At 40.3% G+C, this 144,179-nt stretch overlaps 7 protein-coding genes across 8 annotated transcripts; 4 read left to right on the top strand and 3 right to left on the bottom strand.

Annotated features, from left to right (window-relative positions):
* Nucleotides 1-49,510: 49,510 nt before the first annotated feature.
* LOC104247472 (signal peptidase complex subunit 1-like) lies at nt 49,511-51,601 on the top strand. Its single transcript, XM_009803508.2, has 2 exons — nt 49,511-49,600; nt 51,150-51,601. The coding sequence occupies exon 2, from the start codon at nt 51,150-51,152 to the stop codon at nt 51,426-51,428; it is 279 nt and encodes a 92-aa protein (XP_009801810.1). The 5' UTR covers nt 49,511-49,600; the 3' UTR covers nt 51,429-51,601.
* A 1,374-nt stretch (nt 51,602-52,975) lies between these two features.
* LOC138883181 (uncharacterized) lies at nt 52,976-54,875 on the top strand. The gene is made up of 3 exons (XM_070163845.1): nt 52,976-53,120; nt 53,231-53,514; nt 54,009-54,875. The coding sequence occupies exons 2-3, from the start codon at nt 53,251-53,253 to the stop codon at nt 54,873-54,875; spliced, it is 1,131 nt and encodes a 376-aa protein (XP_070019946.1). The 5' UTR covers nt 52,976-53,120; nt 53,231-53,250.
* Nucleotides 54,876-55,179: 304 nt separating this feature from the next.
* LOC138883180 (uncharacterized) lies at nt 55,180-57,042 on the top strand. Its single transcript, XM_070163844.1, has 6 exons — nt 55,180-55,492; nt 55,575-55,718; nt 56,068-56,311; nt 56,397-56,541; nt 56,622-56,754; nt 56,989-57,042. The coding sequence occupies exons 1-6, from the start codon at nt 55,220-55,222 to the stop codon at nt 57,040-57,042; spliced, it is 993 nt and encodes a 330-aa protein (XP_070019945.1). The 5' UTR covers nt 55,180-55,219.
* Nucleotides 57,043-58,781: 1,739 nt separating this feature from the next.
* Nucleotides 58,782-60,368, bottom strand: LOC138883179 (uncharacterized). The gene is made up of 4 exons (XM_070163843.1): nt 60,018-60,368; nt 59,901-59,965; nt 59,239-59,405; nt 58,782-58,915 (listed from the first exon to the last, which is right to left on the bottom strand). The coding sequence occupies exons 1-4, from the start codon at nt 60,366-60,368 to the stop codon at nt 58,782-58,784; spliced, it is 717 nt and encodes a 238-aa protein (XP_070019944.1).
* A 4,360-nt stretch (nt 60,369-64,728) lies between these two features.
* Nucleotides 64,729-75,880, bottom strand: LOC138883178 (uncharacterized). The gene is made up of 4 exons (XM_070163842.1): nt 75,285-75,880; nt 74,368-74,918; nt 74,122-74,276; nt 64,729-64,782 (listed from the first exon to the last, which is right to left on the bottom strand). The coding sequence occupies exons 1-4, from the start codon at nt 75,878-75,880 to the stop codon at nt 64,729-64,731; spliced, it is 1,356 nt and encodes a 451-aa protein (XP_070019943.1).
* Nucleotides 75,881-76,792: 912 nt separating this feature from the next.
* LOC104217757 (small ribosomal subunit biogenesis GTPase RsgA 1, mitochondrial) lies at nt 76,793-81,318 on the bottom strand. 2 transcript variants are annotated; one of them, XM_009768069.2, is made up of 5 exons: nt 80,500-81,318; nt 78,656-78,877; nt 78,365-78,562; nt 78,052-78,245; nt 76,793-77,240 (listed from the first exon to the last, which is right to left on the bottom strand). In XM_009768069.2, exons 1-5 carry the CDS (start codon nt 81,163-81,165, stop codon nt 77,057-77,059), a joined length of 1,464 nt encoding a protein of 487 aa, XP_009766371.1. In that variant the 5' UTR covers nt 81,166-81,318; the 3' UTR covers nt 76,793-77,056. The 2 variants fall into 2 exon arrangements, with proteins under 2 accessions (XP_009766371.1, XP_009766372.1); XM_009768070.2 differs by having other exon boundaries at nt 78,365-78,559; nt 80,500-81,272.
* A 2,121-nt stretch (nt 81,319-83,439) lies between these two features.
* Nucleotides 83,440-98,944, top strand: LOC138883177 (uncharacterized). Its single transcript, XM_070163841.1, has 5 exons — nt 83,440-83,916; nt 94,245-94,403; nt 94,503-95,059; nt 97,269-97,339; nt 98,430-98,944. Exons 1-5 carry the CDS (start codon nt 83,440-83,442, stop codon nt 98,942-98,944), a joined length of 1,779 nt encoding a protein of 592 aa, XP_070019942.1.
* The last annotated feature ends 45,235 nt before the right edge of the window (nt 98,945-144,179 follow it).

Genomic DNA, 144,179 nt, shown 5'->3' with positions numbered 1-144,179 from the left:
GAAAAGACGTACAATTGATTTGGCGAATAACGTTTTCTTTAAAAAATCGCCCAAGAGAGCTTAGGGTTTGAGAGAGTTTGAAAAATAAAGAAAAATGCATCTATGTCCCAATTAACTGGTCACAGATGTCGCAATTGCGACCAGGGTTCGTAATTACAAACCCCTTCAGGACCTGTTGCCTTCACATTTGCGAGGGATTAGTCGCATTTGCAACACAGCCCATTTCGCATTTGCGATAAAAGGGTCGCATTTGCGATAAAAGGGTCGCATTTGCGACCAAGGCCTGCCCAGGCTAGGTTCGCATTTGCAACACCTGGGTCGCAATTCCCATGCCTGAAGACTTCGCAATTGTAAAAGCCTAATCTCGCAATTGCGAGATCAGAGGCCTGGGCAAAAATACCAGATACCAACAACTTTTCCTAAGTCCAATTTCACTCTGTGGCCTATCCAAAACTCACCCGAGCCCTCGGGGCTCCAAACCAAACATGCACGCAAGTCCAAAAACATCATACGTACTTGCTCGTGTAATCAAATCATCAAAATAACATCAACAACTATGAATTAAACCCCAAATTCATGAAATCACTCAAGAACATCAAATTTTTTATTTTCTCAAATAAAGATCCGATTTATACTAAACGAACTCTGATTCGCACCAAACTTCACAAATTCAACTTAATTATTATTTAAGACCTGTACCAGGCTCCGGAACCAAAATACGGGATCGATACCATCAATTTCAAACCTCTTTTCATCTCCAAAAACTCTTATAATTTCATTTAAACAATTTCTTTCAAAAATTTATTTCTCGGGCTTGAGACCTCGAAATTTAATTTCGGGCATACGCCAAAGTCCCAAATTTTACTACGGACCCTATGACACCATCAAATCACGTGTCCGGGTCCGTTTACCAAGAATGTTGACTAAAGTCAACTTTATTCAATTTTAAAAGTCAATTTCCTTATTTTACTTAGTTTTCACATAAAAGCTTTCCGGAAACGTGCCCGAACTGTGCACGCAAGTTGAGGTGAGACAAAAAGAGATTTTTAAGGCCTTGGAATATAGAATTTTCTTTCAAAGCGAGTGATGACCTTTTGGGTCATCACACTTGTATACCCGTCCTACTAGCTTGAGATACTTAACACATGTCGTGATTATTAAACAAGGACAAGATACATATCTAAGCGAATAACGGAAGCATGTGACACCTATTAATTAACCAAGCAAGTGACAAGTAGGTGTGTCACCTAATTGCTAAAAGGGAAGGCCCAAATTAGTCCACCTAAATGGACATGTGTAGGTCAGCCAAGAGGGCCCTTTTAGGGGCTGAATCAAGACAATATCCTCATAAAATCCAAGAAGTAGAAACATAAAGAGAGCCATAAAATTCTCTCCCAAATTGATCTACTCAAAACCCTCAAGAAGTTTTCGATAATCTTCTTCTCCTTTCAATTCAAGTTAAAGGTAATCTCCGATCTTGAAGGATCTGAAGTGAAGCAAGTTAATGGTCATCAAGGGAAAGAAACTACCATTGTTTAATCCCTACAAGATCTGATCTAGGTAAGAAAATCCTCCCTTCTTCATATATTTGAGTTTATCAAAGTTCTAGCTAGGTTGTTTGGTGAAGGACTTATGAAGTAGGGGCAGAAAATTGAGTTGAAGTTGTTGTGGTGTTATGGACTGTTTGAAATATTTTCATATTATTATATGGTTGTCATGTGTGAGTATTGTCTTGGACTGTTCTGTTTATGCTTATTGGTGCCTTAACTAAGTTGTAGGATTAAGAATTGATGAAGTAATAATCTAAAAAATTAGTTTTGAGTTGCTGTAATTTGTGGACTGTTATGAATTAGTTTTAATATGTGTTGTGGATTTAAAATCAGTATGTATAACCTGAGTATATTGTAATTGTTATTATTTAAGTGTATTTAATTTCTAGCTAAGTTATAGAGATGGAAATGTACAAAGTAGCAACTTGGTTGTTGTGTGAGATTGTGTGGATTATTTTGGTGTTGTATTGTGATGGATATAAGGTTGGATATTGATGTAATATATTTGTTGATATTCTGTACATGTTGATCTTGTTGTTTTATTTGATGAAAGGAAAAGAATAAAGGGAGGTGCTGTCCAAATACTCATAGACGAACTAGTCGCTCATTTGTGTTGAATTCTAGCTTCTGTAAGCTTAACAATGCTCCCTTATCATTTGTTGTAGATTGAATTACTAACGGGCTAAACCAACGCCATGAGGTTAAGTAAAATACAAAAGTATGTTAAGGCTAATCCTTCCTTCTTTTGGCATGATCCAGATAACGAAATGTAAAGGTATTCCATAAATGGTTCTACTCTCAGTTTTTAATGATGTGTACATTATCATTCATGTGAAATGTAATCCAAACATTTCTAAGTATGTTCATAAGTCTTTATTGAGGCAAACAATAAAGATGCCCTAATGATAGTAAAAGGCTCTTTATGCATTAACCACTGAGCTAGGGTCGGCTGGGCAGTTACACACTTACCATCGAGCTACAGTTGATCGGGCAGTCATGTATTTACCATCAAGCTACGCCCGATTGGCAGTTACGTATTAACCAGCGAGCTAGGTCGGTCGGGCAGTCATGCATTTACCACCGCGCTACGGTAGGTCAGATAGTTACTATTGATCATTTGGGCAGTCGTGTTACGATATGGATAATAGTCCCAAATAGAAGAATTAAATATATAAGTGTAATTAGTATGCATATCATGGACCTCAGTGGCACTGTAGAGGTTCAGATTGAGTCTTATATCTCTCTCATTGATATTGTTTCAGTTATAACCTTACATACTCAGTACATTATTCGTACTGACGAACTTTTTGTTGTGGACTCTGGATTCATGACTGCATGGGTAGGTAATCAGTTTGACGAGCCCTCATAGTAGGCGAGGTTAGAATTCAACGAAGGATCGGTAAGACTCCACTTCATTCGGAGTGCAGCTGAGTCTATAAGTCATCGTGTTAGAGTTTTTCTATAGACTTAAGGGTAGGTTGAGGCCCTGTCCCGACAATATTTCGATGTCAAATACTCTTAGAGGCTTTGTAGATACATGTTCGATATGTACAATACGTTAGAGGCCTTGACGGCCTGTGTATATTCATGTTTTGAGTACGATGGATAGCTGATACAACATTTGCCCACTTACAATTATACATTACGAGTTGTGACCATGTTGGCTCATAACAGTTATAGAAAGAATGAATTCAACCAACTCGAACTATGTATATTTTAGTTTTTGCCGAACAATCATGAGTTACAAAGTAGTTCGCTCGGGTTTGTATGGACACTGAGTGCTAGCTATGCCTCCCAAGGTTTGAGACATGATAACCCTTCAAATCCAAAATGGATGTGAGCTTACAAACTATAAAAGATAAATCAAATTGAGAAAACTATTAACAATTTTTCATATTGCATTTCCAATTAAGAACAATAAAAATAATAACCCTAGAAAGTGGATAAACATAGAGAAATCACATGCCATGTTTAAGTGTTGCGTAAAATATAAGAGAAACCAACTGATATGTGACTCCCAATTTCAAGAAAAAATTAATAGCTTAATAGAATCCAACATCTGTCAAAATGGAAAGAATAAAAAGAAATTACTTCAGTATAGTTGATCAAAAGGACAAAGTCCTAATTTTTTCCGCCATGCAATCACAAATTAAAAGTTAATTCACTCAAACAAATTAAGATACACGACATTTAAAAAAAAAAGGAAAATCAGGGGAAAACCAAGTAGATAACAATGTAATCATAAGTACCAACTTCTCAATTTCTATAGATACTAGATGGGGAAGCCCGTGCTTGAGCACGGGCCAACATACATTGCAGCATTAGTGTTTCAGATTCAATGCTTTCAAAATAGTACTTACAAATGTGTTTTTAACTACTATAGACATAGCCAAACCCTTCTCAAGTATTGTAGGATAAAGTCTTCTTAGTTTGTCGAAGGTATTGAGAAAATATTACAATGGGAACTTGAAAAGGTATCAAATATATCTCTGAGCCTGAGTTTATGTCATTTAGCTACAAATTGAAGCAAAAATAGATTTGATAATGACATCACATAAAATTCATATTTCTTGGAAAGGAACAACTAAATAACTTTCAGAGTTTCAAAAAAAATTATATATCATACCAAAGCAGGAGGAGTAAAGTACGTACAATTGCACATCAAACAATCTTACATCTTTGCGAACTTTGAAATGGACGATTGCAGCTTAAAATACCCCGATAGACCTCCCTTTTTCTATGTAAAGAATCTTGGAAGAATTTCTTAACCTATAAATTACATCATATCCTTCAATCTTCTTGCAAATCAACACAGCATAAGTTAATTGGTATTACATGAAAACTACAACTTCTATGAAAACATTACTCATCAATTTATCGTCCCAAAAGTTGTCTTACACAACCTTTCCATTTTATTTATAGTGTCTACTTGAAAGTGCCGCGATGATTTCACATTAGCATCATAGATTTACAGCTTATGATTATGATGAATGAACAGACATGCTTCATAGACAGCTGCATCATACTCCAACCTGCAACCAAAAGAAAGGCATGTTAGCTAGAAAAAAAAAAGAATCTACTCTAGCTATACATTTGGAGATGGAATAATCAGATACCAGAATTTAGAAGTGTATTGGAAAAATTGTATTTAAATATAAAGGTGACGTGTCGAGACACGTAGACTGGTCAAATAGTCAAAGAATTACAACTAGCCAAGAGGCACGAGTTGCAACAGATACGAGCAAATGGCAGAGGAAGAGGCACGGGCAGTTATTCAAATAACTCAGCGCTCGTACCTATCTAAGTCATTTATGTCCGAGAATCAAAAAAAATGAATCTGACAATAGAAAAGAGTGCAGATACGGCATTTAATAGGCATTAAATGTGGAATACGTTAGAGAATTTGTATTGAATATAATGATTATGTAACGTAGCATTCAATGTCTTTAATTACTCACAATAGCCTCATTATGATTTGGGCAAAACGTATATCTCCAAGATATCTATAAAAGGGAGATATCTGATCAATTGTAGGGACACGAAATACTATTGGTATATGTTTATTTGTTTTTCTCTTGATTACTCTCTTGCTACCTAAATTGTTTCCTTTTATACATTCTTTTGATTATCAGTAACCCGTGTTCTTCTAAATTCTAGCTTTGACTAAAAATCCATTTTTTGGTTAAACAAATTGGTTCCGTTACCGGGAAACTGATAATCTATTTTCTTTTCACTTAACTTTCCTTGTTGCATCAATTATGTCGAACAACAATGACAACACTCAAGGAAACCAAGAGAACCAACAAAATCAGGGAGATCCACAGAATATTAACATTCAAGTTCCTACTCTACGAGACTCTCCACGTCAATCTCGTGAGGGTACTCCTAATGGGTCTTAAATAAACGAGTATGCTCAATTTGAAAATGCTGAAACTGTTGATGAAGCTTTGCAGAAATTAATTGTTGCTCTGGTCAACAAAGTTGTTGAGGCACTTGTTAACCAGTACCTGTTGCAACACCCACACCTACTCCAAATAATAACACTCTAGAAAACCCTCATTCCGGGCTTGTTAACTCAGGCAGCAGGGGAACTCCCAGTGAATCACAGGAGAAAGAACCAGTAAATGTAATTAATTCTGATTTACAAAATTTAGTATTAACCTTGCAGAAACAACTCAAGGAGCAAAGTGAGCGCATAGAGCAGATACCCGTGGTGCCGCCCATAATCAAAGGGATAGATATGGATAGATATTCGCAACAACCTTGGAAGCCAAGTGCTGCTCCACCCCCAATTCCAAAAAAGTTCAAAATGCATGATATTCCAAAATATAAGGGAACAACAAACCCACGAGATCACGTGACTACATTCACAACGGGCGTAAAAGGCAATGATTTGACTAAGCAGGAGATTGAATCAGTATTAGTCAAAAAAATTGGTGAAATGCTCACCAAAGGAGCGCTAACATGGTATTCTCTTTTACTCGAAAATTCTATAAATTCTTTTGCTGAGCTTGCAGATTCTTTCATCAAAGCACACTCAGGAGCTCAAAAGGTAGAGAAAAGAATGGAGGACATTTTCAAAATCAAGCAAGGGGACTCAGAACTGCTTAGAGAATTTGTGGACAGATTTCAACGTGAAAGAATGACATTGCCACGTGTACCTGACAACTGGGGCAGCTATAGCTTTCACAAGTAATTTGAATGAAAAAACCTCGGAAGCTACGAGGAGACTCAAGGAAAGCCTTCGAGAATTCCCGGCTACAATGTGGAATGATGTTTATAACAGGTATAGCACAAAGCTGAGGATTGAGAAAGATAATGTTCCACGATTTCAAAAAGAAGAAAAGGTAAGTTCGAGACGTGCGGAGACCGAAAAAAGATCCGGTAAAAATAGGTACGAGCCTTACATGGGACCTGCGGGAAAGGACTCACGGTCAAAGCAGGATAATCAAAGGTACGATCACAGATCAAGAAACAGAGAATCGGGTTCTTCATCAAGATTCAAGAACGAGCGAAACAACTATGAGTTACGAGATGATGATAGAAATTTAAAAGCGAGATTCGATGGTTACAACTTCAACGTCAGCACCTCCGAGCTCGTAGCTGTTTTGAGAAGAATGGGAGATAAGGTTCGATGGCCAAAGGAAATGAGATCGAATCCAAACAGGTGCAACCCTGACCATTGGTGCAAGTTTCATAATGACCACAGACATAAAACAGCAGATTGCAGATTTTTACAAAGTGAAGTTGATCATTTACTAAAACAAGGATATCTTACTGAGTTGTTCAGTGAGAAAGGCAAGCAAGCTTACATGAAGAACAGGCAGGAGCCTCCAAAACCACCTTCTCCCAAAAGAACTGTCAACGTTATAAGTGGAGGTGAAGACATCAATGGTATATCATATACTGCAGCTAACAAAATTTCCAAAGTAACAATTACCCAAGGGAAACGGGTGCGGCATGTTTTAGAGGAAGACAACATTACATTCAATGATGCAGATGCAGATGGCATATTAACCCCTCATAACGATGCACTGGTAATATCTTTAAGTGTACATAATACTAATGTGAAACGAGTTTTGATTGATCCAGGTAGTTTCGTGAACATTATTTTGCTAAGAGTATTACGTGAGATGCAAGCTGAAGATAAAGTGATACCAAAGGCGCATACTCTATCTGGATTTGATAATTCTAGTGTCCTCACGAAAGGAGAGGTAACACTCATCACATTCGTTGAAGGAGTCGACAAGGATACAAAGTTCCAGGTGGTAGATATGGAGATGGCTTACAACATGATTCTTGGGAGACCATGGATCCACGAAATGGATGTTGTTCCTTCAACCTTGCATCAAGTTATTAAATTTCCATCGCCATGGGGAATCTGTCAAATTCGTGGGGATCAACATACAGCCAGGGCTATCAACTCTGTCGCAGATACAAGCACGAGAAATGAAGGTAAATAGCAATTACAGAAGGTAGTTGAGGACACCACAACACAAACCTCAACTGAACAAGGGCAAACAGATGTAGATTCAAGGCCTGATACCATTCAAAAACCAGAAGAGAATGAAAATATCAAAACAACAATAGAGGAATTAGAGCCTGTTGTGTTATTTGCCCAATGGCCTGATAAAAAAGTCTATGTTGGAGCCAATCTTAGACAAGGTATGAGAGGCAAGTTAATTGAATTTTTGAAAACTAACGTGGACTGCTTTGCTTGGTCCCACTCTGACATGACAAGAATACCACCGGAGGTGATGACTCATAAACTAAATGAAGATCCATAATACCCTCTTGTCAAGTAAAAGAAAAGAAAGCAAGGAACTTTCAAGAATCAGGTGATTCAAGAAGAAGTCCAAAAATTGCTAAAAATTGGTTCCATTCGTGAGGTAAAGTATCCTAACTGGTTAGCTAACACCGTTGTAGTTCCAAAGAAGAACGGTAAGTTGCGGGTTTGTGTAGATTACACAGATCTTAATAAAGTCTGCCCTAAAGATTCTTTTCCACTACCACACATAGATCAATTGATTGATGCAACTGCAGGTCACGAACTATTAAGTTTTTCATATGCATATTCAGGTTATAATCAGATTAAAATGGATCCAGGAGATGAAGAAAAAACTTCATTCATAACAGACAAGGGAACTTACTGTTATAAAGTAATGCCCTTTGTTCTAAAGAATGCAGGTGCAACGTATCAGAGGTTAGTCACCAAAATGTTTCAAGAGCATTTAGGAAAGACTATGGAGGTATATATAGATGATATGCTTGTTAAAACTCAGTATTCAAAAGATCACATATCACACTTATTTGATACATTTTCAACTTTGCACAAATTTAATATGAAGTTAAATCCCGAAAAATGTGCATTTGGCATTGCATCAGGTAAGTTTTTGGGCTTTCTTGTTTCTAACCGTGGTATTGAAGTGAATCCTGCACAGATTAAGGCCATTGAAGAAATCTCTTATATACTTTCAAACAAGAAAGAAGTTCAAAGATTAACAGGGAGAATTGCAGCCTTGGGAAGATTCATTTCTAAATCATCAGAGAAGTGTTTTAAATTCTTCTCAGCCCATAAGAAGCAGGATTATTTTTAATGGAATGAGGAATGTCAACAGGCACTCAGGAATTTGAAAACGTACTTATCAAATCCACCTTTGCTGGCAAAAGTAAATGCTGGGGAAAGACTACTCATTTACCTTACTATTTCGGAAGTTGCGGTAAGTGTTGTTTTGGTCCGAGAAGAACATGGTAAACAATCCCCTATCTATTATGTTAGTAAATATTTGTTAGATGCGGAGACGCGGTATCCTCAATTAGAAAAACTTGCACTTGCATTAATCATGGCATCTAGAAAGTTAAGACCTTACTTTCAGTGTCATCATATCGCTGTAGTAACTGCCTAGCCTTTACGTAATATATTACATAAGCATGAGTTATCAGGTAGGTTAGCTAAGTGGGCAATAGAGTTAAGTGAATACGAAATCACATATCAACCTAGAACTACTATAAAATCACAAGTGTTAGCTGATTTCATGGCTGATTTTAGCCAGGGGATGCAATTAGAAGCAAAAAAAGAATTACAGGTATTCAATGGAGCTAACCCGGGAACTTGGACTTTATTCACTGATGGCTCATCTAATGTAAAAGGTGCAGGTTTAGGGATTGTCTTGGTACCACCTACGGGTGAAACCATTCGACAAGCTATTAAATGTCACTCCATAACTAACAATGAAGCGGAGTATGAGGCTGTGATTGCAGGTCTAGAATTGGCACGAGAGCTTGGCATAAATCAGATTATAATCAAGAGTGATTCGCAACTCGTGGTTAATCAAATGCTGGGGACTTATACAGCTAGGGAATCAAGGATGCAACAATACTTAGAAAAGTTACGGGAATTGATAAAGCAATTTCAAACCTGGAAAGTTATACAAATACCAAGGGATGAAAATGTTGAAGCAGACGCCCTAGCTAATCTCGCATCTGCAGCTGATGTGGCAAGCAATGCAAACGCCTCAGTTATACATTTATTTCATTCAATTCTCGATCCTGATAAGAATGAGGTAAATTTTAATAATTTATCTTGGGATTGGAGGAACGAGATTGTTGCTTTTTTGCAGTATGGGACTGTCCCTGATGATAAGAAAAAAGCTCATGCGCTTCGAAAGAAAGCTGCTCGGTACTGCTTAAAGCAAGGCAATTTATATCGTAAAATATTCGGTGGTCCCTTAGCAAGATGCCTCAGACCTTCGCAATGGAGTATGTAATGAAAGAAATACACGAGGGACATTGCGGGAATCACGCAAGAGGAAGGTCATTGGTAAGAACCTTAATTAGGGCAGGTTATTACTGGCCTAAAATGGAAGAAGAAGCAAAAAGTTTCGTGGCCAAATGTGATAAATGTCAAAGGTACGGTAACAATATGCATAGACCTACGGAGTTATTACATCCGGTCATCGCGCCATGGCCATTTATGAAATGGGGAATGGATATCGTGGGTCCACTACCACAAGTAAAAGGCCAGGTAAAGTTTCTGCTCGTACCCACTGATTATTTTACTAAATGGGTGGAGGCAGGAGCATTTAAACAGGTACGAGAAAAGGAAATCAAAGATTTTATTTGGCGGAATATCATATGCCGGTTCAGTGTACCAAAGGAGATCGTGTGTGATAATGGCCCTCAATTTATTGGAGCTCAAATCACGAAATTCTTTCAAAGTTGGCAAATTAAAAGGATTACATCTACACCTTATCATCCAGTGGGTAATGGACAAGCAGAATCAACAAACAAGGTTATTATTAATAATTTGAAGAAACGATTAGAGGAATCAAAAGGTAACTGGACTGAAGTGTTACCTGGAGTTTTATGGGCATATCACACAACTACAAAAACAAGTACAGGAGAAACACCGTTTTCATTGGTTTATGGAGCTGAGGCTTTAATTCCAGTTGAAATAGGGGAACCAAGTACACGGTTCACATAGGCGACACAAGAATCTAATGACGAGGAGATGCGGGTCAATCTAGATTTACTCGAGGGGAGGAGAGAAGCTGCATTAATAAGAATGGCAGCACAAAAGCAAGTCATAGAACGATATTACAACCGAAAAGCACGCCTCAGATTCTTCAAAGTGGGGGACTTCGTGCTTAAAAAGGTTTTTCAATCTACAAAGGCAGCTAATGGGGGTAAATTAAGTCCAACATGGGAAGGACCCTTTAGAGTTCGTGATATTGCAGGAAAGAAAGCATATGAACTGGAGACAATGGATGGAAAGATACTACCTTCAAATTGGAATGTTGTTCATTTGAAGAGATACTATTTCTAAGGAATACCCACGGTCAGGTATCACCATTTTAAATTTAATTTTTGAATTGTTAAACTTTTACTAATGATTTTAGATGATAGGCAAAAAGCTAACCCGTACTAAATGATGAGTCACGACCTGTAAGGCACACGGAATAACCTAAAATTCCTGGCCTAGGGTTACAATTATTCTGATAGAAATTCAAACGGGTTAAGCAGTCTTCATCTATAATCGCATCTCCGAGTCCCGTATGTTTTTCCTTTTCAGGAAAAGGACCAAATGAGAGAAACTATCAAGTGCTCGAGGCTTCATACTTCAACACTCAAGCACTTGGGGGACTACATAATGTACACAGACATGTGTATAAAGAAGGAAAAGGAGATTGAGGAAAAATCAAGCCTAAAAGAGTCAAGTGCAGAGTAAAAGTCACAAAGTCACGAGATGGAGCCACGAGCTAAGGCCAAAGAAAAACCTCACTATAGTTAGGGTAAAGGCTATGTACTAAAACGGGTTATAAGGAAAAACCCTGTGTCTATTATTCTTCTTTTATAAAAATCTGTTACAAGAAAAACAGTTACGAGAAAGTTATAGATGTAATTCAAATACATGTAAAGTATTATTCAAAACTTGTCAAAGTTATTTCAAAGAAACATGTGTGTTCCTATTTCTTTTATCGTATGATAACACCATTATGAAGTTGAGACGTCTTCTTCATTAAGTGTCGAAATATAAAAGGGCCCTCTTTTATAAAACTCATGTTTAAATTAGTTAGTCATGAGATTAACAGAAGCATTTTTGAAGAACAAAAATGCAAATTATTCTATAAGTCCTTAAAATAAAGGCAAGAATAAAGCAGACAGAAGTTTAAGATAATAACATAAAAAACTTCTTAATACCTTAAAACTGAAGACTAAGTACGAACTTAGTCATAAAACTATGAAATTGTTTATACAAATTGACCCATAAAAGACTTGGGGACTTGCATTTTCAAAACCAACCCTCAATTGAAGCTAAGGGTTTGATTACAATTTTTCAAAATAAAAACAAAAACAAAATCATTCGAATGATTAAAACTGGTCACTGAGAAGTTTGTGGAACTGAAGCAGGAGCATCAATAGCAGCGGGCTCAATTTGGGCAGGTGCATCAATAGATGCGGTTTCAACTTGGCTTGCAGCAACAGACTCGATTGGGCTTGAAAGAGTTGAGATACCCGTATTAGCTTCAACATTCACAGGAGCATCAACCACGGAAGAAGGGAAGTCCTGAGTTTGCTGGGTTTTTTCAATGGTTTCATTGATCTTAGCTAACTCTGACTCCAGGTTGAAGTTTTCTTGGCCAGCTTCAATTAGGGTATCACGACGTGAATTCAAAAATGCCCAACTTACCTCAACAACAGATTTTTCTTCAAGGATCTCATAATCTTTTTTCCCAATCAGCAATCTCATTCTTTATCTCTTCATTTTCAGCCAAGGCGAAGTTATAAGAAGCTTGAAGAGAGGCATGGGAGCTCTCTAAAGCATGCACCTTATCAGCAGAAACTCGAAAGTCTTCTTGTGCTTGAGTTAAGCTTTGCACGAACTCCCTAGCGTAAACTTCTTTTTGACTCAAAAGAGCCTTCAACTCTATGTTCTCTTCACTGGCCTTAGATAGTTGCTTTGAGAAGGAGGATTCGACACATTCTTTGTCTTTTTCTGCTTGGCTTGAGGAAGCTTTTACAACTGCTAACTCTGAAGTTAAAGCCCGCACATGCTGCTCTAAGGTACTTTTGCTTTCTTGTAAATCTTCCATATCAATTTGTGCACTCTCAAATTGTTCCTTCCAATTGATCGCCTCCAACTGAGAATCGTGTGCTACCTTCTCCAAGAGGGGGATTATGTTCATCATTTCTGTGCCGATAAGATTGGCCTAAAAAAAAGGAAATAAGAATCCCAAAGATAAAAAAAAATTACAAAGTAAAGACAAGGAAATAAGTTATATTTATATTAATCAGCAATCGCCAAAGGTAAAAGTGCAGTAATGGAACGACCATAATAATGATAACTGGCACTTCGTGAATAGTGGAGCCGTAAAAAAGCCTTGAAAAGGACAGCAAAACTGCAGAATCTATGAAAAAATGACACGTGTATGGAGCATTAAATGGAAGCGTCAATTTTGTCATAACATTAATGGTGACAAAAATTCCCTTTTAATGAAATCCACTTCCCAAATATTCAACTAATGAATAAATGGAAAGTGGGGGGACTATCTGTATTGGAAAAATTTTTATTTAAATATAAAAGTGACGTGTCGAGACACATAGACTGGTCAAATAGTCAAAGAATTACAACTAGCCAATAGGCACGAGTTGCAACTGATACGAGAAAATGGTAGAGGAAGAGGCACAGGCAGTTATTCAAATAACTCAGCGCCCGTACCTATCTAAGTCATTTATGTCCGAGAATCAAAAGGAATGAATCTGACAATAGAAAAGAGTGCAGATACGGCATTTAATAGGCATTAAATGTGGAATACGTTAGAGAATTTGTATTGAATGTAATGATTATGTAACGTAGCATTCAATGTCTTTAATTACTCATAATATGATTTGGGCAAAATGTATATCTCCAAGATATCTATAAAAGGGAGATATCTGATCAATTGTAGGGACACGAAATACTATTGGTATAAACTTTGGTTTACTTGTTTTTCTCTTGATTACTCTCTTGCTACCTAAATTGTTTCCTTTTATACATTCTTTTGATTATCAGTAACTCGTGTTCTTCTAAATTCTAGTTTTGACTAAAAATCCATTTTTTGGTTAAACAAGAAGAACATGCACCAACTGGTGAGTATCCTTCTGCCATTGAATAACATTTTTCAATGAAGAAACCTGGTGAAAATGCCAAAGAAAGATATGAAAAACCTGAATTTTTAGCTTCTACAATGAACTGCGCTCTCTAGATTAGTCAGATTCTTTCCCAACACGCTTCCAAGATGGTCCAACATCGCCTTCGCTTGGCTAAATCGAAAACCAAACAGCGCATTCTATGAAGCCAAATCACCGTGCTCTCATGTTCCGGTATAAGAAACAATCAGAAAATACAATTTATATCAATTAGTAGGATACAGACAATCCATAGACATCTACTATGATGGATATTGTACCTGTACAACATTCAAAGAAATAGGGAATAACTGTCAAAGTATATTAATTTTCTCTAAGCAATTGTCTCATTAAGCAAGAAAATTATACATGTACTTTGATCATGCAACCACTGTTTTGTGGAAGGACCATATAGTATTTACTAAAACAAAGTTATTGAGTCATATCAGGAGTACTTTAAAGTCATGCAACATTTGTGAGAGATTATGAGCTTTCAACGCTCATTCTTTAGATATCCAGGTTAAAATATTATCTGGTATGCTCAGCTTTAACACTGCTTAAAAGACCAAACAGTGTTAAAGCTCATATAAAGCTTAGCATTTTAAATACTCCAATAATCTTTCAATTACAATCAACTACATGTTAGTCAAGATTAAGTAATTTGACTATCAATACAGAAAATTTGTGCAGAAGGTAACTCAAACAAGCATATTACACAATATTACTGCATTAATAAGATGAAAATGATGTGGTTGAAAATTATTTTTCCTTTGGAAGTAAAGTAGTTTCACCTTACTTGCCTGATTTTCACATATTACTATATCAGATCAACCCACCAAAATTAAAAAAATACAGAAAAACCATCTAGCTACAACCAAGAAACCAAGACACAACAGCTTGGTGCTCAGCTTAAAAAGCATACAACTTGGATGATCAAAAAACTAAAAAAGACAGTGCAAGACTGAAATTTATTGTCCATTCTGTTGAGAATTTTCAAAATTTATAGAGGAAAAAGAATTAATTTTAATTATCCAAAAAAAAAAGTGAAAATATGTATTCATCAAAGTCAGATACGCTCACAAGCACCTATGTATCTATTACTATAAAAATGCATGGGAAAATCATGATATTCATATGGAAAATCAAGAACAAAAATTATTCAAAAGAATAAGGAAACTAATATATACTAAAATTCTGCAGATAAAGGAAAGATGGAGAAAAGACTCACCAGCACAGAGAGCAGACAACAAAAAATAAATTCAGCTTAAAAATAAAAAACTTTAAAAGGAACCCGCAAGCGAAGGCCAAAAAGAAGAGCAAAGAACCCTACGAGAAACCTTGTTAGAAACCTAGGAGTGATGGCCTGGAGGCTGAACGTGGAGCCACACTAACGTTAGTACAAAGACTACATCATCACAACATGAAAGCAAAAAGTGCACTCATAAAAGGAATTGAACACCTGCCAACTGAAAAAGAGATACATTAGGAGCAGTAGATATTTGAAGAAAGTGACAATCGCGAAGAAATCCTATAGAACTCGACTCCTGCCATTTACATAAACTCGGCTTTGTGACAACTCAACTATCAATTTTAAGATTAAATTTCAATACTGCTATTCCCAAATGGCTACACAATAAGAATACAACATCAGCAAGCTGCAGAGGATGGCATGTGGTAGAGACAAATAAAAAGGAGTGGTCAAGTTGTGAAATCATTAGATAATCCTAGGATATATTCAGGATATAACACCAAGTTCCTTCCAACCCCAACTTGTTGCATAACAAAAAAAAACTATTCACTTTTGTTTATGCAGAGAAATTAATTATGTACGACAATAAAAAATATATTAGAAAATAATGAACTAATAAAATTCACAGCATCTATACATGACTTGGAAAAAATCCCACATGCATGTCAAAAGAGTAGAATTGTAGGCTTTAAAAGGTAAAAGATAAATGTAATATCATCAAATCTCACCGCAAACTATTAAACACCGACGAAATCAAGCCAACCCGAGAGACATCGTGCAAAAAAAGTAAAATTCCATCATTATTCATCTATATTCACTTTGATTTGAAAGAGAGAGAAAGACAAAAGAGAGGGAAAAAATCGAATTAGTTCATACAGTTATAATCAGTAATTCTAATTCATCTACAAAGTTAATACACTAAAGAGTTTACTCTTCAACTACGAAAAATTTCTAAATAATCTAGGACATACCTTTGTCACTTTTGAATATTGCTGCTTCATCACAAATTCACAATTTTGTATAGCATCTTTAGAGCATTGAAAGATATATAGGACTTAGAAAATGATCTAGGGTTTAAAATTCTAATGAGTATTTTTTGGTTTGAATTTTATGGACAAATTGATGGTTCTGTGCAAGGAGGGACAAAGAGGAGACTGCGAATAGGGAGGATCAGATTCAAAGAAGCTGAAATAGAGAACACGGAGAGTTCCATTACTGAGAGTGAGACCCAAATATTGTTCTTCTGTATAAAGTATACACGTGGTCTACAACAACAACAATAACGACCCAGTATAATCCCACAAGTGGGGTCTGGGGAGGGTAATATGTATGCAGGCCTTACCCCTACCCCGAAGGGTAGAGAGGCTGTTTCCAGGAGACCCTCGGCTCAAAAAAAAAGCAACAGGAGCCGATATATTAGTACCATAAAAATGCATAATAAAATAACAGCAATATAAGAGATATGAAATACAGAATACGAAATACGAAATAGATGGCTGGTATAGTAAAACTAGCAGGTAAAGCCCTGCATCAATAGACGACCAATGACATTCTTAGTCTAACTCCTAACTGGCTAGTCTCACTCTATTGTGCTGTAGAAATATTCACACTCTCCCCTAACCTACAACCTTAATGCTCGACCTCCATAATTCCCTATCAAGGGCCATGTCCTCAGTAATCCTAAGTCGCGCCATGTCCTGTCTGATCACCTCTCCCCAATACTTCTTAGGTCTCCCTTCTACCTCTCCGCGTGCCCACTACAGCCAGTCGCTCACACCTCCTCACCGGTGCATCAGTGCTCCTCCTCTGAATGTGCCCGAACCATCTGAGTCTTACTTCCCGCATCTTGTCCTCCATGGGGGCCACGCCCACCTTCTCTCGAATATCTTCATTCCTAATCTTATCCATCCTTGTATGCCCGCACATCCACCTCAACATCCTCATCTCTGCTACTTTCATCTTCTGGATGTGTGAGTTCTTTACCGGCCAACATTCAGTTCCATATAACATGGCAGGCCTAACCACTGCTCTATAAAACTTACCTTTTAGTAACGGTGGCACTTTCTTGTCACACAAGACTCCCGACGCTAACCTCCACTTCATCCACCCCACCCCTATACGGTGTGTGACATCCTCGTCAATCTCCCCGATCCCCTGAATAACCGATCCAAGGTACTTGAAACTACCCCTCTTGGGAATGACTTGAGAGTCAAGCCTCACTTCAACTCCCGCTTCCGTCGGCTCAACTCCAAATTTGCACTCGAGGTATTCCGTCTTCGTCCTGCTCAACTTGAAACCTTTAGACTCAAGAGCATGTCTCCAAATCTCTAGCCTCTCGTTGACGCCGCCTCGTGTCTCGTCAATTAGAATAATGTCATCAGCAAATAGCATGCACCATGGCACCTCCCCTTGAATATGATGAGTCAGTGCATCCATCACCAGGGCAAATAGGAATGGGCTGAGCGCAGACCCTTGGTGCAACCCCGTAACAACTGGAAAGTGTTCAGAGTCGCCTCCTACTGTCCTAACCCGAGTCTTAGCTCCAGCATACATGTCTTTAATCACCCTAATATAGTCAACCGGGACCCCTTTATCCTCTAAGCAGCTCCATAAGACCTCCCTAGGAACCCTATCGTACGCTTTCTCCAGATCAATAAACACCATGTGGAGATCCTTCTTCCTATCCCTGTACTGTTCCACCATCCTCCTAATAAGGTGGATAGCTTCTGTGGTAGATCGCCCCGGCATGAACCCGAACTGGTTGTCTGAAATAGACACCGTCCTTCGCACTCTCATTTCTACCACTCTCTCCCAAACTTTCATGGTATGACTTAGTAATTTGATGCCCCTATAGTTGTTACAGCTCTGGACATCACCTTTGTTCTTATACAACGGGACCATTGTACTCCACCTCCACTCTTCAGGCATCCTATTAGTCTTGAAAGACATAATACAATGCAACAGGAGAAAGACATAATAAAATGCAATAACCAATAAAATGGGTCAGAGTTTACAGTACAAATAATACAACTTTTTGTACAAGTAGTTATTGTTGTGTTCGTACGCCCCTTCCCATTTATATATAGTAGTAAACTCAGCTTTGGCGAAAATACCTCTCCTTTAATATATGTAAGATGTCATCACTTACACATGATAAATCAATGGATCTTCTGATCTTTCACTATCAAAGACAAAGCTTTTTAACATAATTTTGGATGGTTTAATTATCTATGAAAAATAAAGAACCATTACAATGAAAGGACATAAAAAACCTCATGCAAATTTACTAAAACCATTAAACTGAAGGAAATTATAATAGTTCCCGAAAAAATAAAGGTGAGGGAGACGAACGGAATAAAAAAGTGGAGTATATGGGAAGCAGAAGTAAAGATGAAAGTAATAGCCAGTCGTCCTACAAATAAAACTGCTAAACACGTGTTACCTGAAGACGAAAATGAGAGGTCTACAATTGAAACCCAAATATCGAAATACCCTTGAAAATAACAACAATTCCTAATTTGTATTGCATGGCGAAAATAAAAACTAGGAATTCATGCCATTAGATAAACTATAGTGAAGTAATTTCTTTTTATTCTCTTTCTATTTGATAGATGTTGGATTCTAGTAAGCTTTTAGTTTTTTCTTGAAATTGGGAGTCATCTTTCAATTGGTTCTTCTTATTATTTTATGTAGCATTGATCACGCCCAACTATGCCTTATAAAAAGGACTAAGCGGTTGTTGTAAATATAATTCGGTTTACAAGTCCGGTCGAATCCAGCAGAGAACTAAGGCTTAGCTACAACTGTTCAATATTGCTAAAAAGACAAGCAAGAACAATTCCTATATCATAAATATTAAGATTCTTGTATCTAATTAACTAACAAATTAAAATAGTAAATTAACAACTAAAGATAATAAGGGTTAGAGACAAGATTAAGGAGGTCTAGAGTTATAATTTCTTCTGTTGTCGGAATCATTTCCGCTACGTTTTCTGTAAATTCGCCTAAGTATTCTCTACCGATCATGAGCCCTCTGACTGTCGTAACTCTCTCCCAGGCAAAAACCATAATTTACTAGACATATTCTTCCAAATTACGCTAGCTGACATTAAGTACAGCTCACTCGGATAGCACCCAAGGTTTCGTTATCCCTAATCCTACCTTTAAACCCTCCGTATTGATCCCGCATATACGTTAGGAGTGATGTTGTTCAACAACTACATAAATATGCACTCTCTCTTAAGTAATACATACTAAATAGGCACAATCGATTGAGAGCTCTTTAACCAACCACAATAATAACGTAGTTGAACAAATAGAGAAAATACTACAGCAAATCTATATTAACGTAACAGGAAAATCATCCTCCAATAGGTTCCATCAAAACCTTAGGTAACAAATTAGTTATTCTTAATAGTATGCATAACTACAATACTAGAATTCATAACCAATAATGGAAATAGAAAGAAGGAAGTGAAAAACTCGTAGAAGAATTCTCCGTCTTGCTCCAAGTGTGTTTTTGCCTCCTTAGGTCGAATCTCCGATCTCCTCAGCCTCCTTATGTCTAAATTAAGTCAAAAGTAAGTCCCAGGTGCTCAAAATACCGTTTTTCCGTGTATATATACCAAGTAGGGTCGGGCGCAAATAATTATACCTTTTCCTACGCTAAAAAGGACACTTTTCCAGGTCAGGACGTTCGCGACCGCGGATCTGGCCGGGGATTTTACCCAAGTTTTGTCCGCGGCCGCGGACGAATCTGCAGACCTGACCATGGACTGTTTAAAATTTGGAAAAACGTAAAACATAAAATTTGTAGACTTTTGAATTATCTTTCTAACCATATATTGTGGAACCCAAATGAATTCTAAGCGAAAAGTTATGTGCATTTTACTAGATAGTGCGCAATATGCCTAATCGATTCTTCGTTCTTTCTTAACTATCATCTGTTGATCCCCGAACACGATCGGCTTAATTACTTGGGCTTTTACTCAGACTTCAAAGCTCCAAATCACTTGAATTCATTCCAAAACATCTACATAGCTTGAAATCACTCCTACAAGACATAAAATACACAATTAGTGCAAAACACTAGCGATTAAAGCGTAAACTCAACTGAAGCGCAGTGAATTGGAATGTAATAATCGAATAAAATACGTAATTATAGCATACCCTCAACACCCCACACTTAAACCATTGCTCGTTTTCGAGCAATAAAACAACACCTTTACATAGATACGACCTTTTTAAATAATTCTCTCATCACACCAAGAATATTTAAAATAGACTAAGCACAAAAGCGTAACATCTTCACCTCAAGATTTGACTCACAAGTACCACACATTATTCACAACTCACCCACTTACTCTAATGTAGAAGTCACTGGCATTACCTTTCCTTCATGAATCAAGTGTCTTAACCATACAAAAGAGAGTAGTTCCGCACCCACAATAAAATTTAAGAACAATTAGGAACTCAAGATAGAAAGAATTCACTCACTCTCAGAAATAACATTCATATGCTACAAAAGATGCACCATAGGTTTGCCCGTAGTGCACTACTCTACTAATCGAGCTCATTCAGTCTAGGATCAAGTAGGACTTTAATTGGTTATAATGTAGGCTGCGGGTCGGGCAGGATACATTTGGATATACGAGTGACTACACCTCCCTAAGCACTTTAATACATATACTTTAATATTCAAACCCCAGACTTATGTCAAATCAAACTCCACCTTCACATAAATGTATATTATCCCATACTTTTTTAAGCAAAATTACATCAAGAGTCACCATTTAGTAAGAAATATTTATTTATTTCACAACAATACAACTATTTTTTTCGAATTCAAGTGGCTCTTTTTTTTGCCAACACAGTGCACATTTCTCCTTATTTCATTAGTTGTCATGACCCTAAACTCGGACTCGGTCGTGATGGCGCCTCTTGTGAAGACAAGGCCAGCCAACTATTCCAAATTCTATGTTAAATAGTTAAACAACGGGAAAACAATCTAAAACATGATAAAATAATCCAAAGTAGCAGATAATGTCATAAATACGCGGAAGAAAAATCCAACACAGCCCTAACCGGAGTGTCATTAGTCATGAGCATCTATAAAACCAAATACAAGTCTGAAAGGTCTACAACTAGTACAAATGTCTGATATGAGATAGAAATGATAAAGAGGGAGAAACACGGGTCTGCGGATGTCAAGCAGCTACCTCGTGAACTCCGAATGTCCACCAGGAGCTCTCAACTCACACTAGCAGGATCAGCAACGCCTGAATCTGCACACAGGGGTGCAGGGAGTAAAGTGAGTACTCCAACTCAGTGAGTAACAAATGTAAATAAAGACTGAATGCAAGAAATCACGAAAGGTACAAAGCATTCTATAATGAAGCAGTAAAACCAAGTAAAATCAGTAAATCAGTGAAAGATGGGTAAAATTCTTTATCTCAAATGTAGTTTCACGAAAAGCCTTTTTCAATGATTAATCAGGTAATTGACAGTCAATTATGAAAAGTAACCACATAAAGGTTCGCCCCTCGGGCACAGTATCAACAAATTTTCCCCTCGACAACATCTCAGAAGAGTACCAGCCCCTCGGGCAATCACATAGAACAATACCAGCCTCTCGGGCTCAATCTCACATCACAATGGGTACCTACGCTTACTGGGGGTGTACAGACTCCTAGAGGGGCCCCTTACGGCCCACGCGCAATATTAAGCCACCTCGTGGCATCATCACTAGGCCCTCGGCCTCATATCAATCAAGCTATCTCGTAGCGTACATATCTTAGGCTAATCAGTATCAAATTTTTCATCATAACATAGGCCCTCGGCCTTACTCAGTCAAAAATCCTTACAAGTCACTCGGGCAATAGTAAAACATGTTTCTCAGCCCAAAAATATCATTTAAAAGATCATTTAAGTGTTAAAACAAAGTAAACATGGCTGAGTACGAAAACAGTGAAATATAACATGACTGAGTTCAAGTATAAAGTCAAAACAATGAGGAAATACCATAAAAATCCCCGAAGGGTTCAAATAGTTGGCACAAGGCCAAAATATGGCATTCAGCCCAAATAATATTGATAACAAATAGATTTCAATCAAATATGTGGTAAAATCATCAATCGGGATGGACCAATCATAATCCCCAATAGTGCACGACCCCACGCTCGTCATCAAGCATGTGCCTCACCTCAATATAGCACTACGATGTGCAATTCAGGGTTTCAAACCCTTATAACATTATTTACAATCATTACTCACCTCGAATGAGTCAAATCTCTAGCTCACGATGCCTTTGCCCCTTAAATTGGCCTCCACTCGCGTCGAATCTATCCAAAATCAGAACGAGGACGTCAAAATATGCTAAGGGAACGAAGCCCAAGCGAAAACAATCAAAAAATGACACATATCCCGAAATTACCAAAACCCGACCCCAGGGCCCATGTCTCAAAATTCGATAATTTTTACATCAATAGATTCCTTATCGCCCCACGAGTTCATACATATCAAAAGTTCTGAAATTCGACCTCAAATGGTCCTTCAAATCCCCATTAAAAGGTCTAAATTTCCAAGCCCTAGTTCTTCAATTTTTGGCTTAATTTCCATGATTTTCCAAGTGGAATTCACATAATAATCGAGTTTTAAGTCCAAGAATCTTACCTACAAGTGATTCTCCTTGAATCCCTCTTCAATCTCCTTCAAAAAGCTCCAAAAACGACCAACTATGGAGGAAATAAACCTCACATTCGCGGACAAGACGACCTTTTAAACTTCTGCCCAGGCCTGAAAATCTTTCTCCGTGAATGCGGTCAAAGCCTCGCATTCGCGAAGCACAAAAATAACTTACCAAAATCCTCTTACGCGAACGCGATGCTTTACCCAGACGAACCTTTGCGAACGTGTTCCATCCATCGCGAACGCGATGGGTTAATTCCACTGAAGCTCAGCCTCTCAATTCCTTCTATGCGAACGCGACTACACACCCGCGAACGCGATGCACAATCTCGTAGCCCTTCGCGAACGCGTAACCTGCCTCGCGAAAGCGAAGGCTAAATTTCCACCTCCTTCAGCTGAATCTTCGCAAACGCGAGGGTCCACTCACGAACGTGAATAGTAAATACCTACAACTGTTGAACCTGCAATTTCTGCAACTTTCATAACTTCAAAATGATCCGATTGACCACCCGAAACTCACCCGAGGCCCCCGGGACCTCAACCAAAGGCACAAACACATCCTAATACCTTATTCAAACTTATTCCAATCATCAAAACACCTCAAATAACATCAAATCACCCAAAACAAATCGGATTCAAGCCAAACTTTTCTAAAATCTTCCGAATTCCGCTTTTGATCAAAAACTCAACCAAACCACGTCCGAATGACCTGAAATTTTTGCGCACATATCCCAAATGACAAGACGGAGCTACTACAACTCTCGGAATTCCATTACGACCCTTATATCAAAATCTCACCTACTGATCGGAAATCGCCAAAATATCAACTTTGCCAATTCAAGCCTAAATCTACTCCGAACCTCCAAAACTCATTCTGATCGCACTCCTAAGTCACAAATCACCTCCCGAAGCTAACCGAACCATCAGAACTCACATCCAAGCCCTCTAACACATAAATCAACATCCGGTTGACTTTTCTAACTTAAACTTCCTTAAAGGAGACTAAGTGTCTCAAACCTTGCCAAAATCATTACGAATTTGATCCGACCAACCCGATACCACATAACACGGATAACAAAGCATAAGGAAGCAGAAATGGGGGAAACAGAGTGGTAACTCATGAAACGACTGGTCGGGTCGTCACATCCTCCCCAACTTAAACAAATGTTCGTCCGCGAACGAATCAAGAAACATACCTGAAGCCTCAAACATGTGAGGATATCTGCTCCGCATCTCCCGCTCGGTCTTCCAGGTAGCCTTCTCTACGGGCCAACCTCTCCACTGCACTTTTACTGAAGCTATATCCTTTGACATCATCTTCCGAACCTGACGACCCAAAATAGCTACTGGCTCCACATCATAAGTCAAATCATCATCCAACTGGACCGTGCTAAAATCCAGAACATGAGACGGATCCCCAATATACTTTCGAAGCATAGAAACATGAAATACCGGATGCACACTCGATAAGCTGGGTGGCAAAGCAAGCTCATAAGCCACCTCCCTAATCCTCCGAAGCACCTCTAAAGGTCCAATGAACCGCGGACTCAATTTCCCTTTCTTCCCAAATCTCATAACACCCTTCATGGGTGAAACCTTCAACAAAACTTTCTCGCCAACTGTGTAGGATACATCTCGAACCTTCTTGTCAGCATAACTCTTTTGTCTTGACTGCGCTGTACGAAGCCACTCCTAAATTACCTTCACCTTTTCTAAGGCATCTTGTACCAAGTCTGTCCCTAATAGCCTAGCCTCAGCGGGCTCGAACCAACCAATTGGATATCTACACCGCCTCACATACAAAGCCTCATATGGAGCCATCTGAATACTCGACTGGTAGCTGTTGTTATAAGCAAACTCTACGAGCGGTAGAAATTGATCCCATGACCCTCCAAAATCAATGACACAAGCATGCAACATGTCCTCCAATATCTGGATAGTGCGCTTGGACTGCCCATCCATTTGAGGGTGAAAAGTTATGCTCAACTCAACCTGAGTACCCAACTCTCGCTACACAGACCTCCAAAACTGCGAAGTAAACTGAGTGCCCCTATCTGAAATGATGGAAACTGGGACACCATGCAAACGAACAATCTCCCGGATATAGATCTCTACCAACCGCTCTGAAGAATAGATAATACACATAGGAATGAAGTGCGCGGACTTGGTCAGTCGATCCAAAATCACCCAAATAGTATCGAACTTTCTCAAAGTTCGTGGAAGTCCAACAACAAAGTCCATAGTGATCCTATCCCACTTCCACTCGGGAATATCTATCCGTTGAAGCAAGCCACCCGGTCTCTGATGCTCATATTTCACCTGCTGACAATTGAGACACCGAGCTACAAATCCCACAATATCTTTCTTCATTCTTCTCCACCAGTAATGCTGCCTCAAATCCTGGTACATCTTCATGGCACCCGGATGAATGGAATACCACGAGTTGTCGGTCTCCTTCAGAATCAACTCCCGAAGCCCATCCACATTAGGCACACAAATCCGGCCCTGCATCCTCAACACCCCATCATCACTGATGGTCACATCTCTAGCATCATCCTGTTGAACTTTGTCCTTAAGGACAAGCAAATGTGGATCATCATACTGGCGCTCTCTGATGCAATCATATAAGGAAGACCGAGAAACAACACAAGCCAATACCCGACTGGGCTTCGAAACATCTAATCTAACAAACTGATTGGCTAAGGAATGAACGTCAATCGCAAGAGGTCTCTCCCCAACTGGGATATATGCCAAACTCCCCATACTCACCGCCTTTCGGCTTAAAGCATCGGTCACCACATTGGCCTTTCCCGAATGGTACAATATAGTGATATCATAATCCTTAAGCAACTCCAACCACCTCCGCTGCCTCAAATTGAGATCCTTCTGTTTGAACAAGTGCTGGAGGCTACGATGATCAGTAAACACCTCACAAGACATACCATACCAGTAATGCCTCCAAATTTTCAACGAGTGAACTATGGCAGCCAACTCCAATTTATGAACGGGGTAGTTCTCATGGGGCTTCAACTGTCGAGAAGCATAAGAAATAACTCTACCATCCTACATTAATACACAACCAATACCAACTCTCAAAGCATCACAATACACACTATATGAACCTGAAGCTGATGGCAAAACTAACACTGGAGCAGTGATTAAAGCTGTATTAAGCTTCTGAAAGCTCTCCTCACACTCGTCCGACTATACAAATGAAGCACCCTTCTGAATCAACTTGGTCAACGGTGATGCGATAGATGAGAATCCCTGAACAAAACGGCGATAATAACCCGCCAAACCAAGAAAGCTGCGAATCTCTATGGCTGAGGATGGTCTGGGCCAACTCTGAACCGCCTCTATCTTCTTCGGGTCAACCTGAATACCCTTGCTGGACACCATGTGCCCCAAGAAAGCCATTGAACTTAGCCAAAACTCACACTTAGAGAATTTTGCATAAAGCTTCTCCTCTCTCAATCTCTGCAACACAACTCTCAAATGCTCCGTGTGCTCCTCTTGACTATGCGAATATACCAGGATATCATCAATGAAGACTATGACAAACGAGTCAAGATAAGGCCGGAACACGCTGTTCATCAAATGCATGAACGATGTTGGGGTATTAGTCAGCACAAAAGACATTACCAAGAACTCATAATGACCATATCTGGTCCTGAAAGCTGTCTTAAGAATATCAGAGTCCCTGATCATCAACTGGTGATAACCTGACGGAGATCAATCTTAGAGAACACTCTCGCTCCCTGAAGCTGGTCGAATAAATCATCAATGTGAGGCAAAGATACTTGTTCTTAATTGTTACCATGTTCAATTGCCTATAATCTATGCACATTCTCATAGTGTCATCCTTCTTCTTCACAAATAGAACCGGCACGCCAAGATGACACACTAGGCCGAATGAACCCTTTATCAAGGAGTTCCTGAAGCTGCTCCTTTAATTCCTTCAACTCCACTGGTGCCATACGATACGGCAGAATAGAAATGGGCTGAGTGCCCGGCACTAGGTCAATACCAAAATCAATATCCTTGTCCGGTGGCATGCCTGGTAGGTCTGTAGGAAACACATCAAGAAAACCCCTCACAACTAGAACAGAATCAATACTGGGAGTCTCAACACCGACATCCCTCACGAAGGCTAGATACGAAAGATAACCCTTCCCAACCATACGCTGGGCTTTCAAGAATGAGATCACTCTACTGGGAACATAATCAGTCACACCTCGCCACTCGATCCGTGGCACACCCGGTATAGCCAATGTGACTGTCTTAGCATGACAGTCCAGAATAGCATGACACGGAGATAGCCAATCCATGCCCAAAATGACATCGAAATCCACTATACACAATAATAAAAGATCTGCACGGGTCTCCAGACCCCCAATAGTCACCACACACGATTGGTACACACAGTATACAATAACAGTATCTCCCACCGAGGTAGATACATGAACAGGTGAAGCAAGAAACTCACGGGACGTACCCAAATAATAAGCAAAGTATGATGACACATAAGAAAAGGTGGAATCGGGATCAAATAATACAGAGTCATCTCTGTGGTAGACTGAAACAATACCTGTAATAACAGCATCTGAAGCAATAGCATCGGGTCTACCCGAAAATGCATAAAAACGGGCCTGACCACCACCTGATCGACCTCCCCCCTCTGGGGCGACCCCTAGCTGACTGGGCAGGTGGTGGTGAAGTAACTAGCACCGAAGCCAATGACTGACCCCTCTGCTGAGATGAGCTCGCAAGACGACAAGGGCACTGCCTCCACATATGACCCATCTCACCACACTCCTAACAACTCAAGATATTCCGTGATTCTCATACACCTATGAAGCATAACATAACCTTTTCCTTTACTCGAGCCATCCTCGGTCTCAAATCTTTGTAAGCCATAACTGATTCTCCCCAACGCCTTAAACTGGAACCAACATAGTACATAACCGTACAATCAACTAATCAATAGCAGACTCCCCTACTTGGCTCGAAGCCATAGATCAAAACACACTCAATAACTCATAACGCATATACTTTATTGCTGCCACAATACCACAGTGAGATTAAACTCAATCCTTCATAAGCTTGTGAAACACAGACCATCTAGTACTTTAACGCTTGTGCAAATCTCACATTCACTCTCGTAACAGTTAAACCCACTCTTTTAAGTGACCCAAATTTAAATTGCAACACATATATTTCACTTATAAATAAGATCTTCTAACAGACAACATAGGGATTATGCAAACTTCAGAATAATACGCAGGAGATAACCCCACCTGCTTTGCCTCAAACTAACATTTCTGTATACTTTCCACCGTCATAAACATTGTGCAGTCACTTAAACTTCATGAGTCTGAACTCAGACCGCGACATAAAATTTACTCCACTCCTAACTAGGAAACATGGAAAGATTCTTCACACGCCCATAACTCGGGGCTATTCCTCAAATCAAGATAAAAATCGAGCACCTAATAGTCCTTGTATCTTCCAGCAGACCTTTCTCGTCGCTTTGAAATCACATGAATACATCTCTCAGGCATATCACACTCATCACATAACTATCCAATCATCACCTCCCTTAATAGGGGCACAATAGAACATATGAATCCAGAAACACGCGCTCACAAAATCAACAGCTCAGGGCTCAAGCTATAGGCAAAAATCCGGCCTCAAGTCTTCCCGACTAGCCCAACATCAACACACAGAGATCACATCTCACCCCTTTATTTGGGAAATCACAAGCCATCGATGCACATCGGATACTGAGCGCTCATGCGCGCATACGAACATGTGGAAGGAATTCAAAGAGTTACTTTTCAAGTTGAATCAAGGACGCACGATAAGAATTCAAGAATGTGAAATTTTTCCTAAAGGTTCTTCAGCCTCTCGAGGATAAATACAGATGTCTCTGTACCAATCCACAAGACTCTACTAAACCTGCTCATGACTCATGAGACCTATATAAACTAGGCTCTGATACCAATTTGTCACGACCCTAAACCCGGACTCGATCGTGATGGCGCCTCTCGTGAAGACAACGCTAGCCAACTATTCCCAATTCGATGTTAAATAGTTAAACAATAGGAAAATAGTCTAAAACATGATAAAATAATCCAAAGTAGTAGATAATGTCATAAATACGCGGAAGAACAACCCAACACAGCCCTAACCGGGGTGTCACTAGTCATGAGCATCTATAAAACCTAATGCAAGTCTGAAAGGTCTACAACTAGTACAAATGTGTGATATGAGATAGAAATGATAAAGAGGGAGAAACACGGGTCTGCGGATGTCAAGCAGCTACCTCGTGAACTCCGAATGTCCGCCGGGAGCTCTCAACTCGCACTAGCAGGATCAGCAATGCCTGAATCTGCACACAGGGGTGCAAGGAGTAAAGTGAGTACTCTAACTCAGTGAGTAACAAATATAAATAAAGACTAAAAGCAAGAAATCACATAAGGCACAAAGCATTCTATAATGAAACAGTAAAATAGTAAATCAGTGAAAGATGGGTAAAATTCTTTATCTCAAATGTAGTTTCATGAAAAGCATTTTTCAATGATTAAGCAGGTAATTGACAGTCAATTATGAAAAGTAACCACATAAAGGTTCACCCCTCGGGCACAGTATCAACAAATTCGCCCCTCGGGCAATCACATAGAACAATACCAGGCCCTCGGGCTCAATCTCATATCATAATGGTACCCGCGCTCACTGGGGGTGTACAGACTCCTAGCGGGGCCCCTTACGGCCGAAGCGCAATATCAAGCCACCTCGTGGCATCATCACTAGGCCCTCAGCCTCATATCAATCAAGCCACCTCGGGGTACATATCTCAGGCCCTTGGCCTTATAATCAGTATCAAATGTTTCCACACAACATAGGCCCTCGGCCTTACTCAGTCAAAAATCCTCACAAGCCAATCAGGCAGTAGTAAAACATGTTTCTCGGCCCAAAATATCATTTAAAAGATCATTTAAGTGTTAAAACAAAGTAAACATGGTTGAGTATGAAAACAGTGAAATATAACATGACTAAGTTCAAGTATAAAGTCAAAACAGTGAGGAAATACCAGTAAAAATCCCTGAAGGGTTCAAATAGTTGGCAGGAGGCCCAAATATGGCATTCAGCCCAAATAATAATGATAACAAATAGATTTCAGTCAAATAATCATCAATCGAGACGGACCAAGTCACAATCCCCAATAGTGCACGACCCCACGCTCGTCATCAAGTGTGTGTCTCACCTTAACATAGCACTACGATATGCAATCGGGGGTTTCAAACCCTCAGAACATCATTTACAATCATTACTCACCTCGAACCGGTCAAATCTCTAGCTCGCGATGCCTTTGCCCCTTGAATCGGCCTCCACGCGCGTCAAATCTATCCAAAATCAGAACGAGGACGTTAAAATATTCTAAGGGAACAAAGCCCAAGCGAAAACAATCAAAATATGACAAAAATTTCGAAATTACCAAAACCCGACCCCCGGGCCCACGTCTTGGAATTCGATAATTTTTACATCAATAGATTCCTTATCTCCCCACGAGTTCATACATATCAAAAGTTCTAAAATCCGACCTCAAAATGGTCCTTCAAATCCCCAATCAAAGGTCTAAATTTTCAAGCCCTAGTTCTTCAATTTTTGGTTTAATTTCCATGATTTTCCAGGTGGAATTCACATAATAATCGAGTTTTAAGTCCAAGAATCTTACCTCCAAGTGATTCTCCTTGAATCCCTCTTCAATCTCCTTCAAAAAGCTCCAAAACCGACCAACTATTGAGGAAATAAACCTCACATTCGCGGACAAGACGACCTTTTAAACTTCTGCCCAGGCCTGAAAATTTTTCTCCGCGAACGCGGTCAAAGCCTCGCGTTCGCGAAGCACAAAAATAACTTTGACCAAAATCCTCTTACGCGAACGCGACAAGACCTTCGCGAACGCGATGCTTTACTCAGACGAACCTTTGAGAACGCGTTCCATCCATCTCGAACGCGATGGGTTAATTTCACTGAAGCTCAGCCTCTCAATTTCTTCTATGCGAACGCGATTACACACCCACGAATGCGATGCACAATCTCGTAGCCCTTCGCGCACGCGTAACCTGCCTCGCGAACGCGAAGGCTAAATTTCCACCTCCCTCAACTGACTCTTCGCGAATGCGAGGGTCCACTCGCGAACGCGAAGAGTAAATACCTGCAACTACTGAACCTACAATTTCTGTAACTTTCTTAACTTCAAAATGATCCGATTGACCACCTGAAACTAACCCGAGCACCTGGGACCTCAACCAAAGGCGCAAACACATACTAATACCTTATTCAAACTTATTCCAATCATCAAAACACCTCAAATAGCATCAAATCATCCAAAACACATTGGATTCAAGCCAAACTTTTCTAAAATCTTTCGAATTCCGCTTTTGATAAAAAATCCAACCAAACCACGTCCGAATAACCTAAAATTTTTGCGCACGCATCCCAAATGACACGACTGAGCTACTTCAATTCTCGGAATTCCATTTCGACCCCTATATCAAAATCTCGCCTACCAACCGGAAACCGCCAAAATATCAACTTTGACAATTCAAGCCTAAATCTACTCAGAACTTTCAAAATTTATTCCGATCGGACTTCTAAGTCACAATTCACCTCCTGAAGCTAACCGAACTATCGAAACTCACATCTGAGCCCTCTAACATATAAGTCAACATCCGGTTGACTTTTTTAACTTAGACTTTCTTAAAAGAGACTAAGTGTCTCAAACCTTGACAAAGTCATTCCGGATTCGATCCGACCAACCGGATACCACATAACACGGATAACAAAGCATAAGGAAGCAAAAATAGGGGAAACGGAGCAGTAACTCATGAGACGACTGGTCGGGTCGTCACATTAGCTTCACTCAAAAGCCAAATCAAGCACCCCACACTTTAACTTTACAAAGTTCATTACAATTCAAGTGCTCATGAGAGGTGAAAAGGTTCAAATAGATGGTTAATTCAAACAAAGGGGTAAGTCTTGTAATGTGGTTGCCAAAGAAACAGGATTAAAGGCTCAAAGGGGTTAACTACGATACATAATAATTAAGCGGGTAAAATATATACATGGCTCAACGAAGAAACGCCTTTATCACTTCCATGACTGAACAAAACTACTATTTTGCTTTGCAAACACACGGGGCAAGTTCTAGACATCAAATGAAATGTACAGAATAACACACAAACCTCACACACACATGGCATACAACTCACTCAGGATTGGTTTCATCAAGACACTCTAGTCAAAGCAGTTAAGCAAAGTTAAGCTTATACAATTTAAGGTACTTATACAAGAGTCAAAAAATGAGCCTAAGTTTCACAACCAAAGTACTACTATTCTCAAGGCATAACAAAGTTAAGAGATATCGCTGCAATTCAATTCATCTCACACTAGCTCCTACTCCTAAAAAAATAAAACTAACTACACCCAATTCAAACAAAACCCTTGGAAAAGAACTGCGGCACAAAGAAAAATCAAGGAGGAATTACTACACTACCTACAAAGAAAATCTTTTTTTAGACTTAAATCCCTCAAGAAAATTGTCTAATAGATCCATCACCGGGAACGGTCCATTTTTTTATAAAAAAACAAAAGCATTATTCAATTAAACTAACACAGCTATAATAGCATAGAACGTCACCCAGACTATCACCTCACCCCACATATAAAATTGTGCATTGTCCCTAATGCACACCATAACAAATAAGAGGGTAAAAAAAACTCCTGGTAGGCCAAAGGCCGAAGCACTAGCAGCTCATGGGGTACTCAAACTTTTCTCAGGCTTGGTCCTTCGTGCGGGTACCTCACACTTAGTTCCAACCATCTGGTTTGTTATTGCATCCTTCCAATAGCTTTGCTTTCCATGCTCCTGGGTTGCCTCTCAACAAACGCTTGATTTAACGTCGCGGCACGATGTGAATCACTTTTAGCCTCCACTTTGTACTTATGAATTGGACCCCAAGTTTTGATTTTGCTCTATAATCATGCTCCTGGGGTGGTGGAACGAATCTGACTGGCCCAATAAAATAATATAGTATTCTACAGTTCTTGGCCTTTAGATGAGGTGTATAATCCCGACTTTCTGGCAAGAAGAATTCCAGAATGTAGGCACCTTGTTCCTCATCTCTTGACTCCTCAAGTGGCTCAGACGACTCTATTTCAATATCATCATCCAAACACAATGTGGAAAAATTCTTGGAGTGTGGACCAATGCGCTCGACTACATGAACATTGAGATTGTCAACATCCTCAGTATCAATGATACTAGAGTCAACTAAATATGTATCTTCAATATCCTTGGTTGACTCTAGTATCTCTTCTACGACATCAGCATCCTCAAAATCTAGTTCGATTGATTATTGGTGTTCTACTCTCGCCTTCGCCTCTAGCCCCTCCCCGTATTTTTTTAAATCCTCCAGTATAATGGCAATTTCTATAGTCAATTCATGCTCATATTGGCTACTATCCACAATGTCAACTTGTTGCTCTTTACAAGGTTCAATTAATTTATTCACTTGAGCCTCCAAGTTGTGAATAGTTGCCTCTTGCCTTTGTATCTGCCGTGATTTCCCATCATATTGTTCCACATGGCACTTTAAATATATCTTTAATCTTCTTTAGGTCAGCTTCCCTAGGTTCTTTATTCCTGTTATCCTCACAAGAAAAAGTAGAACCATCATAGTAAGGGGTTGGAGGAAGATAAGAAATATAAGCACAACCATGAAAGTGACCATCTTGACCACCACACATATCACACACATTCCACCCACACATAAGATTGAGTTGGTTCACAAAACTCGCTCTCGGAAATATTTTAATAATTCTGCCATGGGTGATTTCCTCCACAATATGCATAAGGAGGATCAAAAGTAGAATTACCAACATCCAAACTCTCATAATTTTAAGATGCCATGTTCTCAAATCAACAAGTAAAACCAAAAAAAATACAAAAATAAAATAAAAGTTTAAATTTGAAACCTAGCAATATGTACACCTACAACTACACCGTTAGCTCCCCGGCAACGGCATCAAAATTTGATCACGCCCAACTATGCCTTATAAAAAGGATTAAGCGGTCGTTGCAAATATAATCCAGTTTACAAGTCTTGAGTCGAATACCACAGAGAACTAATGCTTAGCTACAACTGTTCAATATTGCTAAGAAGACAAGCTCGAACAATTTCTGTATTATAAATATTAAAATTCTTGTATCTAATTAACTAACAAATTAAAATAGTAAATTAATAACTAAAGATATTAAGGGTAAGAGACAAGATTAAGAAGGTCTAGAGTTATGATTTCCCCTATTGTCGGAATCCTTCCCGCTACGTTTTCTATAAATTCGCCTAAGTATTCTCTACCGATCATGAGCGCTCTAATTGTCGTAACTCTTTTCCGAGTAATTATCACAATTTACTAGACATATTCTCCCGAATTACGCTAGCTGGCATTAAGTACGGCTCACTCGAATTACACCCAAGGTTTTATTATCTCTAATCCCACCTTTAAACCCTCCGTATTGATCCCTTATATACGTTAGGAGTAATATTGTTCAACAACTACCTAAATATGCACTCTCTCCCGAGTAATACATACTAAATAGGCACAGTCGATTGAGAGCTCTTCAACCAACCAATAATAACGTAGTGGAATAAAAAGAGAAAATACTACAGGAAATCTATATTAACGTAACAAGAAAATCATCCTCCAATAGGTTCCATCAAAACCCTAGATAACAAATTAGTTATTCATAATAGTATACATAACTACAATACTAGAATTCATAACCAATACTGAAAATAGGAAGAAGGAAGTAAAAAACTCGTAGAAGAATTCTCCGCCTTGCTCCTGGTGTGTTCTTGCCTCCTTAGGTCGAAACCTCGGTCTCCTCAGCCTCCTCAGGTCTAAATTATGTCAAAAGTATGTTCCAGGTGCTCAAAATACCATTTTTCCATGTATATATACCAAGTAGGGTCGGGCCCAAACAATTATACCTTCTCCTATGCTAAAAATGACACTTTTCCAGGTCAGGACGTCCGCGGCTGCGGATTCAACTGCGGATCTGGCCGCGGATTTTACCCAAGTTCTGTCCGCGGTCGTGGATTCGACCGCGGACCTGACCGCGGACTGTTTGGAATTTAAAAAAACATAAAATATAAAAGTTGTAGCCCTTTGAATTATCTTTCCAACCATATATTATGGAGCTCAAATAGAGTTCTGAGCGAAAAGTTATGTGCATTTTACTAGACAGTGCGCAATATGCCTACTCGATTCTTCGTTTGTTCTTAACTATCATCCGTTGATCCCCGAACACGATTCCGGCTTAATTCCTTAGACTTTTACTCAGACTTCAAGCTCTAAATCACTTGAATTCATTTCATAACATCTACATAGCTCGAAATCACTCCTACAAGGCATAAAACACACTATTAGTGCAAAACACTAGCGATTAAAGCGCAAACTCAACTAAAGTGTAGTGAATTGAAATGTAATAATTGACTAAAATACGTAATTATAGCCTATCATCAAGCACTTAGATTTTCATATTGCATTTCCATTTAAAAACAATAGAAACAGTATCCTCATAAAGCGGATAAACATAGGCTCGTAGCCCTTCTGGATTTGGATGACTCTGTTTTTGTATGTGAATAAATTACCCATCGATTTGAAGGGTCATATCTGTTCTGGGTTTGGAGGGATGTGTTTTTGTATGTTAATAAACTATGCAAATCAATTTCTATTGTTCTATGAATTTTCTACAATTTCAACATAGATGCATGCAATTTGTCTTTCTATTATAATAGATGATTGCCTGCATTCTGCTATATTGCTTTTTTGGTTTTACAGGGAAGTAAAGCTCATAAATTTCATAGCTATGGCTTATTTATCGCTAGCATTCAAGATGGAAGAAATTGATGCTCCTTTGATTGTTGACTTACAGATTACTTAAATATATCTGTGGGTGATATATTTTCTCTATTTGAATTTGGAGTAGATTTTGGTTTTCATTTGAAATTGTAACTGTTCAAATGCTTAAAATGATCCTTTTAGTATAATCTTTGTTGAATTATGATGTATAGTCTTGTTTCTATTTTTGTTTCCTTTTGAAAATTCATAGGATTGCAATATTGAGACTTAGACATGCTGTTTTTTCTTCCTTTTTTTTCTGTCAATTAATCTTTTTTCCTTATTTAGTGTTACGTGAATTGCAATGGTTGAGGGTATTTTAACTGGATTATATGTTATATTCTGAGTTGGGTTGATTTTTAGATTTTGAGGAGGTATTATTTAGTTAAAGGGAAAAGATTATGAGGAGGTTTTGTGTATTGGGTTACAAATGCCTTTTTCAGATAGTTATGGTTCTTCGATGCTATTTGCCTCATTCCACCGTTTAATTATGAGTATTAGCAGGGGCGGATCTAGAGCAAAGGTTACGGGTTCCCGTAAACCCAGTAACTTTTGCATAGATCCTGTATTTGTACTAAAAAATTCATTAAAAGTATAAGAATATTTAGCTTGGAATTCAGTTCGTTGGTCCAGTTATCATGTAGATTAACTTGAGATTGTTATAGGAACCCATAAACTTAAAATTCTAGATCCGCCTCTGAGTATTAGAAGTGAGCAACAAATATATTCCCTGGAATTAAACGATAATTCTATCGTCCACGAGTTTGGTTATGACAAACCTTTAGCTCCTATTCCAATAGGAATATCTAAATCGACAATGTTAGTTGTTGTGCCATGATAGTAGGCTATATAGTTGATATTTACACCTTAATATGACCATACTTTGTTGTTGTTTTATAGATATATTGCCAACAAAATGCTCTAAATAGTGTTCTTTTGTTTAGCAGGGAATATTATATGAGAGGAAGCAACATGGAGTGTTTTTGGAGGCGATAATGTGAAGAAAAACGTCCACTCGAGAAGTACCCGAACATCAAGAAGCATAAATGGTCCGGGCAAGAAGGCCACCGCGACCGCGGTGAACCGAGGCAGATTAATTCAAGGAGGCAGAAAGCTCAGCGTTCACCGCGGTCGACCGCGACCACGGTGAACTGTTCAATCGCTGGAAGTTGTGGACCAAAGTGTAGTTTAGGGGAAACTTTTGTAAAACCCTTATAAGCTTTAGACATTCGCCCAACTAAAAAAAAGGCTAATTTTAGACTACTTTTGGAGGAAGAACAAGTGTGAGAAGATCAACCAAATATTAGAGTTCTTCTATCTCTTTTTGATTCTGGCAATTTTACATTATGAACAATTTAGTAGTTCTTCCTTATTTTGTTATGAGTAGCTAAACAATTATCTAGGGTTGATCGAACCAATTGTTGGTTGAAGTTTTGACTCAAGTTGTTATAATCGAGCCGGATTTATGATATGATTGTTCAACTATGTTTTGTATGGTGATTAATTGAATGAGCCTTTGATTAATCATGTCTAATCACCTTATATTGCTTGAGAAAGAATATTGGGTTAGATAGTTATTGAACAACACCACTTTTGGGTAATTGAAGAGATTCTTTACTTGAACTTAAAAGTGGGTTTAGAGATAACAAAACTTTGGTAGGATAATCTAGAGTTGTATACCCATAGTCAGCTAGAGTAGTTCGAGAGAATGCTCTAGTAAATTATCGTAGTTGATCGAGAGATAATTACGATAGCCCATAACTCTTAATCCTCATAGAGTATTACGGCGAGATTATAGCGGACGAGTCAAGACTTAAACTAGCAATTGTGGAAATCACTGCCCTAGACCTTTTTACCATTGAATTATCTTTGTTTTAGCTTATTGTTATTTTTAATAAGTAGTTGAAGTCGTTAAACAAAAACCCAATCTTTATTGATCAAAAATCTTGCATCTAGAGATTGATTGAATTGATAATAACATTGCTGGAAAGTGCAATAAATAGGTTAGTTCCCTGAGGATTCGATTCCGGACTTAAAACCGGATTATATTTGCAGCGACCGCTTTGTCTTTTGAAAAGCATAGTTGGGCGTTATCAAATTTTGGCGTTGTTGCTGGGGAACTAACGATGTTATTTATTACAACTTAGAAGTAGTGTTAAAATTATTAGTTCAAATCAAATTTCAAAGGTGCTAAACAAATTTTCATTGAAATTCTAATGTTTGAACTCTTGTGGAATTAAGGTGTATGCCTAGAAATTCTTTGAGGACTGGAGAACTGCTTGAAGGACTTTCAGACCCTAAGAAAACATTTAGGGCATTAAACCGTGCCAACAGGAGGATCCAACAATCACAACAACCACATCAGCTTGACCTTGACATGGGTGACGTAGAGAACGTCAACGGAAACATCAGGGACGAGCAAGCTGACCCAAATGTCAGAGTGGTGGCACCTCTTGTGCCCGAAGCTGCACTTTATGACTGGGCTCAACCCACAGCTGACAACCTGGCAACTGCCATAGTTGTACCTGCAATACAAGCGGAGACATTCCAGATCACCAACAACATGTTGCATCTACTGCAGAATAAGGGATTGTTCTCCAGGTCACACATTGAAGACCCTCAGCAACATTTAAAAAAAATTCTGTCAATTTGTGTGACTCAAAGGCAACCAAATGTGACCCCAGAAGCTATCAAGCTATTACTGTTCCCGTTCTCTGTGACTGGAGAAGCTTAGACTTGGCTGAATTCGCTTCCAATCAATTCCATTGTCACCTGGGAGGAATTAGTAAAGCAGGTTTTGAATAAATTCTACCCACCCAACAAGACTGCAAGGCAGATTGATGAAATATTGCAGTACAAGCAGCAACCGATGGAGACCCTACAAGAAACTTGGGAAAGATTTAAAGGGATACTGGTGAAGTGTCCTCACCATGGCATTCCAGACCAGATGCTTGGCCAGAGATTCTACATGGGATTAACTGACAATCTAAAGGCCAATGTGGATGCTTCAGCTGGAAGTGCATTTTTGAGTAAAACATTCATTGAGTGCAAGGTCCTTCTGGACAAGATGTCCCAGAACTCAGTGTGGATGACTAGAGGTACAACACTGGCACTCATAGTGCATTCAGTGCCTCTTGACCCAAATAATTCGCAGGCAGAGAACATAGCCACACTTCTAACGCAAATGAGTATTTTGACAAAAAAGATAGATGAGATGGGTACAAAACAGGTGCATATTGTTGACACGACAAATGGAGGACTGTGTACACCCTGTGTTAATCAGTCCTACGTGTGTTCATGGAGCGGAGAAGGCGAAAATCAAGGGGCGAGGGAAGATATGAATTATGTTAACAACTTTGGGGGTCAGAGACAAGGAGGACAACAGTGGAGACCTGCACCAAATCAGCAATACATACCCAACATGCCTCAACCTGGGAGCATGCAAGCTCAAGGCCAATTGGTGCCATACCACCAGAGACAACAAGGCTACCCACAGCAGAACCGGCAACAGTTGACATATTAGCCACCTCCGCAGCAGCAAGATAACAACATGGTAGAGATCAGGGGGATGCTCCAGCAACTCATTGGGACAAACGGTAAGATGCAAGAAAAGTTGGCAGTACATGATTCAGCTATAAAGAACATTGAAACTCAGTTGGGGCAGTTATCAATGGCTTTGAACAATCGCCCCCAGGGAACATTGCCAGCGGATACAAACATTAACCCAAGGAGCAAAACCCAAATCAGCTAATGGTAGTAAGTCTTCGAAATGGGAGAGATTTAGACAAGGAGCAGGAAGTTGCACAAGCCAGCAAGGAGACTACACCAGCCACTCCAACTCCACTAGAGGTAGATGAACCAACAAATCTGACTGAAGTGGTAGTTGAACAGGGTCAAGATGAAAAGGGTAAGGCTAAGGTAAAAGAACAAGCTGCATAACATATGGTGCCTCTTGTGCCACTGAACCCCAACAGAGAGAAGCCAGTAAGCAGTGCACAAAGGGTGATACCTGCACCATTCCCTCAAAGATTGGTAAAACAAAAGAAGGAAGATCAATACAAGAAATTCATGGAGATGCTGCGTCAAATTCAGTTGAATATTCCTTTGATGGATGCCTTGAGGGAGATGCCAGGTTATGCAAAGATGATGAAAGACCTAATGTCACAGAAGTTTGATTTTCAGGATCTATCCACAGTGACTCTGACGCAGACCTGCAGCGTAGTAGTGACCAGACCAATGGCTCAAAAGATGTCCGACCCAGGTAGCTTCACTATTCCTTGTACAATTAGGAGTTACACCTTTGCAAAGGCATTATGTGATTTGGGAGCCAGCATAAATTTGATGTCGTTGGCTGTATACACCAAACTGGGCATTTGCAGAGCTAGACCGACTTCGATGCTGCTGCAGCTGGCCGACTGCACGGTAAAAAGACCTACTGGGATTCTTGATGATGTATTGGTGCAAGTGGGGAAGTTTGTGTTCCCCGCAGACTTTGTTATTCTGCATTGTCAGGTAGATGAGTAGATACCTATCATTTTAGGTAGGCCATTTTTGGCCACTAGGAGAGACCTGATTGATTGTGAGACTGAATGATGAAGAAGTCATATTCAATGTTCAGCATTCCATGAGGAGACCCAGTGAGTATGCGAATTGCTCTCTAGTGGAGGCAGTGGATGTGATCCTGCAAGAAGATGATATGACCCTGACTGGTAAGGATCCATTGGAGGCATGTCTAATAAATTTAGAAGAAATGGATGGTGAAGGGTTGGCTGAGTGGGTTATGGCACTGGAAGGACAAGAATTTTGGAAAAGGGAACCTCAGTTCGAGTCCCTTGAGTTAGAGAAAAGAGCTACACCCCCAGCAAAGCCATTGGTAGAGGAACCACCCAAGTTGGAGCTGAAGCTACTCCCAACTCACCTTAGGTACGTTTTCTTAGGTCCCGATTCTACATTGCCTATGATTATATCATCCAGTTTGTTAGATGTGCAGGTAGAACAGCTCTTACAGGTACTGCAGGAAAGCAAGACTGCCATTGGCTAGACTATGGCAGATATAAAGGGTATCAGCCCAGCCTTCTATATGCACAAGATTCTCTTGGAAGAAGGGTACAAACCTTCCAGAGAACATCAACGAAGGCTGAACCTGAACATGAAGGAGGTAATAAAGAAGGAAGTGATCAAATGGTTAGATGCGAGAATCATCTTCCCCATCTCAGATAGCAATTGGGTCAACCATGTCCAATGTGTACCGAAAAAGGGGGGAATAACTGCTGTGCAAAACAAGAACAATGAGTTGATCTCAACTCGTACAGTCACGGGATGGCGGATTTGCATGGATTACCAAAAATTGAACACAGCCACCCGGAAGGACCACTTTCCCTTACCTTTCATTGACCAAATATTGGACAGGCTGGTCGGGTGCTCGCACTTCTATTTCTTGGATGGTTATTTGGGGTACAATAAGATATCTATAGCCCCCGAAGATAGAGAGAAAACATCCTTCACTTGTCCATATGGCATCTTCGCCTTTCGGAGAATGCCTTTTGGGCTTTGTAATGCACCGGCGACATTTCAACGGTGCATGTTAGCCATTTTCACAGACATGGTAGAGGATATTATGGAGGTCTTTATGGATGATTTCTCCGTGGTGGGAGATTCATTCGAGGACTGTCTTCACAACTTAAGAAGAGTGCTCAAAAGATGTGTGGAGACAAATTTAGTATTGAATTGGAAAAAGTGCCATTTTATGGTACAAGAAGGGATAGTCTTGGGACACCGAGTGTCCAGTAAGGGAATTGAGGTCGACCATGCCAAGGTGGACGTGATTGAAAAACTACCACTGCCCACTTCGGTCAAGGCGGTGAGAAGTTTCCTTGGACACGCCGGGTTCTACAAGCGATTCATCAAAGATTTCTCCAAAATTGCTAACCCATTGTGCAAACTCCTTGAAAAGGATCACCCTTTTGTGTTTTCTAATGAATGCAGGTTGGCATTTGAGGAGCTGAAGAAGAGATTGGTGACTACACCCATCATTGTTGCACCCAACTGGGAGCAACCGTTTGAGCTCATGTGCGACGCCAGTGACTACGTTATATGAGCAGTCTTGGGGCAGCGACGGGGTAAACTGATGCACCCGATTTATTATGCAAACAGAACGCTGAGCGGTGCATAACTCAATTACACTGTGACGGAAAAGGAGATATTGGCTGTTGTTTTTGCATTCGACAAATTCATGTCATACTTGATTGGCTCGAAAGTTATTGTTTACACTGACCATGTAACAATTAGGTACTTGATAGAAAAGAAGGAGTCAAAACTACGCTTGATTCGTTGGGTTCTTCTGTTACAAGAATTTGATCTGGAAATACGTGACCGAAAAGGGACAGAGAACCAAGTAGCTGACCACCTCTCAAGGTTGGAAGGAGCTGAAAAGAAGGTAGAGGTTAAGGATATAATAGAGACATTCCCGGATGAACAATTACTGGCAATGACAATGGAGGAGGCACCTTGGTATGCTGATATTGCTAATTATTTAGCTAGTGGTATTGTACCTTATGAACTCTCCTCAATTCAAAAGAAAAAGTTCTTCTGTGATTGTCGATATTATTATTGGGATGAACCTCTATTGTTCAAAATATGCGTAGATAACATGATCCAGCGGTGTATCCCCGAGAAAGATCAATATTCTATTTTGCAGGCTTGCCATGCTACACCATATGATGGGCACTTTGGAGGAATTTGGATAGCAACGAAGGTGTTGGAGTCAGGCTTATACTGGCCTACTCTGTTCAAGGATGCTCATGCCTGGGTCAAAATCTGCGATGAATGCCAAAGAACTGGAAACATATCTCGTAGACACGAGATGCTAATGACCACAATTCAAGAGGTGGATATTTTTGACATGTGGGGGATTGACTTCATGGGGCCATTCGTCAGCTCGTATGGTAATAAGTACATATTGGTAGCAGTTGACTATGTCTCCAAGTGGGTCGAAGTAGTGGCTCTCCCGACCAATGAAGCTAAGGGGGTACTAGGCTTTCTAAAGAAGAACATTTTCCTGTGTTTTGGTACCCCAAGAGCTATACTCAGTGATGGCGGGACCCATTTCTGCAATAGAGCATTCACACGGCTGTTGGAAAAATCTGGAGTTCGGCATAAGGTGAACACTCCATACCACCCACAATAGAGCGAGCAAGTTGAAGTGTCCAACAGGGAGATTAAAAGTGTCCTCACAAAAACAGTGAATGCAACAAGGACTGACTGGGCAAAGAAATTGGATGATGCATTGTGGGCATACCGCACAGCCTTCAAAACCCTTATTGGGATGTCACCGTACAAATTGGTGTTTGGTAAGGCATGCCACCTCCCAGTTGAGCTAGATCATAAAGCGCTTTGGGCATTGCGATAGTTGAACTTAGACATGGAGACATCAGGCACTAACAGAGTCACGGGACTACATGAGCTCGAGGAATTCAGGTTCCAGGCCTTTGAGAGTGCTAGATTATACAAAGAAAGGATGAAGTTAATGCATGATAAGCACATCTTGGATCGAAACTTCAAATTCGGAGATCGAGTGTTGTTATACAACTCGAGATTGAGATTGTTCCCAGGTAAGTTAAAATCCTGATGGTCAGGACCCTTCAGAGTGGTGCAATTGTTCTTAAGTGGAGCTGTAGAGATTGAATCAGAAGATAGGACAAACAAGTTCACAGTAAATGGGCAAAGGTTGAAACATTACCTTGGCATGTCTGATGAAAAAGAGGATAGAATGATAATCACATTGGGAGAGACCTAGTACGCGGATGAGGAGTGATGGTCAAATGTTGGCGTCGTGCCGCGACGTTAAATCAGGTGCTGCGTGGGAGGTAACCCATGGGTGTGTTAATTAGGTGATTAAAAAAAATGCACCCAGCACTGCGACCGCAGCAAACCGCGGTGGGAGGCAAACATTCTGCCTCAGATTTTCAATCCCACTACGACCGTGGTGGACCGCGGTAAACCGCGGTGGGAGGCAAACATTCTTCCTAGGATTTTTAATCCCACCGCGACCGCAGTGGACCACGGTAAACCGCGGTGAGGCGTAAACTTTCTGCCTCAGATTTTCCAACTCACCGCGGCCGCGGTGGACCGCAGTCGACCGCGGTCGGTCCAGGTAAGTCTAATATTTTTTCCGTTTTCTCTTAATTCTTTTTTTATTTTATTTTCCAACCCAAAACCCCCCTTTTAACCCCAAAACCCACGACCCCCTCCCCCATATTCCCACTTTTTCTCTCTCTCTAATCCCTAACCTCCCCAACTCCTCTCTTCTTCTTCTTCTTCTTCTTCTCCTTCACTCACACCACTCCCATCTTCCATTCCTCTCTTCCTTTCCCCTTTAAGGTAAGATTCTAACTCTTCTCTCTCTTTTCTTTGGCATTATGTTGTATTGTGTTGTTATTATGTGATTTTATGTGGTGTTGAGATATAATTGTTGGTCTATATTTTTTTCTATCTTCTTATTTTTGTTTTTTAATTTTGTCTTTGAGCTTATTGGTGAAGGGGCTGTAAATTACATGTTTGAACGGTATTATTGGTGGGCGATTGAATGAAGTAAGTGTGGGGTGTGTTGGTGTGGTAGTATACTTATTTGGGGAGGAGCTTGGATGTACCCATGAGGGCTAGATGTGTCTGGATGGCAATTTGCTCCCAAGGTGTTTGGGAAATTGCCCCAATGGGGATATAAGGAGCTAGTGTGACATGGATATGGTGAAGTCTGAGTAACCATCCATAGTCACATATTTTGCACACTGACTAATAGGCATTTCATTGTATGACAGGTACAATGAGCTCTTCCAGGAAAAGACGAAACACCGGACCTTCCATCAGTGGACCGGGCAGCTCCTCACGATCCAGGAGCCACACTAGTGCACCTCAGTTCGACAGCACTCGGTTTGTCTCCAGCGCAGCGGAGAATAGGTAAGACCAGAAAGCAGCTAAGAAGTTACAACCAGAGGTACACATTGATCGAATGGCTTTGGAGGTGGAATGCCCCAATATGTTGAATGAGCTGCAGAGGTGTCAGCTGGAAATTTTCTTCGAAGTACCAGAAGAAGCTAATGTTCAATTAGTAAGGGAGTTCTATGCAAACCTGCCAAAACATAAGAATAGGGTTGTGATGGTGCGCAATACCCCGGTAAATGCATCCCTTGACGCTATACGCAGGGTATACAGGCTGCCTGTGTTTCGGGGTGACTTTGATCCTTATCGTACTTTTAGCGGAACAAGGTCCTTGTGGGGCACTCTTCTGGATACTATTCCAGCAACACAACAAATGTTAATCTACCACGAGCGTCCGCAATCCACTATTTTATGTCCCATACTGATTTTGATGTGGCCCGGCTGATTCATGAAGAGATGTTCATTTGATCACCTGAGCTTATCAAGGGTTACTACTTCCCTTCGCTAATCACCCGGCTGTGCAGTATTGCTCGAGTCCCTGAACACCCTCGGGTTGATGGGAAATTGCCACTAAAAGCCCCATTCCGGGCGAGAAAAATTGGAATTGGACGAGAACTGGTGGTGAATGTTGATGACTCTGATGTTGATTCGGCTGAGAATGATGATGATGATGCTGAGGTAGGTAAGGTTCCCCCTCCTCCGAGAGTTGATATGGCAGGCCCGTCCCAGCCACGCCGGAGCACCCGTATGACAACTTTAGAGCAGGATATGGCTGGGTTGCGTACCTCAGTCACTGATTTGGGTGCCCGTGTTGATGCGGTGGTCGAGAGGCAAGTGAAATCGGAGAAGAAATTCTTGGGCTGGTTGAGAGCGCTGGGACGTGCATGCAACGTGAACCCAGACACTGTCCCCGATCAGGAGTGAGCTTTCAGGGAAGTTCCTTAACCTCACTGTTCTTTAAATTTTGAGCCATGGGGACATGTCTTCATTTTAAGTGTGGGGTGGGGATACTTCATTGTATGTTGTAATTGTAATAATTGACTGTTGATTTTGCTCGTTTTGTCTTGCTTTGAGTGTTTTGATGAAGAGTAATAGTTCATTAGGAAAGCTTAAATAGTAAATTACTTGTCCCGACGACGGATCTCTTTAGGCGGGGTTCTTGAGGGACTAAGTCGAAAGAAAAAAAAAATTTGGAATACGGAGACTCTTCCTGATGACGGATCCGTTAGACAATTTTCTTGAGGGAAGTAGTCTAGAGAAAAGACCAAAAAGATTTTTTATTTTATTTTTAGGTAATGTAGTAACTCCCCTTTGTTTTTCTTTTAGCCACGGTTCTTTTCCAAGGGTTCAGCTTGAACCGGGTATAGGTAGTTATCTTTGATCCTTTTTAGTTTAGGTTAGGATTAATGGGCCACGAGCGAAAAACGATTTTGCTACACCTGAACACAATAGACACTAGAGTTCAACACCTAGCTTCATTAGTTAAATCCTGTTAGAGTGCCTTAAATTTGTACATTTGCATATAACTTGAACACTCAAAAGAAAATGTCTTGATAACCCAATCCAGAGTGAGTCATATGCCATGTGTTTGTGAGTTTTACTGTGTTCCATGTTTCATATTTGATACCTAGAACTTGCCTTGTGTGTTTGCAAAGCGAAATGGTAGTCTCTTTCAGTTTTAGAAGTGATATAGGCATTTGTTGTTGAGCCAGATATATAAAGTGACCCACCTGAATGCAATACATCGTAGTTAACCCCGTTGAGCCTATAAGCCTACTTCTTTGGCAACCACATTGCGAACCTTACCCAATTGTTTGAATAGCTGACTGTTTGAACCCTTTTACCCCCAATAAGCACTTGAACGGTAATGGAAATATGCTAAAGTAAAGGTGTGGGGTGGTAGTTTGATTTTTGAGTGGAACCATTGAAAGAGAGAAAAGAGGTAGAATTGGATGCATAAAAGAAAAAACACCACGAAAAATAAAATAAAATAATAATAATATTCTGAATGAGGGAGAAGTGGTGGCTTGTAAAAATTGTACTTATTGGAAGGGGATGTGTTAAACAAATGAGGTGGAGTGCTGGTTGGCACAATTATGATCTTTAAGTTAATGTGATTGTATTAAAAAGTGCTTAGGGAGGTTAGTCACTATACCTAAATATATCCTACCCGTCCCTTAGCCTACATTACAACCAAGTAAAGTCATATTGATCTTATACTGAATGAGCTCAATTAGCAAAGTAGTACACTACGGGCAAGCCTATGGTGCATCTTTGTGGCATGTGAACTTTCTTTTTGAGAGTGAGCGAATTCTGTCTATCTCAGTTCCTACTTGTTTTAATTATATTTATATGTGGAACTACTCTCTTTTGTGATGTGAGGGCATGTGATTCGTAAAGGAAAGGTAAGTCTTGACTCTTGTATAGAGTAGTTTGAGTAAGTGCGGATGTGCATGATATAAAAGATTTGACTCTTGGAGCAAAGGTTGTTCACTACTAGGTGCAAATTTTTATAAATTGGTCATGGTGTTAGTTGTTAAAGGAGAAGCTTAGGGAAGAAATTTTGATGGAGTGTGGTGGATTGCTCGAGGACTAGCAATGATTTAAGTGTGGGGTGTTGATAGTAGGCTATATAGTTGATATTTACACCTTAATATGACCATACTTTGTTGTTGTTTTATAGATATATTGCCAACAAAAAGCTCTAAATAGTGTTCTTTTGTTTAGCAGGGAATATTATATGAGAGGAAGCAACATGGAGTGTTTTGGAGGCGATAATGTGAAGAAAAATGCTCACTCGAGAAGTACCCGAACATCAAGAAGCATAAATGGTCCGGGCAAGAAGGCCACCGCGACCGCGGTGAACCGCGACAGATTAATTCAAGGAGGCAGAAAGCTCAGTGTTCACCGCGGTTGACCGCGGTTGGCCACGACCGCGGTGAACTGTTCAATCGCTGGAAGTTGTGGACCAAAGTATAATTTCGGGAAAACTTTTGTAAAACCCTTATAAGCTTTAGACATTCGTCCAACTGAAAAAAGGCTAATTTTAGACTACTTTTGGAGGAAGAACAAGTGTGAGAAGATCAACCAAACATTAGAGTTCTTCTATCTCTTTTTGATTCTTGCAATTTTACATTATGAACAATTTAGTAGTTCTTCCTTATTTTGTTATGAGTAGCTAAACAATTATCTAGGGTTGATCGAACCAATTGTTGGTTGAAGTTTTGACTCAAGTTGTTATAATCGAGCCAGATTTATGATATGATTGTTCAACTATGTTTTGTATGGTGATTAATTGAATGAGCCCTTGATTAATCGTGTCTAATCACCTTATATTGCTTGAGAAAGAATATTGGGTTAGATAGCTGTTGAACAACACCACTTTTGGGTAATTGAAGAGATTCTTTACTTGAACTTAAAAGTGGGTTTAGAGATAACAAAACTTTGGTGGGACAATCTAGAGTTGTATACCCATAGTCAGCTAGAGTAGTTCGAGAGAATGCTCTAGTAAATTATCGTAGTTGATCGAGAGATAATTACGATAGCCCATAACTCTTAATCCTCATAGAGTATTACGGCGAGATTATAGCGGACGAGTCAAGACTTAAACTAGCAATTGTGAAAATCACTGCCCTAGAACTTTTCACCATTGAATTATCTTTGTTTTAGCTTATTGTGGTTTTTAATAAGTAGTTGAAGTCGTTAAACAAAAACCCAATCTTTATTGATCAAAATCTTGCATCTAGAGATTGATTGAGTTGATAATAACATTGCTGGAAAGTGTAATAGATAGGTTAGTTCCCTGAGGATTCGATTCCGGACTTAAAACCGGATTATATTTGCAACGATCGCTTTGTCTTTTAAAAGGCATAGTTGGGCGTTATCATGTCACTTTAAATAGAAAAAATGAAAAAGTAAAGGATGGTAACCATTTTTTTTTAATTGGAGGGATAATTTAAGTGAGGATATGGGTCGCATAATGGGTAAATTTTGGGATTTTAAAATAGAAGTTGGACCTTTAATTTCTGAGCTGTCATGTGTTCCTTTGTTAAAATTAAGGGTAATTTTGCATTAAAGTATTACGGTAAGAGTTAATATATACTGATAGTATAACGAATGACAAGTTTAAATTTCAATAGTAGAGAAGTGAAAAAATAGCACGGTATAACTAGTTTTCGGACTGGTCATTCAAAAATAGCCAGCGTTTACCAAGTTAATGAAAAATAGCCACTATTGTGCTGCAACAGAGACCGATCCAGCATAATATACTAGAGTTCGGTGCACCTGTGTATGAACTCCAGCATATTATGCTGGACCGGTATACTTTGCTAGCTCCAGTATATTATGCTGGACCGGTATACTTGCTGGAACTCCAGTATATTATGCTGGAGTTCTAGTGTACTTATGCTGGAACTCCATCATATTATGCTGGAGTTCCAGCATACTTATCCTGAAACTCCAGTATAATATGTTGGAGTTCAAGTATATTTATGCTGGAACTCTAGCATAATATACTGACGTATTTTTCGGGTTTTGAATACTATTTTCGCTCAAATTTATCTTTACATGAAAAGTGGCTAAATTTCGATTACTTTCGAAACTGGATTATTTTTGAACGACCAATTATAAATCTGACTATTTTTGAATTTCACCCTAATATATTTGGCCCTTTTCCGTTACGAATATGTATACATGTGATTTAAGAATTATTACCTCGCCGTTGAGAAGTAACGTGACACGATGAAACAAACTAACGGCCCAAGCTGATAACACTATCGTTAAGTTAAAATAAAAAAAATAAAAAAGAAGAAGGTTTTGCGATTGATCAACGGTCCCTATATCTATTTGCATTTGATCAACGGTCCCTATATCTTGTATCTTGGTACTGCGGCAATACTGTAGCTAGATCGTACGGTTACCAACATTCAAGTTTTTCTTTTTTTCTACATATAAAGCATTGAGATCGCTCACTCTCACACGGTTACTTCTTGTGTACAATTTCAGACAGTCATTTTGACTCTGCATTGCTCGCTTCTCGGTCAGTCTCTCTCTCTTTCTCTTTACCTCCACCCGGATCGCTGTTGTTTATATATATATATATATATATATATATATATGTGTGTGTATACACGTATTCTATTGGATTGCTCCTGTTAAGTGTGAGATTCAAAGAACTTTAATTAATGTGAACCCTAATTTGCATAAAGAGGATCCTAATTGGAATTCAAGCGCCCAAATAGAAAGAAAAAAAAAAATTAGCTGACAAATATTTATTGATTTCTATTATTCTTTCCCCTTTTTGAAACTCGGTATTGATTTCAAATGTTTTTAGCTCACAGATTGGGTTTTAGGTGAGTGCGTGTGCGAGTGAGTGTGATCTATTCGGTTGCTGCTTTTAAAAACAGATTTAACCCCGAGTAAGATGACTTTGAGATTTAAAGAACTGTAATGTTAGTAAACCCTTATTTGCAGTGAAAGAAATATTTTTGGAAGGAAATTGATGTATAGGATTTATATATATAGGTAGTCTTTGGGATTGAGAAGTAAGTGACTGATTGATACACAATTCATTAGGGTTTAATTTTCTTTGAGTTTTTAGTATGTTTTGGGATATTTCCTTATTTTGATTGATTTTTGGGCTTTGATTGTATGAATATTATCAAACGTTTTCTCTTCCAATACTTGAAGGAGAAAAGCAGGCCAATTGGTTGAATCTTTTCATTTTCTGCAGTACTTTTGTTATGTATAGGTCGAGATTCATTTTATTCGCTGCTTTTTCGAGAAAATGGTATCTCTGGTTGCAATTGAATGGGAAGGGGTATGGATTTGTGTATCAATGGGCGGGTCCCAAAGGTGGATTCTATGGTTTATATGCATATTGCGTGTACTTCTTGATATATACACATATTGTGTGCACATTTTTAAATGTATGTTCATAATTTAAATTCATTTTGTTACGGTTCTTATATACATATTGTCTTTTTTAAATAGTTTAGGATTCAGGGTTATTATTATACAAATATTTCAACTCCAACCAAAGCCGGGGTGCACTTAGTTGTGTGTATATTCAAGTCCTTACCTTTTCAAAAAAAAAAAAAAAAAAAAATCAAATCTAAGGCAGTAGTTGCACGTACACCACTGTTTATGTGTTGCATCTACCTCTGTCATTGATTGACCTAAAAGAACACAGCTTCATATTGTAGAAGGAGCTGTAGTGATCTTTGGTGCTGAATTTCTCTACGACCTGCTGATCTTGCAGTTTTTATTTTCATTGTGACACCATTTCTTATTTTACGAAGTGAATTTGTGTAAGAGAAAATATAGCACTTGGCCCTCATCGGTTGTGTAAGGGTTTCCAACGGGGTGTAAATGGCCTTAGGCTACTCCACACCCATTGCTTTAAGGTTTTGGGTTGGGTGCTCAGATGCTTTGATAAGTAGAATGAATAGAAAGATAATATTTTCTTGGAAGGTTCATTTGACCCCACCAGGAGCTGAGATTCGATCAAGTATAAATAAAAGAATCTTGTTATGCTTAATTTATACTAATTGTGTGCAATTTACCCTTTCTTGGCTGTCTATTTTCAGATGGATTGGCAAGGACAAAAGCTGGTGGAGCAATTAATGCAGATACTGCTGGTGAGCTTTGCTGTTGTAGCATTCATCACAGGCTATGTGTTGGGTTCGTTTCAGATCATGCTGTTAGTATACGCTGGTGGTGTTGTCTTTACAGCGCTAGTCACCATTCCTAACTGGCCAGTCTACAATCGCCACCCTCTGAGTTGGTTGGACCCAAGTGAGGCCGAAAAGCATCCAAAGCCACAGATTACTAACCCCAGTACCAAGAAGAAGGCTGCCAAGAAGTAGGTTATTTAACTGAGCTTCACATGTCCCTTCTACTTGAAGTTTTATGGTGATGTAGTGGATAAATTGTTGGCGGCTTTATTTCCTTTTTCTTTTATGACATGAACTGAACACCTTGTTGCCCCGCATGATTGTTGTTACGACAACACATTGGCTAAAGAAAGAATCTGTTTTTACATTGCTGTGCTACTCTCTTATAACAGCCGCCACATAATTCTCATACCATCGTAAAAGCAAAAGGACCTATATTGTCCTTACCACATCCTACAGTAGATCATTAGTGTATATTCGGAAACTACTAAAATTGATATCTGCAAAAATATTTTTCTTATTTTAAGGTGAAGAGTAAGTATTCAAGGAAGACCGGAATTGAGTTGGATGTCCTGCTCGTTCTTGTCGCCAATTGGCGCGCTTTGCATGGGTGCTCTTGTTGCATTTTCCTTTCAGGGAATGCATATATGTTCTACTTAGGGGTGTTCATGGTTCGGTTTGGGTCGGTTTTTTCCTAAAAAGAAACCAAATCAAGTAGGTTGGTTTTTCAAATATTGGAACCAAACCAAAGCAATCAAGTCGGTTTTTTATCGATTCGGTTTTTGTCAGTTTTTTCGGTTATTTTATTGGTTTTTTTCTTAAATATGAGACATACACTACCAAATACATATTCCGACGACTATATTTTCAATGTAACACTATCAAATCAATTGTTCTTTGAGAAATCTATCATTTACTAAGATATATTGATGATAATTGAATTAAATAGTGATGAATAATTTAAGTACTTAATTAAAAATTTATTATTTTTATCATGAAATAAATTCTTGTACTTATCAAAAGAAAACTACCAATCAAACTAGAATGTAAAGGCAAAGAATTAGATTATTATAATAGCAAAGAACTAGACTAAAAATACAAATGACTAATATGTACGATAAAATTTTAGAAACTTTATATAAAAATACATATGTATAGGTGTAATAGTAAATTTAAATAACTACTTTTATAGTCGGTTTGGTTCGTTTTTTTCCGGTTATTTTTTATTAAAACCAAAACCCAACCAAATTTAATTGATTTTTAAAATTCAAAACCAAAATCAAACCAAACCTAAAAAGTATCGGATTTTTTGTCTGTTTGGTTCGATTTTTCGGATTTTTATGAACACCCCTAGTTCTACCCATTATTCGTACTTCTACTTTTTCCTTTTATTTTTGACTTTTTAGTAAGAAATATGTTTTGATCTGAAAAACGCACCTGCAAATTTTCAGTCGTAGCAACTTTTTAACTGTTCATCCGGATTTTTTAGCCTTTAGCACAGGTGTTAACTTAAAGGAAATTTTACCACCTATAGAATAGGTTAGTACCCTATTTATATTCTATAAATACCCTTTTAAAATATTACATTCTATAAATACCCTTTTTAGTTTATAGCAAAAAAATTAAATTTAGTTTCATCCTAAAATTAAGGCTTAATATATGCTACAAAATATTTTTCTATCTCATTTTTTTTATTTTCTCTCACCTAATTTGTGTATATCTCCTATCATCAGCTTTTCTCTCTCTTCTTCAATACACTTTTCCCTCTTCTCCCACAAACACATGTTCCATACACTTCAAAAATCCTCCTCCGCCATTATCGCCCCACACGCCATTCTTCTTCGCAAGCTTCACAGTTGTATTTTGGAAATCTTCTCCCCGTAGGTAATTCAACTACTTCGAAATTGCTTTTTCATTAGTTTGTTTCTATAAGTTTTTTTAGCGAATTTACACAATTTTCTGATATATCTTCCATTTGTATTGTTAATCACCAGGATTCTTTGAGTTCTCTCTAATGTCGGATGCAACGCAACTCAACAGACTACCCAGAAGTATACCCACCAAAATTCTCTATTTTGATGGGCCCTCTTTCTCGTTGCAACTGACTCAAGCGGAGAAAGATTTTGCAGGTTTATCAGCATCCAAAGTTGATGAAAGAAGAAGTAAATTACACAATGACAAGTTGAAAGAAGTCCAAGTTGATGAAGCTTCAAAAGAAACCAAAAATCAAGTTAGCTCAAAGAGGAAAAAACCTATGAAATATTCAAAAAACCAAAAGGTAATTGGTATTTGTTACATGTATTCTGTTGTATTCATATGTATCTTCTTGTATTTTTGTACCTTTTTGTATAGTGTATTCTGTTTCTTCTATAGTATGTTTATGTATTCATATGTATTTGGTTGTTTCCAACAGTTCATTTTTAATGTAATCTTACCTGTATTCATATGTATTCATGTGTATTTAGCGTTTGCTAATGTATATTTGCGATAATTCAATTGTCCAGTTTGACCTCAAATGTATTCATATGCATTCATATGTAATTCAGTTGTATTCATCTTAAATATTTTGTATTATATCTGTATGTTACAAAGTATGTTAGCATATATTTAGCCTTGTCACTGTATCTAGTCTTCTGTAAGTGTTTGTAGTTGTCTGACATGCATTTGGCTTTGTCACTGTATCATGTCTTACATGTATTCCAAAAAATCTTAATATGTATTTTTGCAATGTATTCATCTGTATTAACATGTATCTTTCAATGTTCATTGCAGGGAATTGATTTGTTTGTGAAAAACCAGCCAAAATTAGCACCCCATATTAGTAGTTACAGTAACACTGATATAGTATCCCAGCTAAAAGATAAGCTTACTCCCGATCAGTTCCAACAATTCGGCAATACATGCTTTGGCTCATTTCTTCAAATGAAGCGATTTGATGTTCAACATCAACTCTTCAGATGCTTCATGGCTCGACAGTTAAACGACACTCCAAACAATGTATTTGCAGTATACGTCAATGGTACTGAATTACATTTCACATTAAGGGAGTTTGCGCTTGTGACTGGCCTCAAATGTGTAGGTAAAGATGAAGATTTTGAGTTTAGTGAAACTCCTCCTAACCGGCTTATTGCGACTTATTTTGGAAGTGCTAATATTGTAAAGAAGAAACACTTGAGACAATGCTTCAATGACAAGGCATGGGGCCCCGACAATGATGAGGATGCTTTGAAGATATCTTTGTTGTATTTCATCCACACCTTTATATTTTCATCTGAGAAGAATAGTGCAACTATACCGAGGCTAGATTTTGACTTAGTAGAGAGTGGGCGCTATTCTGAATATCATTGGGGTATTAAAGCATTTGAGTTGTTGACAAACTCGATTAGCAAGAAGATGGATGCTTTGAAGAAGTATTACAGGATAGCTGGGATGCCCCTAGCTATGCAGGTGTGGTTTTATGAGTGTTGTTCTTCTGTTGATTCCAAAATTGCAGTCCGAGTCTGCGACGTGGTCCCCAGAATACTCAATTGGAGAACCATCGGAAATCAGCAAACATTTTCTTATCTGACGAACGGCATGCTTAAAGACACCGGAAACACGGTAATATACAAATGTTATCAATATTCTGAAGATAATTGAACACAAATACATCTATAATTTGCATACATTTGCATTCAGTTAGAGGGAAGCCTACTGTAATATACATTGGATTCATAAGCTTATATACATGAATACTTGCATACATATTAATACATTTTAATACATTCTAAATACAACAGAGTTAAATACACCTGAATATAACATTATACAGTTATGATTAATATGTTTTTTGTAAGTCATAACTTATTTTTGTTCACAGATTGTGTTCAAGGACATCACTCCTCTAGATATAGAGCTTGCTGCTTTTCAGATTCCTCAAGTGTGCGCCGATATTGAGAAAATACCTACTCCTGCGCATTCAGACAAATTGGGACAGGATACAGATGACTTTTCTCCTACACCCAATCTTCAATCTAAGAAGAAACATGTTGAAAGTGTTGGTCCATCTTCATCACCGCCACATAAGAAGGTCAAGGAACAACCCAAGATTCCTACAAAAGAACCAGAATATCAGCCCAAAGTCCCTCCTGTTTGTGTTTCTGACATTGAACATAAACTTGTGCATGACCATCAGCTCCCATGACCATCAGCTCCCAGAAGGCCAAAATGAGGAAGTATCTTTTTTGAGGAAAGACCTAAAATCATTCAAAGAATACGTGAGTATTTACCCACCGATTAATCAATAAAGTTTGATAGCTATGTGTTTTAGTATTTTTCTAACTATTTTGTACTGTTAAGGTTGTTGGAGAGTTCAAGTCTCTAAGGACATTGATCAATGATAACTTCAAGATGCTTTCAGACCAACTTCAACAAAATCAGCAAACTGAACCCATAGTGAGACATGATGGTGGCATTGACACAGATGTCGGAGATAATAATGAGGTATAAAAGCAGTTATCATATTGAACATATGTATTTAGCTGTATTCATATATGTTTTAATCTAGCCATTTTACTGATGTATTTAACTGTTATTCAGCTCTATATATATGTATTCTGACTTTTAAATCTTAACATATTGAGCATATTTTTTTAAATGTATTCATAACTGTGTTACACTTAATCTGTAATATCACTTTAAACTGCCGTATTTATTTTTATTTCAACTGTATTTACATGTATTCTGCTTGGTTAATCTGCATTTTCTGTAATGTATACTAGCTACTTATATGTATTTAATCTTTTTTCTAACATTAAGTTACCATGCTAACAATGATACATACAACTACCAGAAAACTATTTCAGAGGTACCGTCCATCATACCATCTACCACAAACCAAGAGGATGTATCTAAAGAATTCTATGTTTCTCAATTTGAACTGGACGACAAGTTTCTACCCAGTCAAATTCCAGAAACTAGAATAGTTGTTCACGCAAGTGCAAAAAAAGATGAAGCCACACCAGTGCAACCTCAACGAAATAGGCGACCAAGTAGATGGAACTCTTCGCCTTATCAGTCTAACTTCGACTCAGGAGGTAAGTGATTTTACAAACGTAATAATCAGCATTCATCGTGATTGATTCATTTATAGTAGTCCATAAACACAAATACAATTTACAGCATGTTCCTCTGTAAAGTTTACACCCATCTTTGAAAAAAGACACCCGTTTGAGGAAGATCCAATAACGGGTCCACATCCTATGTTACTCATTCAAGAATATGACAAGTGGGTTCGTGAAGGTCTTCTAGCAAGACATGATCAGAAGTGAGTTTTCCCCCGTTCATTGTATTATGTTTTCATTTTTTTAAGGTATGTACATAATGAGTTTTATATCATACTTGTAGAGGTAATCTCGACGACCATTACAAGAAAAACAAGTCTATACTTCACATTCCATTGGATTTTGGAGTTGATCAAGTTGATTCCAAAAACTGGTTTTACCTTCTATCCATTTACAGGAAGTTATGGGATGACAATGTGAGTCTTTCCCAAAAATGATAATCTTATCTTTAAATAATGACATGTTGTTTTATTAACTTGTATTTAGTTGTATTATTCAGCTGTATTCAACTGTATTTTTCTCTGATTTCCTATGTATTCAGCTACAGTCAATTGAATTGAACTGTATTATTAACCTATAGTTAACTTTATTGAAACTGTTGTATTCAACTGTATTGAACAATTGAATTACCTGTATTCATCCAATGTCAGTTAAATTCAACTGTTTCAACCAGCTGTCCAGATCTGTATTCAACTGTATTATAGTGTATTCTACCAAAGTCAGTTGAATTGAACTGTGTTATTAACCTATATTCAACTATTCTACATGTTGTATTCACCTATATTAAGGAATTGAATTAGTTGTATTCATTCAATGTCAGTTGAATTCAACTGTAGTCCATAAGCTGAATACAGTTGTATTCACCTGTATTACAGTGTATTCCTCTTTTTTCTGTATTCATTTGTATTCAACTTTTTTTAGCATCTGTATTGAGGTATTCATATATATTATTTCTTAGTTCAAGCAAATAAACTCACACTATCTACCAACCTCTTTTGTTTATTACATATGGATGTCATATTATACTATTTGCGAAAGATGGGAAAGTACAATCAGCATAGGGACTTCACGTTTACTACTGTTGATTGTATATTCAAGACAAGAATAGATGAAATATATGACAGGTATGAAGATACAGATAGTAATGCTAATGTAGCAAAACAAGAAGATGTTGTATGTGAGTATATTAGGGGCTACAGATTGCATGCTAATGTACCCTGGCATACAGTGGATAATGTCTTGATACCAGTGAACTTGAAGGAAAAACTTCATTGGGTGTTGGTTGTTGTGACTTTCAAAGATAGATGTATCAAAGTGTACGACTCGTACACGTCTTCCGGTCATGATGCATACGTAGTCTCTGAGATTTTAAAGCTAGCTAAGTTATTACCTCTGTATCTGTCAATTAGTGGCTTTTACAGAGATAGTCAAGGCATTGACTGGTATGCTTATCCCGCATACACAAACAAGGATCATAACGAACCTTTTGAAGTTATCTTCGTTCCAAATCTGCCTCAACAGAAAGCGTGCAGCATGTAAGTATCCAATCATCATTCTTATATGTTTTATACACTGTATATGGATTAATTATTTTATATTCTGTTTCAATCAATTATTGTTTAGGGATTGTGGAGTGCATGTTGCAGCCTTCGCGGAGTTTCTGAGCACTATTGGAGAGATTACACAAAAAACACCATTTGATGCCACTCTTCTCCGTCAAAGATATGGTGCTCTGTTATGAGACTATGTTATGCGCAAGATAGATGCTGATGCAATAAGCGAGAGTGAAGCACCTTCAAAGATTGAAAGGCAAATCTCTGAGTCGGAGGCAAAGATGCAGATAGTTTTAGAATAACTTTAGGTTTTTTTTTGAGTTTAGCTTGAACAATGATACTGATTGTAGTGGTTTTGGTCGTAGATGCTATTTACTTACATGCTGAAATTTGGTTAAGTTTGCCTGAACAGGTTTTAGTTAACGCACATGTTAGTTACAATTTCTGAAAATTTATGTATGCTGAATGATTTTTGTTAATGCCAATTTTTGAATTGTATTCAGCTGCATAAGATCAGCTTTATCTTACAGTATTAAGCAGTTGTATTTAGTTGTATTATTCTGTTTAGCTTATTGTATTAATCTATATTATTCAGTTCAATTCAGTTGTATTAAAGTGTATTTATCGGTTGTCTACAGTTGGTATGCAAGTATATTCAGCTGCATCCATTCAGATGTAACTTTGAATTGACTAGAAACAATACAAGTTATATTGATTAACTTGTATTTAGTTGTATTATTCAACTGTATTCAGCTGTATTTTTCTCTGATTTCATATGTATTCAGCTATAGTCAATTTAATTGAACTGTAGTATTAACCTATATTCAACATTATTGAACATGTTGTATTCAAATGTATTGAACAATTGAATTACCTATATTCATCCAATGTTAGTTAAATTTAACTGTTTCAACCAGCTGTCCAGATCTGTATTCAACTGTATTACATTGTATTCCTCCAAAGTCAATTGAATTAAACTGTATTATAAACCTATATTCAACTATGTTCAACATGTTGTATTCACCTGTATTAAGGAATTGATATAGTTGTATTCAACTATACTAAGATACTCTCACAGCCAAATCATATATATTTATATATATAAAAATACTTCAACTAAATAAATTCAGAAAATATTAACGAAAGTCATTCCACAATATATTACTTCGAAAAAAGAATTCATTATAGCTGATAATGTCATAATAAGTGTTGAGAAATTGTCGAGTCACCAATACATGTCAGAATACAACTATTTATTACGTGGAGAATTCCTACAAGTTCGCTTGTTATGTCCTCTCTGCCCACATATGCTACATGAATGTTGATTTTTCGGCAACAACAATTCACTTAATTTTTTGTCGCGCTTCTTCTTTGGCTTTCCAGGAGGTCTTTTCCATTTGGGTGGTAGTACAACCTCCTCTGCAACATGCTCTGGTATATTCCAGTCATTTTTGTCCGGTAGCGGGTACACTGGCACATCGTATGTCATTACAATTGTACTTGGCTTGTAATAGCTAGAGCAATATTCTTCAGGCATTAAAAACTTGCTCTTCAATACAGCCCAGGCATGTGGGCATGACAATTCATCAATTTGGAATCTCCCACAAACACATTTTCTCTCGAGCAGGCAGACTGTGTAATTCCTCCCACCATCGTTAACAGTATGTAAGTATTCAGTTGAGGGTACCACATACATTTAAAAACAGAAATATAAGTTTTGAACACATTTACATGAATTAACAAATATATACTACTGAGTTAAATGGTTACTATCAACTTCAAAAATTGCAACTTCATCCAATTTCAGTTAAATTCAGCTGATTCCAGCAACTGTATGCAACTGTATTCAACTGTATTACTCTACAGTCTGCATTTGTATGCATTTGTATTCAACCTTTTTTTAGCAACTGTATTTAGGTATTTCCAATCAATTTAAACTGTATCAATCACCTGAATTCCATTGTAATCATTATCACGTGCATACAGTCTTAATAATAACATGTATTTACCTGTATTCATCTATATTATTTACTAGTTCAAGCAAATATTCATAAAAATTAACGGGTAGTTCTGCCTAAAAAAATGTATTCAGTTGTATACAACAATGCCATAAAAAATTAACTTACAGTCATACGGGTACACATGGCCTCATTCAACTCCAGCATTTCCTGGTATTTTTTCCCAAGTGTCTTGTATGTCTGAGTAGCTTCTTTACGGTTACTACAATTCCAACGACCAAACATCTTCCTAACTTCTTCGAGGAAGTCATATATTGGCAATTCCCTTGCTGAAACTAGTGCTGCATTGATTGACTCAGCGATATTTGACGTCATTGTCCATCCCCTGTTAACAGGTGCATACAACCTAGCCCACTTTTCGTAACCAGCTAACTCTAAGTATTCTTTCACCCTAATATCTACCTTCTCAACCTTCTCCATCAGACTATCAAATTCAGTTTGTGTGTATGCTTTTGCCATCGAGAAGTATATCTCACTCAACTTGGCATGGCTCTTTTTGAATTTCTTGTATACGTTATTCCATAGATGCCATATGTAATAAGATCAGATAATAAATAAAGCCAAATATAACAATTCATCTAAGCTCGAATTTCTAACCCTGAACCAGTGGTTCTGGGTTTACCAATTCCCCAGCAGAGTCGCCAGAGCTGTCACACCACCTTTTTCCGCCCCCGCGAGGGGCGTAGGAGTTTTTTCCAATTAAAGGACAATCAAAACGGGATTTGTTTATTTATTTCAGAGTCGCCACTTGGGAGATTTATTGACGCATTTTCACGACGTTGCAATTCTTGTATAAAATAATAATAAGAATAATGATAAAAGCGGTTAAAAGTTAAATTTTGCACATAGGTTCAACATGTATTAAATCAGATAATCAAGCCAAATATGACAGTTGAGCGACCGTGCTAGAACCACGGAACTCGGGAATGCCTAACACCTTCTCCCGGGTTAACAGAATTCCTTATCCGGATTTCTGGTACGCAGACTGTAATATGGAGTCATTCTTTTCCTCGATTCGGGATTAAAATTGGTGACTTGGGACACCCTAAATCTCCCAAGTGGCGACTCTGAAATAAATAAACAAATCCCGTTTTGATTGTCCTTTAATTGGAAAAAACTCCTACGCCCCTCGCGGGGGCGGAAAAAGCTGGTGTGACAGCTCTGACGACTCTGCTGGGGAATTGGTAAACCCAGAACCACTGGTTCAGGGTTAGAAATTCGAGCTTAGATGAATTGTTATATTTGGCTTTATTTATTATCTGATCTTATTACATGTTTTGGCCTAAATGTGCAAAATGATGCTTGTTACTGCTTTGATATTATTTGAACTGTACATATAAACTGTGCCGAAACCTTCTCTTCTTACCTCCGGGGATGTGCTTACTGGTTGAGACTCCCTATTCTGTTAGTGTCATACCCTGAATAAAAGAGGCTCGGAAAGTTTCTAAGCCGGCTGGCCTTTTGGTTCCCGGAAAGGAGCTCCTTCCTCAGCTCGAGTTGTCCGCTCGGGTACACTGTCTAGAACACCGACCCAGGTTTTGAACATAGAATAACGTGACTTCATGCCGGATCCCTAGTAGGAACGCTTATTTGCATCACGTTGCATTTGACTTAGGGGACTCAACACAGGGGTTGGGTCCGTCTAGGACTAGCAACCTGAAATAGAAAAAGACCATCCTGCTGCATCCTGTTTGATTTGCATTGCTTCAGATCTGCATGCTGACCGGCTTCTGTAATCATCAATTTTTAAGATAAATTGTGAAAAAAAAAAAGAAGAGAAAAATAGCAGTGTAGGGAGATAACTACTTTTTAGAAAAATAAAACCAAAAGTCCAAAAAGTATCAAAACCCTGCCAAAATTTTGAAAAATAAAAATAAAAATGTTTTGTTTTTTTTAGTTTAATTTATTTGAAAAGAAAAAGAAAAAGAAAGGAGTCTTGTTTACAAGTTTAGTTTAGGTCTGCGCCGATTTGATTCTCATAGGACGTGAGATATGTAGGCAACCCTCTTCGGGTCCAACCTCCCATTTTGTAAAAAAAAAAATCGAAAAAATATATGTCAAAATTTTAATTTTCTGTCACAGAGTCGGGTGATGCCGTTTTTATCAAAAGCCGAATGCTCCCAAAAGGAACGCCGGAAGGCTGACTTTGTATAAATGGCCACTTCTGTCATTGTTTTTACTTGCACAACCTTAAAATCTTCGTCCCTGAAGTGCTAAAAGGTCGTGTTCGGAAGATCTGGTTTTTTTAGGAAAATAATCAAATCATTTTGAGTCAAATAAATTTTCTTTTGTTTAATCATATTAATAAATGTGCAGAATGAGCACGATTCAGAATGAACCTTTTTCAATCATGAATAAAATTCCCCTCCAGTTGCGTCTATGGTGGAGTGATTTAGGCAAAGAAGGGCATGACGAAATCAAGAAACATTTGAAAGGTCTCACTAGTTTGTTGGACATCAGGCCTCGAGGAGATATTATAAGAGCCCTAGTCCCTTACTGGGACCCTGCGCACAATGTCTTCCATTTCTCGGACTTTGAACTCACCCCAACTTTAGAAGAAATAGCAGGGTACATCGGCAGTACTGAGGTTCCGTTGAGGCATAAATACCTGGTTGCTCCAAGAGCTGTAGCAGTGCACCGGTTTCTGGACTCGTTAAAGATAGTCAGAACAATCCATAACCCTGATTTGGCAAAAGGTTTTTGCACTCTGAGCTTCATATACCAAAGATATGGCCACATAGGAGGATTCGACAAGCCAGAAAACAAGTTGTGCAGCAAAAGTAACCGTCGAAAGTGGGACGAACATAGACGGGTTGCTTTCATGATAACCTTCTTAGGGCTTTTAATTTTCCTGAGGAAAGACGGGAATATTGGCATAAAGATAGCTGGGGTCGTCAGTACTTTGCTCACTCAAAAAATAGCACGCTGGCACCGATGATTGTGTCTGATATGTTCCGAGCTCTCACGGCCTGCAAAGCCGGAGGAAACTTTTTTGAAGGTTGTAACTTGTTGTTTCAAATGTGGATGACCGAAAACCTATGTCACCGAGCCCAGTTCCTAAGCCATGGGTCTTTTGAAAAGACATGCATAGAGGAGTTCTACACCAGAATTAATGAGGCCCGCCTACCTGAAGGAGTCTCGGCATGGACTTCATATTTCCGGACCCTCAACGCCAGTCAAATACAGTGGACACTAGGATGGTTACCGATTGACGAAGTCATATACATGCCAGCAACTAGACCCCATTTTCTCTTAATGAGACTTAAGAGCATTCAACCTTATGCGCCGTATCGGGTTATGAGGCAACTTGGGAGGTGTCAGATAGTGCCCAAAGATGAGGATTTAAGCACTCAGGTAATTGAGATCAGTTCTGATGGTCAGTTTCCTGAAGCGAGGGTCCGCCAGATTTGGAGCCAATATCAATACTTAGAGGCAAATACTTGTGTGTTGAATCAAGCAATAGGGGAAGTTTCACCTGGATATCAGGCTTGGTACAAAGGGGAAATGTCGTCTGGAAGGTCGGCTAAAAGACCTCACCTTCAAGAGTTTGCCAAGGCTTCACAAGAACATTGGGACCGATTGGCCAAAGAGCGGGAATATCTTGCCGAAATAGGCAAGCTGAAACAACAGATTAAGGATCTAAAATTTAAGAACAAAGTGCAGGTTGCTGCCGACAAGGGAAAAAAGAACAGATTAACCAGAGAAAGCGAGAACCTCAAAGCTCAGATCCGGAGGATGAAAATGGATGCCAACAACCAACTGAGAAGCCGGGCTGATACGAGGTTGATAGCAGAGTTGAGGAGTCAGGTCAGCAAAAGCCGAGAAGACTTGGAGAGATCTGAGGCTTGTATAGCAAGAATGCGGATCAGGTGGGCAAAAGTTACAACAGCGCGGAGAGAGCACCTATGGCAAGTGAAAAGGGACTACGAAATGAGTGTTACAACATTGAGAGAAATAAACTCCATTCTCAATAATCGGGTCCTTAAACAAGCCCGGGATGCTAGAACAGATAGGGAACGCTGCTATGAGTCAATAGCCCGAATGGAAGAACAAATGGAGAGGTTCCAAGATCAGCTCATTGACAATACTCGAATATTGGGACTAAAGAATCAACGGATAGAACAGCTGTGCATAGAAAGGGATAATATCCGAGGTAGGATTGATGAGATTGGGCACTACATCTACATGAGATGCCTAGCATGTGAGCAAATACCTCGTGATACCCTTCTTGCCTCCATCATGGGCTACGTCCACCAGATCATGAATGAGTTGAAGAACTTGCAAAGGGGTCTTACACCAAAGCCCGTGGAAAGGCTGAACGATGCCTCGCGGGCACCTAAATTGAAATCTTTAATGTATCCCTAGTTCAAGTCTGCACTTGTTTGTTTTTCAGAGTTTGTTGTCTACCTCTATGTTCTCTTCAAACATTGTTAATAGTGTGGAGTCTGTATTTCGTTTGTTTTCTTTCAAATAACAGTTTGTAATAGCATATTTGGGTAACAAAATGTAAAATTGGGTCTTTATTTTATGGATGCACGAACTACGCTTGGTCTGATTCGTGCGGGGTCGCGATACGTAGGCATTCTCTATAGGATTCGACCGTAATTAAATATATATATATATATATATATATATATATATATATATATATATATGTATATCTGTCAGAACAAAATAAGCCGGGATGATGCATGCGGTCAGAGCAAAAGCATGTTAGAAATGATTAACTGCCTAAGAGCATTGCATCTCCCAACGTGCAATTACAATATCTGTTAAGACTCTAACACTGACAAGTTCGTTGTTTTACCAATCATACCAGTTAGTTGTTAGAGCGTACTGGCACCGTACCATTATCAAACAAGATTGAAAGGTCCTATACCAGAAAGCATGACTGGGTCAAACAACAGCGTTGAGTCAGAAAAAACGGCCAATCAGATGCTGAAGGAAGCCCTGGAGAAAATGGAAAAAATGAGGCTAGAAATGAATGAAATGCAGATAGCCTTAGCTAGAGCCCAGAAGGGGCAAGAACTACCCGTTACTCCTACCCTCCAACCAGTACACACGCCGGAATACCCCTCTCCCGGTCCTTCAACAAGTTTCCCAAGCCATCACTATTATCAGGGAAGAGAGGCTTATGATTCCCAAGCTCCACCACCCACTCAAAACCCTCCTCCACCAAATGTTCCCGTCTTTGTGGCACCTCCCCCAGCCCCATTGCACAGATCATCTAGTGAGCCACTGTTTCAGGCTCACGATACACAATACTACCCCCCTGAACTCACATTCAAAGCACCCGAGCCACATACCTATAATCCCCACTTTGAGGTCCCGGCGGAGATTGAAAAGCCGGCTAAGAGCCCAGAGCAGGACGAGGTGATGCGGAAATTTAAAAGCCTGGAGCAATCCTTCAGGAACATACACGGGTTAGGTAACCAGGTCAGCGTGGCTTACAAGGATCTATGCCCTTTCCCTGACGTTCAATTACCAGCAGGGTTCAAGATGCCCAAGTTCGATTTATACGAAGGGCATGGCGATCCTATGGCACATCTACGGGGTTTTTGTAGCAAAATGAGGGGAGCAGGGGGCAAAGATGAGCTATTGATAGCTTACTTTGGCCAGAGTTTGAGCGGGTCGGCATTAGAGTGGTATACAAGACAAGATCCGAGCAGGTGGTACACCTGGGATGACTTGGCACAGGCTTTCGCAGGACATTTCCAATACAACCTTGAGATAGTCCCAGACCGTCTCACATTGCTAAAGCTTGAGAAGAAACCCGGAGAGAGCTTCCGGGAATTTGGGTTCCGATGGAGAGAACAGGCAGCCAGAGTTGATCCCCCAATGAGAGAGGGAGAAATGGTGGATTACTTTCTACAAACTCTCGAGCCAACTTACTTTGGTCACTTTGGTGACGTCAGTTGGCAAATCATTCAATGAAGTGGTGAAAATGGGAGGTATGATAGAAGAGGGACTTAAGTCCAATAAGATCCTGAGTTACTCGGCAATTAAGGCAACAACTCAGGCCATTCAGAGCGACACGGGAGGTGCGCTCTGAAAGAAAAGGAGAGAGGAGGTCATGACAATAGAGGCCGACAATTGGTCCAGATCTAGAGGTCCTTCCCCTCATTACCAACCCAGACCCCATCGTCTAAACTACCCACACATTCCAAATTACCCTCCACAACCCTACTACCCACCACAAGAACAACATTTCACCGTCCATCAAGCCCAGACATACACCCAACCTCCGGTTTGCCCACAATGGAGCGCGCCGGCTCCCCACAATACATACCCATCTCCACATAACACCTACCCACCACCACAAAATACCTATCAACCGCCAAGAGCCTACAGGAACCCTCCAGGGATGGGTTTCAGGGGAAATTCGGCCTCCAGAAATGAAAGATTGTAGAGGCAAAGAACTTTTACTGAGTTGGGGGAAACTTATATTACCTTGTTCCACAAATTAAGGCAGTTGGGTTTATTAAATCCTGTTGAGCCTAGATTGCCAAATCCCTTACCCCAAAATATGGATCACTCGGTAAGATGTGAATATTGTTCGGGAGCTCCCGAACATGATACCGAGAAATGTTGGAGGCTGAAACATGCAATACAAGATCTTATTGATACCAACAAGATCGAGGTACAGGCACCGGAGGCACCCAACATTAACCAGAACTCATTGCCAAAGCACCCTGAAGCCCACATGATCGAGCTTGTGCACGAAGGAGGGGAGCCGAAGAAACCCTCACAGACAGTGATGATGATCCGTGCCACTCCGAAAGAAAAATCGATCGATGAGGAAGCAGGGGTACAGTTGAAGGGGGAAGATGTCAAGCCAGTGGTGATATTGGGGAAGAATCCATCTGCCGCTACAAGGAAACCAGAACCAGCCAAGTTGGTAATAACGGGAGCATCATCTGCACCCGTGGTTGTTGTGAAGGGGGTCTGCAGGGAACCGGTCATCATAAAACCAGTAGTCCAAACACCAGTGATTGATAGCAAGGCTGTGCCTTGGAAGTATGAGAAGGCAGTGGTGATGTACAAGGGACAACAAGTGGAGGAGAATAGTTGTGAGGCGCAGGGACTGACTCGATCAGGACGGTGTTTTGCTCCGGCGGAGTTGAGAAGACCCAATCCAGCTGCAACAAAGAAACCTGTGTCAGAAGAAGAAGCTGAGGAATTCTTAAAGAAGATGAAAGTGCAGGATTACTCCGTGGTCGAACAGTTGAAGAAAACACCGGCCCAGATCTCGCTGCTATCATTACTTATCCATTCAGATGAACATCGTCGGGCCCTGATGAAGATACTGAATGAAGCTCATGTGCCCAACGAGATTTCTGTAAATCACCTGGAAACGATTGCCAACAAAATTTTTGAGGTGAACAGGGTAACATTTTCAGATGATGATCTGCCAGTGGAGGGCACAAAGCATAATAAAGCTCTCTACCTAACTGTCAAATGTGAAGATTTGGCAGTTACTCGGGCATTGGTGGATAACGGCTCAAGTGCCAATATTTGTCCATTATCCACCCTGAACCAATTGAAGATCGACCACGGAAGAATCCACAAGAATAGCATTTGCGTCCGAGGATTTGACGGAAATGGAACAGCCACCGTGGGGGATATTGTACTTGAGTTGACCATCGGTCCAGTCCAGTTTACCATGGAATTCCAGGTATTAGATGCTACGGTATCTTATAACCTTCTGTTGGGACGACCGTGGATCCATGCAGCCAAAGCAGTGCCATCCACCTTGCATCAGATGGTCAAGTTCGAGTGGGATAGACAAGAGGTCGTGTTGCACGGCGAGGACACTGCGTGCACCGTAGGAGGCGCCATTGTACCCTTCATAGAGACCAATGATGACAAAGGTCCCTGGGTCTACCAGATTTTTGATGCAGTGTCGGCAAACAAGATCCCTGAGGGTGAAATCATTCAGCACCCTAGGGTAGCTTCCGCAACAGTCATGATGGTTTCAGAAATGCTGGGTAATGGGTTTGTGCCAGGAAAAGGCTTGGGAGCTGAGCTTCAGGGAATTGTTCAACCTGTTTCCTTGCCCAAGAATTTGGAGACCTTTGGGTTGGGGTTCAAACCGACTGTGGCAGATGTAAAACGAGCGCGGAAAATGAAGAAGAAAGTTTGGTTTCTTCCCAAACCTGTGCCACGTCTCTCAAGATCTTTTGTTAGAGCAAGCGCCAAGGGGTCACCGGTCCCGAAAGTTCTCGGGCCATTGATTGGGATTGACGGGGATCTGAATCAGAGCTTCGAAAGATTGTTCACTGATGTCAATATGGTAGAAGTCGGAGAGGGTTCCAGCGGAACAGACATACAGTTTATGGGGCCTGAGGCCAAAACCAACAATTGGACGGTTACTCCTCTTCCTACTCGGGGAGAGTCCTGGTAGTAGGCTTTGATTTTTGCTTTCTTATTTTTCGGATTATTCAGGGTGTAATCCAAATCTTATTTTATCTTGTAAAAGTGTGAACCCTGTTATCCCGCATTTTAATAAAATTCTTTTCTTGTCTCATTTTAATTTTGTTTTATTCTTTTCTCTTTCTGAACAGTTCTCTTTTTACTGGTTCTAATGACATGGCATGCACGACGGATCTTCGACCTAGTCTAATAAATCAATCTGACTCTGATTTAATGATACAAGAGATCGATTATGACGATGAGTCTGAATATGATGAGGATAAAGCCTTCGAAGAAATAAACCGAGAACTATGCCAATTTGAAGAGAAACCCAAGCCTAATCTGAATGACACCGAGGCTGTAAATCTAGGGGATGCGGATAATGTCCGAGAAACCAAAATCAGCATCCACATTGAGCCTGGCATCAGGGAAGAATTAATCAAAGCACTCATTGAGTTTAAAGATATTTTTGCATGGTCGTATGACGACATGCCGGGTTTAAGCACCAAGCTAGTGGTTCACAAATTGCCCATTGACCCGGCATGCCTTCCCGTCAAGCAGAAACTGAGGAAGTTCAAGACAGATATGAGTGTGAAGATTAAAGAAGAAGTAACCAAGCAGCTGCAAGCAAAGGTTATTCGGGTCTCTCGATATCCTGATTGGTTGGCTAATGTGGTGCCAGTACCAAAGAAAGATGGGAAGATCAGGGTATGCGTCGACTACCGTAATCTGAACAGGGCAAGCCCAAAGGATAACTTTCCATTGCCCAATATCCATATCTTGATCGACAATTGCGCCGGGCGAGAAATCGGCTCCTTTGTGGATTGCTACGCTGGGTATCATCAGATTTTGATGGATGAAGAAGATGCAGAGAAAACAGCTTTCATTACGCCATGGGGGACTTATTGTTATCGGGTAATGCCATTCGGTTTGAAGAACGCTGGGGCAACGTACATGAGAGCAATGACTACTGTGTTCCATGATATGATACACAAAGAGATTGAAGTGTACGTAGATGATGTGATCATCAAATCCAAGCATCAGGAAGACCACATAGCAGACCTTAGGAAGTTTTTCCAAATACTTCGAAGGTACGACATTAAGCTCAACCCAGCCAAATGTGCATTTGGTGTTCCATCTGGAAAGCTGTTGGGATTCATCGTCAGTCGGCGAGGCATTGAGTTGGATCCGTCAAAGATCAAATCCATCCAGGAATTGCCGCCACCGAGGAACAAAACAAAAGTAATGAGTTTGTTGGGAAGGTTGAACTATATCAGTAGATTCATCGCTCAGCTCACAACGACTTGTGAACCCATCTTTCGATTGCTGAGGAAAGATGCCGCGATAGAATGGACGGCAGAATGTCAGGAGGCATTTGACCAGATCAAAGGATATTTATCCAATCCACCTGTGTTGGTTCCACCTGAGTCGGGGAGGCCATTAATCCTTTATCTAACGGTCCTGGATCATTCGTTTGGTTGCGTGTTGGGTCAACACGACATCACAGGAAGAAAAGAGCAAGCCATCTATTATCTCAGCAAGAAGTTTACAGTCTATGAGAATAAGTACACTCAACTTGAGAAGACATGTTGTGCTCTAACTTGGGTAGCACAGAAGTTTAAGCATTATCTGTCGTCACATACTACTTACCTTATTTCACGCCTGGATCCATTAAAGTATATTTTCCAGAAGCCTATGCCCATAGGAAGATTGGCAAAATGGCAGATATTACTCACAGAGTTCGACATTGTCTATGTGACGAGGACGGCCATGAAAGCCCAAGCATTGGCTGATCACTTGGCTGAGAATCCTATTGATGAAGAATACGAGCCTTTGAGGACGTATTTTCCAGATGAAGAAGTGATACATATAGAGGAGTTAGAACTGAATGAGGAACCAGGGTGGAAGCTTTTCTTCGACGGGGCTGCGAATGCAAAAGGAGTTGGAGTAGGAGCAGTACTTATTTCAGAAACAGGACATCACTATCCTGTTACAGCTCAGCTACGTTTCTATTGTACCAACAACATGGCTGAATATGAGGCATGCATTTTGGGCCTACGATTGGCTGCAGACATGGATGTTCAGGACGTCTTGGTCTTGGGAGACTCGGACCTCCTAGTACATCAGATCCAGGGTGAATGGGAAACACGAGATTTGAAGCTTATACCATATCGACAATGTTTGCACGATCTGAGCAAGCGATTTCGATCAGTGGAGTTCAGACACATCCCGAGAGTTCACAATGAGGTTGCCGATGCTTTGGCCACTTTAGCATCGATGTTGCACCATCCAGACAAAATCCATGTTGACCCATTGTATATTCAGGTTCGTGATCAGCATGCCTACTGCAACATAATAGAAGAAGAAATGGATGGCGAGCCATGGTTTTATGATATCAAGGAATACCTCAGGATGGGGATATACCCGGAGCAGGCAACCGGAGATCAAAAGAGAGCCATTCGACGACTGGCAAATGGATTTTTCCTCAGTGGAGGAATGTTGTACAAAAGAACCCCAGATCTGGGATTGCTGAGATGTATTGATGCAGGTCAAGCCACGATAGTGATGACAGAGGTACATGCTGGAGTCTGTGGGCCCCATATGAGCGGATATGTGTTGGCAAAGAAGATTCTGCGAGCGGGATATTATTGGCTCACTATGGAGCATGATTGTATCAGTTTCGTACGAAAATGCCATCAGTGTCAGATACACGGAGATCTGATTCATTCTCCACCAACGGAATTGCACACAATGTCAGCACCATGGCCATTTGTGGCATGGGGCATGGATGTCATTGGGCCTATCGAGCCGGCAGCTTCGAACGGTCACAGGTTCATTCTGGTAACCATCGATTATTTCAATAAGTGGGTTGAAGCCAAAACTTTCAAGTCAGTAACCAAGAAGCAGTGGTGGATTTTGTCCATTCCCATATCATCTGTAGATTTGGGATCCCAAAAATAATAATCACGAACAATGGTGCTAATCTTAACAGCAACTTGATGAGAGAAGTATGTGAACAGTTTAAGATTACACACCGTAATTCCACCCCATATCGGCCCAAGGCGAATGGAGCGGTTGAGGCAGCCAACAAAAACATAAAGAGGATATTGAGGAAAATGGTTGAAGGATCCAGACAATGGCATGAAAAGCTACCATTTGCGTTGTTAGGATACCGCACTACTGTTCGTACTTCAATAGGTACGACTCCTTATTTGTTGGTATACGGAACTGAAGCAGTAATACCAGCAGAAGTCGAAATTCCATCCCTTCGAATTGTCGCTGAGGCCGGGATTGACGATGATGAATGGGTCAAAGCCCGACTAGAGCAGTTGAGTTTAATTGATGAAAAAAGATTGGCAGCAGTATGTCATGGCCAGTTATATCAGAAGAGAATGGCAAGAGCATACAATAAGAAGGTGCGCCCCAGGAAATTTGAAGTAGGGCAACAAGTATTGAAACGGATCCTCCCACATCAGATTGAGGCAAAAGGCAAGTTCGCCCCGAATTGGCAAGGGCCGTATATTGTGACCAGAGTATTATCCAATGGCGCTTTACGTCTGACGGATGTTGAAGGAAGATGCGTCGACATGGCTATCAATTCTGATGCAGTCAAAAGATATTATGTGTAATTTCTTTTGTTGTTTATTTGTTTGTTTGTACTTAGTGCTTATCGGATAATGAAATGACGGAGGCAATTCTTTCTTCTATCCAAACACTTTTAACCTTTGTTTTACCCCTTTGAGCCTTACTTATCTTTTTATACCTCTCTCTTGGAATCATTAATGAAAAATAATAAATAAATAAATAAAAAAAAAATTGAAGGTCGCAAGAAAACAAAGGAGTCAGTGAACTACGTTCGAGCTGATTCCTCAAAGAGGATACGTAGGCGCCTCACGACTCGGCCATAAGGTAAAAAAAAAAAGAGGAAAAAAAAATCAAAAGAAAAAATCCCCAAGCAAGAAAACTGAGGCAGAAATTATGTTTTTAAATTTTGAAAAAAAAGAGTTTGATTCCAAGAGTTGTAATACTTTACCCATCAAAGTTATTTTGAATTTTATATCCTTTTCTTCTAAAACCTATATTGATGTCCAAAAAGACCTCCCGATCAGTATCCGAGAGGTGTTAAGATAGGCAAATGAAAACCAAGAATAAAACGCCGGTCCCCGACTGAATGAGGATCATGAGTTGAAAGAATTGATAGCCATAAGAATTCCCAGCAGAGAAAAATCTTATCGGCAACACTCCAATCCCCAGCTGAGAAAATAAGATGAGAGAGTCTTATCGGCGAAAACCTTCACAGGCACCATAAGGCGACGTAAGCTGAGAAATACAAAATGAGAGAGTCTTATCGGTAAAAACCTTCACAGGCACCATAAGGCGACGGGAGCTGTGAGAAATGAGAGAGCCTTGTTAGTGAAAACCCCGCGAAGGGCACTATGAGTCAACAAGATAGATTGGCAGAAAGGTTCCGCATTTTGCGAAGAATTAGGCACCTATTTATCCCCAGCAAGTGAAGACATCAGAAAGATTGATCGACACAAATAGACTGGGTTGATTAATCCGGAATGCACAAGATGATCGTTGGAATCGGTTACAACACCCAGATAAGTTCATTTCTTTTCTTTTCCCCATCATTTGTTCAGAAAGATTTTCTCTTTTTCTATCTTTTCATTTCTTTGTTTAAAAGAATTTTTCCAGAAATTTATGTTTTAAGGAAGGTCTTTCAGAGCTTACTACCAGTTGCCAAAATGGTACAACATAAAATGTGAAAAGGGCAGGCCAGACACAAGGCAATAAGACAAAAGACGTTGGTTGCCAGGCCGAATAATATTGTCCTAAAATGGCAAGGAAAGTACGAGGAAGAACCGAAAAAAAAACATGTTGAGGAAATTGTGGGCCAAGTTCCAAGACGATCCCCAGCAGAGTCGCCAGAGCTGTCACACCACCTTTTTCCGCCCCCGCGAGGGGTGTAGGAGTTTTTTCCAATTAAAGGACAATCAAAACGAGATTTGTTTATTTATTTTAGAGTCGCCACTTGGGAGATTTAGGGTGTCCTAAGTCACCAATTTTAATCCCGAATCGAGGAAAAGAATGACTCCATATTACAGTCTGCGTACCAGAAATCCGGATAAGGAATTCTGTTAACCCGGGAGAAGGTGTTAGGCATTCCCGAGTTCCGTGGTTCTAGCACGGTCGCTCAACTGTCATATTTGGCTTGATTATCTGATTTAATACATGTTGAACCTATGTGCAAAATTTAACTTTTAACCGCTTTTATCATTATTCTTATTATTATTTTATACAAGAATTGCAACGTCGTGAAAATGCGTCAACAAATCACGTGTACACTGGTTGTGACGTGGTTCGAGATGCATTTTCACGACGTTGCAATTCTTGTATAAAATAATAATAAGAATAATGATAAAAGCGGTTAAAAGTTAAATTTTGCACATAGGTTCAACATGTATTAAATCAGATAATCAAGCCAAATATGACAGTTGAGCGACCGTGCTAGAACCACGGAACTCGGGAATGCCTAACACCTTCTCCCGGGTTAACAGAATTCCTTATCCGGATTTCTGGTACGCAGACTGTAATATGGAGTCATTCTTTTCCTCGATTCGGGATTAAAATTGGTGACTTGGGACACCCTAATTCTGCCAAGTGGCGACTCTGAAATAAATAAACAAATCCCGTTTTGATTGTCCTTTAATTGGAAAAAACTCCTACGCCCCTCGCGGGGGCGGAAAAAGGTGGTGTGACACCATATGCAAGCACAATGCGGTAAATCCGGATATACTCTCGATACAGATTTAATGATGCTCTCATTTCTATCCGAAACAATGCACATGTTTTCCCTTACACCGTGTGCTATCTTGAATTGCTCAAAGAACCACGTCCAAGCAGCATCGTTCTCTGAATCAATAACACCGTATGCTAGTGACAATATATGACCTGTTTAATACAATTGAATATAATTGTTTTTAAATACATGTTTTCCAATGCTTTAAATATTAACAAATTGTATTATTATTGAGGTACTCACCTGCCCCATCCAACGTGCTTGCAGAAACGAATGTCCCGGTGTAGTAGGATTTTAGATGACTTCTGTCCACTACAACAATTGGTCTACAATGATCAAACCCCCTTATAAATGCATACAATGATATATACACGTACATGAATTCATTATTTGACGATTTTTCCATTCTTATGTGAGAACCTGGATATGTCTTATCCATTGTATATAAGTATCCTGGTAATTTTTTGTATGAATCAGCCGGTTCACCTCTAGGAAAATTCATTGCCTTTTCTTTAGCCCTCCATGCCAACATGTAGCTAACATCAACACCTAGATCTGATTTCACGTCATCAATAATGTCCCTCGGAGTATATTTCCTCTTATGGTTTGTAAGCTTTGTCCTTATAATACCACTTATAAGGCTGCTACTAGCCTGCCGCTGCTCATACACTTTATCCTTCAGCGGACATGTATGGTTGTCATTGAATTCTCTCACCTTGAATAATTCCGATTTGTTAATGCTTGAAGCCTTAAACCTCCAATCACAATCTTCTGAAATACATATTAATGCATAGCTGGAAAGAAAAGTTCATACATCAGACAACTTAACGAATCTGACATATATACTTCCTATTCATAAAGTACCAAATTGATATCTGTGTATATGTAATTTTGTATACTAACGAATTCCAATATTGTTAGATGTGATTAAATACAATAAATACAACTAAATACATTCGTATGAATAATCAAACACTTAGTAACATTATAGACATAATATGAAAATAATCATAGCCACTGTTGTATTTTTTCAATAGTAAAATACACCTGAATACATATTATTAAGAACACTAAACAAATATAAATTTTCAAAGGTGTTCATCATCTGGAGGAAACACACAACTACAACTAAATACAACAAAGTTAAACAAACATCAAACCTGACAGCATTAGACCGATCAACACGGAATTGAAACCTTTGAGCCATATCATAATTCTTCATCACCTCTTTCAATGTAGCCTTATCCTTATATACTTGTCCAGCCATAACCTCCTTTTGATTAGTTTTTGAAATTATCAAATCCTTGTGGAGTTCGAACACTCCAATCGCTTCTCCTGAATTGACAAGTTCTATAGCTAGTGTATAATCTGTATCGGAATCGTACATTTGAACTGCTTCGTCTATCTGCACAATGTCGCCTTGATTTAAACCATCTCCAGAGATAAGCTCTTTTTCCATAGTTGTAATGCACAAAGGATACATCCCAAATTCTCTGTTCTCTTTTTTCAATTTTACATACACTCTGTAACCCATATCATTGTGTATTTCCATTGGCGTGCGATTGCCTTCAACATTGTATTGTATTTTAATGGTATTTGTGCTCAAATCTATACCCAGTTGATTAGAAATTGAACCAACTAGATCATTAAAGGAAGCATACTCCTTAATCAGTATTCCCTCAATGGAAAAGTCGATATAATTGCCCTCATCGTTCCACTTTCCAGAATGACGCAACAAAACTGTCAAGCTTGCCATATATATAGAAGAGTTATACCTTCTTCTGTATATAATTTGTCGCAATCGATAAGGAGGAGAAGAAAATCGCACAATATAGAAGCAAGTTGCTCTGTTTCTTCGCTTCTTTCACGTTTCTGTATTTCTGACTTTGAGAAGAATACAGATTGATGGGATAACTTTTAAGTTTGTTGAGTAAAATTAGGGAAATCAGAATTGATTTGATTTCCTTCCGTTTTTAACATCTTCGTCGACCCAGATATTGCGCAGATACGTTACGTATTTAGCGCTACATACGTTACGTATTTAGCGCTACATACGTTTGAATACAAGTAAATACATATCAGGATTAGCTGGATTTCCTTTTTGTAAGCCGCTAATTTTTGTTGTATTATTAAATACACTACCGTAAATACATTAAATACATTATATAATTGCATAAAAGATATCTATAGGACGTAATATAGCAAAGGGTTTCTATTAATGGCTAATTAGGACTAAAAGATGGTGCTTTGTGAAAAATTCCCTAACTTAAATCTGGTAGAATATACTTGTAGTAATAACTGCGTAACAATCATTTTTAAAGAAAATTATTGTTATGTTTTTAGTCTTCTTGAATAAAATCCGGCCGTAGGGACACGCCTGTACAACTGCAACGCAACTGTCAATATCCTAAAAGATGCCTCTTTGTACATGCTGAAATGGGCATCATCGGTAATTTCAGACACGAGCAAAATCCAGTTCTGGATAAATGCTAGCAGCTGTAGATGTGTCAATTAGCAGGCTTCGGTGAAGCAACCAGGTGATCAAAAAGATACCTGTTAGGCTATTACCACTTCTCCCTATTCACTAAGATGCCATGCATTATAGCATCACCAAATAGTAGAGAAGACAATCATGCAAAAGATAGAGGGAACGACTAGAAGGAGAAGATAGTGATGCAAACTCCCTTATTAGACGTACAGCACTATATCTCGTGTTAGCTTCCAGCATTGCTTGAACTTTGAAGTGTTTTTCGCATTTGAGACACAATGCCGCCAGAACATTTTGCCACCTACAACATCTTAGGAATCCGCGGACCACTCTCAGCTTAACAAAAGAAGTCAGAAAAGCACTATTTACAACCCGTGAAGCATCAAGGTGTAATGGATGCATGCCTCCTAAAAATATCCAAGTTGTGTCAAATTATTATTTTTTCTATTGATTTTCTTCCCGCATTGCTCTTAAAATAGGATTATCATCCTCCAGCATGTCATCTTCATCGAGTTCATCCAATCCATCTAGAAATGACTGGTTCACACTTTTACGAGATTGTCTCCTGTATTTCTTGGGCTCCAGCCGTGGTTCTGCTTGCACAACTCCCTTGTCTCCTACTTTGCACCTGTAAGAATGTGATAAGTAAATGTTTTTCTGATGGGTTTGAAATGGTTTGCCATCAATGCCACAGATGAATATCATTCACTATGCTTACCAGTTTAGGCAAATGGACTAACAATAAGACCTAAAATAAAATAAAATAATAAAAAATAGGAAGAGGAGCACAAGAAATCACAAAATAGCAGGCTAGTTAACTGAACTGCAATACTTAGTTTTACAGGTACTCCTAAGGAAAATAGGTTTCCTTCCACGAATAAAGAGATGCAAATCAATGACAAGTTTAATCTACCAAGCACAACACTTTACTGGGAAAAATGGCCTTTCAATATTTTACCATCTTTGATTAGGGGAGAACTGTAACTCTTATCATTGGATGATATGGTGTTATGATTAAAGAATATGGATTCTCATTTCTAGAGAATAATAATCCTAAAAAGGTGCTAATCAGCACTTCATTCGAGAAGCATCATGAGCAAGTATTAGAACTGCAAAGGATGACGCAGGCAAATACAAATTTAGTCTTAGTGAGAGTTCCCTTCAATGGAAAAACTTTACACAGAGCAAAAACGCCAAGGACAAATTTGGCAACCAATCATAAGAATACTTGGTCACAGAAAGAGTATTGAAATATTATAGTAACATTTTAATTACAGAAACAGAAGAAACCAGATTACCATATATCTCTAATACTTGACCAATTCATAGTAGCTCTGACTTCTTACTTTGTGAAGAAAATTTCTAAGATGTACCTCCAGTTGTGTATGAAATGAATTGAATAAATATTGCATAGAAGTTCAGAGCTTTTCAGAACTTACCTAACATCACCCTCTCGTTTAGTTCCAATAGTCCTCAACTGAAACTCCTCCCTGATTTTAATTTCGTCAAGCAATTGAAGATAGTAGGGGTATCTCTCCCAATCACCTTTTACAAGGCACCCCGGTTCACCAAGATGCAAGCAATTGCTGAATGCACACTTTGCAGGTTCGCCATCTTTAAGCATTTTGCGAATCTGAACTCAAAGTAATCAGAGTGGAAATTACTAATGAAATTCGCATATATAGTTTGGTTCACATATTGTGCAACAAATACACAAAACTTAGAGAACGAAGCAGCGCCATCAGGACAAACCTCTGGAAAATGATGTGCAAGAGAATTTTTTGTCACTTTAATCAAACTAGGCTGGTTAAACCCTGGAGTATCAGCAAGATATCCTCCATCAGACAATGGAAGCAAGGACACATGCCTCGTTGTATGCTTTCCTCTGCCACTTCTTACTGACACTTCCCCAACACGCTGCTCTTCATACCACTTGCTCCCTAGAAGCTGCTAGTCATAATAAAGAAAAGGAAACAGTAAACTAAAGGTTTCTAAACAGAAGCAATAATATAATTTAAAATGATGAAAAAAGGCCAAACTCACAGGATCAAACCAGTTTCCTTCTTCAACTGCACCAAGAATGTGCTTATTGCCTCTCAAAGCATTGATCAGGCTGGATTTTCCCACGCCACTTGGACCAACAATGACGGATGTTTGTTCTCTCATAATAAACTGGAGTGTATCAAGTCCACGCTTCGACTCAATGCTGCAAAAGATTGGTTCATAACCCCAACTACGAAGCCTAGATTTCCATGCTTTTATTTCCTGCCAAAGTTGATCACCGACTTTTAGATGTATATTATGAAATGATCAGAAGATACAAACAGGAGGGAAGAAATAGTATCAAAACTAACTGAAGTACATAAAATAAAACAGTCAATACATGCTAGGACGTTGCACAATCTTCTCAGTGAAAACATGTTTTTCATATGTATCCTCCCTTTGTGTTCTCTTTTTATGCTCCTCTCTTTGTCTATTTGAGTTTCAAAGAGTGTAACTCTAACAGGCTGATATTCTATTTTTCACCTTGCATCCTCGCTTACAAGTTACAACAAAGGTAATTCCCATGCAAAGAGACATGTATTCCATAAATCCATATTTAAGAAATGGAAAATAAATCTAATGCCAAGCATCACAAACATTACTTGAGAAAATCAAAGAAGAAATGACAACAGACAAGTAAAAGGATGTCTATAAATTAACAGGTCATCGCTTAGTAGGAAGCATACCAAGGCATAGTGATGTGCTCATAATGGACCTGAATTGCAAAATTGATACATATAATTCATTTATTTAAACCAAACTAGTTTGGGATTGCGATGTAGTTGATTTGAATACTAATGTGTTCATCTAATCAGTAGATTACTTACTATTCAGAGGCAAACATTTAGTAGAATCAGTACAAAATTACTAGCAAACAACTCAAATTAAAACAACTACTACGCCTCAGTCTCAAATAAGTTTTGGGATGGTGAATCCTCACTAATCACATTACTCCAGTTAAATCATCTCATGCCAATATCATGCGAGTACAGATAAGAATATCAGAATTTCTGTATATTTTCTAAACATATAATCTCTGAAAGGCTAAACCACGACTAGAAAGCATAAGACCTAGAGTAAAAGTACGAAGTATTAATTACTTGTCAACTAATCAAGACATATCAATACTTCCTCTGTTCCAATTTATGTGAACCTGTTTGACTGGGCACGGAGTTTAGGAAAAAATGAAGATTTTTGGAATTTGTGGTTCTAAACAAGTCAAAAAGGACCCAGAGTATTTGTGTGATTATAAAAGTTTCTCATTAAAGGTAGAATTCTCTGGCCCTTGACAGGGAATTGTGGAGGTCGGGCATTAAGGTTGTAGGTTAGGGGAAAGTTGTAAATATTTCAACAGCACAATAGAGTGATACTAACCAGTTAGGAGTTAGTTTGAGGATGCTATTGGTCGTCTACTGATGCAGGGCTTTATCTGCTGGTTTTTACTATACCATCCATTTATTTCGTATTTCGTATCTCTTATATTGCTGTTATTTTATTATGAGCCTATTGGTGGTACTAATATATCGTCTCTTGTTGCTTTCTTGAGCCGAGGGACTCCTGGAAACAGCCTTTCTACCCCTCGGGTAGGGGTAAGGTCTGCGTACATATTACCCTCCCCAGACTCCACTTGTGGAATTATACTGGGCCGTTGTTGTTGTTGTTGTATTAAAGGTAGAATTATAAGTTTAAGCTAAATTGTTTCCAAATTTAAAAAGTGGTCATTCTTTTTGGAACGGACCAAAAAAGAAATAGGTTCACGTAAACCTTAAGCACTTGAACTAAATGTCATGTTCTAAGAATTATGACAAAACGCTATAACATAACAGTGTTTTTGTATTGCTAACCTCTTGAGAAACAAGTTCAGATTTATTCAAGGCAAGAGTGAGAGGAATTCCAGTGGATTCAGCTTCAACAAGGAACCTAGTGAGGGAGAATGACTCAACCTTCGGCTGATCCAATGAGAACAACACTAGCAAATGATCCACGTTAGCTACAGGAGGATCCAAAATCTCCGTCTTCCTCTGAAACACATTCTCAATAGCTCCTCGTCTATCCACCCAATCAATTGAACCTACCAATACCTTATCCCCTACCAATACTCTCCTCTTTATCTTCTTCAACACTGCCTTCACCACACACAACAACTCCACTCCTATTTCCCCTGAACCCTTCACGAACCTTCCAGAAGGTTCCGTACAAGTTTCTTGTGGAGGAAGTAACTGGACGATAACGCGCATGAAATTCGCTTGTGAAGAGGCGACGGTTCCGACGGCTTGGTCGTGAGAGAGACGAGGCATGTTTTCGTGAGAGAGAATCGGTGCTAGAGTAGAGAAATGCTTACTAATAGTCTCCCGAGCTTTGAGGAGATTTTTGTTCGGCTGTTGGAGCTTTCTGGAGACATTGTTGGGGTTTTGATGCCGGCCGGCGGCGGCGACGACGGAGAAGAAACGGTGACGAGCGGCGGCGACGGCGAATGGAAGCCGGAGAAGTGAAAACGAAGCGATCGTCATTTGTGGAGAAGGATAAACGGTGCTGGCTTTAAAGCTGAGAAGAAATCTGAGCAGCCATGGAATTAGAAGGTTTCTTAGCGTAGCTATAGAGAGTATTTGAGCAGAGTCCAGTGTTTTCCGCGTGTGAAGAGCAGTTGAGGAGAATGCAAAACGAGCTTGCCACGCGGCAGTATATTTTAGGATAATTTTTCCTTTTTTTTTTGGGTTCTTTTTTTTCTTCTCTTAATTATAAGGAAGGATTGAAGAAATGCAAGGTGTTGTTACCACTTACTCAACAAAATGAAAGAACTTTGACAACTCGTGATAACTAACTTCATAACACATTAAGCAACCACATTGATACGAAATTAGTTGAATACATAAACAACCCTTTAAATTCGCTCGATTTTTTATTTAGACCCTTAGGGGTCGTTTGGTTGGAATACGATTTATACCGGTATAAATTATGCCGGTATAAGTTATGCTGAGATTGTTGATATTCATTGTTTAGTATATTGTATTAAGAATGACAAATGCATAATTTCTAAGAAGAAGTTATGAGTTATATCGGTGCTAATTACCCCACCTTCTATAAGGTATAAGTTATCCCAGTGTTAAAATTAACACCGGAATAACTTATACCTGGTTTGCTAATCAAACAGAGTACTAAGATGGTATTAAAAATTTTATACCATCCTTATACCTCGTACCAAACAACCCCTTATATAAGAAGGTATAAAGGTGATATAAAAATTTAATATCACATTAATACACTGTTTGGTTAGCAAATCAGGTATAAGTTATCCCGGTGTTAATTTTAATACTGGGATAACATATACCTTATAAAAGGTGGGATAATTAGCACCGGTATAACTTATACCTTCTTCTTAGAAATTATGCAGTTGTCATTCTTAATACAACATGCTAAACAATGAATAAACAACAATCCCAACATAACTAATCTCAGCAAAACTTATCCCAATATAACTTATACTGACATAACTTATACCGGTATAAGTTGTACTCCAACCAAACGACCCCTTAGGGGTTTTGTACATGTGATAAGTGTTTACCTCGAAAATACGAGTAACAATTAAATTTGATTAGTGATTTTAAAGATATGTGATTTAGTTCAATACCAATTAATAATCAAGAAATATGAAGTGGAAATGAAAGATAGAAGTGAATCAAACCAATGTTACTTAGCAGCAGTGACTTCCAGCTTAGTGACCTCGAGGTAGCTTAGAGCAGTAAGAACAATTAACTAATAAAAATAAAGCAAGAACAATGAAGTTAAAGGACAATGCTGATGAACAACAGGCAGAAAGGCAAAACGTATATTCTTTTCCCAGTGATGATCAGATGATTTTACAAATGATTGGGGTCTCCTTTATATAATAGAGGAGCCCTAAATAAGGACAATTTCTATTTGCAGTAAGGAATATTCTTGGTACAGATATCTAATCGCCTAGTACGGAATCACATAATCATATTCCGGGATTTGCGCCATAACTTTGGGAACGTGGCAAGAATCTAACTTGTTCTGGTACAAATCCATAACGGTACTATTTCGAGGTCGAGCACACCCTACCTCGGTATGCATCATACTTCGCCTTCGAACTCGGGTCTGGTACCTCGAGTTGGAATTCACTCTCATCCACCTGATTCGATCGTATCGCCCCAGTTATTTCGAGGGCTTATCAAGCTGCAGCGTCGAACAACGATAGCCTTCTTTGCCAGTACTGATGAAACCAATGATCGGAGCTGGATGAGCCGGTTTGTTAGAGTAAGAACCTTGGATGTCATCCCCGAGGATAAAATGCCGTTCTCAGAGAGGTGGAACTTCAATCGTAAGTGGAGTTCTTTTTCCCAATATCTATTTATATTTTGCTTTCATATTTCATAACATCTTTATCCTTCTCTTGGCAGCCAATGCCTAGGTGCCCCAAGCGGTTCCCGACCTCAAGGATTGGGTCTGAAAGTTAGCTGCCACCTCTTCCTACAATGAGCGCAAGTGGCATGAATTATCGAAGGGCCAGTGGGAGGCCAAGAACCATGGTGAGTGCTTTTCTCAAGTTTTAAACACTCTTTGTATATTGTTGGCGTCAACTTACTAACGTTTACTTGCATAGGCCTTGGTGATGCATCCGAGATGAGGCCGGCTCCGCCCGGGGAAAAGACCAAGCCTTCAGTCCCGAAGTCTGAGAAGGACAACAAAAGAAAAAGGGTTTCGAAGCCCGAAGGCCCTCAAGACAAGAAATCCCCTACTCGAAGGCTCCGGAAAAGTTTGCTCAAATGGGTGCAGATTCGGCCCATGATTCCTCGGATGATGAAGAAAATGATGATGAAGAGTCGGCGTTGTTGACTCGAACCAGAAAACCAGCAGAGGCCGCCAAGCCTTCTGAACTGGAAACCTCATCCCGTGGTAAGGGATCTCCAAAGAGAGATACGGGCAAGGCCCTCGTGTCCCCGGAGGTTGAGATTATCCCTCCGTCTTCAAAAACTATACCGGAGGGGGTAAATACTGAGAACCCTGAAGCTAATGAGAACGCCCCGAGCGAAGAGCTCGGGGCCGCAACAACAGGTCACTCCCTTTCTTTGCCAACTTATTCCGAGGGGGTAATCGAAGAAGCCAATGCTCTGCGTATGCCCGATCCAAGCAAGGTCATCGAGGACGATCCCTTTCAGGGTTGCTACGCTGGGATTGAGGATGCCAATGATCTTAATGATGCATCCACCATCTTCAAAGAGGCTCAACATCTCCTCTCCAGGGTAAGTATTTACTTCCATTATTTTAATTTTTCTTTCTTTTTCTTTTGACTGATATGCCTCCATTTCACGTATAGGCCATCGTAAAGTGTCACGACCCGGATTCTCCACCCTCAGGAGTCGTGATAGTGCCTACTAGTGAAAGCTAGGCAAGCCGACCAATTGAACAAATTACCTTTTGCCCATTTTAATTCTCTAACAAATGTGAATCAACAGTTTATAAACAACAGAAATTTAAACAAGCGTAAGAAACGATTAAACCATTTAAATAATTCCAACATGATTTCTTAAATAAAAACTACCCAAGACTGGTGTCACAACTCCACAGACGGTCTAAGAATTCTACAAACGAGGTCCAAAAAATAAAAATAAATGCAACACTGTTTAAGAATTACATGAGTGAAACAAGAAGAAAAGATAGAGGGAGACGCCAGGGCATGCGGACGCCTGCATGACTACCTTGGATCTCCGTATGGACTGAAGGCAGCCACCCAAGCTAAGGTCCAAAAGCTGCTGTTTCGGGATCCGCACACAGTGCAGAGTGTAGTATCAGCACAACCGACCCCATGTGCTGGTAAATGCCTAGCCTAACCCTGGCGAAGTAGTGACTAGGCTAGGACAAGACTACCCACTAAACTTGTGCAATTAAAGCATATATATATATATAACAAGTAATAATAAAGGAAACTATCAGTTAAAGATGGGAAGGGGACATGCTGTGAGGGAACATCATTTGCCAACAATAACTCAGGAGGAAAACATGAAGAACAATTTAAAATTCGCAGCAGGAGGAATAAAGAAACAGAACAAATCAATATCCACTTTTATCCTTTATTGTTGCACGCGTGCAACCCGATCCAAATATAATATTGTTGTAGCGTACAACCCGATCTAGACATAATACTTGTTGCGGCGTGCAACCCGATCCAAATATAATTTTGTTGCGGCGTGCAACCCGATCCTAATATACAATTCAACACCAATCACAGAAGAGCCCCAACAAGGGAGCAATAAGGAAACAACAATATCCCGGCAAGGGAATCGACAGTAAGAAGTAAATACGTCCCCGCAAGGGAATCAACTATAACCAAACTTGTTCCAACATTTAACTTTACACATCTAGAACCAATACTCATCCATAAGCAATTTCCACGAGAATAAACATAATCCTTTCCCAACATAGAGAATCTACAACTTAGGCATTTGTAGTACTTATTAAGAACCCAACGATTTCAACTTAAGACTCACGGGCATGCTTGACACCAACCCATAGATACTCGTCACCATGTCTATACGTCGTACTCAACAAATAACACATAGCAAATAGGACACAACTCCTAATCATTCAAGCTAAGGTTAGACCAAACACTTACCTCAAACTTCCACGGCCAACTCAAGCCTCAAACACCGCTTTTCCTTTAGAATTCGCCTCCAAATAACTCGTATCCAGTCCAAATTGATTTAACAACATCAATAAATACTAAAGAATTTATACCCAATGCTTAATTATAGATTTTCTATCATTTCCCCCAAAAACTCAAAAATCAACCTCGGGCACGCTTGGTCAGAACATGAGGTTCGGACCAAAACTCGATCACCCATTCACCCACGAGCCCGAATATGTAAGTAGTTTCGAAATTCGACCCCAAAACGAGGTCTAAATTCCAATTATTTAAAAAGCCCTAAATCTACCCAAATTCCCAATTTTCTACCATTAAAACCCTCGGATTTTAGATAAAAGTTGATGAAATACATTAGAGAGTTGAAAGAAATCAGTTAGTGAACACTTACTTATGACTTGGGAAGAAAATCTCTTGAGAAAATCACCCTAGGCCTTCTATTTTTGGTGAAAATTTGAAAGTTAAAACGCTGAAGTTTAATTTAAAGACTTCACTGCCCGACTTTCGCACCTGCGGTGCTTGGGTCGCACCTGCGCAAACGTACGTGCGGAAAATTGACCGCTTCTACAGAAATGACTAGGCCCGCTGGGGACGAACCTACGATAGGGGATCCGCTCCTACGGAATCGCTTCTTTAAAAATTCATTTCTCGGTCTTGGGAACTCGGAATTCAATTCCGGGCATACACCCAAGTCCTATATTTTCCTACGGACCCTCCAAGATCGTCAAATCACAGGTCCGAATCCGTTTACCCAAAATATTGACCGAAGTCAACTTAAATTCATTTAAAATGCAAATTTTATCATTTTTCACAGAATGGCTTTCCAGATACACTCCCAGACCGCGCACAAAAATTGAGGTGATGCAGAGAGAGGGTTTTAAGGCCTCGAAACACCGAATTTATTTCTAAAAGAAGTGACCCATTCTCCACCTCTAAAACAACCGTTCGTCGTCGAATGGACATAAGAAGGATGTACCTGAGTGGGGGAAAAGATGGGGATAACGACTCCGCATATCGGACTCGGACTCCTATTTCGATGCCTCAACAGGCTGACCTCTCCACTGAACACGAACAAAAGGAAAACTCTTTGATCTCAACTGACGAACCTGGCGGTCTAGAATAGCTACCGGTTCCTCCTCATAGGATAAGTCCTTTCCCAACTTGACAGTGCTAAAATCTAACATGTAGGATGGATCGCCGTGATACTTCCGAAGCATGGACACATGAAACACTGGACGCACGACTGATAAGCTCGGCAACAATGCAAGTTTGTAAGCCACATCTCCCACTCGATCAAGAATCTCAAACGGGCCAATGAACCTAGGGCTAAGCTTGCCCTTCTTTCCAAATCTCATCACGTCCTTCATAGGCGATACCCGAAGCAATACCCGCTCACCGACCATGAAGGCCAAATCATGAACCTTACGGTCGGCATAACTCTTTTGCCTGGACTGAGCTATACGGAGCCTATCCTGAATAATCCTGACCTTGTCCAAGGCATCCTGTACTAGATCCGTACCCAACAACCGAGCCTTCCCTGACTCAAACCATCCAACTGGAGACCGACACCGCCTACCATACAAAGCCTCATAAGAAGCCATCTGGATACTCGACTGGTAGCTGTTGTTGTAGGCAAACTCTGCTAAAGGCAAAAACTGGTCCCACGAGCCTCCAAAGTCAATGACACAAGCTCGGAGCATATCCTCCAAAATTTGAATGGTCCGCTCGGACTGCCCGTCCGTCTGAGGATGAAACGATGTGCTTAACTCAACCCGTGTGCCCAACTCTCGCTGAACTGCTCTCCGGAAATGTGAGGTAAACTGCGTAACTCGATCCGAAATGATAGGCACAGGCACACCATGAAGGCGAACAATCTCCCGGATATAGATCTCAACTAACCTCTCGGAAGAATAAGAGACTGCCACAGGAATGAAATGTGCTGACTTGGTCAGCCTATCAACAATAACCCACACTGCATCGAACTTCCTCTAAGTCCGTGGGAGTCCAACAACGAAGTCCATAGTGATACGCTCCCACTTTTACTGAGGAATCTCAATCTTCTGGAACAAACCACCGGGCCTCTGATGCTTGTACTTAATCTGCTGGCAGTTTAAACACCGAGCCACATATGCAACAATGTCCTTTTTCATTCTCCTCCACCAATAATGCTGCCGCAAATCCTGATACATCTTAGCGGTGCCCGGATAAATAGAGTACCGGGAACTATGGGCCTCCTCTAAAATCAACTCTCGGAGTCCATCCACATTAGGCACACAAACTCGACCCTGCAATCTTAAAACTCCATCATCACCTAAGGTAACCTGCTTGGCACCTCCGTGCTGCACCGTGTCTCTAAGGACACACAAATGAGGATTATCATACTGCCGATCTCGGATACTCTCCAATAAAGAAGAATGAGTAACTATGCAAGCTAACATACGGCTGGGCTCAGAAACATCCAACCTAACAAACTGATTGGCCAAAGCCTGAACATCCAAAGCAAGCAGTCTCTCACCGACCGAAATATAAGCAAGACTGCCCATACTGGCTGACTTCCTACTCAAAGCATCGGCCACCACATTGGCCTTTCCCGGATGATATAAGATGGTGATATCGTAGTCTTTCAACAGCTCCAACCACCTTCTCTGCCTCCAATTTAGCTCCTTCTGCTTGAACAAATATTGTAGACTCTTGTGATCCGTGAACAATGGATGCTAACTCCAAATCATAGACTGTATAGTTCTTCTCATGAATCTTCAACTACCGGGAAGCATAGACAATGACCTTGCCATCCTGCATCAACACCGTACCAAGCCCAATACGAGATGCATCACAATAAACTGTATATGGCCCTGAACCTGTGGGCAAAACCAACACTGGTGCCGTAGTCAAAGCTGTCTTGAGCTTCTTAAAGCTTGCCTACCACTCGTCCGACCACCTGAACTGGGCACCCTTCTGGGTCAACCTGGTCATCGGGGCTACAATAGACGGAAACTCCTCCACAAACCGATGATAATAGCTTGCTAAACCCAAGAAACTCTGGATCTCTGTAGCTGATGCGGGTCTAGGCTAGTTCTTGACTACCTCTATCTTCTTTGGATCAACTTGAATACCCTCTCCTGATACAACATGCCCAGGAATGCAACTGAACTCAACCATAACTCGCACTTCAAAAACTTGGCATACAACTGACTGTCCCTCAAAGTTTGAAGAACCACTCTAAGATGCTGCTCGTGCTCCTCCCGGCTGCGGGAATAGATCGTCAATGAAGACTATCACGAATGAATCCAAGTAAGTCCTGAACACTCGGTTCATTAAATCCATAAAAGCTGTTGGGGCATTTGTCAACCCGAATGACATCACCAAGAACTCGTAATGCCCGTACCGAGTGCGGAAAGCTATCTTAGGGATATCAAATGCCTTATTCCTCAACTGATGGTAGCCAAATCTCAAGTCAATCTTCGAAAATACCTTGGCACCCTGAAGCTAATCAAACAAATCATCAATCCTCGGCAATGGATACTTATTCTGGATTGTAACCTTATTCAACTACCAGTAATCTATACACATTCTCATCGATCCGTCCTTCTTTTTAACAAACAACACCGGTGCACCCTAAGGCGAAACACTAGGTCTAGTGAAACCTTTTTCAAGCAAGTCTTGCAATTGCTCTTTCAACTCTTTCAACTCAGGCGGGGCCATACGATATGGCGGAATAGAAATGGGCTGAGTGCCCAGAGCCAAATCAATGCAGAAGTCAATATCTCTATCGGGTAGCATACCCAGTAGGTCTGAAGGAAATACCTCAAGAAACTCATGAACAACAGGGACATAATCAATAGAAGGAACCTCGACACTAAAATCACGAACATATGCCAAATAGGCCAAACACCCATTCTCGACCATACGCCGAGCCTTCATATATGAGATAACACTATGGGTAGAATGACCAGGAGTCCCTCTCCACTCTAAACAAGGTAAACTCGGCAAGGCTAAGGTTATAGTCTTGGCATGATAGTCCAAGATAGCGTGGTAAGGTAATAACTAGTCTATCCCCAATATGACATCAAAATCTATCCAGAAGTAACAAATCTGCACGAGTCTCAAGACCCCGAATCACATCTATACATGAACGATGGACTCGATCTACCACAATAGAATCACCCACCGTTGTAGACACATATACATGAGCACTCAAAGAATCACTAGGCATGACCGGATATGGTGTAAAATAAGATGACACATAGGAGTATGTAGACCTTGGATCAAATAGATCTGAAGCATCTCTACTACAAACCAGAACAGTACCTGTGATAACTACATCGGAAGCCTCATCCTCAGGCCTGGCTGGAAGAGCATAACATCGGGGCTGTGCCTCACCACCCTGAACTACATCTTTGGGACAACCTGCTGCTGGCTGGCCTCCACCTCTAGTTGCCTGGCCTCCACCTCTAGCACCTCTACCCCCACCCCTAGCTGGCAAAGTGGGCGGTGGAACACCTGGCGCCTGAACCATAGCACGGGAAGCCTGCTGCTGCGACTGAATACCCACTAATCTCGGACAAGCCTTATGGATATGACTATACTCACCACACTTAAAGCATCCACCTGAATGCTGCAGCTGAGGAAACTGAGACTAACCCTAGTGACCTAAATGACCACCCCGAAAATTCTGGAGCGGCGGTGCACTGATAGGAGTTGGTGGTGCACCATAGGGCTACTGATCAGAATACTGCATATGAGAACCATGGCCACTTGAAGCGCCGTGAGAAACCTGAAGTGCTGACTGAAAAGGCCTAGGAGGATGGCTCTACCATACGAATCTCTACCTCCAGAAAAGGCATCACTAAATATGCCTGAATGATGAGGCCTCTTGTTGGACCCCTGACCACCCCCCTACGACAGAACCATCTCAACTCTCTTGGCCACATTGGTCGCCTCCTGAAAAAAAATCTCACTCCCCGTCTCCTTAGCCATCTGAAGTGGAATAGGCTGAATGAGTCCCTCAATGAACTTCCTCACCCTCTCTCTCTCTCTCTCTCTCGGTGGGAAGTATGATAAGGGCATGACGGGCCACGTCGATGAATCTGGTCTCGTACTGAGTAACAGTTATAGAACCTTGCTGGAGACGCTCAAACCGCCTCCGATAGATCTCTCTCTGAGTGATAGGGAGAAACTTCTCCAGAAATAGTTGAGTAAACTGCTCCCAAGTCAAAGCTGGCGATCCAGCTGGTCTAGCCAAACAATAATCTCTCCACCAAGTCTTGGCGGATCTAGACAAGTGGAAGGTAGCAAAGTCGACCCCATTGGTCTCCACTATCTCCATGTTCTTGAGAACCTCATGACACCTATCTAGATAATCCTGGGGATCCTCAGAAGATGCACCGCTGAAAGTAGTAGTGAAGAGCTTGGTGAACCTGTCCAATCTCCACAAAGCATTGGCAGACATAGCTGCTCCATCATCGGTCTGAGCTACCACACCCGGCTGAACTGCTCTAACTAGCTGAGCTGTTGGAGTCTAAAACTGGGGATCCATCTGCTCCGGAGTGCGAATAGCAGGAGTTTGGGCTCCTCCTCCAGCCTGAGAGATGGCTAGTGCTACAGGAAGCAAGCCTGCCCAGGTGACACTCTGCATAAGGCCTACTAGATGGACCAGAGCATCCTGGAGTACTGGGGTAGCAATGAACCCCTCTGGGACCTGAGCTGGGCCCACCGGAACTGCCTGGGCCGGAACCTCATCATCAAACTCAACCTGAGGCTCTGCCACTGGTGCTGCTGCTCTAGGTTGAGCTCTGCCCCTGCCTCGGCCTCTAGCACGGCCTCGGCCTCGCCCTTTGCCCCTCGTGAGAGCTGCTGCTAGGGGCTCGGGTTGTTGATTAGTGGATGAGAAAGCACGTGTTCTCGCTATTTGTGAAAGAATAGAGTAGAAATTCAATTAGCATTGAGAAACAAAATCACACGACAGGAAAGAATAAATGTGATGTTTTTCCTAACTCTGTAGCCTCTAGGGGATAAATACAGACATCTCCGTACTGATCCCTCAGACTGTACTAAGATTGTATGTGAATTGTGAGACCCATGTAACCTAGAGCTCTGATACCAACTTGTCACGACCCGAATTCCCCACCCTCGGGAGTCGTGATGACACCTACTAGTGAAAGCTAAGCAAGCCGACCATTTGAACAAATTACCTTTTTCCCATTTTAATTCCTTAACAAATGTGAATCAACAGTTTATAAACAGCAGAAATTTAAACAAGCGTAAGAAACGATTAAACCATTTAAATAATTCCAACATGATTTCTTAAATAAAAACTACCCAAGACTGGTGTCACAACTCCACAGACGGTCTAAGAATTCTACAAACGAGGTCCAAAAAATAAAAATAAATGCAACACTGTTTAAGAATTACATGAGTGAAACAAGAAGAAAAGATAGAGGGAGACGCCAGGGCATGCGGACGCCTGCATGACTACCTTGGATCTCCGTATGGACTGAAGGCAGCCACCCAAGCTAAGGTCCAAAAGCTGCTGTTTCGGGATCCGCACACAGTGCAGAGTGTAGTATCAGCACAACCGACCCCATGTGCTGGTAAATGCCTAGCCTAACCCTGGCGAAGTAGTGACTAGGCTAGGACAAGACTACCCACTAAACTTGTGCAATTAAAGCATATATATATATAACAAGTAATAATAAAGGAAACTATCAGTTAAAGATGGGAAGGGGACATGCTGTGAGGGAACATCATTTGCTAACAATAACTCAGGAGGAAAACATGAAGAACAATTTAAAATTCGCAGCAGGAGGAATAAAGAAACAGAACAAATCAATATCCACTTTTATCCTTTATTGTTGCGGCGCGCAACCTGATCCAAATCATATATCACTGTTGCGGCGTGCAACCCGATCCAAATATAATATTGTTGCGGCGTGCAATCCGATCCAGATATAACACTTGTTTCGGCGTGCAACCCAATCCAAATATAATATTGTTGCGACGTGCAACCCGATCCAAATACGATATTGTTGCGGCGTGCAACCCGATCCCAATATACAATTCAACACCAATCATAAAAGAGTCCCAGCAAGAGAGAAATAAGGAAACAACAATATCCTGGCAAGGGAATCGATAGTAAGAAGTAAATACGTCCCGGCATGGGAATCAACTATAACCAAACTTGTTCCAACATTTAACTTTACAAAGGATCCTCATCTAGATCCAATACTCAACCATAAGCAATTTTCACGAGAATAAACATAATCCTTTCCCAACACAGAGAATCAACAACTTAAGCATTTGTAGTACTTATTAAGAACACAACAATTTCAACTTAAGACTCACGGGCATGCTTGACACCAACACATAGATACTCGTCACTATGCCTATACGTCGTACTCAACAAATAACACATAGCAAATAGGACACAACTCCTAATCATTCAAGCTAAGGTTAGACCAAACACTTACCTCAAACTTCCACGGCCAACTCAAGCCTCAAACACCGCTTTTCCTTTAGAATTCGCCTCCAAATAACTCGTATCCAGTCCAAATTGATTTAACAACATCAATAAATACTAAAGAATTCATACTCAATGCTTAATTATAGATTTTATATCATTTTCCCCAAAAAGTCAAAAATTGACCCCGGACCCACTTGGTCAGAACATGAGGTTCGGATCGAAACCCGATCACCCATTCACCCATTCACCTACGAGCCTGAATATGTAATTAGTTTCGGAGTCCAACCCCAAAACGAGGTCTAAATTCTAATTATTCAAAAAGCCCTAACTCTAACCAAAGTCCCAATTTTCTACCATTAAAACCCTAGGATTTCAGATAAAAGTTGATGAAATACATTAGAGAGTTGAAAGAAATCAGTTAGTGAACACTTACTTTTGATTTGGGAAGAAAATCTCTTGAGAAAATCGCCATAAGCCTTCTATTTTTGGTGAAAATTTGAAAGAGAAAACGCTGAAGTTTATTTTAAAAGACATCACTGCCCGAGTCTCGCACTTGCGGTGCTTGGGTCACACCTGCACAAGTGCACGTGCGGAAAATTGACTGCTTCTATGGAAATGACTAGGCCCGCTGGGGCCGCACCTACGATAGGGGATCCGCCCCTGTGGAAGCTTGTCCGCATCTGTGAGAGGGCTGGACCGCACCTTCGGCCCTATATGCGCACCTACGAGCTCGTAGCTACGGTGCTTAACTCGCAGGTGCTGTTACACCAGAACTGATGCAACAGCAGTGTTTTTCCTAAGTTTAAACACCCCGAGCCTACCCGAAACTCACCCGAGCCCTCGGGGCTCCAAACCAAACATACATACTAACTCAAAAACATCATATGAACTTATTCGTGTGATCAAATCACCAAACTAACACCTTTAACAACGAATTTAACATAAAAATCAAAGAATAATCTTAAGAACACTAAAGTTCCAAATTTCACAACCGAGGGTCCGATTCACATCATTTCAAGTACGTCTCTTACAAAATTTCACAGACTCAACTTAAATCACATATAAGACCTGTACCGGGCTTCGAAACCAGAATACGGGCCCAATACCATCAAATTTTAAACACATTTTATTTCCACTCATAAATATTCCAGAAAACAATTTTCTTTAGAAATTCATTTCTTGGGCTTGGGACCTCGGAATTCGATTATGTGTATACGCCCAAGTCCCATATTTTCCTACGGATCCTCTAGGACCATCCAATCATGGGTCCGGGTCTATTTACCCAAAATGTTGACCAAAGTCATCTCAAATTCATTTTAAAGGCAAATTTTATCATTTTTCATAGATTGTTCACATAATGGCTTTCTAGCTACATGCTCGGACTGCACACGCAAGTCGAGGTGATGCGAAGGCCTCGGAACACCAAATTTATTTCTAAAACAAGTGATGACCTTTTGGGTCATCACATAAAGTTTAGAGCTGAGCTAAGCCAATGTGAGGTTAAGCTCAAGAAAATTTCGGGCGAAGAGAAAGCGTTGAGGCTCCTCTGCAGCCAAAAGGAAGAGGAGTTTAAGAATCTCCGGACCGCATTGGCCAAAGCTCAAAAAAGCGAGGCCGAGATAGATGAGCAGGTAACTGTGATTTTAATAGAGTTATGCCTTCTTGGCCCTACTTCGGAGGCTAACACTTCGATATCTTAGTTGTAGCAAAAGCTAGAGATGATTGGGTAGCTCCGGGGTGATGTTGATCAAGTTAGAGCTAATCGTCATCAGTGGAAGAAGAATATGGATCAGCTTGCTGTCGATAAGGACTCTACTACAACCCAACTGGCCTCAGTTGAAACTCAGCTCCGAGGCATTAAAGCAAAGGGTATGTCTCAGGCCAGGAAAATCGAGGAGTTGGAGGCTGAGCTAGCTAAAGCCCGGGCCGAAGCTGTACAGGCTAAGGCTGAAGCTGAGAAGATAAAGGTTGGGGCTGATAAATCCATTGCCATATACTTGAGGGAAGCCGTGGCCGTTCAAGACGAGTTGTGGGAGGCCTCCGACCGGGGAAAAGGGAGCAATGAATTGGCTAAGTTCCAATCCTGGAGGGAGACTCTCGAAGAAATCCATGCCCGAGGGTTCAACCTTGACGAGGAGATAGCCGAGGCAAAGGCGTGGGATACCGATGCTAGGTTTCTTATCTCCTCCGATGACAAGGATGTGGCGAGTGGATCTGGGAAGAGGAAGGTGAAGAAGATGTTCCCGAAGGAGAGGAGACTCTCGAAGATAGAGCCGCTGAAAACACAGTTTCTGAAGATGATGCTCCCGGGGGTGTGACCCCGAAAATAGATTAGGTTTTCTTTTTTGTACAAGAGCCCCTTGTGGGCATCGTAAATATGTTTTGTAAATTTCCATTATGAATATAAAGTATCTTATTGCTCTATCTTTGACTTGCGTTGAATTTTCTTTTGTCCCCGTTTGTGGAAAATTTCGATGGTTGAAATACTCAACTCGATTATCTTTTATTCTCAGAATGTAATAAACCCTTAGGTTTTCATTTCTCAATATAATACCCCATAAGGTTTCAGATAATCCTTGGGCTAATCTTAAGTCAATTTGATGTGAGCTTGGAATAATAGGACTCTTGGGTCCGAGTTGAGTGAGAATGGAGTCTCGGACTCTTATATGCTTTTGGCCCTTGAGCTCTTTTAAGCTGGCCCTTAGGCTCTTATATATCGGCCCTTAGGCTCTTAAGTTGGGCTGTCTTGGCCTCTAAAATGGCTATATAATTTTCCCCTCATTTTGGCTAAAAGACTTAGTGAAAATTTTGTTATGCCTTAGCATGTGTTTTTGTACCCGTTGGGTTTTTCGAAGGTTTGACATATCAGAACCTAATTAGTAATTTGTTTGTGTAAACATAATAGAATATCTCTCGATGTTATCGAAGCCTTTGGATTATTCGAGGACTGAATTTATCGAAGCCCTTTATATTTTGCTTTTGCCGAGGATATCCTGATTTAACCAGTTTTTTAATATTTGAAGGCCTTTGATTTATAGCGAAAGTCGGACGTCTCTGAACCGCATTATTTTGGTGGTAGCCTTTAGTATGGTCGTGGCCTTTGGGTTTGTCACTTGGACTTGTTTCCCGATAACTTTTCGAACTTGTTCGAAAAAGTTAGTCCCCAAATATATTGGACTTGGCCTTTGTTTCTACGGGGTGCCTCCTTGAGGTCTTACGAGTCCGAGTTTCCGATGACTCGGATGTACTGACTGTTGATGACAGTCCCCGAGCATTTCGAGGTGCATTTGAGTTTTGGCTCTTGTGTCGCTTCTCGTAGGATTGTAAATGTAGAGCTCGTATGATAGTAAATCTCTTTGAGGCACAAAGTGTTTTTGTTATAACCAGAATGCTTCTTAAAATAATTGATACACGCGTACATGTTTTGCCGTCGGGGCTCGACTATTCTATATGAACACGGTTCATTTGATCGTTTGGCCCATTAGAAAGTTCTCCTATCGAGACCCTCTTAGGCGTGAAGTATTTTCCTTGAAAATATAACCTCCAAGGGTTATACCCCCCAATATTCGAGGTTGATTGAAAAGAAGCCTTGGATACTGTTGAGTTCTCCTTAGGTAGCATATAATTGTTGCCTTGTTAAAAACCTTGCCGGTAAAACCCATTTGGGACAAAATCCGATCTTAAGGGAAAAAGAGTTCAATGAATGCTTTGAAACCTAAAGCCTTCGTGTAAAAAATGATGCCTTCGAGATCCTATGCCTTCGATCCAAAATCTATAATAATTTAGTTTTAAACTCAAATGGACAAAAGGATAAAATCGTACCTTAACAGTAGTATCGTTTGAGCAATGATATGTTCCAATTGTTTGGCAGTTGTTGACCTTCCATTGTACTAAGTTTGTAAGATCCCTTACCGACAAGTCCGAGGACTCGGTACGGTCCTTCCTAATTCGGGCCTAGTTTCCCTTCATTTGAATTTCAAGTATTGAGGGTGACTTTCCTTAGTACTAAGTCCCGGATTCCAAAATGTCGAAGGTTGGGTCTTCTATTGTAGTATCTTTCGATTGTTTGCTTCTGCGCAACCATCCGAATAAGTGCCGCTTCTCACCATTCATCCAACAATTCGAGGCTAGCATCATGGCCTCATGGTTTGACTCCTCTTTCACATGTCAAAATCTGGCTCTAGGTTTCCCGACCTCAACGTAAATGAGGGCCTCGGAACCATATACTAGAGAAAATGGGGTGGCCCCCGTGCTAGACTTTGATGTTGTCCGATATGCCTAAAGGACCCCGGGTAAAACTTTTCTCCATTTTCCTTTTGCATCATCCAACCTTTTCTTCAAGTTCTGAATGATAGTTTTATTTGTTGACTCGGCTTGTCCGTTTTTGGTTGGGTGGTATGGTGTCGATAAAATCCTTTTTATTTTATGCACTTCAAGGAACTCCGTTACTTTGATACCAATGAATTGCTTTCCGTTATTGCACTCAATCTCGACAGGTATCCCGAATCGACATACGATGTGATCCCAGATAAAGTTAGTGACTTCTTTTTCTCAGACCTTCTCGAAGGCATGTTGTATACGATGAAATCGGAGGGTCCAATTTCTCATTATCAAAGCACCTCGAAAGACCATCTCGAAGTTTCGAGGCTGTAAGGTTATGATCGAGTCTCCTCCCTCGAGGTTCATCCACACTCAGCCTTAGGATAATGTTGACCACAACCACGGTAGAAATGGGGAGTTCCCAAGGCACGCGGCTAGGACTGACAGAGCTACCCTAGCCCTTAATCAGGATGTCTCCTAGCTGTCCCATCTCCACTTCTTTGTCATTAATGTATTTTGTACTATGTTGGGATTCACCTCCTATATAAAGGGTATCCTTGCCACTTTGTAAGGGGGCTGCTGTTGCTTCAATTACTCCACACGCAATATACAAGAACATTCTATTATCTTCATATTTGTTCACAATTTATTGCTTATCATTGGCCATAAAGAGCCTCTAGTGATTTTGGTATAACTGTTAGCCCTACCCCGATTATCCTCAATAGCTCATAGCCGAGCCCTGGGATCGACCTCGAGGACCAGAATCGACAAGCCCGAGGCCCCGAATGACTAGCATATTGGTTTGATTATAGCTCTCTCCTTAACCTTATTTCGTCTCTAAATCTCATGTACTTAACATCAATTGCTTAACAAACTAGCATAAAATAGATGTATTTTTAGAGTCCCATCAACAAATTTAATTGTTATTACCATTTTCACGGTAAATAGTTTGGCGCCCACCGTGGGGCTAAAAATAATAGTGATTATTTTCTTGCTGGTTTCGTCCTATAACGCAAGTTATCTTTCACGCTTTTTCTTGTCCAAGATCTTTGATTTCAGGTCAATATGTCTAACTCAGTGAATGGAGGCAAAAACAACAATCTCGAGGACCACAGAGAGAATGGTGTGGATGTTCCGGGTGTTGGTGTGCCACCACAAACCCTGGGAACATGCCAGAACCAATCCCCATGGACGCGATCTAATGCGATGCCCAAAGCACCGATATAAGCTCGCATACCGACATGAGCGTGCGTCAAGGAGATCCACAAGAAGCTCAGAAAATCCCAACTAGGGAAGAATGTGAGGTTAGCCTTCATGTTATTTTTGAAATGCTGCAGGCATAACAGCTAGCTATCGCTCAGCTTTAAAGTCACCAGAAAACCCCAGCACGGTAGCACTGGGGACAACTCCTCCCGCCAAACAGGCACCGAAGAGATCGAGTAATAATGGGTCGATGACCGATCCCGCCACCAGAGGACCTCACCAAAAGGACCGAATGGGCGAGAAAATGATAGAAGCCAACAACGAGAAAGTCGAGACCTACAACTCCAGGGTCGACCAAATTCCAGGCGCACCCCCGGTCTTGAAGGGCATGGATTCAAAGAAGTTCATACAAAGGCCGTTACCCAAGGAAGCAGCCCCAAAACCCATTCCAAAGAATTTCAGAATGCCAGAACTCCCAAAGTACAATGGGACCTCAGACCCAAATGAGCACATTACCGTTTACACCTTTGCAGTCAAGGGCAATGACATAAAGGACGATGAGATCGAGTCCGTCTTGTTAAAGAAGTTCAGGGAAATGCTCTCGAAAAAAGCCGTGATGTGGTATCACAACCTATCTCCAACTCCATAGAATCATTTGCCATGCTGGCAGATTCCTTCATAAAGGCGCATGCCGGTACCATCAAAGTAGCAACAAGGAAATCCGGCGTCTTCAAGATCAAGCAAAGGGAGAACGAGATGCTGCGAGAATTCATGTCTGGCTTCCAAATGGAACGGATGGAACTATCGCCAATCTCCAGTGACTGGGAAGTGCAGGCTTTCACTCAAGATCTGAATGAACGATCTTGGTGGCTTCAAAACAGTTGAAACAAAACTTGATCGAATATCCCGTTGTGACCTCGTTGGACATCCACAACCGATACCAATCAGGGCCGAAGAAGACCAGCTGGGAGCCCCCTCGGGCTCAGTATACCCAAGAAGCTCCCAACAAAGGAACCAAGCCAAACAAAGAGAGATATCGACCATACACCGAAGACAGGAGGAACACCTCAAGGCGCAACCCACATCGCAATGATCGAAGGATAGACCGAGGACAGGATCCTCAGGGACTCATCAACAAAGCTAGATTCAATAGGAATGCAGTGCCAATGGGGGCACCTCACTTATCAGACTACAACTTCAACATCGATATATCAGATATCGTGTTCGCCATCAGTAAAGTCAGAGATGCCAGGTGGCCCAGGCCTGTACAATCGGATCCTTCACAAAGGAGTCATAACTTAATGTGCGAGTTTCACAACACGCACGGCCACAGGACCGAGGATTGCCACCAACTTTGAGAAGAGGTGGCTCGACTACTTAACAAAGGTCACCTCCGGGAATTCCTTAGCGACCGGGCTAAAAATCAAATCCGAGAAAGAGAGGCTACCAAGAAAAACGAAACAAATGAGCCACAACATGTCATCCACATGATCTTGGGAGGCGTCGATGCCCCACAGGAACCCGTAATAGGAAGGGAAAAAATATCCATCACCAAAGAAAAGCGAACCCAGGGATATATTCCCAAGGATGCCCTCACATTCAGCAAAGAGGACACCGAGACCTTGTCTTAACCTCACAATGACGTACTGGTAATCTCTTTCCTTGTAAATTCTTTTCAAATAAAACATGTACTCGTGGATCTAGGTAGCTCGGCCAACATTATTAGGTCGAGGGTGATAAAGCAGCTCAGACTGCTTGACCAAATCGTGCCCGCCACTCGGGTCCTTATTGGATTCAACATGGCAAGTGAAATAACAAAAGGAGAAATCACCCTCCCAGTCACCGTGGCCGGCACGCCCCGAAACGCCAAATTCCATGTCATCAAAGGAGACATGAGGTACAACGCCTTATTTGGACGGCTGTGGATACACTGCATGAGATCAGTACCATCCACCCTACACCAAATGATGAAATTCCCGACAAAGGATGGGATTAAACTGTCTACGGGGAACAGCATGCGGCAAGGGAAATAATCGCGGTGCACAATGTGGCACCGACATCAATAACCTCCGCTCGGAAAAGAGCCAAAGAGTAATCAAGCCATGCCTTCGATTAAACTCGATCAAATAAAGTAAAGGACTGTACCACATCCTCATATCAAGTAATTAGGACATATCGGTCCTCGGAACATCGCCGACACATCTCACACTAAGGTATAACCATCTCCCTTTTCATTTCATATTTCAGACTAATCCTTATGCAGGTGCCCGATCAAAGTAGTCAGAGTGCTAACCCAGATCGAAGACCTTAAGGTTTTAAAGCGTCAGTTGCACTCTTTTCATACGACCGAGTTTTTATCCAAAAAAGGGTTCTACCGGTAGGGTTTTTAACAAGGCAACATCTGCATGCTACCTAAGGGAGACTCAACAAGTATTCAAGGCTTCTTTTGCAATCACCCTCGAACACTGGGGGGCATCCCCCCAAAAGGCCATCCACTCAGAAAAGCCAAGAAACACCAAATGGGGTCTCAATAGGAAAAGAATGTATCAGGCCAAACAATCGAACGAACCGTATCCGTATAGCCGCACCCCTGAAAGCGAATACATGTACACTTGTACCAAATAATTGAAGAATATCTTTTATCAAAGCATATCACACTCCAAAGGAACCTCAGCACCTTCGCAAAAATGACTCCTCCGCCAAAAATGTCCCAAACACTCAGGGACTAGCGTCAACGATTCAACACCTGAACGACCTCCGGGTTGGGACTCCAAGCTCATAAGCCCTCAATGAGGCAACATGAAAATCACAAAATGTCTCCAAGGCTGAAAGTTCCCCTGAATGCTCGGGGACTGGCGTTAAAATCTCAAATAATGCACGAACTCATGGTTGGGATCTCCAAAATTGTAAGCCCTCGATGAGGCAACACAAAGTTTGCAAATAATGGCTCCCGAATCGAGAAACCTTCAACAACTCGGGTACTACCGTCAGGTGATACCTCTATCGACTTATCAAAATCTGAGGCCATAAGACCCTGAGCGGGCAGACTCGGTCTCGTAAGACCTACATAAGACAACAACCATATCTGTAAGACCTCAATGACATGTAAAAACTGTAAGACCTCAACGGCATGTAAAAACTGTAAGACCTCAACGGCATGTAGGTAAGACCTCAACGACATAAAAAACTTGTAAGACCTCACTAAATGCATAGACCCAATCCCAAAGTTTCGGCTATATATCGAATTTGTAAGACCCCTAAAAAGGCATACCCTTGATATAGATACTGAAACTGCTTCACTCAGGACTCAAAGGCTCCAGCCAAACACAAGTGACTCCGGTCACGCGGTTGTACCAGTCAAAATAACCCGACTCGGGGACGCGCGACCATCACTATAAGGCATAAGAGCCATTGTCTCCAGCCCACACATGCCTTCAATTACTCTGAATCTACTTCGAAAAGAACCGGTTAAACAGGCTACCCTCGGCATAGGCAAAAGAGCTTCGACCATGTCAGCTCCAAATAATAGGCTTCGAGCTACTCAACCTCTGAGCCAAACCTCCCGAGGTGCTCGAACATCGTCGCAAGTTACTCGAAATTGAGATTCTTCCCGAACCGACGACGAGTCAGGCAAAAATTACTTCAAAAGTCCTTAACGAGAGGAAAATAAATCCTACATAAAAGGTCACATCAACCAAGCACGTATGAGCCATTGTCGCCAGCCTAATGAGCCTCAAGGCCACACATATAATAGGTCGCATAAGCCAAAAACGTAAGAGCCACTATCGCGAGCCTGAAATCTGAAAACTTGAGGGTCAAAATGAGCTCGAGTCATAACACGATTCAAATACTGGACCCAAAATAGTTAACTATATATGCCTAAGGGCAAATTGTAAGAGCCATTATTGCCAGCTTACATTAAAAGGTCGCTTCGACCCAAAGCGTGAGAGCCATTGTCGCCAGCTTACATTAAAAGGTCGCTTTGACCCAAAGCATGGGAGCCATTGTCGCCAGCCTACATTAAAATATCGCTTCGACCCAAAGCGTAAGAGCCATTGTCACCAGCTTACATTAAAAGGCCACTTCGGTCCAAGGCATAAGAGTCATTGTCGCCAGCCCACGCGAACGTAAAAGCCTGAGGGTCAAATGAGCTCGAGTCAAAACCTGGCTCGGAGACTAAACCCAAAACGGTTGAACAAAAGCATAAGAGCTCAAGGCTTGAGCCTCAAGCGCCAGCTTATACTAAAGGTCGCATCGACCAAGCACGTAAGAGCCCCCCGGGCCAACCTAATGAGCCCCAGGGAGTATTATCGACTCTAAAGACTCCCACTAACTCAAGAGATCGGATTGATCTGGCTAAAATCTTGGAAAACAAAAATCCAGAAGATACAAAACCGCAAGGTTCCCCTATTATACATACAAGTAATAAAATACAAACTCCATTTACAACATATTATGAAAGCTACATATACAAGTACAAGAAGAAAGCAAACGTCCCCCTTGGGGACTATGTCTCGGTGGCCTCATCCTCGCTATCTTCAGCATCGGACAGAAGGAACTTGGCATCATACTCCTCCGACTTGGCTTGCTCGATCTCCTACGAAAGATTGAAACCCCTGGCGTGAACTCACTCGAGAGTTTCCCTTTGAGATTTGCACTTGCGTACTCTTTGCTGCTGCTTACATGACCAATAGTTCTCCTTAGCCCAGCTCTGAAAGTGGCAGCACTCTTCAAATAGGCCGCTGCTCTCTGATCCGCCCTAGTGCTACTCATCATATCCTCGGCCTAGACATTCACCACCTCGGACTTCACCTTCAAAAGCTCAGACTCGAGCCTCGCAATCATGTTTGCCCACGCAGAATCACTCGCACAAGCGGTCCAGATTTGCATCTCAAACTAGAGGGCCATGACTAGCACCTGACGATACTTGCCGAGCAACAACGTACATTTTATCTAACCTTCTTTATTATCTTTTAGGGCTGATGAGATCAATATAAATGGTAGACATGGATCATGGACAACCAACAATAAAATATGATGGCATGAACATACATAACATGGGATGACCAGACAATTAAGAAACTATATATAAGTTACGAGCTACCACGCTACCATAAAGGACTATACAATAAAAACCAACCGACAAGGCATACCAAACTATACATGAGTCGACACCTGTCTATGAGCCTCTAAAGGAACATAAGTGCTGCAACATAGCTGGAATAGGGCCCCGACATACCCATAATGTCTATAACAAAAATGCATACCAAGACTACGACAAGTCCGAAGAAGGGATCTCGCCAATCACCGTTGAACTGGATAGCCTACTATAGTGGGGGAGCTGCACCTGCCTGTCTATCAGAACCAGTAGCATGACATGCAGCGTCCACAAATAAAAGAACGTCAGTACAAATAAAGTACTGAATATGTAAGGCAGGGAACCATAAGTACGAACAGTAATGTAAGCAGGGATAGAGAATATACAACTTGTAACATCTGCGTACCTCTGAGGGCTACTGACATAAAATGCATATATATGTATATATACATAAACTTTTAAAACATATGTCTTTGTGGGAATCCTCATCATTATATCGTACTCGACCGTAATAGGCTCGGTAAAAAAAGTGTACCCGACCATCAAAAGGCTCGGTAGTATCGTACCAGGCCACGTGGAGCTCGGTAAATCCCAAATGATCAGTGGTTGCACAATTGGTGCCATACTCGGCTGACTATAGCGCGGCTCGGTAGAGTAAAATAGATACATATATAATTCATGCTCGACTCATAGAATCACGTTCTAAACCTTTCGGAGTGACGTAAGGTCAATATCCTCTGTACACATTATTAGGACTAAATCTTCACTATGAACCTTATAAGAATTAGTAAGTACCAACAACATTGATAACATAAGAATAAGAGAAGCAACATCAACATCAATCATTCCATAAGAGGGGAAACAATGTAAGTCCTGCTAGCTTCTAAGAGTAGAGTATCTTTGGAAGCTCGTTCATTATATTATGTACGATCGGAGTCGTGAAAAAGAAGGAAAGAGATAGCCTCACATACCTTGTATATACTGTCCCAATCTCAAGATATGCAATTGTCATGACTCCTTAGTCTACAATAAGAGAAACGATACTATCGTTATCATTTAAGCGTCCTAACTATTATGTTTCCACCTCAACCTATTTTACGATAAAACGGACAGCACCTCCCCTATATATATGACTTCACACAATTCAAAACAATCACCAAACTGCCCAAACTACATCAATAATAATCATATTGAGCCTCCCAAAATAGTCCACGCACAACCTAATCACTTCATATATACGACGTCCACCGTAGTCGTGTCAAACGACCCGGAAATGCTACGAAGAACTACCAGCCCACAACCCTATATCTATATGGTGTTTCTCCAAACCCTTACTCCTCCAAAACTCCATAAAACAGTAGTAAAAACGCAGCCCAATAGCAATACAAAACAGTTCACAAAACAGTCCGCTACAAGTGAATAACTCAAACTCACGGCTTCCGATCACCGTCCCGAGAGTTCTTACATGTATAGAACGAATTTCCATGAATTCACAGAAGAAAAAATGTATGAAAGAGAGCAGTAACTTACCTTACTTTTGGGATAATTCAGCCCTTCCCTTGGTTCTTCAAACTCTAAGTTTTACCCCCAATTAGAACTTGAAAGAGAGGGAAAATCGATTAGGGTTTGTGTGGGATTTTTGGGGAGGAGTTGTAGGGGTTAAATTTGGTTTTGAAGGTCTAAAATAACTGAGTTGATAATTGCTTAAATGTCCCCTCTTGTCCAACTTTGGGGCTTTGAATTTTGTCCTCTCATTTTGGCAAGTAGGTGATGCACCTACTTGTCACCTACCAATCAGCGCAGGCTCGCGAAAATATGAATATCTCTATACTCCGAGATTGTATTGACAAACGGTTTAATGAGTTATAAACTAGACTCATAGATATTTAATTTGGTGGGTATATCACCCCGTAATTCCTTGTAAAATGGGAGAAAAGCTTAGTAACATTTGACCTAATGTTTAAGTAAAATTATGAACCTAAGTTGCGACAACTTTTGTCGACTTTTGTTTTATAAATCATTTGACTTCAATACTTATGATATGGATATTATATGATTCAAATACCTTAAAACACGACCTCTTGAGTGTATTAAGCACCTCTAGGTTTACCCAAAAATATGGCTGACAACATCCTTGATTCGTTTAACTTCTAATACTTGTTAACCACCCTTATACACCTTTGTATCATTTAAGACCAATATGATTAACTTCTTATCATCTTAAAGATAATCTCTTCATGGATTTACGTCGACTACCTTATGGCATGAACTAACGTACATGAATATGGGTTGTAATAGTTAACCTCCGGAGATGAAAGAAGGAGCATGCGTCAACATGAAACACAAGAAACCTATCTCTCAAGGCAGCTCTAGCGGCTCTGGCTTCGACCTGCCTCACACCGCAGGGATACCAGCTCACTTTCTTTTTTCTCACAAAGAAGCTTAAGGGATTTCTCCCTATCCAAAGTTCTCCGCAACTGAGCCTCATAACGAAGTAACTCAGATTTGAGCCCGTCGAAGGCCTGCAAAAGAAAGCCCAATAAGATAGGAAAGGCGCGAAGCTCGAAAGGCCTATGCCGAAAATCACCACAAAGTTAAGTCGTTGGGCTACCTCGAAGGTCGAGCACACACCTAGCAATCTATTTCTTTCAGCTTTGAAAGAGTCGACTCCGGTCGCTCGGTGTATGCGAACTCGGTTTTCTAGTATCTCCCGAAGCACTATCGACGGAAAAAGAAGGCGATAACAACGGAGAAAACCTCTTTCCATAACCAGGAACCGCATACACGGCTGGCCCGGACGATGCTTCCGCTCCAAAGCCCCAGTCCCGTTCTGCCATATTTTGAGCGTCGTCGCCCTGTAGAAGCATATCTTGCTTACTGTTATCATTCTTTAGCCCAAGAGTTGGCAGCCCTTCCCCCTCTCCAGAGGAGTGTGGCCTCACCTCAAAAAGCTCTTCAATGCCTACAACATCAAGCTTAATACGCATAAAGGGAAAATGCCTCCCCAAATGAAGGAAGGGAGTGGAAAGTATAACACAACACTCACCATGATGTGTCGCTTCACATCTACCCTAGGACACATCTCCCCACTTGCGCTCATCACTGGTCGAGTGGGTCGCCAACTTCCGGACCCAATCCGGCAAATCACGAATGTCGCCCGGTGCCCATGAAACCGCTGCAAAAAAAGAAAAGAGGGCACGATTACGAAACCAGTTCTCGCCATAGGAAAAACTGAGAAGGCATGAAATGTACCACTTACGTGTATAATTCCATTCCTCAGGGAATGGCATAAGCTCCAAGGGGATAATGTCAGCGGTCCGCACTCGGACAAAGCAACTCGTCCACCCCCGGTCTCTATTTTCCTCATCATCTACAATGAAGGGCTTGGTCAATCGACATAGCAAGGTTAGGAGACCCCGATGGTGAAATGGTCGATACAGCTTAATAAGATGACTGAACGTATATTCGAGCCCCGCTTTCTCCGCGAAAAATCTCATCTTCAATACTGTCGCCAAAACGACGGATGGATCTGTGCCAAGATAACCCAATACTCTGAGTAGAAGTCGAGCACAACCCTATCAAGGGGGCCTAGTGAAAAAGGATACGTATACACATTCAGGAATCCATCGGCACGATCCGTGATGCCCTCCGGGGAAAATGCCTGTAACGCCACTTTCTCCCCCCATCCGTAGTCTTTTCTAACTAACTCAAGATACTCTTCTCCTATCAAAGAAAATTTAAGCTCCAAGAAGCCAACAACATTGCTAGTCCCGAGGTGGTACCCAACCATGTGGACCTCCATCAGGACAAGGCTTGGCTCTAGGAAGCCGATGACGCCTTCGCTAGCACGGAGGTGGTACCCGACCTCGAGGATTTCCTTCAAAGAAAGGTTATGCTCTAGGAAGCCAAAAATATCGCCAGTCTTGAGGTGGTACCCGACTTCGAGGACCTCCATCAAACGGAAGTTAGGCTTTAAGAAGCCGACGACGTCATCGCTAGTCCCGAGGTGGTACTCGACCTCGAAGATCTCCATCAAAAAGAAGTTATGCTCTGAAAGGCCAACGAAATCATTTCCAGTCCCGAGGTGGTACCCGACATCGAGGATCTCCATAAAAAAAAAGTTAGGATCTGAAAGGCCAATGACATCATCGCCAGTCCCGAGGTGGTACCCGACCTCGAGGATCTCCATAAAAAAGAAGTTAGGCTCTGAAAGTCCAATGACATCATCGCCAATTCCTAGGTGGTACCCGACCTCGAGGACCTCTATCAAATAGAAGTTAGGCTTTAAGAAGCTGATGACATCATCGCCAGTCTCGAGGTGGTACCCGACCTCGAGGACCTCCGTCAAATGGAAGTTAGGCTTTAAGAAGCCGGCTGTTACAACCCATATTCATGTATGTTAGATCATGCCATAAGGTAGTCAACGTAAATCCATGAAGATATTATCTTTAAGATGATAAGAAGTTAATCCTATTGGTCTTACATGATACAAAGGTGTATAAGGGTGGTTAATAAGTATTAGAAGTTAAACGAATCAAGGATGTTGTCAGCCGTATTTTCGGATAAATCTAGAGGTGATTAATACACTCAAGAGGTAGTTTTTTACGGTATTTGAATCATATAATATCCGTATTATAAGTCTTGAAGTCAAACGAGTTATGAGACAAAAGTTGTCACTACTTAGGTTCATAATTTTACATAAACATTAGGTCAAATGTTACTGAGCTTGTCTCCCAATTTATTTTAAATTATGGGATAATCTACCCACCAACTTGAAGATCTATGAGTCTAGTTTCCAACTCATTAAACCGTTCATCAATATGATCTCAGAGTAGATAGATATTTGCATTTTCGTGAGACTGCGCCAAGCACCTCTCTATGGGGCCCACTTAGGCGGTTTAAGACATTTGGGTATATATATGATGCCTCCAACCCGTTTTAAGTCATTTGTTTCAAAATATTCAGACCATAGAACCCTAGGAACATCCTCTCAAGGTTCTCTCAAGATTCAATACCCAAACAAAGGGCAAACAACACAAATCAAGTGTCGGGAATCCCGTGGCGCTACGTTGGAGGGATATTTTATGGAAAATTAAGGTCAAATTGGAGTTTTTCTTTATGTATAAAGGTAAGTAACCTCTTACTCTATATATATTTAAGATTATCCAAGTTGCGTCTAAGTCATTGAAGCTAGATCTTATGGAATATATATCGAAAGGCTTGGTAGTAATGTTATCGGTTGGTGAACTATTTTGGGAGGTTCAATATGATTAACATTGATGTTGTTTGGGCTGTTTGGTGATTGTTTTCACTTGTGGAAGTCATATAAATAGGGTAGGTGTTGTCCGTTTCATCATAAAATAGGTTGTGATCGGTACATAATAGTTACGACACTTAAACGTTAACGATAGTGTCATTTCTCCTATTGTAGACTAAGGAGTCTTGACATTTGCATAGCTTGAGGTTGGGTAGTATATACAAGGTATGTGAGGCTATCCCTTTCCTTCTTTTTCACGACTCCAATTATACATAATGTAATGAACGAGCTTCCAAAGATACTCTACTCTTAGAAGTTAGCAGTACTTACATTATTTCCCCTCTTATGGAATGATTAATGTTGATGTTGCTTCTCTTATTCTTATATTATCAATGTTGTTGGTACTTCCTAATTCTTATAAGGTTCATAGTGAAGAGTTAGTCCTAATAACGTGTACAGAGGATACCGACCTTACTTCACTCCGAAAGGTTTAAAACGTGATTCTATGAGTCGAGTATGCAGTATTATATATGTATCTATTTTACTCTACCGAGCTGTGCTATAGTCGGCCGAGTACGACACCTATTGTGCAACCACTGATCAGTTGGGTTATACCGAGCTCCATGTGGACGGGTACGATTCTACCGAGCCTTATGATGGTCGGGTACATTTTTACCGAGCCTATTACAACCGGGTATGATATGATGATGATGATGCCCACAGAGGCGTATTTTTTAAATGTTTATGCACATATACATATGTATCATGCATTGCATGTCAGTAGCCCTCAGAGGTACCCAGACATTACAGTTTGTATATTCTCTATCCCTGCTTACATTACTGTTCGTACTTATGGTTCCCTACCTTACATACTCAGTACTTTGTTCGTACTGACATCCTTTTATTTGTGGATGCTGCATGTCGTGCTGCAGGTCCTGATAGACAGCCAGGCGCAGCTCCCCCACCACAGTAGGCAGTCCAATTCAGCGGTGATTGGCGAGATCCCTTCTTCGGACTTGCCGTGGTCTTGGTATGCATTTTTGTTATAGACATTATGGGTATGTCGGGGCCCTGTTTCGGCAATGTTGCAACACTTATGTTCCTTTAGAGGCTCATAGACAGGTGTCGACTCATGTATAGTTTGGTATGCTTTGTCGGTTGATTTTTGTTGTATAGTCTTTCATTGTAGCGTGGAGGATCGTACCTTATATATAGTTTCTTGATTGTCTGGTCATACCATGTTATGTATGTTCATGTAATCATCTTTTGTTGTTAGTTGTCCATGATCCATGTCTACCAATTATATTGATCTCATCGGCCCTAAAAGATAATAAAGAACGTTAGATAAAATGTACGTTGGTGCTCGGCAAGTATGGTCGGGTGCTAGTCATGCCCCTCCAGTTTGGGTCGTGACAAACTTGGTATCAGAGAAAGTGTATCCTAGGGGTTGTCTATGAGCCATGTCTAGTAGAGTCTTGATTATGGATGTGTAGCGCGCCACATTTATAATCAGGAGGCTATTTGACATATAGGGTTGTTACCTTCTTCCTGAATCTAGATCGTACGTAGAGTTGAGTCGTAAGTGTTCGTCTCTAATATTCACCTTGTTTTATTTCAGTGATGCCTTCGACTAGGAAGCAAACGATTAGTGGACTGCTTGATACAACAACAGGAGAGGGTACCAGTCAGGTGCCCCAAGCCAGAGCAGCACAAAGTGAGGCTTAGAGTGAGATGCCCTCTCATACCTCATCTACTCCATCTCCTCCAGAGGATATTAGGAGGCACCCAACACCTCCAGTTCCTCCGTCTGGCACTACAGACTAGGATATGCGGAGTGCTTTGCAGTTGTTGACTAGCTTGGTAGCTGCTTAGGCTCAGAGGCAGAATATAGATGCTGCTGATAAACCAGTTAGTACGAGAGTTCGTGATTTTATTAATTTAGATCCTCCAGTGTTTATCGGATCAGACCCCAAGGAGGACCCACAGACCTTTATTAACCAGGTTCATCGTACACTGCAGGTTATGTATGCTAGTCATACGGAGGTAGTAGAGTTGGCTTCTTATTAGTTACGGGATTTAGCAGTTTTCTAGTATGATAGTTGGGAGAGATCCAGGGGTCCAAACGCTCCTCCAACTGTGTGGAAGGAATTTTCTGAGGCCTTTCTTCGTCACTACTTGCCAGTTGAGATACGACGTGCTAGAGCTGATAAGTTCTTGAACCTTCGACAAGGTAATATGAGTGTGCGAGATTATAGTATGCAGTTTGATTCTTTGGCAAGGTATGCTCCCCATATGGTGGCCGAGATAAGTGATAGGGTGAATCTATTCGTGAATGGGTTGGGACCACATCTGATAAATGAGTGTATGATAGCCTCCTTGGTGGAGAGCATGGATATTTCCCGTATTCAGGCTTATGCCCAAACCCTAGAGGATTGTAAGCGCCAGCAGAGGGCAGTTAGGGAGCAGGATAGGGGCCAGCATAAGAGGGCGAGATTTGCAGGGTATTCTGATGACTTCAGAGGCCGCATCAGGCCACAGTTTTCGAGGAGTTCGGCGCCACCTGTAGCTAGTGCTCCTCCACAGTTTCAGAGGCCTCGATATGATCGATCCTATTCTGGTCCAGGTCAGAGTTCGCGGGCATCTGGCTCGCAACATCACAGGGATACTAGTCAGATGAGACCCCCAACACCACATTGTGATCAGTGCGGCAAGGCCCACTTTGGACTGTGTCGTCGAGGTTCTGATGCATGCTATTCGTGCGGGCAGCCTGGCCATATGATGCGGGATTGTCCTAATAGAGGAGGTGATGGTATGGCTCAGCCGACTGGATCTGTGTCTGGTTCTTCCTCATCAGTTCGACCTCCAGCACGGGGTTTTCAGCAGTCGACAGGTCGTGGTAGGGGTAGAGGTGCAGTGCCGAGTTCGAGTGGTGCTCAAAATCGAACCTATGCTCTAGTAGGTCGACAGGATCTCGAGTCGTCTCCAGATGTTGTTACAGGTATTATATCTGTGTTTTCTTATGATGTATATGCGCTGATTGATCCGGGATCTACATTATCATATGTTACACCCTTTGTGGCTAATAAGTTTGGCATTGAACCTGAATTGATAAGTAAACCCCTTGCGGTATCTACTCCGATAGGAGATTCTGTGATTGCTAGAAGGGTATATAGAGGTTGCACTGTGATGATTTGTAGTCGTCAAACCTCGGCAAATTTATTTGAGTTAGAAATGGTTGATTTTGATGTGATAATAGGAATGGACTGGTTGGCCTCATGCTATGCAAATGTTGACTGTCGTACGAAGATGGTTAGGTTTCAATTTCCTAGTGAACCCGTCATTAAATGGAAGGGGAACATTGCTACACCGAAAGGTAGGTTTATTTCCTATCTTAAGCCAAGGAAAATGATCTCAAAAGGTTACATTTATCATCTCGTTCGTGTTAGGGATGCAGAGGCGAAGCCGCCTACTCTACAATCAATCCTCGTGGTCAAGGAATTTCCAGATGTTTTCCTAGATGAACTCCCAGGCCTTCATCCTGAAAGGGAGATTGAGTTTAGCATTGATGTGTTGCCTGACACTCAATCGATCTCTATCCCTCCATACAGAATGGCCCCGACAGAGTTGCAAGAGTTGAAGGTGCAGTTGAAGGACTTGCTGGATAAGGGCTTCATTAGGCCTAGCACTTCACCTTGGGGTGCACCAGTCCTATTCGTGCGGAACAAAGACGGGTCGTTACGGATGTGTATCGACTATTGACAGTTGAATAAGTTTACTATAAAGAACAAGTATTCACTTCCAAGAATTGACGACCTGTTTGACCAACTCCAGGGTGCCAAGTATTTCTCCAAGATTGATTTACGTTCAGGGTATCATCATGTGAGGGTTAAGGAGAAGGATATTCCAAAGACGGCCTTCCGGACAAGATATGGGCACTTTGAGTTCTTGGTGATGTCGTTCGGGCTAACAAATGCCCCAACGGCTTTTATGGATCTCATGAATACTGTATTTAGGCCCTATCTTGATGTGTTCGTGATTGTATTCATTGATGACATTCTAGTGTATTCTCGTTCGGAGGCGGAACATGCGGGCCACTTGCGGATAGTATTACAGACACTTCAGGATCGTAAGTTATATGGTAAGCTCTCCAAATGTGAATTTTGGCTGAGCTCAGTAGCGTTCCTTGGCCATGTGATATCTGACGAGGGTATTAGTGTTGACACTTAGAAGATCGGTCTAGTAAGGAATTGGCTGAGACCTACAATACCATCAGAAGTCCGCACCTTCTAGGGGCTAGTAGTATATTATAGGCAGTTTGTAGAAGGGTTTTCCTCTATATCAGCACCATTGACTAAGTTAACAAAGAAAGCTACCAATTTCTAGTGGTCTGACACTTGTGAACGTAGTTTTTAGGAGATGAAGAATCGATTGACATCCGCACTAGTGCTCAGTCTCCCTGAAGGAACAGAAGGTTATGTGGTATATTGTGATGCCTCAGGTATAGGTTTGGGGTGCGTATTGATGCAGCGTGGGAAGGTGATTGATTATGCATCAAGACAATTGAAGAAGCATGAAAAGAATTATCCAACCCATGATTTGGAATTGGCTGCAGTAATATATGCTTTGAAGATATGGTAGCACTACTTATACGACATCCATGTTGACATCTACACAGATCACAAGAGTTTACAATACATCTTCAAGCAGAAAGAGTTGAATTTGAGGCAGCGTAGGTGGCTTGAATTACTGAAAGACTACGATGTCGAGATATTGTATCATCCCGGTAAAGCCAATGTTGTGGTAGGCGCTCTTAGCCGTAAGTCAATGGGAAGCTTAGTACATATTGAGACAGGTAGATGGGGGTTGATTAAAGAGCTTCATCAGCTAGCCAATATGAGAATCAGATTGTTAGACTCTGATGACGGAGGTGTTACTGTACAGAATACATTAGAATCATCTTTGGTAGCCGAGGTAAAAGCATGGCAATATGAAGATCCTATCTTAGTACGATTAAGAGAGATCATTTAGCAGCGTAAAAGTATGGCTTTTGAGTTCGGAAGAGAATGGACACTGAGATACCAAGGCCGATTATGTGTGCCTAATGTGGCAGGGTTGCGAGAGAAGATTATGAATGAGATTCATCAATCCCGACTCAAAAAAGATGTATCATGATGTCAAGGAGCAGTATTGGTTGGATAACATGAAGAAGTCTATTGCAGAATTTGTAGCCCAGTGTCCCAATTGCCAACAAGTAAAGATAGAACTTCAGAAACCTGGTAGATTGCTTCAGAATATAGAGATTTTGACCTGGAAGTGGGAGGTGATTAATATGAACTTCATTATTGGATTACCTCGCACTTATCATAAGTTTTACTCCATCTGGGTGATAATTGATCGACTTACAAAATGTGCCCATTTTCTACCAGTTAAGAGAACTTACACGGCTGAAGATTATGCGAAGTTGTATATTAAGGAGATTGTTAGGCTTCATGGTGTGCCAATATCTATTATATCAGACCGAGGAGCTCAATTTACGGCTAACTTTTGGAGGTTTTTTCAAAAGGGTTTAGGCACACAAGTGAATCTCAACACTGCATTTCATCTGCAGACTGACGGACAGGCTGAACGTACCATTCAGAAACTGGAAGATATGCTACGAGCATGTGTTCTAGATTTTAAAGAGAATTGGGATGATCATATTCCACTCATAGAATTCGCCTACAATAATAGCTACCATTCTAGTATTAAAATGGCCCCATACGAGGCACTATACGGGAGGAGATGTAGATCACCAGTTGGATGGTTCGAAGTCGGTGAAACTGAATTATATGGTCCAGATTTGATTCACCAAGCTATTGAGAAGGTGAAAGTGATACAGGAGCAATTGAGGACGGCACAAAGCAGGAAAAAATCTTATTCCGATGTCTGACGTCGTGATTTGGAGTTTGAGGTTGGTGATTAGGTTTTCCTGAGGATCTCACCAATGAAGGGTGTTATGTGTTTTGGGAATAAAGGTAAACTGAGTCCAAGGTATATCAGGCCGTATAAAATTCTTCGACGAATTGGACATGTTGCTTATGAGTTAGAATTGCCATCCGAATTGGAATTTGTCCACCGGGTATTCCATGTATCTATTTTGAGGAAATGTATTGGAGACCCTTCTCGAGTCATCCCTATCAAAGATATACAAGTTACAGATGACCTATCATATGAAAAAGTGCCAGTGGCTATATTAGATCGACAAGTCCGCAAGCTGAGAACAGAACATGTAGCTTACGTCAAAGTATTGTGGAGGAACAAGAATATGGAAGAAATGAAATGGGAATCAAAAGAGGAGATGAAGTCTAAATACCCGTACCTATTCCAGAATGAAGATAACAAGGATGCTGGTGGAACACAGGATACATTGGAAGGTGAAATGGCTCTATGAGGTAAGCAATAACTTGAGAATACTCTTCCTTAATACAAAATAGTGATATGCAGATAATGTAAATATCCATAATGCTTTGTGTATCCATGTGAGGCCATATGTTGGGCTTAACTGCTTGCAAGTTTTGTTAGTGACCATTTTATAGGGGAAAATTAATCGGAAATTTCCGTTGGAATCCACGATGATTTGGACTCCCCATAGACCCTTACATTCTAGGACGACTGTTCCTAAGGGGGGGGGGGGTGTTACAACCCATATTCACGTATGGTAGCTCATGCCATAAGGTAGTCAATGTAAATCCATGAAGATATTATCTTTAATATGATAAGAGGTTAATCCTATTAGTCTTAAATGATACAAAGGTGTACAAGGGTGGTTAACAAGTATTAGAAGTTAAACGAATCAAGGATGTTGTCAGCCGTATTTTTGGATAAACCTAGAGGTGATTAATACACTCAAGAGGTAGTGTTTTAAGGTACTTGAATCATATAATATCCGTATTATAAGTCTTGAAGTCAAACGAGTTATGAGACAAAAGTTGTCACTACTTAGGTTCATAATTTTACTTAAACATTAGGTCAAATGTTACTAAGATTGTCTCCCAATTTATTTCGAATTATGGGATAATCTACCCACAAAATTGAAGATCTATGAGTCTAGTTTCCAACTCATTAAACCATTCATCGATATGATCTCGGAGTAGATAGATATTTGCATTTTTGCGAGACTGCGCCAAACACCTCTCTATGGGGCCCACTTAGGCAGTTTAAGACATTTGGGTATATATATGATGCCTCCAACCCGTTTTAAGTCATTTGTTTCACGATATTCAGATCATAGAACCCTAGGAACATCCTCTCAAGGTTCTCTCAATATTCAATACCCAAACAAAGGGCAAACAACACAAATCAAGTGTCGGGAATCCCGTGGCGCTACATTGGAGGGATATTTTATGGAAAATTAAGGTCAAATTGGAGTTGTTCTTTCTGTATAAAGGTAAGGAACCTCTTAATCTATATATATTTAAGATTATCCAAGTTGCAGCTAAGTCATTGAAGCTAGAACTTATGGAATATATATCGAAAGGCTTGGTAGTAATGTTATCGGTTGGTGGACTATTTTGGGAGGTTCAATATGATTAACATTGATGTTGTTTGGGCTGTTTGGTGATTGTTTTCACTTGTTGAAGTCATATAAATAGGGTAGGTGTTGTTCGTTTCATCATAAAATAGGTTGTGATCGGTACATAATAGTTACGACGCTTAAACGTTAACGATAATGTCATTTCTCCTATTGTAGACTACGGAGTCTTGACATTTGCATAGCTTGAGGTTGGGTAGTATAAACAAGGTATGTAAGGCTATCCCTTTCCTTCTTTTGCACGACTCCAATTATACATAATGTAATGAACGAGCTTCCAAAGATACTCTACTATTAGAAGTTAGCAGTACTTACATTATTTCCCCTCTTATGGAACGATTAATGTTGATGTTGCTTCCCTTATTATTATATTATCAATGTTGTTGGTACTTCCTAATTCTTATAAGGTTCATAGTGAAGAGTTAGTCCTAATAACGTGTACAAAGGATACCGACCTTACGTCACTCCGAAAGGTTTAGAACGTGATTCTATGAGTCGAGTATGCAGTATTATATATGTATATATTTTACTCTACCGAGCTGCGCTATAGTCGGCCGGGTACGTCACCTATTATGCAACCAGTGATAAGTTAGGTTTTACCAAGCTCCACGTGGCCGGGTACGATTCTACCGAGCCTTATGATGGCCGGGTATGTTTTTACCGAGCCTATTACAGCCGGGTATGATATGATGATGATGATGATGCCCATAGAGGCGTATGTTTTAAAAGTTTATGCATTTATACATATGTATCATGCATTGCATGTCAGTAGCCCTCAGAGGTACCCAGACATTACAGGTTGTATATTCTCTATCCCTACTTACATTACTGTTCGTACTTATGGTTCCCTACCTTACATACTCAGTACTTTATTCGTACTGACGTCCTTTTATTTATGGACGCTGCATGTTGTGCTACAGGTCCTGATGGACAGCCAGACGCAGCTCCCCCACTATAGTAGGCGGTATATTCAACGATGATTGGCGAGATCCTTTCTTCGGACTTGCCGTGGTCTTGGTATGCATTTTTTTATAGACATTATGGGTATGTCGGGGCCCTGTTGCAGCACATATGTTCCTTTAGAGGCTCATAGAGAAGTGTCGACTCATGTATAGTTTGGTATGCATTGTCAGTTGATTTTTGTTGTATAGTCTTTCATGGTAGTGTGGTAGCTCGTACCTTATATATAGTTTCTTGATTGTCTGGTCATCCCATGTTATGTCTATTCATGTCATTATCTTTTGTTGTTAGTTGTCCACGATCCATGTCTACCAATTATATTGATCTCGTCGGCCCTAAAAGATAATAAAGAAGGTTAGATAAAATGTACGTTGGTGCTCGGCAAGTATGGTCGGGTGCTAGTCATGGCCCTCCAGTTTGGGTCGTGACACCGACGACATCATCGCCAGTTTCGAGGTGGTACCCAACCTCGAGGACCTCCATCAAATGGAAGTTAGGCTTTAAGAAGCCGACGACATCAACGCCAGTTCCGAGGTGGTACCCGACCTCGAGGACCTTCATCAGGAAGAAATTAGGCTCTAGGAAGCCAAAAGCACCTTCGCCAGTCCCGAGGTGGTACCCGACCTCAAGGACTTTCATCGGCGAGAAGTTAGGCTCTAAAAGGCCCACGACGTTATCATCGGTCCCCAGGTGGTACCCGACCTCGAGGACCCTTGTTAATAAGGAGTTAGGCTCCAAGAGGAATAAGCACTGTTGATACCCAATTTTTTTCTATATATTTTAAATATGCATAAATGCCTTCAACATAGAATTTATATACATCTATAAGCATGCACAAGGTTTTTATTATTTTTTCCATAATTTTAAGGGTTTAAATTGATTTATTTTCTCCCCTTTTTATCTATAAAATCCTCAATAATTATTTCAGAAACTATTGTTTTGATAATTCATTTATTTGATTCATGTTCATAGATTCTGATAATCATGTCTAAAATCAGTAGATGCCATGCTTATAAGATTCGACTCCGATTCAATTTTAATCAGCTTTTCTGTACGTTGCTAAAAACAGTAACACTCATAGATATCATATCTATAGGGATCTATACTCGCAATTATGTCTGGAAATTCAGTTTAGCCTAATAAATCATTCTTATTACGCCTAATTCATTTCTAAAGTTGGTTTTATTAAGCGATGGCATTTCCTGAATCAAGTCCTTTCAAAATTGCATTAGATACCATGCTTATAGGTATTAAAGGAGTCTGTTTCGATAACATGTTTTTTTTCTGCATTAATATAGACATAGTATATCGCATATAGGCAAGCCTTAGGGAATTTTCAAAACCTGCATTTCCCTGAAGCTGTTTCCATCATTTAATGTTTTTGATTCTAATAAACTTTTAAACAAAGGGAATTCCTAGACAGCTACTAGGTTGTAATTCTTGATATAAAAGTTTGGTCTGTTTCTACTTATTCACTTAGAGATCCTGCTTTAGGATATTAGTTAATCAATACCTTAACTGTGTTTGAGTCTTGCTACTTATATGTTTTTTTGAGGAGGAAACTGTGAGCCTCTTAATTGCTCCCATTATGTGAAAGTCCTAAATGTTTTGACTGTCACCCTAGAATTTTTGCCTTTTAAAACCTTAGAGGTACGTCTAGAACCACCTATAGGTAGATGTATACTTTATGGGGTAATATGGATAGAGATCCTGCTCTTAGGACCTTGTTATTGAAATCTGACTGCTTGTGTAAGTAAAATACATGCTCATAGGTTTGCTCTTTTGAATCTGATTGCTTTTGCGTAATAGAAATCATGCCTATAGGATTTCACTTCTAATTTCGCTTGCATCAAATAGAAATCTTGCCTATAATGTTTCACTTTCGGTGTCATTTACATCAAGTAGAAATCGTGCTCATAAGGTTCTGTATTTTGTCATGATAGAAACCATGTCCATAGATTCCAATAATCATATCTAAAATCAGTAGATGCCATGCTTATAAGATTCGACTCCGATTCAGTTTTAATCAGCTTTTCTGTACGTTGCTAAAAGCAGTAAAACGCATAGATATCATGTCTATAGGGATCTATACTAGCAATTCTGTCTGGAAATTCAATTTAGCTTAATAAATCAATATTATTACACCTAGTTCATTTCTAAAGTTGGTCTTATTAAGCGATGGCATTTCCTGAATCAAGTCCTTTCAAAATTGCATTAGATACCACGCATATAGGTATTAAAGGAGTCTGTTTCGATAACATGTTTGCTTTTGCATTAATATAGATACAATATACTACATATAGGCAAGCCTTAGGGCATTTTCAAAACCTGCATTTCCCTAAAGCTGTTTCCATCGTTTAATGTTTCTGATTCTAATAAGCTTTTAAAGAAAGGGAATTCCTAGGCAGCTATTAGGTTATAATTTCTGGGTATAAAGGTTTGGTCTATTTCTGCATATTGACTTAGAGATACTACTTTAGGACTTTAGTTAATGAAGACCTTAATTGTGTTTGAGTTGTGCTGCTTGTATGTTTGTTTGAGGAGGAAACTGTGAGCCTCTTAATTGCTCCCATTATGTGAAAGTCCTAAATGTTTTGAATGTCACCCTAGAATTTTTTCCTTTAAAAAACTTAGGGGTACATCTAGAACCACCTATAGGTAGATGTATACTTTATGGGGTAATATGGATAGAGATCCTACTCTTAGGACCTTGTTATTGAAATCTGACTGCTTGTGCAAGTAGAAAACATACTCATAGGTTTGATATTTTGAATCTTATTGCTTTTGCATAGTAGAAATCATGCATATAGGATTTTACTTCTAATTTCTTTTGCATCAAATAGAAATCTTGCCTATAAGGTTTCACTTCCAATGACGTTTGCATCAAGTAGAAATCATGCTCATAAGGTTCTGCATTTTGTCATGATAGAAACCATGTTCATAGATTCTGATGATCATGTCTAAAATCAGTAGATGCCATGCTTATAAGATTCGACTCTGATTCAATTTTAATCAGCTTTTATGTACGTTGCTAAAAACAGTAACACTCATAGATATCATATCTATAGGGATGTATACTCGCAATTTTGTCTAGAAATTTAATTTAGCCTAATAAATCATTCTTATTACGCCTAATTCATTTCTAAAGTTGGTCTTATTAAGCGATGGCATTTCCTGAATCAAGTCCTTTCAAAATTGTATTAGATACCATGCTTATGGGTATTAAAGGAGTCTGTTTCGATAACATGTTTGTTTCTGCATTAATATAGACCCAATATAATACATATAGGCAAGCCTTAGGGCATTTTCAAAACCTGCATTTCCCTGAAGCTGTTTCCATCGTTTAATGTTTCTGATTCTAATAAGCTTTTAAACATAGGGAATTCCTAGGCAGCTACTAGGTTATAATTTCTGGGTATTAAAGTTTGGTCTATTTCTGCATATTCACTTAGAGATCCTACTTTATGACTTTAGTTAATCAATACCTTTACTGTGTTTGAGTCGTGCTGCTTTTATGTTTGTTTGAGGAGGAAACTCTGAGCCTCTTAATTGCTCCCATTATGTGAAAGTCCTAAATGTTTTGACTGTCACCCTAGAATTTTCGCCTTATAAAACCTTAGGGGTACATCTAGAACCACCTATAGGTAGAGGTCCTAACACCTTCCAAGACTATTAAGAAGGGATGCATAGCAGCATGCAATAGGAATCAGTGACCAAACACTCGCTTTGCATGACTAATAAGGGGATGCGAAGGGTATACATGGGATATGATGACTACTCATTAATGTCACGTGTAGCCCCTCATCGAGGAGTGTTTACCGGACATTGTGTGGGGTGATCCTATAGGACAAACAACCTAGGACCTCTTTTTACCTAATCCTTTCTCTATTCTAAACTTTTTGTCTTCTACAACTTGTTTAAACCATTATCTTACTACTTGAACTATCCAATGTGCTTTACTTGTAACTTATTTGATTCAACTATTCATATGGACTAATTTGTAAATATAAGTTTGACTGGGACCCACAGTTGTGGACCAAAAGGGGTGCCTAACACCTTTCCCTCGAGATTACTTTGAGCCCTTACCCTAATCTCTGGTAATGCAAACCAACTCAAGAGTTAATCACTCTAGGTGCCCTAACGCACCATAATCCGTTAGGTGGCGACTCTTCAAATACCCAAATCCCAAAAGGAAATGAGTTGTTGCCCCCATGAATGTCGAAACCTGGACTTCTCCCCGTTGAGGAAAAAGGGTGCGCGACAACATGGCGACTTTGCTGGGGATTTTTTTAGGCTCTTACCATAACAAACTTGTCTTTACAAATTTGTCCAAGCATGATTATCCTGTACCCTGCTCCCTTACTTGAATTTAACTGTCTATTTTTCAAGCATTTATGATTTCTTTATTACCCTAGAAACTGACTTATATCTTTGTTTTCCTTTCCTTATAATTGTCTTTTCAATTATTTAAATGCTGTATTTATTTTTCCTTACGTGAAAATACTTGCCTACATGTTATTAACTACTGTATAAATCATGCTCCATATCACATTCCACTCGTGCATATCAAATCCTATAGCAACGCTTTAAGGAGTGGTTGCGCTCTTCCTATTTATTACCCTTAAATTTGGAAAGGCTTATTTGCGGTAAAACCAGTCGATCAGTGGTGCAGTCGACGGTTCCATGCCTTCCCCCTCAAGTTGTCCGCTTGAGGGTACCAGTCTAAAACCCCAATAGAAACCTTACTCTGTTTAAATTGTGCATGCATCATGGTCAAACCTAGTTAGATCAGTTATGTTGTCCACATCCTTTAACATAAGCCTTATCCAAAGTCCATCGGGTTTTCCATAATCCCAACGGACGCAATCATGTTCTGTGCATTAATTTGGAGGACTAAATGCCGATATGCTGATCATAAATGTATAAATAGTCGAGTCCGGTGGGGGTAAGGCCTACCCCTTTTGTTTTGCAGAAAATGAGGCACGAAGTTCCCAGATTCGGTATGGTTAGCAATATCTCTCCATTGTTGCTTGATTGGTGGGAAGATCTTTCCTCAAGGGACAAGAAGCATGTGAAAAAGTAACTGGGTAACTTGCCTTCCCTGCTAGTTATTGAACCAAACAAAAAGTTGATCGAGGTTGCTACCCTATTATAGGATAGTGAAAGAGCTGTGTTCCGCTTTGGTGACATGGAAATGACACTGCTCCTAGAGGAAATAAGAGGACTTGCGAGGTTGACTTAGGACAGTCCCAAGCTTTTGGTGCCAGAAAACTGTATATGCAGGTTTTTTTTTGAAGATGATGGGGTTGAAAAAGAATGTCGACCTAGTGTGCCTGAAGGACTCTTACATACCTTTCGAATATCTCTACGAGAGGTATGGCCATAGCAAGTCTTTCCGCACTTATCATGATGAGATCGCTCTCACTTCACTAGGTCACATCCATCGTAGAGTGTTCGTGTTCATTGCGTGCTTTCTAGGGCTGATAGTGTTCCCAATGAAAAAGAGAAGAATTCACACTAGGTCTGCCAAAACTCTGATGGAGGGGATTAATGGACAGACATATACCATAGTCCTATGATCATAGCTGATATCTATAGGACCCTGGAGCGCTGTCAAAGAAGGGTCCAGCATTTCGAGGGTTACAACTTACTGGTGCAGTTATGGTTGTTGGAACATCTCTAAAAGGGTCGCTATCACCAAGAATTTCCGCGAAGGGCTGGGAATGACCACATTGAGTTCCATCACCCTAAGCACATGACCTACATTCCGAACAGATTTGCTCAACCGAAAAGTGCCAGCGATTGAGTAGAGTTCTTCGACAATCTGACTAAGGAACAGGTGCAGTGGATGTTTGAATGGTTTCCAACAGATGAGTTCATTATCAGGTCCAGGTATGCTCCGCATTTGGTATTGATCAGCAGTGTCATCACTGAATTGGGTACATCTTGATTAGTGAGAAATTCTGACACCAATCATTTACGAGTGAGTATAAGAACCAAATCCTGAGACTAGGGTGCCTATGCTTTTTTGGGGACGCACTGTTCAAGTCGAGTTTCCTTATTGTCCCTTCCAATACATCCCTTCTAACTTCCCTATTTCCAAAGGAAGAAAGAAAGGTCGAAAGCTCTCTTTCGAGAGCCTCTTTTATTGCACTAGATTCAACAACCGAAGCTGTTGGTAGTCCCGAGGGTGGACATCCTCCTATAATAGTTAGTAGTACTGAACATGCAAGTTTTGAGAGGGATATACCCATATGTCCCTATACGAGTTATGAGGCAAGCAGGTAGGAAACAAGTTGTACCAAGGGTTGTCAAGATGAGTCACTTCAGGGCAGATTTCCAAGACGATGACATACCTTATAAGTGCCAAGCTCAGAACATGTGGCACCATAAAATCATTGTGGAGAAAAGCACTGTTGAGCCATACATATATCATGTGGGGTGTGAGCCTCTCTACCTGTATGGTTGGAGGACAATCTAAATGGGATGGTGATACCAGGGACTGGTCGAGGGAACAGAATCATAGATGAGGAAGCTGAAGCCCAAGTCAAATACAACAGGCTGCGCAAGAGATTCCACGACTCTGAGAATGAGCATCGGGATATACATGAGAGGAACATGAGGTTTATCGAGGAAATGAAAGAGATGGCGGACACATCCAACAGAAAACTGGAATACCTTGAGTGAGGAATAGTGGAGCTGGAGGGCAAAGTCATAAAAAGGATTGAAACTGTCAGAATGCTGAAGGAGCCGAGGGAGGACATATGGCCTGAGCCTACTTGCTTCTAGGACTGCGAGAGCTGGGAGATCTGTTTGATGGAGTCCGGAAGATCGAATCTGGGGAAGGTCCTTCTGGGACCAAGTAGATTAGATTTACTTGTTTTATTAAAATGTAATAAGGCCAAGTGCCAATAATTGTTTTATTATTATGTTAGTGTCGTTTTTGGATTCATCTACTTTTATATTATGAAATAAAGCATTTATTAGCATTTGAAGTTCTCTAAATTTATTTGTTGCTAGGCCTACCTTGGGAACAACGAGGCTCTCAAATTAGGATACGAGCTTATATCTCGCACTATGTGTTTAAATACTGCAAACATTTCAGGATCCCTACTAACTTGTTGCCTTTTGTTTTGTTTACTTTTATTATTATTTTTCCCATCCCCATAGGTTGGTTCATCCATACTGGCCTCATCAACATATCATACCAGATCTAAAGGCCCTCTACCTCCTCCTCCTCCAAGAAAGACAAAAAGCAGAGGGAAATCAAAGATGGACGACTTAAGTGGAATCCGAAAGGAAAACATTGAGAACGTAGAGTCTTCCGATGGCCGTAGTACTCCGGCCCCAAATGACCTGCTTTTGAGACTTGAGCAAAAGATATTAGAACTGCAATGAGAACTTGAGCATGTCCGAAATTTGGAAAACTTGTCACTCACCGTCAATGTCCCTGATATCCACCAACAAAATGCAAAGAACCCAACACCTCCTCAAAACACACAAAACCAACAACCACAAAATCCTACCATACCAAATCAATACGCAACTCCACCTCAAAATGTCAATCCATTGCCGGTACCAACTCCCCCATAACAACATCATCAACCAATTCCATACCCACCAACCACCACTTACCACATTCCCCAAAATATACCACCACTCATTCCCGATCCACAAAACTCCGCCAATGACCATCACTATACCTTAATCCCTGACACCTATCAGAGCAATCCCATATACGTGGAAACTATACCACATTCTACCCAGCCAATCTCCTGTGCACCAGAATCCTCTGAAAAGGACCTACTCATTAAGAATATGGCCGAAGAACTCAAGAAGCTAACAAGCCGACTTCAAGGTGTTGAAGGCGATAAAGGAATAGAAGGTTTGAACTACAAAGATCTGTGCATACAGCCCGATGTGGAACTGCTAGAGGGGTACAAACCTCCCAAGTTCGAAATGTTTGATGGTACAGGTGATCCCAGGGTTCACCTAAGGACTTACTGTGATAAGCTGGTCGGGGTTGGAAAAGACGAAAAGATTGAATGAAACTCTTTATGAGGAGCCTTACTGGGGATGCATTGTCTTGGTATATCAGCTAGAATCCAAAGAAATGGTCTAATTGGGTAAGCATGGTGTTAGATTTCATGGATCGGTTCAGGTTCAACACAGAAAATGCACCTGATGTCTTCTACATCCAGAATCTCAAGAAGAAGCCTACTAAGACTTTTTGCGAATATGCTACTCGTTGGAGGTCGAAAGCCGCCAAGGTCAGGCCCACTTTGGACGAAGAACAGATGAATAAATTCTTCGTTAGAGCACATGATCCACAATATTATGAGAGACTAATGGTCATCGAAAATCACAAATTCTCTGCCATTATCAAGCTCGGGGAAAGGATCAAGGAAGGAATCAAGAGCGGGATGGTAACAAATTTTGAGGCATTGCAAGCCACAAATAAGGCACTCCAATCAGGTGGCATATCGAAGAAAAGATATGTTGGGGCAGTGATGATAGCCCAGGGCCCAAAAACTCCACTCACTTACCAAACACCCCTACCCACATACCATACACCTCCACCTATATATCAAGTATCTCCACCCACCTATCAACCAGCTCCACCTACATACCAAGCATCACAACCTGCATATCAACCTTCATCTCCCAGATATTCCCAACCAGCCGCTGTCCATCATACCTATAATTCCCAAACATCCCACTTCCAGTCACCACCAACTCGCCAAAATTATCTAAGACCAAGACACAATTTTGACCGCAAGCCACCTAGACAATACAACGCTATTGCTGAGCCCATCAACTAATTGTATTAAAGGTTATAGGCCGCAGGTTACGTCACTCCTATTTCCGTTGTGGCGCTAGAAAATCCATTCCAATGGGTCAATCCAAACAAAACTTGTGCATACCACTCCGGTATGAAAGGTCACACCACTGCTGAGTGCTGAACATTGAAGGATAAGATCCAGACACTCATTGACAACAAGGTCATACAAGCAAAGGAAGACGCACCTAATGTCCGCGACAATCCCCTCCTTGATCATAGAGGTGACAACATAAATGTTATAGAAACAAATGAGGAATGGGACCCTGAGGGGTCAATTGGTCTTATCCGAGAAGGTGATTACTTTAAGGTTGTTGTCACACTTAATCCTATCGTGGATCAGACTCAGGCACCTATTGACGTTGAGGTAACTACATCAGTTCCATTCGAGGTGGAAGTAGCTCTGCCCGCAGCCACCTCCGCTCCATTTGAGGTAGAAGTGGTCACACCTGTTACTATGACAATATCAACCACACCCCCATTCAACTCAAATGTGATACCCTGGGATTATGTTGCCGAGGCTCGACGAAAAGGGAAGACTAAGATAGAAGAATCTGACGCTGCACAAGGGATGACTAGAACTAGAGAGTCTACACACCTGAACACTTGGGAGGTTCAAGTAAGGATGCCACTTCTAGGCAGCCTGTCATTGAGACCGGACCGAATGACTTGTGAAAGAAGTACATGCGAAAGAGTATTCTATTGTTGAACACCTCAACAAAGTCCCTGCTCATAATCCTATCACTATTGCAGAATTTAGAGGCACATAAAAACGCCTTGATGAAAGTACTGAGCGAGGCATATGTACCTAATAATATCACCAGTGGAGAAATGGACAACATGGTCAGTCAGGTGCTACAAAGCCATAAGATTATCTTCCACGAAGATGAGTTGCCACCTGAAGGTCTGAATCACAATTGAGCCTTGCACATTACGGTACAATTTGAAGACAATTTCATTGACAAGGTCCTGGTTGATGGAGGTTCGAGTCTAAACATTTGTCCGTTAGACACCTTAAAAAGGTTGGATAAAGGTTTCCATGAAATACGGACTGGAAGCATGAATGTGAAGGCTTTCGATGGGTCCTAGAGGGCCACGATCGGGGAAATCAACCTTTGCCTATAGATGAGACCAACTTGGTTCGATGTTGAATTCCAAGTGCTTGACATACCAGCCTCATATAATCTTTTGTTGGGCCGCCCATGGATCCATGCTGCTGGAGCCATGCCCTCCTCACTACACCAAGCCGTAAAGTTCGAATGGAACCGCCAAGAAGTAATCATTCATGGAGATGGGAGTAACCCCATCTACACCAGTCAAACCATCCCAGCCATTGGACATAGAAGAATGTTAGGAGGGGAAACCTACCATCACATTGAACGGGTCAATTCCGTCGAGAAAGATAAATGGTGGATATATAAAATAGAAAGCATACTAGCATGGTCCAAATATGAACCCAAAAAAGGGTTGGGAAAGAACCTCCAGGTACGGCAGAAAAATCATGGTACCACCTTTGGGCTCGGATACTAATATATATGGTATGAGTACAGGGAATGGTCACCTCCATGGCGTGGACCGTATTACCCTTTTGAACAACCTATACCCCATTTGGAATAGGCTTTCCATCAGGCAGACACAATATGGGGAACTGCCGAAGAAGAAGCACTAGCTGGGCTGAAGGATCTGTTATTGGAAGATGAGGATATGGACTGCGGTGCCATAATTGAGGAGGAGGAGGAGGAGGAGGAGGAAGAAGGCCTCTCAATTCAGACCGTGGCAAAAGGAGTTGTTCTCAGAAACTAGACTGCTACACCATCTCGAGCCCGCCAAGTCCCTGGGTAGCTTGGCAGAATTTACAATTGCTCTAGGCATTTAAATTTTTCAGCAATTTTGTTTTATTTGCAATTTGTTGTATATTTGAACCATAATACTCATGTAGAGGTGGTAAATAAGGTTGAGAGGATATCTGGGATTAACAGGCAAGATTTTCCCTTTACTTACCTTGGTTTCCTATTTTTTATACAAAACGAAAGATGGATCATTACCAAAATTTACTCACCAAAGTTATGGACAAGTTACAAGCATGGAAAGGTAAACTACTCTCAATCAGAGGAAGATATATTTTGATCTCGCATGTTCTGCAAAGTATGCCTATTCATCTACTATCTATTGTGAACCCCCTACAAATGTTATAAACAAGTTGCATAAGATGTTTGCACAATTCTTCTGGAGTAGTACTGTGGGTGGAACGAGTAGACATTGGTCTTCTTGGGCTAACCTATGTCTTCCATGTGATAAGGGAGGAATAGGTTTTATATCTCTTCATGATGTCTCCAAAGCATTATTCTGTAAGTTGTGGTGGAATTTTAGAACGAAACCTACCCTGTGGAGTTCGTTCGTGAGTCAAAAATATTGCAAGAAACTCAATCCTATTATTGTCCCTTGGCGTCGTGGATCTCATATATGGAGAAAGATGATAGAATGCAGGGATATTGTCGAACATCAAATTGGTTGGCATCCAAGAATGGGTTCCTCTCTCTTTTGGTATGAAAACTAGACGGGGCTTGGATCATTATATTTTATTACTCCTCCAGATTTGGTCATTGATGAATCTGTTAATAATGTGCACGATGTGGTACATGAAGGTGCATGGGATGTAGACAAATTAAAGGAGTTATATCCAGAGGAGTATGCTACACATATCATAGAGAACATAAAGCCTCTAGTTGCATCTGATATTTTGGATAAACCATTTTGGATGTTGGAAACAAGAGGAAGTTTTACTGTGAAGTCTGCTTGGGAGATTTTGAGAAAGAGAAATGATCCAGCTATTGCGTACAGTAAATTGTGGACAAAAGAATTACCATTTAAAATATCTTTCTTCTTGTGGAAGGTTTGGAAAGCAAAACTGCCTTTAGATGATTGGATGAGACGATTGGGCTATTCTATGCCATCCAAATGTTGGTGTTGCGCTCAAGAACAAGAATAAATGCCTCATTTATTTTTTACATCTGATGCAGCAACAAGAGTATGGACCTACTTTCTAACAAATGCATGAATTACTATGGAAGGTTTGTCGTTGCACCAAGCAATTGTGAAATGCTGGACATCAAAAGTTGTACATCGTCTGCAGCATATTCTACAAGCGTTACCAGCTATCATCTTGTGGGAGCTATGGAAAAGAAGAAATAGCCAGAAGTATGGACAGGTGGTGACAATAAGTCGAGTTATATACCAAGCCTCTACTACCTTATAGTCGCTTGACAAAATAAGGAAACCTAACATGCAAAATGTACCTCACAAATGGCCTGAATTGATTAAAAAATTAGAGAAGTATACTCCAGATTTGAAGGTGACAAAAGTGATCTGGGAACTACCTAATGAAGGGTGGATCAAGGTCAATACAGATGGGGCGAGCAGAGGAGATTCCGGAAGGAGTTCCATAGGTTATATGATGCGAGATGAACAAGGAGATGTAATCTACGCACTAGGAAAGGAAATAACACATGGTACAAATAATGAGGCAGAGGCAGTAGCGATTTTGGAAGCAATGAGGTACTGTGTAGACAATAAACTCGCAAATGTTATGCTACAAATAGACTCCATGCTCATGAAGAATGTTTTAGAAGGAAAATGGGGAGCTCCGTGGAATATTAATGAGTACGTTGAGGAGATTAAAACACTAATGGAGGAATGCAATGTTCGAGTTTCTCATATTCTAAGGGAGGGCAATAGTCTAGCAGATTATATAGCAAATTGTGCACTAGATAGTGGTGACTTTGAACCTCAAGGATTTGCACAACTTGATTCAAATAGTAGGAGGATTGTGAACTCGGATAAATCACAATGTCCTTATTTGAGGGTGAAGGCTGCCAAGAACTAAGAGGGAAACAGATGGATAACAAAGGAGAGAAAGGGGACCAAGAGGAATGTTGTGATCATTTACAGGAGATCACAATGTTATGTACTTTAGCTAACGTCGTGTTCTTTGTTGCAGGGATCATTGGTGTAACCATGGCTCACCAGCTGATTAAACTTACTTTGGTGGTATTAGCACGGTCTGCTCACTCCCAAGTAGTGAAGTCAGTGGTGAGCTCAAGCATGAAAGCATCGATAGGATACAATGGTTTAGGGAAGTGGATCTGGAACTTGACCTATAACATCTGGAACTTCACCTGTAAGCATCTGATAGTTTGCTGCAGGATGTGTCAACGACATAAGGATAACATTTGGATGGTGAGAAATATGACCTCATTACAGAAATGCACTACAAGAAGTCACATATCAAGAGTCACCAACGGAAGATATAGAAATAGCAGGACACAACATCAATCAAATCGAAATGGCTATTATGGCAAGGACATCTCTTCATGCATAAAGGAAACATCACAGCAAAGTTTAAACAGAGCTTTGTATAAGAACTCAATTGCGCTTAAAAATAACTGTACCTACTGGTACATAGCTGAAGAACAGATGAGGAGCTCAACAACGACCAAATATACGATATATGTAAATGGAGTCACCATGAGGTTCCAGAAAACTGAGGAAGGTAAATGTTTTAATACTTGGGATATGCAACACATTCAGCTTTGCAATCATGCTGTAAATGCACTACATGCTCATGTATCAAAAGGAGGAAAAGGCTGTCAAGCGTGGGTTTATATACCAAGTAATGTTGTGGACAGTGTAGTTAAACGCATTGGGATATTAAAACAAGGAACATGGGGTCTCGTTTTCTGTACATTTTTTAGTACTTGGATAATCCTTGAATTGTGGACAACAAAATACACCAGCAGCGCACACAGCAGGCGATGGGCAGCAATATTACCACATGCTAAGGAATTGGGATACACAAATGCTGAGGATATTCAGTTGACGAGCCATTGCATTTCTACTTTACTATGGAGGATCATGAGGGCATATAAAAGCAAACACCATCAACAAAACTGGGCACAAGCAAGAATTCAAATACAAGGGGGCTACAAAGTCAAAGGCTGGGCAGTGGCTACAAGGCTAAGAAGCTTTATGTGCAGTATGCAAGTTTTGAAATTGGACGCGCGTGCTAATCTGATGCAGGGGCTAGGTTTTTTCATCAATGTGTACATCAGTTCATATGTGATACCAATTTTGAGTCCGTTACTCAATATTGGTAATAGGTATTACGTAATAAACATAGGTTTCCATTTTGCAAGACCACCTGACATTGTATATTTCATTTTGTTTTGATTTATATATATAAAAACTAGCCCTAGGCATTACCTAGCGGACTGCCAAAAAAAAAAAAGCTTTGTTTGAACAATTTTCTTAGTTTTAATCAAATCATTCATCCTTGATCATTATTCATTATTTTTTTATACTTTTCCCTTCTACAGTGTTATTATTACTTTTCCTGATGAACCAGTGAATGTGACATGTAATAAGGCAACGCAACATGAGAATAGTGACTCAGAGGAAAAAGATGAGATCCCCGACGGAATTGTCAGAGAAGTTGAGAATTTTGAGAACAATCCTAAATCTAGCATAGACGAAATAGAAGTAGTAAATTTGGGAGACACAAAGACCGTCAAAGAGACCTGCATCAGCATTCATTTGTCACCAACAGAGAAGGAATGGTACATCCGTTTTCTAAAGTAATATGAGGATATCTTTGCATGGTCATATGACGATATGATTGGTTTGAGCACATCTATAGTAGCTCACAAGTTGCCTACCAATCCCAAGTGCCCGCCACTCAAGCAGAAACTCAGAAAATTCAAACCAGACATGAGTTTGAAGATCAAGGAGGAGGTTACCAAAGTTCAAAGCCAAGGTTCTCAGGGTGGTTGAGTACCCAACATGGTTATCTAATATTGTGCCAGTTCTAAAGAAGCACGGAAAGGTCAGGGTATGTGTCGATTATCGGGATTTAAACAAAGCAAGTCCCAAAGACGACTTCCCACTGCCAAATATACATATCCTGATTGATAACTGTGCCAAGCATGAACTGTAATCCTTAGTAGCTTGCTTCGCAGGTTATCATCAGATCTGGATGGATGAAGAAGATGCCGAGAAGACAACTTTTATTACGCCTTAGGGTGTATACTATTACAAGATGATGTCGTTTGGTCTAAAGAATGTTGGGGCTACCTACATGAGGGCCATGACAACCATCTTCCATAATATGATACGCAAATAAATAGAGGTATATGTGGACGGCATCATCGTCAATCCAAGAAGGCCATAGATCACATCTTAGACCCGGGGAAATTCTTCGACAGACATAGGAGGTACAATTTGAAGTTGAACCCCGCAAAGTGTGCGTTCGGGGTTCCTGTAGGAAAGTTATTGGGATTCATTGTCAGTCGCTGAGGGATCGAACTGGATCCGACTAAAGTCAAAGCTACTCAGGAGTTACCACCACTCAAAAGCAAAAGGACGTGATGAGCTTCCAGGGACGGTTCAACTACATCAGCCGATTCATAGCGCAATCCATAGTAATATCTGAACCCATATTCAAGATGCTGAGGAAAGATGCCGAGACAAGCTGGACAGAGGATTGTCAGAAAGCTTCTGACAAGATCAAGGAATACCTGTCCATACTGCCAGTTCTGGCCTCGCCAGAACCAGGACGACCTTTGCTACTATATCTATCCATGTTAGATGGAGCCTTTAGATGTGTTTTGGGACAACATGATGAGACAGAAAGAAAGGAGCAAGCCATATACTACCTGAGTAAGAAATTCACACCTTATGAAGCATGATATTCTTTGCTCGAATGCACTTGCTGTGCTTTGACCTGGACAACCCAGAAGTTGAGGCATTATTTCTGTGCCTACACTACATATCTTATATCTATGATGGATCCCTTAAAGTACATATTTCAGAAGCCCATGCCTTCTAGGAAGTTGGCTAAATGGTAGATACTATTAAGTGAGTTCGACATCGTCTATGTAACTCAAAAGGCAGTCAAGGGACATGCATTGGCATATCACCTTGCTGAAAATCCAGTGGGAGGAGAATACAAACCCTTGAAAACGTATTTTCCTGATGAAGAAGTATCATTCGTAGGAGAAGACATTATGGAAGCATACGACGGTTGGAGGATGTTCTTTGAGGAAGCCGCAAATTTTAAAGGAGTAGGCATTGGAGCAGTCTTGGTATTAGAAACAGGTCAACATTACCCGGTATCTGCTAAACTCAAATTTCCCTGCAGCAACAATATAGCAGAATATGAACTCTGCATACTAGGGCTCAACGTGGCAGTCGACATGAACATTTAGGAGTTGTTAGTGATTGGCAATTCAGCTTTGCTTGTGCACCAGGTGCAAGGAGAATGTGATACCAAGAATTCCATGATATTTCCATATCTGCACCATGTGCAGGAATTGAAAAGGAGGTTCACAAAAATAGAATTCCAACATGTGCCTAGAATTCAGAATGAGTTCGCCGACGCATTATCCACTCTATCATCAATGATACAACATCTAGATAAGAACTATATTGACCCAATTCCGGTGAGGATCCATAATCAGCCAGCATATTGTGCTCATGTCGAGGAAGAAACAGATGGAAAGCCTTGGTTCCATGACATTAAGGAGTACCTATCAAAAGGAGAATATCCGGAGAACACAAATCACATTTAAAAACACACAATCCGGAGGTTGTCAAATTATTTCTTCCACAACGGAGGGAACTTGTACAGAAGAACTCCAGATTTGGGTTTGCTAAGGTGTGTCGAAGCAAAGGAAGCTTCTAAGCTACTTGAGGATGTGCATGCTGGGACATGTTGCCCGCACATGAATGGTTTTGTTCTAGCTAAGAAGATACTCAAGGCAGGTTACTTTTGGATGACCATGGACACAGATTGTATTCAGTATGTCCGCAAATACTTTCAATGTCAAGTACATGCCGACATGATAAAAGTGCTACCAAATGAGCTCAATGCAACAAGCTTGCCTTGGCCATTCGCCGCCTGGGGAATGGATGTTATTGGTCCGATTGAGCCCACTACTTCAAATGGACACCGGTTTATTCTGGTAGCCATTGATTACTTCACGAAATGGGTAGAAGCTGCATCTTACAAAGCTGTATCCAAGAAAGTTGTCGCAGATTTTTTCAAGGATCGTATTGTCTACCGATTAGGAGTTCCAGAGTCTATTATCACTGACAATGCCGCCAACCTCAACAGTGACCTGATGAAAGCTATTTGTGAAACTTTCAAAATAAAGCACAAGAATTCCATCGCCTACTGACCTCAGATGAATGGAGCTGTAGAAGCTACCAACAAGAACATTAAGAAGATACTAAGGAAAATGGTAGAGAGTCACAAGCAGTGGCATGACAAGTTACCCTTTGATCTGTTAGGGTACCGCACCACAGTTCGCACATCAACTGGGGCAACCCCCTACATGCTGGTTTATGGCACCGAGGCTGTTATCCCAGTCAAGGTAGATATTCCTTCTTTAAGAATCATACAGGAAGCTGAACTCAGCGATGCAGAATAGATGAGGAGTCACTATGAACAATTGGCCCTTATTGATGGAAAAAGAATGAATGCAGTGTGTCACAACCAACTTTATCAGAACAGAATGTCCAGAGCTTTCAACAAAAGAGTCAAACCAAGATAGTTCGCACCAGGGCAGCTGGTATTGAAGAAGATTTTCCCACACCAAGATGAAGCCAAAGGGAAATTCTCCGCCAACTAGCAAGTTTTGTATATGGTTCACAGAGTACTAACAGGAGGAGCACTCATACTTGCAGAGATGGATAGAGAGATCTGGCCAAAACCAATCAATTTAGACGCAATCAAGAGATACTATGCTTAGATTATTTTACATTTTCCTTTCTAATGTAATTGAACTACGCTTGACCTGATTCCCATTTAAAAGGAGATACTTAGGTAGCCTTATGGGTTTGGTCATATCATAATTAAATTTTCATTTTCCCCAATATTAGAGACTGGGGCAGAATTTTGAGGAGGATCCTCAAAATTCCGGAACAAGTTCAGCCAACACCATCACATGCTAGAAAGTCAGTCATCAGTCAACAACTGGGGCAGAATTTTGAGAAGGATTCTCAAAATTCCGAAGAAGATTCAGCAAGGTCCGCCATCCGTAGACGGTTAAAAATCATCTACCAAATTGGGGCAGAATTTTGAGGAGGACCCTCAAAATTCCAACATAAGAGAGCTGCAATGCCTTTGAAATGTGTCACAGTCGCTACTTCATCAAAAGTTACTTGATATATCAATACGCTTCCAAAACAATCATATTTTTATCAATGAATGCATATTTTTCGAAAATTCTATTTTTCATAACAGTTAGGTGCTACCTAGGGAGCTCGAATAGGGCTTCCAGAGAGGAGCAAAGCAAGGCCAGCAGATGAAGCAAGAATCAACCTCCCCTCATGAAACATACAATTTTTCTTTGAACACATGCATATTTGACGATAGCATTCATACACAAAGCAAATTCACCATCCATCCGGCCGTTAGACGCTGAACCTATCCTAGCTAAGATATACTTTACCCTTATCTGCTATTTTTCTTTGCATGAGTCTAATCTCTGACTCCACATTTGAATGAGTCTAATCCTTGACTCCATATTTGCATGAATCTAATCCTTGACTCCATATTTGCATGAGTCTAAGCCTTGACTCCACATTTGCATGAGTCTAATCCTTGACTCCATTTGAATGGGACTAAGCCTTGTCCCGAATCTTGCATGAGGCTAAGCCCTTCCTCCATTTTTGCATAAGGCTAAGCATTGCCTTCCATTTTGCATGGGACTAAGCCTTGTCCCGAATATTGCATGAGGCTAATATCTGTCTCTATTTTTGCATAAGGCTAAGCATTGCCTTCCATTTTTCATGGGACTAAGCCTTGTCCCGAATCTTGCATGAGGCTAAGCCCTGCCTCCATATCTGCATAAGGCTAAACATTGCCTTCCATTTGCATGGGACTAAGCCCTATCCTGAATCTTGCATGAGGTTAAGATCTATCTCTATATTTGCATAAGGCTAAGCGCTGCCTTCTCTTTGCATAAGACTAAGCTCTGTCTCCAATCTTGCATGAGTCTAATCCCTGACTCCATATATGCATGAGGCTGATCCTTTCCTCCCTACCTGCATGAGCCTAAGCCTTGACTCCATATTTGCACGAGGCTGATCCCTGCCTCCATACGTGCATGAGTCTAAGCCCCGACTCCGTATTTTCATTTGCATAAGGCTTATCCTTGCCTCCCCACTCGCATGGGACTAAGCCTTGTCCCTCTTTGCACCAATATTGCTCTATTTTCTACTACTATCTACCTGCTTTTCAATCAGGCTAAGCTTTTCCCCCCACTTTGCAAGACTAAACCTTGTCTTTCTACATCATATTATGGCATATCATGGACTAAAACATCTCCAATCTATCTAAAGGCGTCATAGTCTAAAGGCACCATCCTCATAGCCGGAAGACACCATGCCATGACTTGAGGATCTCTCAAATTTGCATATCATTATTCAAAGGCATAATGGTTCAGAGGCACCATTTTCATGGACCGAGAATGTCATTTCATGGCCTTCAAATCCCTCATTAAACAATTCATGGCCCAGGACGTCATGGTCTAAGGATGTCATCTTTAACCGTCTGAAGACAACCTTCATGGCCCAAATGGAATTTGCATCATGTTTGAATTTTCGCAAGTACGTTTGTAGCATCTTTTATCTACAGGTAACCAGCAAACAACCGCTACCCTAGTAGGAGTGATCTCGCTCTAGTTCCATCCAACCATCCCGAGCCTTAATCGCGCTTCGTAGCCGCTTCCACATCTCGTGTCCGTTCTTACAATAATTTCATCGGCATACCCCGCAGGTGAATCCAGAACTACACATGGCCTGATTCATGTAAAACTAGGGATATGTAGGCAACTCAAAAACCGGAGCTCGGCCTCTGTCTTTCAAAACATCCCATCCGATCAAAATTGGCCATCATTTCTTTACCCGAAAACTCTTTCATCCTTCCTAGGTAAAGAGGGGCAACTGTTGATACCCAATTTTTTCCTATATATTTTAAATATGCATAAATGCCTTCAAAATAGCATGTATATGCATATATAAGCATGACAAGGTTTTTATTATTTTTCCCATAATTTTAAAGGTTTAAATTGATTTTTTTCTCCCCTTTTATCCACAAAATCCTCAATAATTATTTCCAAAACTATTTTTTTTGATAATTTATTTATTTGATTTCTATACTTATGCTGAAATATGGCTAATATATTTTTTATACATTTTTATAATTACATTTAGTATTTTTAAACTAAATTGCATATAATTGCAATGTTAGCCCATTTTAAGGCATAATTATATTTTAAATGCATAAAATTGGTCCCTATATTTTTAAAATGATCATTATGTATTTTAAATTATTTTGGCACCTTAAATTAGTTTTCAGAAATTACCTATTATTTTTATAAATTAAAATAGGAAAAACTGGCTATTTAAATAATAGTCAAATTTGGCTTTCAATTATGGCCCAAATCAGACCAATCCCCAACCCAATTTTCTATTTTAAACCCAACCCAGGCCCCAATTATCCTTACCCGACCCAAGCCATTCTAAATCCTGGCCGTTGATCTAAAAGATCAACAGCCCTCATTCGTCCTTTCCTTTTTATATATTAAAACGACCCCTAGCCCTACTCATTTCCATGTCCCCATCGCCTCAGATGCTCTCATCTTCTCTCCTCTCTCAAACCTAACCCTAGACTCTGTCAATCGCCTCCTTCTCTGGTCAGCTCCGACGACCATCCTTTCAATCCAAGCCTCTAATGGGTCTCTCCTCGCCTTGCTCATCATCTCAAAGACCTTCAAGGGTCCTGGGCCATGCCGATTTGGACCTAGGGTTTCTGATTCCATGTTCGTGACTTCTCTGGTGTGATTTTGGGCAAAATCACACCATATGTGTTACGGTTTATGAAGTTTACAACAGGTCCTCTCGATTTCTATTTAGGTTTCTTTTGAAACCTTAACTCTCTTCTGAATCTCTCAGATCTGTGTTATTTTTATGCTTTAAGCCTGTTTCCTTCTATAATTTGCTTATTCTCGAGCTTCTTCTAAAAGATTCTCTACTTTAAACCGTTTTTACTTTCTTTGAAAACTAGGGTTTCATGGAGTTCCTTCTACGCTTGTTTTAAACGATTTCTTTTATGATTAAACCTTTTTCCTTGCTTATTTTGATTGATCTTATGTTCCTACTGCTTTTTAACTCGACTCTGTTAAAAGCCCTAATTTTTTAAGATTTTCTTTGCTTTGGTTCTGTGTGTTAGCATGATTTTCTTTGCTTTGGTTCTGTGAGTTAGCATGATTTTCTTTGCTTTGGTTCTGTGTGTCAGCATGATTTTCTTTGCCTTGGTTTTGTGTTTGTTGATCTCTCGTGGACACCCTACTTCGAATGTGTTTTACTGAATTCCTAGCCTACTTATGTCACTTTTGTGTGACTATGCTCACTTTGTTTGTTCATCTCTTGCTTCTTTCTGTCAATATGGCTAACCTTGTTGTTTGCTACGTTTGTTGATCTCCTTTATTTATATGTTGAAAATGCAGAGTTATGACTCCCTCTTGATTGATTGTGATTTCCTTAATTGATGGTGATTGAAAGATTTTCTTTTAAAGCCCTAAAAACTTTACCCCGTCTGTTTAAGCTGATTGATTTCCTTACCATATTTGCTATGATACTTATTTCTACTGAGTTGTGTCCTTAATTAAGGCTTTACGAATTTGGTCCTAATAGACTACTCTATTTTACTGAATCTTGACTCCTCCCTTATTTAGTCATGCACTGATTGTTTTTCTTGCCTTATATGATACTGAATCTCCCCGTTTGATTTGATTCTCTTAACTTAAGGGAGTACTTCCTTGATTCTCTAATAGATTGATTTTGAGTTCTTAAATTAGTATACTACGATGATTTTTATCTTATTTCACTATCTACTTTCAACTATAAATACTCTAAGTCTTTCACAAACACAACACACACGAACACTTGGTTTTCAAAACTACCTCTCTTACTAAAAAAATCTCTGTTTTCCCTCTCTTGTGTTATTTGCTACTATTACCTGGCTCCAAGCTAAGGCTAATCATTATGTGCTCTTTGGTTCTTTCATTCTGCTTACTTCTATATTCACTGGTATGTCCTAGTTTTGATTATAGCCTCAACAACAACATGCTTATCTTGTTGCTTTAGTTTCTCTTATTTCTAGTTTTCTTCTACTTGTGGTTCTGTTGTGAAAATTGTAGTTGAGTTACATTTCTAGCATGCTGTTATGTCTCCCCTTCCCTTTAGATTAATGTATTCCTTTATGTGTCTTTCAAAGCATGCCTTGTCAGTTGTCTTTTACTTCTTGTGTGCTTACCGACATATGAATCCCCAAATCCTTATCACCCCTTCTATGTGTTTGTATTCTTCTTGATTAGTTTGTGATTATGCCTGTGTCAACTATCTCTGAGCATGTCCAAACTAGTCTTAAAACCCTTGCTGGGTTATGCAGCCAAATGTTTATGTATCCCCAAACCCTTTAACCCTTGTGTGACTATTGAATTCTAAAAACTAGCTGTGTGTAATCATTTCCTAAGGTATTTTAAGCTTGTTTACTACTCCAACCTGTTTTCAAGCAATCACTGTTGCTTTACTAAGTGCTTTCAAAACAGACTTTCCAATACTGTCTTTAATAACCCTTTTCAACTTGTGTCCTGCACTTTCACTTTACTCTTAGTCAATAAGTTCTGCCCCTCTAGTATGTGTATTGCCTTGGGATCCTCTTGAGAGCCCTCTGAGCTCTGTCATACTGAGGCTGGCCTTTCTACACTGCAATGGTTCAATGCTTGATTACTAAGTCTAGGTGTAAGCATTGCTCGGGGTCCTTGAGACCCTTAGGGAACTTAGGTGCACCTAGACTCTGATTTGTCTATGGAATTGAGGCTTATGAGATGAGACTTGGGCCAAATTGTAGGCTTTCTATGAATAGCTTCTTAGTTTTTCTATTTCATTTATGTAATTCATTCATTGGCTTGTAATAATTTGTAAACAAATATTTGGGGTATTTAGTAAAACGATGGGTAGATGTATACTTTATGGGGTAATATGGGTAGAGATCCTACTCTTATGACCTTGTTACTGAAATCTGACTGCTTGTGTAGGTAGAAAACATGCTCATAGGTGTGCTCTTTTGAATCTGATTGCTTTTTCATAATAGAAATCATGTCTATAGGATTTCACTTCTAATTTCGTTTGCATCAAATAGAAATTATGCCTATAAGGTTTCACTTCCAGTGTCGTTTGCATCAAGTAGAAATCATGCTCATAAGGTTCTGCATTTTGTCATGATAGAAACCATGTCCATAGATTCCAATAATCATATCTAAAATCAGTAGATGCCATGCTTATAAGATTCGACTCCGATTCAGTTTTAATCAGCTTTTCTGTACGTTGCTAAAAGCAGTAAAATGCATAGATATCATGTCTATAGGGATCTATACTCGCAATTCTATATGGAAATTCAATTTACCTAATAAATCAATCTTTACGCCTAGTTCATTTCTAAAGTTAGTCTTATTAAGCGATGATATTTCCTGAATCAAGTCCTTTCAAAATTGCATTAGATACCATGCTTATAGGTATTAAAGGAGTCTGTTTCGATAACATGTTTGTTTCTGCATTAATATAGACACAGTATACAGCATATAGCAAGCCTTATGGCATTTTTAAAACTTGCATTTCCCTGAAGGTGTTTCCATCGTTTAATGTTTCTGATTCTAATAAGATTTTAAACAAAGGGAATTCCTAGGCAGCTACTAGGTTACAATTTCTGGGTATAAAAGTTTGGTTTGTTTCTGCATATTTACTTAGAGATCCTGCTTTAGGAATTTAGTTAATCAAGACCTTAATTGTGTTTGAGTCGTGCTGCTTGTATGTTTGTTTGAGGAGGAAACTGTGAGCCTCTTAATTGCTCCCATTATGTGAAAGTCCTAAATGTTTTGACTATCGCCCTAGAATTTTTGCATTTTAAAATCTTGGGGGTACGTCTAGAACCACCTATAGGTAGAGGTCCTAACACCCTCCAGGACTATTAAGAAGTGACGGGTAGCAACACACAATAGGAATCAATGACCAAACACTCGCTTTGCATGACCAATAAGGGGATGGGAAGGGTAGACATGGGATATGATGACTACGCATTAATGTCACGTGTAGTCCCTCATCGAGAAGTGTTTACCGGACATTGCGTGGGGTGATCCTATAGGAAAAATAACCTAGGACCCCTTTTTACTTATTCCTTTCTTTATTCAAAACTTTTTGTCTTCTACAACTTGTTTAAACCTTTATCTTACTACTTGAACTATCCAACGTGCTTTACTTGTAACTTATTTGATTCAACTGTTCATATGGAATAATTTCTAAATATAAGTTCAGCCGGGACCCACAATTATGGACTAAGAGGGGTTCCTAACACCTTCCCCTCGAGGTTACTTCGAACCCTTACCCTAATCTCTGGTAATGCAAACCAACTCAAGAGTTAATCACTCTAGGTGCCCAAATGCACCGTAATCTGTTAGGTGGCGACTCTTCAAATACCCAATTCCCAAGAGGAAATGAGTTATTACCCCCATGAATGTCAAAACCTGGACTTCTCCCCGCGGAGGAAAAAGGGGGTGCGATAAGCACCTCAAGCTCCGACCAAAAGGTTTCGACCTATGGATATCATCTAAAACCGGACATCCCCTCGTCTGAGACCTATATGCAACGCCTCAAGATCACATGCATTAAGTTCAGGCCAAGTCTCCAAATGCCCCGAGTCAACCCTCACTCGGTGACTACTCTCGAAGTTTTGGCCAAGGAACAACAAAGGATTAAGCGGGAAGCCGTTTTTATCAACTGAAGGCCATAAAAAATACTCGCACCTGGGTCCGATATTGGCAACATCAGACAGAGTCATGCATTTAGAGTCTGCAGAAACATAAAAGAATATAGCAAGCATCGAAGACAAATTGGGGAAATATCTTTGTATTTATGAACATTCAATTATAAAGGCCCACGAGGGGTCCTTACATATGATTACAAAAGCCCACAAGGGGCCCTTACACAGAAACAAAGAAGCAAGAAGGTGTACGAGCCTAAGAGCCCAACCTACCCTTAAAGGTGCATCCTCGACAGTAACATTTTCAAGAACTATCTTCTCTAGCAGCATCCCCTCAGGTGTGCATCCTAAGCAGCAGTATCTTCTACCACCACTGCCTCGAGGGGCTTGTCTTGGTCTTCCAAAGTGGTGTATAATCCGAGCACCCTCATGGGCAGCGGTGTATAGTCTAAATACCTTCCCAAGACTGAAGAGATCAGCCTCCTTGTCTCATTGCCTCGATCTAATAACAACAACTATAGCAGTCACAACAACAACAACAACAACAAGGCAGTATAACCTCGTTCGGCAGGGGGAAACTCAAGCAGAAGGCCATCGTGTAGTCGGTAAAAATGCTGCCATGCAACCTTAAGGCCATGAACCCTAAACATGGTAATTAACAATGGAGGAAAATAGTGAGGAGAAAGGATGGATAGATGATAGAAAGCACTTGGGTAAGAAGATAGCATCGGAAAGCCCCCATTTATAGGGGATGATAACATAGCCAACAATGCTGTCAATGCATTTGAATGACAGATTGACATGCCCAATCAATGCGCCATTGGAAACTGGATCGACGGCGATACGATCACCTTGAAGAATGGGAATCGGCAACACATTTAATGACGTTGAAAAGACAAGTTCGTGGGATGTACCGGTCATCATAAAGGTTTAAATCATAATTATGATATCGTCAACATGACATCATTGCGGGAAGTCTGAAGAGTTGGATGTCAAAATCATTTCTTATTACTCCTTTCTAAGAAACGCGGGGACTATCTGTATACAGTGAAATCAAAGGGTCCAATTTCTCGTTATCAAAGCACCTCGGAAGAACATCTCGAAGTCTCGAGGCTGCAAGGTTATGGTCGAGTCTCCTCCGTCGAGGTTCATTGACACTCGACCTTGGGATAATGTTAACCACGGCCACAGTAAAAACGAGTAGTTCCTAAGGCACGCGGCTAGGACTGACAGAGCTACCCTAGCCCTTAATCAGGATGTCTCCTAGCTGTCCCATCTCCACTTCTTTGTCATTAATGTATTTTGTACTATGTTGGGATTCACCACCTATATAAAGGGGATCTTTGCCATTTTGTAAGGGGGTTGTTTTTGCTTCAATTACTCCACACGCAATATACAAGAACATTTTATTTGCTCTCTAACACACTCTCTCGATATTGTTGCTTTCATTTATTATCACCACATTTGTTCACCATTTATTGCTTATCATTGGCCATAAAGAGCCTCCAGTGATTTTAGTATAACTGTTAGCCCTACCCCGATTATCCTCATTAGCTCGTAGCCGAGCCCTTGGATCGACCTCGAGGTCCAAAATCGACAAGCCCGAGGCCCCGAATAACTAGCATATCGGTTTGATTATAGCTCTCTCCTTAACCTTATTTCGTCTCTAAATGTCATGTACTTAGTATCAACTGCTTAATAAACTAGCATAAAAATAGATCACATATTTTTAGAGTCCCATCAACAAATTTAATTGTTATTACCATTTTCACTATAAACACATGTGCTTCCACCCGCTTAGAAAAATAATCAGTCATAAACAAAATGAATTTAGCTTTACCTGGGGCCGTTGGTAGAGGACCGACTATATCCATTCCCTATTTCATGAAAGGCCACGGGGATAAGAATGAATAGAGTTGTTCTCCGGGCTGATGGATCATCGGTGCAAATCATTGACACTTATCCCATTTTTTGACAAATTCTTTAGTATCTTTTTACATGCTATCCCAGTAGTATCCTGCTCTAATAATTTTGCGGACCAAAGATTCGGCAGTGGAATGGTTCCCACAAGTGCCTTCGTGGATGTCTCATAGAACATAATTGGCGTCCCCTGGTCCCAAGTACACCGTCAATGGTCCATCGAATGTTCTTCGGTACAATATTTCATCTTTGTCTAACGTAAACCTAGCAACCTTGGCTCCTAAGGCCCTCAATTCTTTGTGGCAGATGTAAGTTTTCCATTCTTCAAATAGTTTATATACTTATTTCTCCAATCCCATGTTA

This window comes from Nicotiana sylvestris, chromosome 12 (assembly GCF_000393655.2).
Source record: "Nicotiana sylvestris chromosome 12, ASM39365v2, whole genome shotgun sequence".
NCBI lineage: Eukaryota > Viridiplantae > Streptophyta > Magnoliopsida > Solanales > Solanaceae > Nicotiana > Nicotiana sylvestris.
The sequence above is the reverse complement of the archived record's forward strand: the minus strand, read 5'-3'. Positions and strand labels throughout refer to the sequence as shown.

What these genes read in the sequence shown, in the direction of transcription:
- LOC104247472 (XM_009803508.2), top strand. Translation starts at nt 51,150, where the DNA reads ATGGATTGGCAAGGACAAAAGCTGGTGGAGCAATTAATGCAGATACTG.
- LOC138883181 (XM_070163845.1), top strand. Translation starts at nt 53,251, where the DNA reads ATGTCGGATGCAACGCAACTCAACAGACTACCCAGAAGTATACCCACC. An exon ending in AATATTCAAAAAACCAAAAG is followed by an intron (nt 53,515 to 54,008) that starts GTAATTGGTATT and finishes TGTTCATTGCAG; the next exon opens with GGAATTGATTTGTTTGTGAA.
- LOC138883180 (XM_070163844.1), top strand. Translation starts at nt 55,220, where the DNA reads ATGACTTTTCTCCTACACCCAATCTTCAATCTAAGAAGAAACATGTTG. An exon ending in CTAGCAAGACATGATCAGAA is followed by an intron (nt 56,542 to 56,621) that starts GTGAGTTTTCCC and finishes TCATACTTGTAG; the next exon opens with AGGTAATCTCGACGACCATT. An exon ending in GGAAGTTATGGGATGACAAT is followed by an intron (nt 56,755 to 56,988) that starts GTGAGTCTTTCC and finishes ATCCAATGTCAG; the next exon opens with TTAAATTCAACTGTTTCAAC.
- LOC138883179 (XM_070163843.1), bottom strand. Translation starts at nt 60,368, where the DNA reads ATGGCAAAAGCATACACACAAACTGAATTTGATAGTCTGATGGAGAAG. An exon ending in AATAATATAGATGAATACAG is followed by an intron (nt 59,406 to 59,900) that starts GTAAATACATGT and finishes ATATTGCTCTAG; the next exon opens with CTATTACAAGCCAAGTACAA. An exon ending in GAAGCGCGACAAAAAATTAA is followed by an intron (nt 58,916 to 59,238) that starts GTGAATTGTTGT and finishes TCCTTAATACAG; the next exon opens with GTGAATACAACATGTTGAAC.
- LOC138883178 (XM_070163842.1), bottom strand. Translation starts at nt 75,880, where the DNA reads ATGGCAAGCTTGACAGTTTTGTTGCGTCATTCTGGAAAGTGGAACGAT. An exon ending in GATCGGTCTAATGCTGTCAG is followed by an intron (nt 74,919 to 75,284) that starts GTTTGATGTTTG and finishes TTTTCTTTCCAG; the next exon opens with CTATGCATTAATATGTATTT. An exon ending in TCATTAAATCTGTATCGAGA is followed by an intron (nt 64,783 to 74,121) that starts GTATATCCGGAT and finishes TTTCTGGTATAG; the next exon opens with GACCTTTCAATCTTGTTTGA.
- LOC104217757 (XM_009768069.2), bottom strand. Translation starts at nt 81,165, where the DNA reads ATGACGATCGCTTCGTTTTCACTTCTCCGGCTTCCATTCGCCGTCGCC. An exon ending in CTGAACTTGTTTCTCAAGAG is followed by an intron (nt 78,878 to 80,499) that starts GTTAGCAATACA and finishes CAACTTTGGCAG; the next exon opens with GAAATAAAAGCATGGAAATC. An exon ending in AAGGAAACTGGTTTGATCCT is followed by an intron (nt 78,563 to 78,655) that starts GTGAGTTTGGCC and finishes TATTATGACTAG; the next exon opens with CAGCTTCTAGGGAGCAAGTG.
- LOC138883177 (XM_070163841.1), top strand. Translation starts at nt 83,440, where the DNA reads ATGGGTGCAGATTCGGCCCATGATTCCTCGGATGATGAAGAAAATGAT. An exon ending in CTCAACATCTCCTCTCCAGG is followed by an intron (nt 83,917 to 94,244) that starts GTAAGTATTTAC and finishes CATCACATAAAG; the next exon opens with TTTAGAGCTGAGCTAAGCCA. An exon ending in AGGCCGAGATAGATGAGCAG is followed by an intron (nt 94,404 to 94,502) that starts GTAACTGTGATT and finishes ATGATTGGGTAG; the next exon opens with CTCCGGGGTGATGTTGATCA.